Raw genomic sequence first — 144,179 nt, forward strand, 5'->3', positions numbered from 1 at the left:
TGAATTTTTAAATGTATGTCTTTATGTGCAAATATATCGGAAAGAGGCTCAATAGCACTCAGCAGGTTCTTGAAAGAATCCATGGCACAAGAGCCTAATTACTACTTTTAGAATGTTGTTAATTTATGTATGTTGAAATAAGGGAGCCATATAACAAATGTTTAAATCCTCACTATTTTTATGCCCTTTTCTGACTGCTCTTCCCTGTTCCTATCAGCAGTGCCCTTTACCTCTAACTAGACAGAATTACATGTCAATCTTTCACTATGGAGAGTGAGAAAGGCCTCGATTTCTTAAAGTACTTGTTACTGCTGAACTTGAATAGTGAACTGAAAAGGCTCGATCCTGGGCAAACTTTTCTTCCCCACTGGTTGTAACCTTCACTTGTATCACAGTAGTTGTAATCTATAAAGTTTCCCATCACAAATGAAGCTTCTGGTCATAGGTATAGGAAGCCTTTTCCTTTAAGAAATAGATGTTTCAGTTATTAACCCGTATCTCATATAGTGAAATGCGTTTACACAAATTCATCTCACTTCTCTTACAATCTTAATATTAGCAGAGAAAAGCTGGTTTTTGGTAACAGTTCAAAATATGATCACTTTAATATTTGCACAAAATGCCTGTGCTAATCATATATTTTAGATTTGTGTAAACTGAATTTATAGATCACTGCCCAATGAATCAGAAAGGTGTTCTCTAGCATTTAACGGGTTCTTGAAAGGATCCTTTTCACAAAAGAGTTTAATTACCACTGTTCTTTTTGGGGGCCGGGTTAAGGGCTCGGTTGCTAAGCAAAAGATCAGTAGTTTGAACCCACCAGCCACTGCGTAGAAGAAAGATGCTGGCAGTCTGCTTCCGTAAAGATTACATCCATGGAACCCCTATGGGGCAGTTCTACTCTGTCCTACAGGGTTGCTGTGAGTTGGAATGGACTCAACAGCAATGGATTCTTTATTGATATACTTTCAGAATATGGCTAATTTATATTTATAAAATGGCTGATCATTGTAATAAGTTTTAAATCCTTCCTCCTTTTTGTGACTTCCCTACTTTGATCACATCATTCAGAAAGGGAGGAAATAGATCATCCCAAATCATCTAATTATCACGGCAAATATGTTTCTGAGTTTAATCTGTGTTTTTCTGATAAGAGGTGGCCAATATTCAAATAAGCACTCAAGAATCCAAATTATTTTTGTTAAATAAAGTATATATAGTGATCACATATCAAAAAAACATATACAATAACCACTTTTGATAAGAAATAGATACCTCACTCATTTATTACCTAAGTTGGACATAAGTCCTTCAGTGTTTAATTAAAATATTGTAAGTCATTATATTTTTATTTTAGTGTTGGCAATTTGTAGATGACCATGGCTTTTTCTGTATGTTTTCCCTTCCTCTTTTCCAGAAACAGGTGATACTGACTCAGAAAGCCGTGCTCCCTCGTTATGAATCTGAATTTAGAAAAACTTAGATTTCAGTAGCTCTAAAAATCAATCAATCCACAAGGATTTTTAAAGATGTTTATTTCTAGGGGCTGCTTTTATTTAACTTTTAATGTGCTTTCAAAAACATCACTCCGGTAAGACCAGAAATTATTTTTGAGGTTTGTACTTGTTTGTGTATGTTTGGGGTGTGTGTGCATGGGGGGGCCTAAACAAAGGTGCTTTGCGTAAAACAAAACAGTGCTATTTTGAGGGTGAGAGACAATAGCTGTTTAATAGCTCTTGGCTTTCAATTGAGCTGCTCAGAATTTTTAAAAGATAAGAGAAAATAATATGCTTAACTCACTGAAAAGAGGAATTTACATAAGCAGAACATAATTATCCAAGTAAGACCTTGTCACTGAGACTTGGGAGGGTTAATGATTACGATGATAATTAAAATGCAGAGGATTTGTAAAGCACTTATTTGCTTTCTGAAGAGCTCAGTGTAGTGCCTGTATATTCTTATTGATCTCTGTAAGACAGATACATAATGGGCTGTTTAATACCTCAGAATAATGGAAAGAAATGTGTGACCTGTTATAACCATAAGTGATTATAAGTTTTTGGTATTTGCTTCACCTGAAAGGCAGGACCTCCAGTGACACAGCTTTTTGAAACATCTTTTCAGGTCATCATTGCAAAACTGACTCTGAGGAAAGAGTGCCACCTACTGAATCACATTTCCCGGGTTCCCTCCAAGGGCTGGTCTTCCAGGTTTCGAATTGTCTTAACATGCTTAACTCTAAGAAATAATGGTATTGCTGTACCATGCATGAATAATTGTATTTTTTTTTCCATCCAGCCCCAGCCACTTTATTTTAACAATACAGTAATCGTATCTATAAATGAACTATTTTATTCATAAACATTTGGTTTGAAAATTAATATAGAGATTGAAAATAATAATAATCTTATAAAGAGAAGTTTCGAAGTAAATGCCTAAAAAAAGCATCTCTTTATTGTGGAAATGACCAGAAGGGGGAGCTAGCATGTAACTTCTTAGGAGGTAGGAAAGTTGGGGTTGCACAATTAATTGAACCCCTTTATTGCTGGCTAAGTCAGGAGAGGATTTATTCAAATAGGTCATTTGAAATTTATCAAGATCGAGATAATTTGTCTCAGAATTACAATTTTCACTGAAAAACAAAGCAATACAACACCCCATTTAAGTAACCAATATATCACATTATAACAGCTATCTGATTTGATCAGATAATTCCTGTTTTTATATGGTCTCTCTCATATATGGCTGCTCTCTCAAGTCTATCTTTACACTAAAAAAGCCAAACACAATTTCCTTAAACCCCTCTAAATAACCTCCAGTTTTAAAACTTAAAAAAATCCTAAATTAGATTTGAAATTTAAGTCTCAGTACTTCAGAATATGTGTCCTGATGTGTCACTGTTCCAGAGTTAATTGTCATTGACTAACTCATCAGTATTTCCTTGTGACTTACAGACTTCATAATGTATGTAAAATACATAGAAATCAGTTGTGGATTTGGGTCAATTATTGTGTGAATTATAAATTAATTCCTTACAGATATGACTTGTATATTTATATACATGTAATTGTAGGGTTAATTAGTCTTATTTCCTTTTGACTGTTCTTTGGGAACACACTTCCTATACTAGGGAAGGTTGTACATACATAAGTATATATGTATATGTCATAAACATATAGGTATTATATTAAAAAAATAAAGATACGATTTCCTGATCTAATCTGTATATTTTTTCTAATAGTAAGATTTAATGATTTTTAGTATAAATTATGAAAATCTTGATATTAAATCTAAAATACTGTTTCTTTATAGAGATGTTTTATACTTTTTCTTACTTTGTTATGTAAGAATTAAATTGACCCCCCCAAAAATTAAAATTCTAAAGCATTCCTCCTGAAATTTAAAGATTACATTTAATTCCATTTCTTTATTTTAATTATTATTTATCACTCAAGAGAAAGACATTTTAGTGACTGTCTTGTTGCTCGTATTAATTTCTCATCTGTTAAAAGGTAAACCTTTTTAAAAAGTCAGCAAACAGCCAGTGGCTGCGTATGAGAGCTGATCACAAATATCTCTAAAAGAACAGGAAAACTAAGAGAACAAGACTAGAGGAAATGAAATGCTATCATTCATTTGAAAACTTAAATGTGATATAATGGAAACCTGATAATTATGATAGCTAAAATAATTTAGCTATTAAATTTATTTTTGAAAGTAGTCTGTGAATAAATAGAAATACATGAATGCAGATAGTTAAATAATGGTAAAAATGATGGAGAAGGCAAAAGTAGAGAAAAAATATTTTCATAATCACTGACAGTGTTGAAAACATCAGCATCAAAAAAAAAAATTCTGGAAACTGTATTTTACTGAACTCAAGAACACAGCAACCAGGACAAGTTCTTGAAGAATGTTTTAACTGCTGCTCTTATGACTACGTACATAAATATTCAGAACTAAAGCAATCTGTAAATACATATTTTAAAGAGTTTCTCTGAGGCAAAATTAAATGACTTAAATAACATAAAATATTCCATAAGAAAGCACCTTTGACATTATTCCTTAGTAAAAATGCTATTATTAATTCAATTATTGAAAAATGTAGAAGTATTAATCAGTCTTTCTTGATCTATAAAATATAGACCTTAACACTTTTCTGGCTGAAGCCATTCAACATAACAAACAGTTTACCTGTAAAACTCATCTAAACAAATATAATATCTTAAAAATTAAAAATATTACATTCATATAAATCTGTCTAAATATCATTTGCCAATGAATATGTATGCATATATATTTTGATTAATTCACAGAATAATCTTCTAGATATTCGATATATGCATGTAAAAAGGAATATAATTTCAGTTTAAACTTGAGACTATCATTGGTAATTATCAGCAACGATTATCATTCAGCCTATTGCAGATTCGATAGATCCTTAGTTATGTGCAACACTACAGCCTTCTGGATTCCTCAACCTGATGTCCTGTGTCCATTGTCTTCTATGGTATAAAAACCAATAGGATTTTTTAATTGTTTAGTCACATTTATGCTGTGCATTTTTTTTTCATTGAGTTCCATATTTTTAGCCTAGGTAAAAAAGACATCTTTCAATTAACTATATATCATAAATGGAAGAAAAAACATTAATCTTATAATGTAATTAAACATTAAGAGTGATTGTACTTTTAAAATTTTACCTGGTTAAAGGGAAGCCAAACAATTGGAGCTATCAGTTGATTCTGTTACCTTAAAAAAAAAAATAAAATAGGAATGACACATGTAAATAAGAAAGTAATTATTTTAGGTACGTGTCAGTCTTTGACAACAGAGCTCAATATTACAAATAAATAAAAGGTAAATATGATATAAATACAGTTCTCTTTTGCTCTCTGTCTTGACACCCTGGGGTATTTACCACACGCACAGTAATTCCTTTTGCATACACTAGGGGGAGATATAACATAGTTCCTTGTAGGGGTGGAGGGCATGTATATGTCTGAGTATGACTTCACAAAAATGTCACTTCTTAGACACTCTGTGCTTCTCATACTCCCTACTTTGCATAACAGCACATCTAGTTAAAATAATAACCCATACTTCCCTCTCCTTGCAATTCCTTTTATTCCCTTGTTTGTGCCTTTTTAAATATCTTTGCCATTTATATTTTAAAATCTTATTCAAAATATTAAATAACATAATTGCAGGTAAGAAAAAAATGACACACTGAAACAGTTCAGATTCATTTCCATTGTGCTTCCTTTCCTTATTGGGACAGTAAATTGTCCACCTGAGAGAAATGATGGACTGTCCTGCTTTTTCCATCTCTATACAAAGTGCATCACATGGGCCTTGTGATTGGCTGTTTTAAGAGTGTTAGTGTTATGCTTTCTAAAAAGTTGCATAGTAAACTTATTAAGTCAACCATGGTTCAATCACATTTTTACATATTGATCAATTCTTCATGATGCAAAGATAGGCTAAAATGAAATACAATAATAATTTCCAGTTGCTGTAAATAGACAAATAAAATAAAACAAGTACAGGAAACGGTGGGGGAATATATCCTTTATATATACACTTCATGCAGATCAGGATATTTTATGACTTTCCTTGAAATAGTATGTAATGCAGAAAAGCCACGGATTTGTCATTTTTTAAAAGTAATGATTTATAAATGAATGTATACTCACTACTCTTTATTTAGATTAGTTGCTGCTTTTTAAAGATTCAAAACCTTGGCTACCAAGGGGCACTAACCCCATAGAATGGAAAGCTGAGATTTCACAAGGCATCATGGCTAGGCTCCACTCAGTAAAACAACCCTGGTTTCTACAAAGCTCAAGCTCTCTGCTTAGCAATGGGATCAGTATATGCATGACAAACTACCTATTTAGAAAATTCAAAGATGTTTTAGGATTTGAAGGTCTGGCTGTAAAACACTCCTCTTTGAATTTTTGGACTGTTAAAGAGAAACTTTTAAAGGAGTGGCAAATTTTGGATTGGATCCAGGTCAGGCTGCAAATTCAGACTATAGGTTATCTCATTGAATCCTCTGGGAAAGAAACAGCTCCTTTCCTTGAATCTTTAAGCAATTAACCCAACGACAATCTTCAGAACTTTCTTGTAATTGGTCTGGATTTGATTTTCTTTGAATCTTGAATGATTCATGTTACAGACTTATAAGTTAGTCATTCACAATTTATAAATGGCAGCTTAACTTCAGTATTTATGAATTGTGATCAATACTCTAGCAATCAAAACACTCACCTTTTCTATTTCAATACTTCAATTTTCTTTTTTGTTCTTAACTCTTTCCCAGCATGGCTGGATCAGGAGCAAACCAGTCCAGTGTTGTAGATGTTTGTGAGACTTTTTTGAGAAGAAGGAATCCCTGAGATTAGAATCTGAAGTTGAAGAAATAAATGCATCAGGAGTCTGTGTGTGTGGGTGGGTGGGTGTGAGTGATAGAGAGAAAGAGACGGTGTTTCAAAACACGAATGCATTACCACCATGGATAAGCCAGAATTACCACTGATCTCCTTTAGGTTTTATGGTTCCTCTTCTGCGCAAAGGAGCTTTAGCCAAATGTGGTTATCAATGGTTGTTTGGTCTTGAGATAAAATTCAAATGCCGTGTGAAATTTTAGTAACAACTAAAGAGGCAGAACAAACCACCCAAACTGTATTTTTGATGGATGTACGCTGAGATGGGGTTTCTGAAAAGAGCAGACCCCTGAGCATTATTTAGCCAGGTTTGAGTTTTGACAAGCTACAAAGCTTGTACTGACCGTGAGCGTTTCTTCTTAAAAGAGAGGAGCTTTTCCTCTAGGAAGACACGGCCTCTCTTTCACCGAGCTTTAGCTTTTCTTCTGAAACACTTTCATAATCAAGTGACTTTCCTTGTACGGATGCCTGGGGACAGCTGACTTCTCTCCAAGGATGAAGAAAGTTACATATTGATTGCTGTGGTTCACGGCGTGTTTGCACCATCGCGGACAGAAGCAGGGGCGCGCGCGTTTTCACATCCATGCATTCACTCATTCACCAAAATACACATCACACCCTGCGAAACACACATACACACATTTGCACCTCTTTCAGACGGGTCCACGAGAAGCCAGGCGGTCTGCACCTTTCTTGGCATGGGTATGTGTACGGTAACGCCGTCTGGGTGGTTCCTATTAGGCCTGCGTGTGTGTGTGCGTGTGTGTGTGTGCGTGTGTGTGTGTGTGTGTGTGTGTACAGAAACCCATCAGAAAGACCACAGCTATCTTATTCTGTAAGCACCCTGCGATTCCCGTTCCTGTGTATAAAAAATTAAATCGCTGTCAAACTTTTTTTTTTTTTTTTAATTCTCTCCTTTCCGAGGGAAGACGGTGGAGTAGGCACTCCTGTTAGTTAAAGGCTCGGGAGACCCTGCGGCGAGGCCGTGGGCAGAGCCGCCACCGCTGAGCGCTCGGCTAGGTAACCAGCGCTCGTCTCCCAACGAACTGATCTAATCAATGACTCCGAGGCGCTGGGGCTCCTGGCCCCACCCCCGCCAGCCTCTTCTCCGCCTCCCATTGGGCACAGGCCGAGGAGGCAGGGCCTGGCTCTTCGCTGGGATTGGCTGGCAGGGAATCAGTATCAATGTTTAAGCGGCGGCGTGAGGTGAATAGAGTCAGTCAGCTAGAGGCGCTGGGGAGAGAGCAGGGACAGCAAGCCTGGAGGATGCGGTAGCGGCGGAGCGCGGCTGGGGAGACGCTGCTCCAACTGTTGAATTTTCATCTTTCATTTCCTCCGCTGTTTTGCTTGAGGAGACGGATTTATTTGCTTTGAAATCAGCACGTCTTTCGCGGACTGTGGGCTGATCCTGACAGACACCAGACTGAGAGAGACCACCCGTGACAAAAAGGAGGAAAAAAAAAAAAAGCTTGTCCACAGCAGACTGCACAATTAACTATGCACATCGGGGCTGGACTTTGTGAATAGAGAACACTGAGAGAAAAATCTTGAACTGTAATGCGGGACTAAGCTGTGAACAGTCACCGGAAACCTACTCATTTTTCCAATACTCTGAAAGATTTTGGGGTGCCTCACGCCTAACGAAGAGGAAATTAAAAAATATATATATACATAGACCTAGCAAAAGCAGACGCCTTGTTTTCCAGAACCCCCGGCATCCGGCAGAAAGAGGTAGAGTAAAAGTGCTGCTGGATTCAGCTTCACCTCCCTCCTTCCCTCCCTCCCTTTCTCTCGCTTTTTCTTTTTTCTCCAAAACATGAATCTGTTTTTTCTTTCTCGAGAGTGAGTCAGAGAAAGCGTTAGGAAGAAGCTGCAACTAATGTCTGTGAAGGGAGGACCAGGAGTGGAGAGTGAATGCGATTCGTTCCTCAGCTTCTGACTCATCGGGTAGCTCGGAACACCTGCATTTCTGGATGTGTCATTCCCGTATGTCCAGGCGCCTGGAGAACCCAAAATAACGTGTAGACAGACCTGTGCCCTAGAGCCCCTTGGAAGGAGCTCCCCGAGGTGGGCGCCCCTGGCTGGACCGCCGCGGCCGCAGCTCCTAGCCCCGGCCTCCCCGAGCTGCCCAAGCGAGACTGTGCGAGAGCGAGACTGCAGAATGCATCACGCCAAAGCTTGATGTGTATTTCTTTCATCCAGCCCACTCGTCCTACTATTAAAAAAAAAAAAAAACTAAAGAAAAAAAACACTGCACTTTTTTCCGCTTCAAATATTCCCCACTCTTATTCCTGGCCAAGGTTTTCCTTTCTAGATGAAGAGGACTGGGAAGGCAGGGCCATTGGCAGGAGATGCTGAATAGAAGGAAAAGGGAGGCACTTGACAGCCCAGCCCTGTGAATGCAGAGACTGTTTCCCTTCTAGCGAGAGACAGGGAGAGTGTGTGTGCGAGGACTCGGAGGGTGGCTCCCCCTTCTTTTTGATTCCGCCTCCCCCTCCCCCTTCAGATCAGCACGTCCAACCATGAGTTGCCTGTTGATTTCTTTTCGCCTGAGAAGCAAAGCAAACTGGAATTAAACTGCAGAGAGAAGTCCTTGCTCGCGGGGGAGAGGATGGGATGGTAGTAGCGGCTACTGGTTTGGCGTAGGGAAATCACAGATCGTGTGCTCCACGAGCAGGGGCGGAGATCTACGTATATATTTCCCCCCTCCCGATAGACTCACCCCGCAAACGCTGATCAGACTGTGGCTTGCTGGATTTCAGGGGAGAGCCTTTTCCGAGGAAGAGAGGGAGGAGCCTGGTGGAGGGAGGAAACTACAAATCGGGACACTAGTTCTTTGCGCTGCATTTCCTCCCCTCCCTTTGGCTGCTCAGGAGGGAGAGAGACAAATACGCTTGGCTGGGAGATGCAGTCCGCCGCTGCCGCCGCTGCCTCGGCCAGAAATGCTAGATTAGGTCTCTAAATGCAGCAAAACACTGCGTGAAAACAGCCCAGCCCGCGCAGCGAGGAGACACTGCACAGGGCGCCGGGGAAGCTTCCAAATCTATCAGCGACTCTGTCTTCGCGGCTCCCGGTCCCCATCAATTTCATCCAGGGAGGCGAGTAACAACTAAGGATTTCACTTTCCGATTTGCCTGGAGACACACCTCCCCGCTCCCGCCCCCACCCGAAGTGAAGAGTATTCCGGAGGCTGCGGGCGGGACTGGATTTGCAGCGCCCTAGCGGGAGCGAGGAACACCTACGGATTCCTTAGCTCATTCTCATCCCTCCCAGACGCGATTTTCTTCTTATCGCCAGCCTCGTCGCTCAAGTTTGCGCCGCCCGAAGTCCGGCGACAGAGACAAAGCCCCGGGCTAGCCCCCCGCCGCAGGGAGCCGCCGGCTCGCTCCGCGTTCCTGCAGTTCCCCGCGCCCCTGCTTCTCGAACAGTGCGGATGCTGTAGATCAACAGGTTCGGGAACTTGAGCAGAATCAGGAGAGCCAGCCCGGTGCCGCAGCCGTAGCGCGGAGGGAAGCAAGGACCCACAAGCTCGCGGCTCGAGTCGCACGCGCGCGCTGCGCCCCGGCCGCAGGCTGGCGCGCACCCACCGGCTCGCCCCTCCAGTCCGGCTGCTTTTGCCCTCACCCCACCGGTCTGGAATGTACCTTTCCATCTGTTGCTGCTTCCTTCTCTGGGCCCCTGCCCTGACGCTCAAAAACCTCAACTACTCCGTGCCGGAGGAGCAAGGCGCCGGCACGGTGATAGGCAACATCGGCAAAGATGCTCGGCTCCAGCCAGGGCTTCCGCCCGCGGAGCGCGGCGGCGGCGGGCGCGGCAAGTCGGGCAGTTACCGGGTGCTGGAAAACTCGGCGCCGCACCTGCTGGACGTGGACGTAGACAGTGGGCTTCTCTACACCAAGCAGCGTATCGACCGCGAGTCCCTGTGCCGCCACAACGCCAAGTGCCAGCTGTCCCTCGAGGTGTTCGCCAACGACAAGGAGATTTGTATGATCAAGGTGGAAATCCAGGACATCAACGACAATGCGCCTTCTTTCCCCTCGGACCAGATAGAAATGGACATCTCGGAGAACGCGGCCCCAGGCACTCGCTTCCCGCTCACCAGTGCCCACGACCCCGACGCCGGCGAGAACGGACTCCGCACCTACTTGCTCACCCGCGATGACCACGGCCTTTTCGCGGTGGATGTCAAGTCCCGCGGCGATGGCACCAAGTTCCCGGAGTTGGTCATCCAGAAGGCGCTGGACCGCGAGCAGCAGAACCACCACACGCTCGTGCTGACGGCCCTGGATGGAGGTGAGCCCCCGCGCTCCGCCACCATGCAGATCAATGTGAAAGTGATCGACTCCAACGACAACAGTCCAGTCTTTGAGGCGCCTTCCTACATGGTGGAGCTGCCCGAGAACGCCCCTCTGGGCACCGTGGTCATCGATCTGAACGCCACCGACGCCGACGAGGGCCCCAACGGCGAAGTGCTCTACTCTTTCAGCAGCTATGTGCCCGACCGCGTGCGGGAGCTCTTCTCCATCGACCCCAAGACCGGCCTGATCCGTGTCAAGGGCAACCTGGACTATGAAGAAAACGGGATGCTGGAAATCGACGTGCAGGCCCGAGACCTGGGGCCCAACCCCATCCCGGCCCACTGCAAGGTCACTGTCAAGCTCATCGACCGCAACGACAACGCGCCATCCATCGGTTTCGTCTCCGTGCGACAGGGGGCGCTGAGCGAGGCCGCCCCTCCCGGCACAGTCATCGCCCTGGTGCGGGTCACCGACCGCGACTCAGGCAAGAACGGGCAGCTGCAGTGCCGTGTCCTGGGCGGAGGGGGCACGGGCGGCGGTGGTCTGGGCGGGCCCGGGGGATCTGTGCCCTTCAAGCTTGAGGAGAATTATGACAACTTCTACACGGTGGTGACTGACCGCCCGCTGGACCGCGAGACGCAGGACGAATACAATGTGACGATCGTGGCGCGGGATGGGGGTTCGCCCCCGCTCAACTCCACCAAGTCGTTCGCAGTCAAGATACTGGACGAGAATGACAACCCGCCTCGTTTCACTAAGAGTCTCTACGTCCTGCAGGTGCACGAGAACAACATCCCAGGAGAGTACTTGGGCTCCGTGCTCGCCCAGGACCCCGACCTGGGGCAAAACGGCACAGTGTCCTACTCCATACTGCCCTCGCACATCGGCGACGTGTCCATTTACACCTACGTGTCCGTGAACCCCACCAACGGGGCCATCTACGCCCTGCGCTCCTTCAACTATGAGCAGACCAAGGCTTTTGAGTTCAAGGTGCTGGCTAAGGACTCAGGGGCACCCGCGCACTTGGAGAGCAACGCCACTGTAAGAGTGACAGTGCTGGATGTGAACGACAACGCGCCGGTCATCGTGCTGCCCACTCTGCAGAACGACACGGCCGAGCTGCAGGTGCCTCGCAACGCTGGCCTGGGCTACCTGGTGAGCACTGTGCGCGCCCTCGACAGCGACTTTGGCGAGAGCGGGCGCCTCACCTACGAAATCGTGGACGGCAACGACGACCACCTGTTCGAGATCGACCCGTCCAGTGGCGAGATCCGCACGCTGCACCCCTTCTGGGAAGACGTGACCCCCGTGGTGGAGCTGGTGGTGAAGGTAACCGACCACGGCAAGCCCACCCTGTCCGCGGTGGCAAAGCTCATTATCCGCTCAGTGAGCGGCTCCCTGCCCGAAGGGGTGCCCCGGGTGAATGGCGAGCAGCACCACTGGGACATGTCGCTGCCGCTCATCGTGACTCTGAGCACTATCTCCATCATCCTCCTAGCGGCCATGATCACCATCGCGGTCAAATGCAAGCGGGAGAACAAGGAAATCCGCACTTACAACTGCCGCATCGCCGAGTACAGCCACCCGCAGCTGGGCGGGGGCAAGGGCAAGAAGAAGAAGATCAATAAAAATGACATCATGCTGGTGCAGAGCGAGGTGGAAGAGAGGAACGCCATGAACGTCATGAACGTGGTGAGCAGCCCCTCCCTGGCCACCTCCCCTATGTACTTCGACTACCAGACCCGCCTGCCCCTCAGCTCACCCCGGTCCGAGGTGATGTATCTCAAACCGGCTTCCAACAACCTGACTGTCCCACAGGGGCACGCGGGCTGCCACACCAGCTTCACCGGACAAGGGACTAATGCGAGCGAGACCCCCACCACTCGGATGTCCATAATTCAGGTAGGAGACTTTTAGCATAACTGGGACTTCATTTTAGTGTTGGTTTTGGAGCTGTCCTGAAACCTTTGGGACAGGTCAAGCCACACTGCCAGTAGCAGTGATAGGGGAAATTCTATTTAATGAAAATGGTTTTTACTTTTGACACTGCTTGTACCTCATATTCTATACATAACCCTTCCCATGTAAATAGTCGAAAATCTACAATATGTAAATGTCTTGCTTCTGTTGCATTTTTGAAGTTTATTTTTATAGGTTTAAAAAATGCTGGCAGTGTTCAGTGCTCATAGCTTTTTTTTTTAACTTTTATTTTTTCATTAGTCTACATTTCATTCCATAACAAAAGATTTCCAAAACAGAACACATTTTTGTTTTTGTTAACTAGGCTGAAATTTTTTTAAGTCACTTAATTTTTTTTGATACCAAAATGCAACAAAGTTATATAGAAATACTTAAAAAGTTATCTTCTTAAAGCATAGTCACAACCTGTCAGAGTTTCAGAGCCTCAAAGTGAACTAAGTTTTCATGCATAAAAGTCAGTTTTGTATTTAAAAAGTGTTTTAAAGGACATGAATCTCATTTGCTCTTCAGCTGAAATTGCAGTGTAATGCATTAGTATGGCTTAAACTTTTGAAATGTCAGTGATGCTCTGAAGCTATTTTAAAAGTTTGAATGAATGGAGGCTCTGGATAATAACTGGTAACTATCTATGAAGAGTTTGTATTTGTTTTGTCCCTGTGGTTTTCTCTGTCTGCTTCTTCGAGCCATTAAGGAATGAACAGAGTGTACCAGAAGGGTCACAGACTCATCTTATACTATCGAAATTAAGAGACCAACTAGCAGTAAGGGCACTTGATGAGCCAAAAAGAATTCCAGGATACATTTAGTTGGTGTACTGTGTATTTTCAATATATCTGAGTTATATTAACTTTATGTTAGATAGGTTAATTCAAAATTATTGATATATTTCAAAAATTAAGTCACGGACTGAGCATGGACATAGATTCTAATAATATCAGATGACTGTACTGTGTCTAGTCCCTGTCTGGTGTCTTTTATCCACAATTGAGTTGTATGACACACACACACACACACACAAACCTTAATTCTTGCTTATTATGAATGTGTCTTGCTGCAAATTACTCTGCATGAGCAGTACTTGAAATTCAAATTTGAGCTTAACTAAAAGTGATGTTTAGGAAAGAAGATTAGTTTGAGGCAAATGAAAATAATTTATAATTTCTTGCTTTGAAAAGCAAATACCTTTCCGTGACACTTGGCTCAGTAATATCTTTTATTTTTAAAAAGGAGTAATAATATCTCATAGTTAATCTTATATTTTCTAAGATTTGATAAGGGCATCAAGCCCTAAAAAGTGGCAAACCGTATTTTCCTTTAATAATATAATACCCTTGTAAGATAGAATCTCGTACTTGAGGTTACTAAATACTGAAGTATCAGCTGTACTATTAAACCCCGATGGTTAAACACTCACTTTTTTCAGTGTTTACTGTAGACTAAGAATCAGGAGTTTTTAACTTCTATAAAAATAAAAGAAGAAATTCCTCCCTTAAAAAAAAAAAGTGTGGTTTCTATGAAGATCTTTCTGTGACTGTAAAACTGGTGTTTATGATATTCAATATCTCTGTAGAGATGTTAAAATATGAATTTATGGGTACCTTCTGTAGTCATTTTTATAAATACAAATATATTATATGCCTTTCTTATGTTTTTGTCTTCAACAATTGCAAACATGTCAGAGAGGTAAAGTTCAGTCTCCCAACTCACATGCTATAAGTTGAATTTTTATTTAGGTTTTAGTGAAAAATGAGATTGGTGCAGTAGAATTCTCGTCAAGTCTGATTCCTCGGCCAGACTAATTAGGAATAACCTTGGATTGAAGTACCTAGAATGTCTTGGGAGACAGGAATACACATACTGTGTGGTCACCATGCAGCCCTTGGGGATGGCCATTACTTGAAGGATGATGATGGTGATCAAACATCATTGTGATCTCGGTGATTCCTATCATTAGGACTAAAACTTAAGCCAAAGCAAATGACACATATAATTTTTTTTTCATTTTTAATAGAAAACAAGCGACAAAGTTTGTGGAGCCCCCTACCCAATTCTCTTTCTTCTAGAATTTTAATTCATGCTGTGGAGACACAGAATGAGTTTTTGTCTTAAATCTCTAAAATTATTGTTCATAGTGGCTCACTTTCCCATGTTGTTTCTGCCCTGGTAATGTCCTCGGCATAAACTGTTATATTAGGCTTTATCACCTATTGAAATTTGTCAGTTCTGTAGGGATACCTTGTGAATTCCTAATGTGTTAATTTCCTTTTAAATGTATCATGTTTATTGCAATACCTTTTGGAGAACAAAGTAAATTAACCATAGTGACTTTTTTTTTTTTTTTAAACTATTGGGCTAAAAATGCTTTATGCTGAAGAGATGTGCTTAAACATGCTTAAATTAAAGCATTCAGGTATACTATAATCTTGTTCCAAGTGCACTAGTTAGTGTGTATAGTTGGCACAGCCTTCTGAGAACACACACTATTAACCTCCCATGTATTTCTGAGTCAGAATTTTGATCCATAAGTGCACTTGAACTTGCAGGTATGAGGTATGATTCCTCTTTATTTTCCAGCATCTTGTGTGCTGTTTAGAAGATGCATAATATATTTATATTGATTAAATGAAAATAATTTCATAATTGCATTGAGATAGACTGATACAAAGTGGTGACATGAAATTTAGTAACTACATGATTTAAAAGGATCACTTTACAGGTCAAGTTAAGACTTCTTTACATATCACAAGATTTTGCCTGTTCTTAGGGTCTAAAATGTTAAGGTTAAGATGTGTGCAGGCTCTTCTTAGGTCAGGAGTATTTTTACTGAATACAGGAGCAGAATTTTCACATTAGCTGGTGTTGAAAAAGTGGTTTGTGAAAAAAAAACTATTTCAGGTTTTTTTTCTTCCCTTAGTCAAGTTCAAGTTTGTCTACAAGGTGTTTAAAAAATAGAACAGTGATAAAAATATTCATGATAGTGTAAATCACAATATAAAAAATAGTTACGATTAAATATTTTATTCATTTTGAAGCTATAAAACTGACTTCAAAGATTATGAGCACAGATTTTGTGATAGGTAGGGCAAATAGATGATTACACAAATCTTATAAAAGACCTTCACATAGAAGAAATTTACATGGAATTATTTCATGTGTCAATATTAAAGTTGAAATCAAATAGAGGTCATGACTACTTCTGAAGAATAACTGGTCATTGCTGGGATATCGACAATTATTTGTTAAGTCTCAGGGTAACTTACCAACAGGTGTTTTCAGTAAAAGTCCTCTCTGAAAGAAGGGAGAAGGCTGGGGCTTCTCACTACTGAGGGCATTTGCAGTTTGGTTAGGACATCTCTGTTTTCAGGTTTTTTTTAATACCACTACTACAAGTTATTTTAGTATGAACTCATAGAATAAAGTATATTGAACCAACAAAATAAGTACTAAAATGAAATTTTAAAGGGAATACATTCCAACTCAGTGTTTTACAGTTCAATTTCAAAAGATCCACATTAGGGTTGACTTTAGAGCCTTTGTGCTAGGAAAATATAACATCTTTTTGATATTTGTGTATGGCCTTATCAATAAAAGGAAAGTAAGCACAAAGTGAATGCCCAGAACCAATCCAGATACATAAAAATGAGAATGAGGCCTAGAGGACCAAAGTATCATAATGTAAACAGTGAACTTAGTATTGAAGAGTGAAGAGGTGAAAGGAGAAAGTCTATCTTTTAGTATCAACGTTATCCATTGTCAACCTCTCTTCCTACCTCTCTAATATAAGAGAATCTTGACTGTAGGGACGTAGATGAGTTCCCAAAGTCATGATCTTCAAAACTTTATACTCCTGTATACTCATGATTTTAGTAACAGATGCTAAGTGTTTGAACTGTTTATTTCTTCATTTATGATTTTGGAAATATTTTGTTGCACCTTTATTCATAAAATGACACAATTTGCTTAGTCATATACATTAGTTTACATACACTATATATACATCTCTATTTATGGGGGTTTGGTGGGCTGAACGGAAGGGAATTTCTCTTATTGTGGTGCTTCTAGGAGTGTTTTGTCCATTTGTATTTTTTCCTAAAGGTATTTTTTAATTTTTTTAAAGATCTTAAAGAGGAGAGATTAAGGAGGATTGATTTCTACTTTAAATGAACATGAGGGCACAATCATTAAATCATTTATTTCTATTGTGTCATTATTAAAAGTAGCACAAGTAAACTAAATAAGCTTAATTTTAAAAATAATCAGCCATTCAGGTGCTTTGATTTTCTTAAAAAAAAAAAAAAAACTTAGGAGATTTTAAATCCAGATTATTGTTATTATAGTTGTTACTTCATTCTTAATTTTATGTTCATCTAAGAAAATCTCAACTCCACCATAAATCTGTGTGCAATTTACTATTTCACAATAAATGAATACATAAAAAATACAATTATTAACTATATGAGCTAGGAAACAGAGAATTATTAGTTGATATGGTAACTATTCATAACATAATAATGTTTTTATCCATTAGCTTTTAATTTCTGGTAAAATTGCCAAAATGTCAGCTAGGTAGTACTTTAACATCCTGGCACTGAAATGATATTTCATTGGTCTTTAAAACATCTGAGAATGGGATTATATTTAATTTTACTTAGCAAGTTCTATAATTTTAATAAATATATTTAAGTTTACACATAAGATTTTGGAGTTTTATTCTTGGCATCTTCATGTTATTTAAGGCTTTGCATGATCACAAAAGAGCTTAGATCATAGAGAAGTATGCTCTAAAATTGTTATTGAAACTACTTGAACATATAGCTTAAGTCAAGAAAAATAATTACATACTTCAAAATATTATCTTTCACCTTTGATTGTATTGTTGAAACCACGCAAAAAAAGTGCATATTTTCTATAAAGTTTTCTCCATAAAGTTGACTGCATAATGTATATTATTTACATTTTTTACTGTGTATTGTTGCAGGTTTATATATGAGGCCAAAATAAATTAATTTTTTAAAAAATAATCCCAAATACCCTATCTACTTAAAGGACTAAGAATTATCCATATTTTAAGGGAAAAAAATCTTCAAAGCTTTCAGTTAGTTAATACTCTTTAAAAATACAGTATTTATACTTTATCATGCTTTAATACCATTGTCAGGTTATTAACTAACTTTTCACTGTTAGTGCTGCTAGTGTAATATAATCCAATAGAAATACAACTATAAAAATAATAGGTGTAAATTATGATAAATATTTTATGTTTTTTAAGATTAATGTTGTTCTACGTGCATTTATTGCATTGAAGGTTGGCTCTGCATATATTTATGAAAATGTGAAAAATAAAACTTTTTGGCAAAATTAAAGTATGTGTATACCTGTATATATGTCTCCGATCTTAGTATAGGGAACCCTGGTGGTGCAGTGGTTTAGCACTCAGCTGCTAACCGAGAGGTCGGTGGTTCGAACCCACCAGGTGCTCTGCAGGGGAAAGACGTAGCAGTTTGCTTCCAAAAAGATTACAGCCTTGGAAAAACCCTATGGGGCAGTCCTACTCTGCCTATGAGTCAAAATCAACTTGAAGGCATGGGGTTTGCTTTTATGATATTCTCAATATAATGTATGTAAATACTCTCTCAAGGAAAAATAGTAGTCCATTTTTTAGGTTTCATTTTAAAGATAGTTCTCTTTTTAAGGATGAACCCAAGCTTTTACTTGCCTTTGAAAATACGGGTAAACTTGAGGCTTTTACTATTTGAAAGCTTCAGACAATTTTAAAGCTTCTTTAAGCGACTCAATGAACAATAAAGTTGAGTTTATGTAGATAGAGAAAATTGAAACAAACAAACAAAAAAGTATCATCAAAGTTTCTATCCTTTTGGGAGGGAGGATGGAGGATGGTTAGAGGTATTGTAGGAATATACACTCTGAGCCTGATGATGAAACCACAAGAGAAGGAAGGAGAAGCCACCAGAACTGGGCCCGTGCCAGTTAGGAAGTCAAACTTAACTCCCTATTAACTCCCTAATGCTGACAAGCCTTGCAATACACTCAATAGTGGGTAAATTCTTACAAATGCACCTGCTAATTATGATATTAGTCATTGCTTCAGAATATATTCCCCCCAGTAATACTTCTGTTTAATAAATCCCATAGGGAATTATCTTAAAGTCATATTTTAGCGAGGCCATTAGGGAAGAGTTTTTTTTTTGTATTGAATTCCTTCAACCAATGACTACACATTCGTTAGAGGATAGCATAAGGTTCATTTTGTCTGTCATTTTGAAGACAGTGTGACTACAAAACACTTTTAAAGTTCATCAGACCTACACTAATCTATTGTCAATCTATTAGTAAAGGAGATGTTGATAAAAATTTCCTTCAGTGGCTTACAGTATTTTACAGTTAGTCATAGTCACTAGCATTGACAGTGATGTATTGCTATCCTTTGGTCTACTGAAACAAATGATCTATAATAAAGAAGTCCTTAATGACATCAACATTCCCTGCTGTGACTAAGCAGAAACATGGTCATGCTTCCTCTGGTACTGTAAAAGTATAAGTTCAATATTTTTTAAGATAAAGCAAAAAACAAAAACCTGTAGCAAAATACAGATGCAAAATTGTGGCTGTGCAGATTGCATCTCTTACTTGTGGACACCAAGTTCTTCCAGTGAGAGACATGCAGCATTTGAGAGAATTTATTGATATGTATGTGACACACTTCTATTTGTCTGTTCTGGTCTTAGTGACATCCCGATTACTGGTATTTGTAGGCCTTGCTCTGGATCTAATCCAGGCAGTTTTATTGTAGTGAAATGGCTCTTACAGTTCATTGAGCATCTAACGTAACATTGCTGAATATGATTGGCGCGTTTGCATATATTTATTCAAAAAAATAAGGCAGTTAAATGGCATAATTATGGGAAAACGAATCATAACAATAAAAGACCATTTAAGTTAACAAGCTTTGTGATCAAAGGATAAATACAGGTTGGATAAATGAGACTTTAGATGTAACTAATCTACATAAAGAGGCTTTGGTTTGATTACAGGAACAGAATATTTTAAAATAATTTAATGGTATTAGAAATGAAGTTTATTCCTTCATTCTGAAATATTTAGAGACCTGTGTTATCTCATTTTCTTTATGTTTCTATCAAAAAAAAAAAGCATGAAACATTTATGTTGAAAGAAAAATGGGCAAAGTAAAGATAAATATAATCTTGTAAGCTTCTGTTTAGTTTTGGAATATTCTGTGCCTGAACATTTAATATTTTTATACTTGTAATGGTTTTGATTGATTTTTAATTAGTGTACACATTAAAGGGGCAACTTAAAGGACAATTATTTGTTTACTCTCTTTATCAGCTAAATACAGCCTTTGTAGAAATTGAAGGCTAGAGTAATAAAAATCAGTTTGAAGTATTCAAAGCTGTATATTCATGATTGTTCGTAGACACAGAGTGTTTTTAAGGGACACTGGCTATATATTTGTAAATCTTATTAAGACGTAATATATATGTTGATAATATATATTTGTTGATATATATATGTTGATAAATTCTAATGCTATTTTGATAGCCAAAACAAAAACAAAAACCATTGCTGTCAAATTGATTCCAACTCATAGTGACCCTATAGGACAGAGTGGAACTGCCTCATAGAGTTTCCAAGGAGCACCTGGTGGATTTGAACTGCTGACCCTTTGGTTAGCAGCCATAGGAGTTAACCACTAGGTCACCAGGGTTTCCATATGTTTTAAAATAACAAATTTAGCTTAAAATGTGGCTACTTTAAATAACTGGTTTTTTCCAACAACTGTGGAGCTTTAGATACATTTTCTTCAGCTCTTCCAGGTGATAATGAAGAAACAAACAAACAAAACATGATTTAAATACAAATCATGAATTGGTTTACTTCTATCTGAATCCTTACTAATCATTGCTAAGAATCATCTGATTATGCTTATACATAAAATTTTCATGTCCTGCTATTCAATGAAACTCAAATTGAAATATAGACATATAATAATGAGGACATATATTAAATGCCAATAACTTCCTTTCTTAAAACAGAATGCAACAGGTATTTAATGTAGGCAGAAATGGTTATGGGGGTCAAAATATACTTCTCATTGTTATAGATCAATTTTAGACTGTCATATCTTAGATAAGTTCTGAAATTTATTTTCAGTATGAACACTCATAGAAGTTTGGAAAGCCTAAAACTATAGTTCTCACCCTTAAGGTATACCATTTCTTTTTTAGTCATGGCCTCAAATACCTTTTAAAAGCTGTTCATTTTATTTTTCACACGGCAAAATTTATGAGTATGGTGAGATTATTTTATGACTGTATATTGGATAGATTCTGCTGTTCCTTCACAACAACAGAGCAATTTCATACACAGAATGGAAATTTATAAAGGCAATTCACCTTTGATTATCACGAGAAGAATTAGCTAACCACGTCTGTGAAGTGGCCGGTATGTGCTTTTTTTTTTACTGATCTTATCATGTTGGTAGATGAGATGACAGTAAGCAATTAGAATGCTTGAGAAATAAAGTACTTAAAATCTTAGCAAAATTTGCTGAGAATAAATGGTAAACTTCTAATATTTTGAAAAAGGAGGGAATTAGCTTCAAAGGGACATAATTTATATCTCAAATGTGACAGTTGCTTAATGATACATATGTACATAAATATTAGTCATACAAGTTTTCCCAACAATCTTAAAAATAATTTACTTGAATTTCTGTATTTTGATCAGCAGAAACAGAATATTGTCTAAGATCATTCTACTTCACTGTCTTCTTGGGACACAAAATTCTTGCTTTCTATTTTGTTTTTGCAGTTTTGCTTCTATTTCAAAATAATACAGCCCAAATTAATTTATCGCATTAAGAATACATGAAATAAAAGAAAAATCACTTCAAATTTTATTATCATTTTCATTAAGGCACAGTTAAGAATTACTTGATTGTTGTTTTATTTTTGTTATTATTTTTAGTTTTAAATAGCCTTGTGTCACAATAATACATTTTTTTTCTTTTTGTTTTAAGCTAATGCCGAATCTCTGATTTTAATCTCAGTCTATTAAGTCAAAAATTCCTGATTAAAATGAAAGTTTCTAGCTATGTATTGACTCTTAGTATTGTATGCATTGAATGCTTTTGTCGTTATAGAAAACAATGAAAATTTGTTCATGCTACTGCATGAACTTAAGTGTAGATTAAGAATCAGGGTTATTGGGAGCAGATTTATACATAAAAGCTGCAAAAATTTTAATGTGAATGCATAGGTTAAAAAAAAAATCTGTAACCTTGTACGTTTAGTGCATTAAAAAATCATTGTTAGCTAACTTTCCAGATTCTGACTATCTAGGAAAGCTACTATTTTTCCCTAGATGATAATAAGATGGGAAATAAGGGAACAATACTATTAAACAAATTCCACTCACAGGAATTTTTAAGAGGTGTTGGCAAAGCCTGTTCCATGTAGTGTGACCTTCTGTACCAATACCAGCAAATAAAGCAATAGCCTAAGTGGTGACAAACTAAAATAGATGAGAAATACATTTAAGGAGACTTTCTTTTTTAAGCAGTAGGCTTTCAAAGATATTTTATAATCAAGACAACTACATATTCGTGTTAGAATGCATGCCCAGTTCCCCCTCTCAAAACCCAATTTGCTACCACCTGTGGCTATTTCTATTAAAAAAAATGAAAAAGAAACATAATTACTAGGAGTCTCAGCAGTCTTAGAGTAAATATTTGCAATTACAATACCTCCCTTGGGCAGATGTGTGAAAATGGCAGATTAATTCAAGCCAGGATCTTTCCGTTCATTGTGCATTTTTAGGTTTGGTGTCAAATTAGAGTGGCTCAGTTTGTTCTGGTTAAAGGTTATGTCGGTGTTTCTAGGAAATCTCTAGAAATAAAGATCCACAAATCAGCCATTAAATTTTGCCCCAGGCGAAAAGTTGACAGGGACCATCTCACCAAAGGACTGGAGAATGTTTTCCATCGCTCTCCTCCATTACTTAAGTTTGAAGTAAGACCATTTGGCAGTATTGAGAAAGCAAGACTAGGACTAGCAGGTAAAAAGAAATGTGTGGCCTTTTGAACTATAAAATAAAAAAGAAAAAAAAAAGACTAATCCACCAGAAACCATGGAGGTCCGTTTTATTCTGTGCTTGATCCTAAAACTACTTGATACCTAAGGGCTTTAGAGAGCCACATATTAAGACTGGATGGCTAAAAGGTGATTTAGCACCGTACCCATATTCAGCCATTCCTTTTTTTGATTATGATATGTGTACTCTGATCTTAATAAAGCTCTAATTGATCTACACACAAAATAATGAATTATATTAAGTCCAAACAATTTTAAACCTCGGGATAGGTGTTATAACTTTCTGTTGGTAAGGTGAAGTCATTGTATCTCAAAGCAGTCTAGACAACTGAACTCTTGAGGCCTGGGACCCCATCCCTCTTGTCATTGTAGCTGACAGAAGCTAGTACAATGTTTGATATATAGTAGATGCTTAAATATCAAATCCTGTGAATAAACTGTGATTCTAACAGTTAAGTGATTCCCCAAGATTACTACGCAGATACATGCTGGAACTTGAATTTAAAACCAGAAAGGCCAAAGCCTAAGATATTTATATAGACTTGGTGAAATAATGACCTGCTCATAAATAATTTATTTGAATGTGGCATATTTTGAATTCTTTTTTTGTGTTTGTCACCTTTTTAATAAATGCAATGAAAATTTCTGTGTGCTTCTATTGATTATATTACAAATTCACAGGAGAAAACAGGCTATCAAGGTTCACAATTTTAAGCAGCAAGCTTTTGCAGTATTTATATATGTGTGTGTTTTTGGTGTATATATACATATGTATATATATCATATATACAATATATTAAGAAAAGTTTGTTTTAGCATAATATCTTTTATCTTTTGTCCTATTCCTTATTATGGTATTGAAAATATGCAATTCAAATATTATGTCTATTTGTTAAGGTTTTCAATTTCACCCTTAAGAAATTATTAAGAAACTAATGTGTCCATTTTGTATACCTTTTAATTCATTTTAAGATATTTGTATTTATGGATACGTCTCATAAAATGTAAATACTTTCAGTGCAATATTTTCTAATGAAATAATATTTTGGATGAACCATAAACAGTTATTTGGGAATTGCATCTATTTTCATTTGTTGACATATGACTTAATCATTTTGGTACCTACCATTTCCCATTCGATAGTGGGAAAAGTAAATCACCCCTGGTAATTATTAAATGCCAATAATAGTAATGCAGTTTACAATTTTTTTCTCAAAATTATCAGAATAAACCTTGTGTTGATGGTATGAAATTTTCATGCACGTATTGAAGAAACACAAGCTAAGCATTCATATAAACACTGTGTTGTCCATTTCAGCATTGTTATTTGAAATATATCAACAACCTTCAGGTTTTCAATCCTCATTCGTTAATTAAATTAACCAATAACAAGATAACTTTTAAAAGCTTTAATTGAGATTATTTATTACTTTAAGGCATCCTGAGACTTAATTGCTATTTATCTGAATTATGATTTTAATTAGATATTACATATTAAACGAGAGGTTTGATAGAATAAAGCTTTCAAAGCGTTATGAGTTTTCAAACGGTATTAAAAGTTTAATCATCCCCCTTTGCCAGAGTAGCTAGGATACGCAAATAAGGAGACTAAAATTAGAATAGAAATGTAAATTTAAAAGTTTAGGATTCATTAACAGTCACGGACAAGAGAAACACTTTCTGGTACTCTAAACTAATAGTTTTAAATATTATATACTCTCATCCCAAGACTAACAAGTTCTCAGTAGAGGGATATCTTCATATGTCTAAACATTGTCATTCAGCTCCATCTGTAAATCCAGGCTGGAATATTCGGCACTTTGCGAAATAAGGCACGGCAGCAATCAGGGGTGCTTAATGCAGACAGAATGCCAGAGTATGTCTTGGTTTCGTGTTGCTGGAAGAAGCCCCTGTGCTGGGAGCAGAGATTCTCTCAGATGAACGGATCAGAAGCCGGCTCTATACTATTCCATAATCTGTCTGCATTTTACTCCTCATTCCTATGAATGTGCCACTTTTTCTGGACCATCATTTGTGCTTTCTTCTAAAGAATGCAGCTTAGACATCTTCTGGAAAAGTCATTTCTGTATAACATTTTGAAAGTGCACCAGTTTTCAAGGTTTTTGTAGTCTTCACATAATACCAAGTAGTCTAAACACATATCTTGTTTCAAAAGTTCAAAAAGGTAGTTTAAAGATGTCAAAAGTATCAGCTAAAACACATGATGTTCAGCCAAATAAGAAGAAAGGAATTATTATTTATGTCTGGTAACTTCATTGTTCTTTCTTTTCGTGTCATCCTCACCAGGTGGTCTCTTTGCTGTGACATCCAATCAGAAAATATACTGTTTACAGGGGTTCCTTAAGAACCTTGTGTATTTACACTGATGGTAAATCTATACAAAAATATCCAGACATAATTGTAGATGAGGCCATGGCATTTATCACCCAAGAAATGTTTAACTGTATGTACAGTTGGACCTGGGATTCTTGTAGTTAATTTTAGAGTAGAGACATACATGAGTGGGTTGCATTTGAGATGATTTGGATTGAAAGGTATTATGATTGTCATTTAAAATGTAATTAATAGACGGTGAACTTTGTCTTTCAGCTTTTCAAAAAACTTCTTGGATTTCCTTTAATCTAGACTTGAGTATATACTGTGTTTTAAGAGGTAAAATGCTGATTGCTTTGATTCTATAAAAGTATTGAAATAAATTTCTCCACATGATTCCTTCTTTTCTTAAGGCAAAAGAGTGTGCTCTATTGAAATGTAGTGTAGATAAAAGCTTCCGTCTGCCATTCCTGAAAATAGAGTGTTAATTTTTTTTCATTTCTTAGTAAACCTTCATATGTTTATGCCTATATAGGGTTCTATGAGTCAGAATCAACTCGATGGCAAAGGATTTTTTTCTTTTTGGGGGGGGGAGTACAGGTCAGAAAATACACTAAAATATAAAATTCATGATATGAGAAGGAACTTTAAAGTAATTAAATTTAGTCATCAAAGTCCTTTAAATTATTTTCATTTGAGATTTTCCATTGCGCCTCAGTGAACTTAAACTTGTTATTTATGTTATATACTCGTTATTTAACTAGAGAATTCAGATCTGTTATTTAATGATACTGTAGTTTGGATTTTGTTGGGTGGAAGTATGGATGAGGATGGAAAGGTAGTGGGAGTGGGATAAAGAAAGGAGCCGTGGTTCAGTATTCCCAGGTAATATGATACAGGTAATTGGAAAGTGGAGATATCATTACAATTGGTCAATTATAATAAACCTGTTATCTTGTTAGACCTTTAAAGTAGAATCAACATGTTGGGAAACAGATAAAAGGTGCGTGAAAGCATTTAAAATCCAATCACTAGTTTCATTGCACCCATCTGCTCCCAGGAAGTATAATTGGAAATTTGATTCCTTGACCTTTAGCTGCCATTTTGGACCAGTCTTTCAAAATCTATTTTCAAGTTAGACATATGAAGTTAGTTTGATAAGAGTCACAGTCAGTAGATTTTTAATCCAATTACTTTTTCAATAGAATTAAAATAATAAAATGAGATCTAATGAGCTGTTGTATATTTGACCAAAAGAGTCAATGTAGTTATTTAATCCTGGATCTAGTTAAAACCAACTAATGTTCAACTTCATTAATGTTTCTATTAACTAGAGGAACTGCTGAACTTTTTACTGTTTTTTAATGCCCAAACTACTAGCGCTCATTACTTATTCTGTAGATCCATATTACACTAAAATTATACTTATGAAATCCAATTACACTAAAATTACATACTACGAATAAGGAAAAAAATAATGCACTTATTTGGAATTTCTGGTGTTTCCTCTGAGTTTGAAAAAATTTTAGCACCCTCAACCACTTTCCTCAACATAGGAACGAGACCACCAAACCTTCCTGAAGTATGATTTTTTTTATGTCTGCACTTAGACGGGGGAAGTATGATAAAATGATTCGCCTAACATAAGAAGTACATTATGTAAATTGATCATGATTTCTTGGCAGCATTTGTGTACTACTCTCACTGAAGTTCCTGTAACTGGGGAAAGAGTCAGGATTAGACAGGTGTTTTCCGCCTGTGAGATCAAATTCCTGAAATATTTGTATAGTGACGACCCAGATGTACAAAGCTTAACCTTATAATCCCATTTCGCAGCTTTTCCAAATACTTGAGCACTTGTTAAGTATGAAGCTGATTATTTTGGCAGCATATCTCCATTAATAGGATTTAGGTCTTCTTTATTTACAAGCCAGTGCTGTTAATACAATCTAGTATATTAAATCAACAGGGAAACAGGAAAAGGAGAATCCATCCAAGGGCTAATTGACAGGAAAGTTTTTTCTAAAGCTGTTTAATGGGATTTTTATTGACTCCAAAACACTGGAAAACACATGGCACGGGTGAATGATGTCAATGTTTGGAGACTATGCTACTACCAAAAATGTGTAGTTATTGCTCAGATCTCTGGTGCTTCTATCATAATCTTGATCTAAGCCACATGAGACCATGTATCTTCTCTTTACAAGAATACCTTTCAGCATCATCTCAACTGCAAGTCTTACAATCATTTGACGTGAAATTATTTTAAATGCACTCATCTTTTTTTTTTTTTAATGAATAGAGGCGATGCAGAGTAATGTAATAATGTGTCACGATTTTCATTATGCTTATTTATTGGTTCTGCAATAGTAGACTGAGAGCTTATTGTTATGCTTTCAGCTTGAGCTGTTTATGCACTCTGCTACTGGGTGCATCATTTCATATTTGTGATGTCCTGTCCTCTCAAGAAAAAGGGTATCAGGATCTGTAAATCAAAGTAGACTAGGGAAGAGCTTTATACTTTGTCTTTTTTGTATTTCGTGTATAGCATTTATAAGCTACCTGACTATATTTGAATAAACTCATGAGCCTTCAGAAAGGGGGAAATTCCATTTTTCTAACTATATATGGTGACATGATTTCCCAGTTTGGAAAAAAGGAAGGAGAAATCAGGCAGTTAGGGAAGAGAACAACTCTGAACTTTTTCGTTTCTTTTTGAGGCGATATTATTTGCTTTGTATTTTGCATTTATACAAAAATGTGTCTAATGTACCAGTAGTTTTTTTTTTTTTTTTTGTTAGCTGCCATCAGGTAGAATCCAACCATAGCGACCCTATGTGACAGAGTAGAACTGCCCTATAGTGTTTCCTTGGCTCTAATCGTTAAAAAAAGCAGATTGCCAGATCTTTTCTCCCACAGAGTAGCTGGTAGGTTTGAACTGCCAGTCTTTTGGTGAGCAGATACACACTTAATCATTGACCCACCAGAGCTCCTTGTAGTAATAGTGAGAAGATAATATTTCTAAAATCCATAGAATAAGGTAATCTGCAAATAAGAATTCTTCGAGTACATTCAAGACAGAAATAAATGAGATTTTTGGACTCCATTTTTTCTGATCAGTGATGGATACTTCAAAGGTGATGCTACTTTTCTGAGACTTTGTGCCTCTAGACCTGTATAGCTGAGATTGGGGAACAGCTAGCTTGGTGCTTTCTGGGTTTCAACTACTCAATCATTGGACTGGAAATTTTGTAGCCTCCTCCAGGGAAGGAGCAACTATACATTTCACCACAGGGGCAGTCTCCTCTCTCTTGTTTGATTTTTAGCAACTCCAATAGTTTTCCCTACAAGAAGAGGCTTTTACTCTGGGGAAAAATGATAGCAACAACTACAAAACTTTGACATGTAAAAATGAATGTCTTTGTATTAAAAAAATTTCAAGTTGTTTTCCAGTACATTATTTGTCCTTGAGTTTTTTTTTTTTTTAATGAAGTGCTTATTTTTACCCCTTAATTTTAAGAGGAATAATTGCTCAGTACAAAAATTATAATAAAAGCCCACACCTTAAAAGAGTGCCTGATATATGGTAAGAGCTCATTATATACTTTTGGACTGTAAATAGAGAAAGGTGCATTAAAAAAGTTACTACCCGTTACCAGCTGCCCTCAAGTTCATTCCAACTCACGACGGCTCATGTTTGTCAAAGTAGAACTGCACTCTATAAGGTTTACAATGGCTGATTTTTAGAAGTAGATCCCCAGATCTTTCTTATGATGCACATCTGGGTGGACTCGAACCACAAAACTTTCCGTTAGCAGCCGAGTGAATTACTGTACCAGCCAAGGACTCCTAAAAAGTTGTAACTACACAGGTATCTACTGTAAACCTTTTCTTGTGCTACTCCATAATTCCTTCTCTCCAATTCCAAAATGCAAAGGACTGAGACCAGAATTGATTATGGCTATTTATAGGCTTTACTTATTCCACCTAGCATAGATATTAACATTTTCTTTGCAGAAATATTAGTATGTTTATCTTTGAGGTGTTGCACCAGTCCATACTGGGAGGGATAGTAAAGAAGATATACATCAAATTATCCTTCTAAAATATGAAAAAGTTAGGGATGTCTGTGCACATATATGGGCACAATAATTTTGAATAAGGGATTGTGAACCTTCATATCCTTCCAGGCCCTCATGGAACTGCATGCATGTACACACACACACACACACACACACACACACACACAAATACAAGCTCAAAGCTTTTTAACAGAAACTGGTATTTAGCAAACATACTAATTTTAAATTGCTTTTTACCTTAAATTATATAAATATATCATGTAGTTTTTCTATGTCAATAAATGTAGTTAGTACCATATTATCTTGACAGTGAACACTAATTGGGATTCTGGACCAATTAGCAGATATATAATAATTTATTTGGTCAGTCATTCTCTGATAGATATTCAGATTTTCTACACTGAGATTCTATTCCCAAGGTTTCTGGTTAAGAAAAATAATAATAATTAGCTTTTTAGTCCAGGGCAATTTGCTTAACTGTTATTTTTTTTTAATGTTGTCTTATCAGGTATAATATTTGTAACTCATAGGGCTGTTGTAAGGATTAAAGATGAAATATGATTGTATATATAAGGAATATAATAAATACTTAATGCTGGATAAATATTAACATATAAGTATTATTGGTATTAAGAACAAATGACATATTCTGGATCAGTTAAACTTGAGGTGGTGATATGCAGATATATTCTCTTAAAAACAGTTCACTATATGGTAGTGATTATATGAGTAGAATCTCATTCCTGAATAGTTATTACATAAAAAAGTAATTTTACCCAAATGGTAATTCATTTTATTAAAAGTTGAGATTTTGACCCATCTAAAAAAAAAAAAAAAATTTTTTTTTTCTTTTAAACCAGGATCAGTTACCTTCATGTTAAATAGTTAAAAAGTATATCCAACTTTTGGTGGAATAGCTTGTAATAATTGGCTTCCAGATATCTCAAACTCCTCAAACTACCGAGGTAAACTCTGAAGTGGAAAGATGTGATTCTGCCTTTTTTAAGAACTGTGCATTTTATGGAAGAAACCCATGGAGGAAGAAAAGCTTACACCAAGTAGGAGTTGAAGAGAAGAGTCAATGATAGACCTGTTGTAGGACAATGGGTACTGTAAATTTAGAGGTCTGAGAGACATTCCATAGCTCTGATCTCATTTATACTTTTATAATGAGAAAATCCAATTGTAGAAATTATAACAAATATGTACAGAACATCTAGGAATAGAGGACTAGTGTCACTCGACTTAATGAGATTAGGTTCTAATTCCTGCACCATGTGGTCACTCCTGGTTGAAATGCATTTATCATATTAAGGTATCTATAAAGCTCAAGAACATCTTTTAGTGTGAACAACTGTTGTTATGTAGTACTGCAACTTAGTTCCCAGACCACAGTTCTATTTAAAGAATTCTTTAATGCCTCCACATTTTGTTGTTGTTGTGTGCTGTTGAGTTGACTCTGACTCATAGCGACCCTATATGACAAAGTAGAACTGCTCCATATGGTTTTCTGGTTTCCTAGGCTGTCATCTGTATAGGAGCAGATTACCAGCTCTTTTTTCCCATGGAGTGGCTGGTGGGTTTGAACCGTTGACATTTTTGTTAGCAACTGAGCGCTTAACCACTGTGCCACCGGGCTTCAACATATTAAACATCAAAAACACTGCTGGAGTCTGTGTACAACCTGCTGCCACAGGGTCTTCCAAATAAGAGACCAGTAGTCATTTCAAAAGGTTCTCTAGTTTGGTCTAGGATAGTGGAAATATTTCCCCAAATTTTGGAGAGTCTAGAAAAAGCCCAAGATTCTCAGATTAGATCATAGAATGGGCTTTTATTCTTTTATTCTAATTAAGATTGTCCAGTAGACTTCATTGTTTTTATTTGTGTTAAATCTAATTTAGACCTGAACAGTTATAGAAGCAAAGTCATTCCAGGGGCCATGACCTGGTATTAGAAACTGTAAACTTGTTGCCATCGAGTCAACTCTGATTCATAGTGACACTATAGGACAGAGTAGAACTGCCCCATAGGGTTTCCAAGGAGCAGCTGGTGGGTTTGAACTGCAGACCTTTTGGTTGGCAGCCGAGCTCTTAACTACTGTGCCACCAAGGCTCTTTAGAAACTATTAAAAAAACTATAAGGGAGTGTTTGTTTACAAGTGTTATTAGAATACGAATAATAAATCTGTAAAACAAACGTGACAGTGATAGAGTAGAATGCGTAATACACCTGTATTACTTGCAGATTTTTTATTTGAAAGAGGGTAAGATTTTGAGTCAAAAGAAACTTGACCAGATTACTTACTCATGTATTTCTTCCAGAATTCCACAAACCTCAGTTGCCCTATCTGAAAAAAAAAAGATAATTATTATGGCTCTGTGAGATTGAAAGGTAATAATAGGTTTGGAAGTATTAGAACACTGTGGCAAGGTCACCCTATGAAATAACTAAGGAACCACAGCAATAAAAAGAAGATGTTGTGAGTTTAAGAGTGAATTCTTTGAAGTAACCGAGAACTGAAGAGCGATGTCTTTGTGGGAAAGAACGGGTTACTTACTTTTATCGTAAGTACACTCTAGAGAAATTTGTAATACACTTCAGGAACCTTCATGTGCATAAGTGCGTTTTGTTCTCAGGTGTTCCCATGATGGCACTGAGTGTCTCAACAGTTTTAAGTAGTTTGAAATTGAATATAAACATGCAACAGATACAGCTAACACTGAAATGCACTTAAAAAAGTAGAAACAGCTTTCTAATCTGGCACTTTCCAAATGAAGTGTACCCACCCTGTGAGGGGAGTCTTTGTCCTACAGAAGATGAAAATATCTTTGTGTGTGTGTGTGTATCTTTTTTTTCTAAATTAGCACCTAATTAAGCATAGTGCATAAGTAAGCAATCCTCATTAATATTTTATCTATAGGAATGAGCAGAATAAAAAATGTAAATTGTTTTAGAAGTCACATACCCTCTTTCTAAGCCAAAAGTCAGCAACTTTTTCTGCTAAAAGCATACCGTCTCTGTCACGCTACGCAACCCTGCCATTGAAGGACAAAAGCAGCCAAAGAACACATAAATGAATGAGCATGGCTGAGTTATTATAAAACTTTATTTTCAAAACCAGGCAGCAGACTGCGGGCTAGAATTGACTAAACACTGTTCTAAGGCTCGGCTAAATATTAACAATACTTGTTAATTGTTTTCCATTTATGCATGTGTAAAAAATTGTACCATGTAGATTATAAACAGTTGTTAACAAAATCAAAATGATCCTCTGTTCTTTCTAAGCTAGATAGTGTATGGAGAAATACACACCTATTGTCTCATGAAGTGATTGTTATTACCTAAGATTGCTTCTTTAGGGGAGAAAAATTCTTGGAATTGAAGTCTTTCAGCAAAGAAAGAACTGGAGATGCTTGAATTAGATATTAAGTGACAGTCTGATAAAGAGTAAAGATATTTCATTTCATTTTTTGCTAATGTTTAATTAAAAATATGTTAACATTGGTGAAGATACTTGCTTTATTTTAATTCCAGGTATGAACGCCCACCTAAAGTAGACTACTTCTACTGAATCATACATTTTAAATGTGATTCGTATTCTTGTATTTCAGAGAGAAAATGATGAATATTCTAGTAATCTAATACTCATAAATTTGATTAATAATTTCTTTCCACAGTTTTTAGAATGCCTTTTCTTTTGCAATAGTTATTTCTGGGCAAGTCTTTAAATTATGTGTATATATTTTATAAATTTCCATAATGTTTTTTCAAATTATATATATATATATATATATATATATATATATATATATATATATGTATATATATAGCAACCAGAAATGCAAATCCAATGTGTTAATTTCTTTGGAAATTTAAATTTTTATAGTGCTTTTCTGTATTTGGAGAGGATTAGAAAATGATATTTGAAATCCAGGCAAAAGTTTGAGGACTTCAAAATCCCTGAAAAGTATTTGCTAATTATTGTAAGTAAGATATATTGGTTGATTTTCTGGTTTACTATTTGTTTGCTTATAATTATAAATAATTAAAAGTTCTCTATCTAGAGTTAAAGGAAGGAAAAACATTGGAAAGGTGTTGCATTGTTCTATTTCAGTTTGAATTCTCTCTATTTTTTTCCCCCTTCCGTTAGGAATTGGGATGCACCTATCATAACTTGAAAGGTTGAGGCAAAAACCAGACAGGAAACCGCTCTTACTGATAATTTATTTATAAAATGTATCTCATTATCTAAATGATAATTGACTTTATTTCTGATTGATAATTTGATATTTTGAAGAACAAGACTGGGAATTGTGTTTACTGAAATTTCCCCGTTCACAGTATTTTTAATTTTAGTGTATTGGGACAAAATAAACTGATACAGTGTTTAGTGGGTATATTTTTGGTTCAACTTTTAAGTTAGTTATTCATCTGCCTGTGAATTGTGCATAATTAATGATTAAATGTAATATCTTAAACTTCTTTCACATGTTAAAAGGTAAGTTCGCTTAAGTGCCTATTTTATAAGACTATAATGGCGATAAGGGGCCCTGGTTGTGCAGGGCTTAAGTGCACCACTGCTAACCAAAAGGACAGTGGTTCGAACTGACCAGCCACTCCACATGAGAAAGATGTGGCTTTCTGCTTCTGTAAATATTACAGCCTCGGAAACCCTGTGGGGCTGTTCTACTCTGTCCTATAGGGTTGCTCTGAGTTGGAATAGACCCAATGGCAGTGGTTTGTACTGATGATAAATAATTATTTGGTTAAGCATACTGCAAGCGTTTGAATATTTTATAGTAAATGGCCATTACTACCTTTTTATATAATTGGTCAAATGAAAACGGTTCATTCCATAAAACATGATGCCTAGAATATTAAAATAATTTAATATGATAGTTTAGAAAGGTAAAGTGCAGACTCTTCTAAAAAGCCATCTTCATATTAGGGTGATAATAACGTTTTTTCACTTACCTGTTGCTGTTCAGTCAATTCCAACTCATTTTTTTTTCCCCCAAGGCAGTTTTCATTAGTTTCTCGTTCACTCACTTCTGTAATTATTGGGGTGATTCATTATCATTCTCCATTATCACAGCAACTGACTGGTGCTGGCAGTCTCTGGCAAGTGTTATTTTTCTGCTATTAATTTGGTATATGATGGGCAACTCTGTGAAAGTCAGTTGCAATTTTTCTGTTAAAAAAAATATGAACAGTAATTCTACTGTTACCCGGAGGCAGTGTAGGTGAATGAATTAAGCAAACAAACTTGTTGCCGTCGAGTTGATTCCGACTTATATTGACCGTACAGAACAGCGTAGAACTGCCCCACAGGGTTTCCAAGGAGTGCCTGGTGGATTCAAACTGCCAACATTTTGGTTAGCAGCCTTAGCTCTTAACATTACGCCACCAGGGTTTCCAAACGAATAAAAAAATCAATAATGCTGTTTTTTTTACAGACCAAAATATGAGACAGCATACTCAAAATTTCCCAGCACAGAATATGCATAACCACTCTCTCTCTCTGTATATATATATACATTTATATTCAGTACAGTAGAGTTTTAAAGCATGTCCACAATAGCTGAATAAATTGGACTAAAAACTGATTTTGAGTCCTAAATGTTGTAATTTGTAATTTTCCTAAAACAAATTAAGATTTTTAAGGAAATGTATCTGTCAAAAGACTCAGCATTCATAGTGACAATAAGTAAAATAATGTGTTGCCAATTTTTCTTCCTTGCATTTCTCTCACTCCATTTGTTCAAAGTACTAGAAGAAACTGTCTCAGAATTATAATGAATTTTCATTGGCTATATGTAAATGTTGAAGCTCTTATTTATGGAGACCCACTGCAGGGAATCCAGTTTTAGATAATCCCTCCAACGAGCAAAATTCTTCAAATTCTTAATAGAGAGGAAAAAAGAACGTGGTAGGAGGAAAGCCGAGGAGAATCTCCTAAGACTAAAATTCTGACTGAGAGATAGCAAAAGGCAGAAAAGAAGACACCTCCAAACTCATCCCTTCTGCTCCCACTGGATGAAAAGGGAAGAATGGGTATTGGGCAGGGCCGAGAAGGAGAGGTTGGCTGCACTGAAGACAACGGCTGAGTTGGAGAAGCTGGAGTTAGCAGCCTTTAAGTTCTGTTATATTTCCTTAAGGGATCAACTTATGGCATTAACAGTATGGTATTGCCATGAAGAAAGCACAGTTAGCATTCAGGGACATCTCAGTGGCCCCTGGGATCTCAGACTCAACAAATACATAAAGGGCATGTGTAGTGTTCCTTATTTTTTGTGCAACTGTAGATACCAAATAGCAGTCAAGGAGACCTTGTAACACGGTGGTTAAGCACTCAGCTGCTAACTGAAAGGTTGGCGATATGAATATAGCAGGTGGTCTACAGCAAAAAGATGTGGCAGTCTGCTCCCTTAAGGATTACAGTCTTGGAAACCCTACGGTGCAGTTCTAGTCTGTCCTATAGGGTCACTATCAGTTGGAATCGAATCAACGGCAAATGAGTTTTGTTTTGTTTGTTTTTAAATAGCACTCATCTTACCTTTTAAATATCTCAACTTTGTTCTTATCAAACATGAATTTCTTCAAGATTCATAAATTGCATAATTAAGTACTGACACAGAAGTTATTGTCAAAATTATCAATGTCATTTAGGAAGAAGGAAACATTTATAAGGGGTTTTAATACAATAACCCATGCCATCATATTTGGGAAGTAGACTTAAAATTCTTGCTTACAGTGCCCTCCCATTTTTAATTTAAAGGAATGCTGTTTATTTCTAAATGTGGTACGGCCTTCTCATGTTTTTATTATACCTTTAGTAGCAAAACACAAATGTCAACCACACTCTACTTGTATAAAATGTATTATTTTGAAAATCACTGATAAATACAGTTATTGCCATACTTCATGCACTTTAAAAATTCCAAAGCCATAGGTGCTGTCAGATAACTTTGTAAGCGGTGGCTTAAAATGCTGTTGCCTATTTCAGCAACGTATAAAGAACCACACCATATATTCTGTGGAAGGCAAAGCTACCAGAAGCAATGGTGGTATGAAAAGGCTTAAAGTGAATTATTCGCCTCTTAATACTCCCTTGTGTTCAGTCTGCTGCAAAGAGAAAGCTTGTTATCACTGTGAAAAGAGTGCCTTTGAATTAAGGAAAAAGTTCAGTCCATTTTGTTTGGTTTTCCTCCCAATGGCATCAATGTATGCAATCAACCTCCTGTCCCTAACTCACAGGGATTTTTCAAAATTCCACTCCCCTTTATACCTGGATTAGGAAAGTACTGAATGTCTAAATATAATCGTACCTATAATGTTATGATTTAACCCCATACTTAAAATTGTGTATTTTTAGAAGAGACACTGCTTTTCTTCGCTATACATCCAACCCTAAATTAGTTTGAGACCTAATTTGCTCTCTTTATGATGGCTTCAAAGACATACTTTTTTATTTTTTTAAATAATTCCTATTCTACATCAATTCTTCTAGAGCTCAAATTTCCTCCATATTTTTATTGCAGTCAAAGGGAGATCCTTTTCGCATTTGACATACCTGACTTTACCGTCTAACCCGTTGCCATCTAGTCAATTCTAATTCATAGTGACCCTAGAGGACAGAGTAAAACTGCCCCGTAGGATTTCCAAGTTTGTAATCTTTATGGAAGCAGACTGCCATGTCTTTCTCCCTCAGAATGTCTGGTGGGTTCAAACTGCAGACTTTTTGGTTAGCAGCCGAGCACTTAACCACTGTGCCACTGGGCTTGTTCTTTAGCCTCTAATGTCTTACAAATGTGTAAAGACGGCGTTGACACAAAATATAATGCTCATACAGATGAACACAAAAAATAAATTTAATATTTCTGCAAAGTACTGCATCTTTTGATCTTGAATGTCTAAGTGCTATCAGTCCTATCAAGTATATTTTTATTGCAGATATTGTGCTTTTCATTTTTAGAAGCTCCATTTGGGTTTTTTTTTCTTTTCTTTTCTTTTTTGTTAATATCCTCCATTTCTCTTCTCCAGGCCCAAGATTAGAGCAAGGCAAAGGAGGCAACTAGGGTACAAAATTTAAGAAGTCATTCACTCCCAGAGTCGTGCTTTAACACTCTCGAAACCTTGGTGCTGTAGTGGTTAAGTGCTACAGCTACTAACCAAAGGGCTGGCAGTTCAAATCTGCCAGGCACTCCTTGGAAACTCTATGGGATGGTTCTCCTCTGTCCTATAGGGTCTCTATGAGTTGGAATCGACTTGATGGCAATGGGTTTGGTTTGTTTGGTTTGAGCTTACTTACAGCCAATTTCATCATCCCTCTCATTCCTGGGTCTGTTTCTATTGATTGACTTTTCTCCTAGGTATTGGTTACATTTTCTTGATTCATTGCCTGACTCGTAATTCCTGATTAGATTTCAGATATTATGAATTTTGCATTGTTGAGTACAGAATTTTATTGCACATCCTATGATCTGAACAAAAAGCATGTTTGTGGAATAAAAGGATTTACCCATTAGGCTGAATGGTGGCATCTGTCCCAAAGGTCTCCTTCTTGGAAAAGAAACAGAGAAAGGCCAGATGATCTTAAGAACATCAGCAGTTTATAATCCTCTATCTTCCGTGTCCCTCTACCAGTCATCCCAGAAGTTCCAGAGCCTTCCATAGAAAAAATTCTGACTCTGTAATGAGTAATAAAAGATAATGTTGACAAATTAACATCAAGGTAATTGTTCATATATTTAATTATTGGAGTGTGATTGTGCAGATTGGCAGATTAAATTCCAGCAACATTTACTTAAATAAAATGTATGGTGGTGAAAAACTGACAATAGAATTCAGTTCCCTAATGCTCACTTGGTTCTTCTCTCTGCCTTTTCCAGGACTACATTTGCATAGTAGTGTTCTAATATTTTCTCTTAGAAATTCATCGGAATGGGACTCAAGATGATGAAGTCTTTATTTTTCTCATCCCACAGCTGACTCAGATGATAGAAATCGAAGTATTGTTTTAAAATTTGCCAGACTTCCAACCAGTTACCATTATTTCCTGATCATTCCAGAAAACAAACCGGTTGCTGTTGAATCAATTCTGACTCATGGCGACCCCATGTGTGTCAGAGCAGAGCTGTGCTCCATAGGGTTTTCAATGGCTGATTTTTTTGAAGTAGATCACCGCGCTGTTCTTCCAAGGTGCCTCTAGGTAGATTCAAACCCCCAACCTTTTGGTTAATAGCCAAGTACTTAACTGTTTGTGTCACCCAGAGAATCTTTTATAGTCATTACAGTGCTGCATATAGGATTTTAAAAATTGAAAAAGTTATAATGAAAATAATATCATATAACTAAGAAGTTTCTATACTTTATCTCATATAAAAGATACGACTCTAAATTGTGGAAAGTATTTCAAATTTATGAAGTTGAAAACTTATTTTGACAATATTTTGCATACGTTTTGGTACTAGATGCTAATCATTTTATATAACATATCTTTTGAGTCTCTACCAACATATATTAACTTACTTCCAAGCCTAGAACCAATTTTAAGAGGCACTTTTCTAAATTTAAACTCAGCTTTTCTGATGATGGATCACAGTTCTTCATGATATAGCCATGTTTATTCCTTTCCTTGAAAAAAGAAGCTACACCTTTCCTATAAATACAGGCTGGAATCTTCATTTAAGGTATTTATTTTACGGCTAGATAAATGGAAGCTGCATACAAGAAAAGTCGTTGAAAGAAGTGAAAGTCTAGGTAAATAATTCATACTTAAGGTGACTATTTTACAGAGCTGTTGCTTGGGCCTACCTGTGTAGTTGAATAGATCTTTGTATACCAAATGAATTTGAAGCCTGTCCAAGTGAATGTGGGCTTTTTGCATAGACTTTAGGAATTTGGCTTGATGTAGTTTTTAAGGACAAAGTTTAAGCACTCTTTATTGAGAATATTTAATCAAAGAACTTGTAGTTTTATAATTCTCTGAGACAGAAGAATTCTCGACATCTTTGAGATGCTAATGAACTCAGGTGTATTTTTTGAAAATTACCATACAGTAAAATTGACCTTTTTGAGAATGTAATTTTCTGAATTTCCACGTGAATAGCTTCATAAACCACTACCACAATGAAGATATGCAATAGACCCATCGCCCCAAAAGTTTCCTTATGCTAACACTTGTAGTTGTTGTTTTCCCCCAGCTTTAATCCCTGGCACCCGTTGGTCTGTTCTCTGTCATAACAATTTTGCCATTTTGAGATTGTCTTATAAATGGAATTCTTTTATACATTATGCACCTTTTGAGACTGATTTATTCCACTCTGCATAATGCTTTTGAGATTTGTTCAAGTGAAGTCAATAGTTGGTTTGTTTTTATGGCTGAGTAGTGTTTCATTGTATCTGTATACCACAGTTCGTTTATTCATTTATCTGTTGAAGGGCATCTGAGCTGATTCCCATTTTTGACAAAGAGAGGTCTATAAACATTTGCATACAAGTTTTTGTGTGAGCATACGTTTTCCTATCTTTGTAGCAAATATCTAGGATTGGGATGTTATTTTGTATGGTACGTGGAAGTTTAACTTTATAAGACATTTGCCCAACTTTTCCGGAGTGACTGCACCATTCTGCATTTTCACCTAAATGCATGAGAATTCTAGTTGCTCCACAACCTCATCGGCACTTGGTATTTTCAGTATTTTTTATTTTAACCATCCCAATAGGTGTGTAGTCATATTTCATCACAGTTTTAATTTTTATTTCCTAATTGCTAATTATACTGAATATGTTTTCATGTGCATATTTGCTATCAGTTGAGCCTGTCTGGTGAAGTGACTGTTGAAGTCTTTGCCCATTTTAAAATTGTTTATTGTTGTTGTTGTTTGTTTTCTTACTAGTTAGTTTTGAAAATTCTCTACATATGCTGCATAAAGTGTTACAGATATTTTCCCTCAGTCCATAACTTGATTATTTATTTATTTTAGTTCTCTTAATAATGTCTTCCACAGAGAAAAGGTTTTTAGCTTAACAAAGTCCATTTTCTTTACTTTTTTAGATCACGGTTTTGGTATCATGTCTAAGAACTCTTTGCCTAATTCCAGGTCACGAAGATTTTCTGCTGTTTTCTTCTGAAGTTTTATAGTTTTACATTTAGATCTATGATTCATTCGGAGCTAGGTTTTGTATAAGGTGTGAAGTGTCGGTCCAGGTTGTTTTCTGTTGAATTATCCATTGAATTGCCTTTGCAACTTTGTCCAAAATAAATTGGCTGTATTTGTATAGGTCCACTTCTGACCAGCCCCTCCTGTTCCATTGATCTGTGTCTATTCCTTCAGAAATACTACACTGTTGATGACTGTAGCTTTACAGGAAGTCTTAAAATAGTGTAGTGTAATTCCTCCACATTTGTTTTTCTTTTTCAGATTCGTTCTGACTATTCTAGTTACTTTGACTCCCCATATAAATTTTAGAATCTTCTTGCCTGTGCCTACAAAATATTCTGCTGGGAATTTTAATGAAATCTTGATAAATTATAGATCATTTGGTGAGCATTGACATCTTTATTATGTTGCATATTCTAATTCACAAACACAGTATATGTCTCTATTTATTTAGGTCTTCTTTGATTTCTTCCATAAGCTTTTATAATCTTCAGCATACAGATTCTGTACATTATTATTATTTTTAGATTTATAGCTAAATACCTGATTTGGGGTGATCTATAGATTTTGGAAACCCTGGTGGCTCAGTGGTTAAGTGCTATGGCTGCTAACCAAGAGATCGGCAGTTCAAATCCACCGGGCGCTCCTTGGAAACTCGTTGGGGCTGTCCTATAGGGTCACTATGAGTTGGAATCGACCCGACAGCAGTGGTGGGTTATAAGTTTTGTTGCTTTTGAAATTTCAGTTTCTAGTAGTTCAGTGCTAGAATACAGAAATTACTTTTTGTATGATGACCTTGAATGTAGCAATCTTATAAACTTATTTATTAGTTCTAGAGGGGTTTTTGTTTTATTTTTGATTGTCTTGATTCTTTGGTGTTTTCTGCATAAATAATTGTTGTCTATGAATAATAATAATTATTTTTCTTCTTCCTTTTCAATCTGTATGCCTTTTATTTATTTTTCTTGCCTGAGGAACTTAAGGCTCTCCGTTCAGTGTTGAATAGGAGTGGTGAGTGTGGGCATCTTTCATATTTGCCTGGTTCATGACCTTAGGAGAAAAGCTTTCAGTCTTTTCCCATTAAGTACAATGTTAGCTATACTTTTTTTTTTTAGATGCTCTTTATATGGTTGAAAAGATTTCCCTTATATTCCTAGTATGCTGAGAATTTAATCATGAATAGATGTTGAATTTTGTCAAATGTTTATGTTTTCTATTTTTACTATTTTAATAGTAAAACATTCTGTTTTCACTATTCGTTTGAATTCAGTTATCATTTATAAATATACTACAGTTTGCTGATTACTAGTATAGAAGTACATAAAGGCAAATAATCAAAGAAACCATTCAAATCCTGCAGACTTTATCCACTTAAAATTGTTTGCTTGATTGTTTATTGGTTTGTTTGTGTTTTCTGGACAAAAGAAAGGAAAGAAATTCTAAATTTTTGTTGTCTTCAACTCACAAAGTAGCAACAACAGAACCACAAGGGGACATTGGGTATTTCAAGTTAGTTAATTATTTTTTTTTAATGAGTAAATATTCACATTAAAAACCAAAAAACTTTTATTTCTTTTTTATTCCTGAGTTTTAAGTAGATGAAAAAGATCACATCCTAAAGTTTCTGCAGTGTATACTTGAGAGCTAGTATGTAACAACTAACAAATTTGGAGCATACATTTTATGATAAAAAATTATGTATTTGCAAATCAACTGTTAATCGTCACCCTGTTTAAGATGAATTTGAGATGAAAATATTCAAGTGATCAGCTTTCATGGAAGAGGATGAATTTTTAACAGTTGCAAATACCGTATTTAATCACTTTGCAGAGATCTAAAAGGTTGCAAGTGTCTGACCTCAACTTTTGCTTTCTTCCAAGATCTAAAATTTAAGATTCATACATGTTCAAGCTAAGAATACATTTTGAGAGCACAATGGTTGAAAATATCTAAATGCCCTTCTACTTCTAATGTAAGTTAACATGTGGCTCTTTCCCTCCTATTTTTCATTTTTCTATGCAGATACAAATGCTGGTATTTTACATTCAGATTATTTTAAATGCGTTTTCAGATACCCTTGGAGCCTAGATAATGAAAATGTTACTTTCTATATTAAAACTAGTGTGCTTTTTAATAGTAAATTTGTTATATATTTGTCAAAGGCCAAATGGCTATTTCATTATGATAATTATGTACACATACAATCTCTCACATTCCTATCTATTTTAATAGATTAAGTACAGATATTATTAATAAATATCTAATGCTCTTCTACTGATTCAGTTGCAAACTTTTAAAATTGTACTTTTTGAAAGTCCGGAATGATAAAACTTTTTTTTAACCTTTTTTAGTTCCCTTCTACTGTGCTTCCTTCTCCCTTAGATTTTTCCTTTCTTTCCCTCCTTCTCTTTATTTTCTTTTTCCCCTCTGCCTTTCTTTCTTTCACTTTCAAAATTCCTCCTTTTCTCCCTTTCTCTTGTTTTTCTATCTTCATCAAATCAATATTTAGTAGCAACACTACTGCGTGTTGTTCATCAAACACTCTAACACAAACACACACACAATTTAAAAATAGCTTTTAATTCCTCATGAAAATTAATTTAGTTCCTTTTTCAGTTTTCATTGTATTAGAACTGCTTATAAATTTAGTAATATGTAACATTTTTAGATACTGTTACTATAAGAACAGGAAAGCAGAATTTTCCCAGTACTTCCCCATATCTAACTGAAGAGGAATCTACATCCTATGAAGCTCCACCTAATTAAAACCATTATAATCCTAACACATCTTATAATGGCTCTTATGTTGTATAACTTTTTTCTATTTTCCTTTTATGTTGTACTGCCTCCTTAGTGTACAGTCTTCTGTTGTCCTGACTTGTTCTAAGATGCCAATGCTTACCTTTAACTGACAGCAAGAAAGAGTTGGATAAATGTTTTTGTCCAATTCAAAAGGATGCACTCTATTTTGTTAAGATGTTAAATTTCTAAGTAACTCTGTTTTTAAAAATTGGCAAAATTGTTTTGCAGGTATTTTGCCCACTGATACTGGTAACCACTGGTTTTGTTACTAGAAGATTAGTATATCTTTAAAAGCTGATAATTTGTTATTAGGGACACAAAGATTGAGGTGCTCCAGCTTCCAGTGAAACTGGGAATTAAAAAATAACGTTTTCTATGAACTCTCAGTGAAGGGACGTTAGGAGTGAGAAATGAATCCAGAAACCTTTTCTGTTCACCTTCATCTTTGCATGTAGATTGATAAAGGACACTTGAACAAAGAGAAGATTACAGATTAAGAAATTTGCAAGGGTTTTTTCTTCCCCAAAAGTTCTAGTGGACATTGAAACTCAAATAATATTTAAAGTTACTACTCTTAACTTTTCATTTTTTTAAAAAAATAGTTCACAAAGTCAAATAGTCATAGAATATTCTATAAAAAGTCCTTTTTTTTAATTAGTCTGATATATGTATTTAAAAAAAGCACATATTGTGCTGTATTAAGCCTTACCTTGGGCCCTCTGCTTCCTGAATTGCATGGTCCCTGTGTCAGTGATACTTGCATGCTGTGAGATCTTGTCTAAACCCATAGCTGCTTCAGAGCATAATGGTGTGATATGAAGTGATGCAGAAAACAGGAGAAGCTTTGTCATTGAGTCAGCTGCGAGAAGAAGTAATGTGTATGAATGTACAGTATAGGGAGATCTATGAAAGATCCAGTCTCTTTTTTCTAAAAGACTCTGTTCCATGGTACAAGGAGAATTCAGTTCTTCTTGGCAAACCTCCACATCAGTTTGGAAGCAGTAAAAACAACCACAAAAACAAGCCTGGTTTTTCAATATCTTTACTCTTGATGTTTTAAGTAACTTTTTTTTTTGCTTATTTTTATTTTACTTTATTTTTAACAACCAAGGATAAACACCCATTTCCATTGTAGCGTTTGGATACAGTTTCCATAGTTGGAATGTGGATGATATGAATTATACAAATGAGTTCAACCATATGTGTCATGCTTGTATTTGTTACCGACAGGATTGGAGGAGAGGCCTCATACCTCTTCATTGAGGAGTATATGACTTTAAATTATATTACTTCAAGAAGGACATTGAATCCCAGCAGATGATGTAATTAAGTTTAAAAATGAGTATTATTAAATAATTCACACTTTTAATATGGAGAACTTAGGTCATTTTTCCACTCCTCCCATAAACATTCGATCTTAATATCTAAGTAATGAAACAACACCATGTTATCCATCCCGATACTAACAGAGAATGCCACCTATGACAGGCTTATTGTTTACTTTAACAGGTAATTTGAGGACTGGACTTATTTAATAGTTCTGAGTACATAATTACACATCAGCAATTTCCAATTTAATTAAAATGTACAAATCTGAAGATTAAGGGAATTTTTGAATTATTAATCATTTTTCCACTAGGAAATCTTGTTGCTCTGCAGGAGATTTGTCCAGTGTACAACTATACGTATTTTTTTCCTTCTCTTTCACAGACAGACAATTTTCCCGCAGAGCCCAATTACATGGGCAGCAGGCAGCAGTTTGTTCAAAGGTAAGGCCTATTAAATAACTTTCTCAGCTTCCCCATTTGCATTCCTGTCAAAATTGCTTTGCAAGAGACTACACTTCGGATTCAGACTTGTAGAGACAACACTTTCTCTTCTTTTTCTTTATATGTATTTCAGTAGCTCCACGTTTAAGGACCCAGAAAGAGCCAGCCTGAGAGACAGTGGGCACGGGGACAGTGATCAGGCTGACAGTGACCAAGACACTAACAAAGGCTCCTGCTGTGACATGTCTGTTAGGGAGGCACTCAAGATGAAAACGACTTCAACTAAAAGCCAACCTCTTGAACAAGGTGAGTGAAGTCTTCCAATGCTTACCAAGTGTAAAAGCTTAAGCAATCATTATAAACCTATTAGTACTAGAGTTGCGGTTTATCACGGCAGAATGGACCATTGATAATATATCAAAAGAAACAGGAAATTCCGAGACAGTCCCAGAGGAAAAACACCTATTCAATATCTCGGTAACAACAGAACAAGGGAGGCCATGGTTATTAGTCTTTAATCTTCCTTAAATGAGAACTTGACCAAGGTCACTTGATTATTCTTATCTTTGTAGACGTTTCTTAACTTTTCCCATTTTGAGTTTATCAGTTAGAGATGCGCATTTTTTAAATATTAATTTCTACTATAAAAATTAGTAAATTTATCATTTGGGTGAAATGGTAACTTGATTGGAATTTTATGGCTCTTGGCGTGCACAGTGGTTAAGTGCTACAGCTGCTAACCAAATGGTCGGCAGTTCGAATCCGCCAGGCACTCCTTGGAAACTCTGTGGGGCAGTTCTACTCTGTCCTACAGGGTCGGAATTGACTTGATGGCACTGGGTTGGCGTTTGTCTGTTTTTGGTTTGGATTTAAGAGTCAGAAAATAACCAAGCTAAAGTTTTGTCTGCTTCTTTTAATTTACATCTTAGTTTTCATTGGTATCAAATAAATATGAACTTGTTTACCCTGTTAGGGATGATATAGAAATACTTTCCAGTAAATACCTAATTTTTTTCTAAAAGTTTATCTTCATTTGTTTGATTTGCCTTATGATGTTTCTTTTATTTCAAAAAAAGCGAATAGTTGGTAACAAGTCACCCAAAAGAATCAAGCTACTCTTATGTATAAGACTTTAGGAGTGTGAATTGGTTTTTTTATGTTCTATTCTAAAAATTGAAAAGCAGTGTTGTATAAACCTAATTTTGGAATTACAAATGTTAATGTAATAGCAGTCTTCAGAAATATTAATAGCATTTAAATTATATTTCATTTTTATTATTTCAGTTTCTTTTGAATGAGAAATTAGCTTCTAAGTCATTTATTGATCAGTAATTCGTAGAAAGTAGATTTCTGCCTACAATGCAATTGTCTTGTTTTACATACATCAGCAGATATAAGGCTTACAAACTTTTCAAATAATGTTGAAATTTCGGTGCACACACACATATTTCTGTAGAGAACAAATATATATTGAAATATACATAATGATTAGATACAGATACATATGCATATATTATTATATTTCTGTATTGAGTATAATTATTCTGGATTTATTTTAATGTTGACCTCACAAAAAGCCTCATTTTCTTAGTAATCAATGCCAGAAAGATATTTTTCTGACCTTTTACAATAGCTACTTTCTTTGTAACAGTGCAATGCCTTTTTTTAAAAATTATTTTTAATAGAAACAATTTGAATACTTACCTAATATTCAGAATTCCTAATAATTTGTATGTTTCCTCAAAGTGACTTAAAGGTTCTTGGTGGGTTGTAGCTTTGTGATATATGAGTATTTTAGACACGTTTTAAATAATGTGTTATTGAATTTTAATATGTGAACATCCATGATGAGATGGACCAATTTTTATACATGATACATACAGGGATCAATAGATCATTTATTGGATTCTCTTTGTAAGGCTTCATAAAGTAAAGGGTTTGCATTTATTGTCTTATTAAGTTTATGAAGAACTTTATTAATAAAAAAAACTCAAAAGAAAAATGTTGATGTACACATTAACTCTTCCATTTCAATCCATTTAACTGAGCCATGTTTTTGACGATAATGAACAATGACCACTAGAAAAAAACAAGTGGTTTCATTTATTTCTGAAAATATGATTTATGCTGAAAAGCTGTTTTTCAATTTTGATACCAAAAGGTAATGTCTTAGAAAGATAACTATTGTTTTTAAAAGAAGACTAAATTTAGCAATCATGTTAATTAATATTACAGATGGAATAATTGGCTATCTAGTCCAAGAGCGAGAATGCCAATGGAAAAGTCTCTTGTGAAGCAAATGGTTTTCAATTTTCTCCACTAATGAATATGGGAAAATTATTATGAATCTGGAGGTCACACCTAGGTAATCTATGAATAATGTAGGATGGAGACTGAGTTCCACTTTAAAATATGATCTTTAAAGATTAGCTGAAATACTATTTCATTGGTTGACCATTCATTCATTCATTTAATCAACATCTATTATGTGTTTTCATTATGTGGGGAAACATTAGGTTCTAAATGAATGTAAAAAACAAGTTTGACTTGGAGCCTGCCTTCATGAAGCCATATGATATCTCTCTGTCTCTCATCCATCTTAGATCTATCATTCTCTCTCTCTCACCATTCTCTATCTCTTTCCCACATACATACCTACCTACCTATCTAGATTCAGAGGCAGGCAGCTAAGGTTTATTGAGTGCTTACTGCTTACTCTAAATTGTGCTAGGTTTTTTAAAATGTTAACTTATTAAAAATGCAAAACAGCTCCAAAAACTTAGATAATTTTTATTGTTCATATAAGAAAGCTGAGCTCATGGGAAATTTATTAACCATACAGCAGGTTGGAGTCCAATCTAAGGTCTAAACCTGTTGCCGTCCAGTCGATTCTGGCTCATAGCGGCCCTATTGGACAGAGTAGAACTGCCCCATAGAGTTTCCAAGGAGTACCTAGTGGAGTTAAACCGCCAACTTTTTTGGTTAGCAGCCGTAGCACTTAACCACTATGCCACCAGGGTTTCCAGTCTAAGGTCTAGCTATGGGCAAAACCTGTGTCGTTTCTATGCAACTTTGTCTCCCAATGTGAAAAATTTGGTCAAATCATGTTGATCCATTCCTATGCCCAGATACCAAATAAACATTCAAGACTAAATGAAAGCAGGACCCAATCTATGTGAACTGAAGGAGAGAACATTAAAATAGGTCATATGCATTGAGTAAATGTCTACTCATACTTTGTTCAGTTCTTAAAATTTATTTTCCTATTTAGTTCTCACAGCATTCATAAAGAGGTAAGTATTGTTACCCTCACATTTAATAGACAAGTAACTTTTTTAATGTGATGCAACCAGTAAATAGTGAACCCAGCATTAGGATGAAAATAACATGTGAGTCTGCTTGCCTGACCAATCCTTTATAGTATGCAGATAATGATCAACTTATTCAGACATAAGTTTAAAATGTCGAAGAAGCAATCAGCCATTGTCCTTGTCAATATAGTCTGTTAATCTCTTTGAAAAGGAATATGAGAGGCAATGCCTCAATTAATTTGTTTCACACATATATAAAGAATAATTATTTTTCTCTTTATAGGTAAAATATGATGACAGTAATATTCAAACAATTATGTCATGTTAATTTCAAATATTAAATCCTAAATTTTGATATCCTTAAAAATCTCCTAAAGACAAAAGTCAGTTTATTTTAGGAAAAACTAAGAGTGAAACAAAAAAGAAACTTTTTTAGCAGTTTTTTTTTTTTTGGTAGCAGCATCTTACACAGATTGTCTTCAAATATAATTAGTATTTTTATTTTATATTTTGTTTTTAGTTATTTTTATCTTATTCTAGAAAAATAATTTTCTATTTCTATATTGAAATATTTTCTACATTTAGAAATAAAAAATAAATTCCAAAAATAATCATCCCATTTTCAATAGAACTTCCTGTCCTAATAATGGCTTTCTTTTGGAATGACCTAGCATTTTTTTGAGGTATCATTTTATTAGCTCATAGGTTCCTATTTTTTCCTCTCTTATTTTTTGTGCAGCTAATTTTTTTCCATTTGTTCTATTTGTGTATTTTTGCTGGTTTAATTGTCCTAGATTTACAGCATTAGTATGTATTGCCCATTATTTTAGCAAAAATATTTGAAAGAATTCAGTAGTAAAGGTGTGATGCACTGGACTACAGCTGGAGATAAGTATTTGACAAAACTATAAGAATTTTGGAGCCCTGGTGGCACAGTGGTTAAGAGCTCAGCTGCTAGCCAAAAGGTGGATAGTTGGGATCCACGAGCTGCTCTTTGGAAACCCTATGGGGCAGTTCTACTCTGTCCTATATGCTTGCTATGAGTTGGAATCAACTTGACAGCAGTGGGTTTATAAGGATTTTAATAAGCTCTCTAGCAGAAAGTGGCTACATCAGTTTCTCTTAATATGAAAATAAATTCAAATAATGTACTTATTTTCTTTCTGTTTAATTCCATTTTTGTGCCCTGCTTCTCTATTAATTAGATTTTTTCCATAATCCCTTCATTACTCATCAAACATCTAGATAGACAGATACATAGATGGACAGATAAACAATCTAAATATTTTGAATTTTTTTTGGTATCATAATTACATTTTAAAAGTAAATACATAGTTCTATCTAAAAAGTTATTATTTATCAGAAAATCAACCAAAATACATTTGATCTTATTTTAATGATTTTATATTTTGGAAAAAGAATAACTGAACACAGCATGCTAATATAAATATATATCGCACATTTCCGTGAAGAGTAAAACTCTTCCATAATTTTTGAGGGTAGTTTATTTCTTAACCAGTTGCTGTCCAGTTGATTCCAGCTTATGGTGACCCCATGTGTTTAAGAATAAAACTGTGCTCCATGGGGTTTTCAGTGGCTGATTTTTCAAAAGTAGGTAGCCAGGCCTTTCTTCTGAAGCATCTCTGGGTGGCTTGAACCACCAACTTTTTGGTTATCAGCCAAGCACATTAACCTTTTATATCACCCAGGATTCCATTACTGCCTATACCTCAGAAAATTATTTACATTTTAATTTTTAAGGAAGTACTGTGCCTTTGAATTTCTATCCACTAGAAGCCTTTATTTATTTATTTATTTTTTAGAAGCCTTGTAAATTATTTTGATTATCAGTGATACCTTTTTCTTCTTAAAAAGATCTAACAGGCGCTCCCTAAAATTCAGCAGTCTCTGTGGATTCTGGAATAATAAATATGCAGTCTTCAAAAATGCTGACAGACATCTTTTCTGAGCTCCTCACAGATAACCAAGAGCTAGTTCTCAATTTCCCGTAGAAAATAAGTCTCCTGATATTTTTGTACTTGACTGGAACCAAGTTCTAGAAGCCTAAAGCTAGTGGAATAGAGTTCTACACTGTAACTCTGTTGTCATCTTGCCATCTTGTGCCAGGGTGGATAGGGAACTTCCAGGAATGTAAGCCCCCTTGCTGGATGGCCTGCTCTCAGTTCCTTGCCCTATGACTAGAATCCAGACTCTTTTGCACTTCATTCACGTCCTTTCTCATTTTATTTAATTGCCTTATAATTTCTTTTTTTTTTCCTTTTCGATTTTGGGTCTCCCGTGTCCTCTCTCTACTGGAAAAAAATCTAACTTTTAAATTATATTCTGGGTTCAAAATATATCACAATGGAATCCGTGATTGAAGTCTAATAAAAATTAACTTTCAGTGGAAAGTAGATTATAATAGAAATACCAGATAACCCAGGTTTGCACTAGTGAATTCCAGTTTGAAAACTAAATTCTTAAGAGTTTCCTTCCCTCTTCTCAGAGGACATTCTATAAAACTACAGAAGCTAAAACTGATGGATTTCATTTTTTTTTTTTCCCCCTTTAAATCAGAATTTTGCTTGTAGGCTTCCATACTGAAAACAGGGCTAGGCTAGTTTAAAGAACTGCAGCATCTGTTAGATGCTATCAGAATTTGGTAAAGGTTCTGAGTCCCAGTTCTTCAAGCTTCCCTCCCTAATTCACTGCAAAACAAAATAAAACAACCCCCCTTCAAACAACAAACCAACTGAAACCAAACTGGTTTCTGAGTCCATCTGATTCATGGAGACCCTATGTATGTCAGTGTAGAACTCTGCTCCACAGGGTTTTCTATGGCTGTGACTTTTTAAAAGTATACCTCCAAGCCTTTTCTTCAAAGATGCCTCTGGGTGGATTCGAACCTCAAACCTTTTAGTTATTGGTCAACCACTTAACTGCTTGCACCACTCAGAGACTCCAACAATGACTGCAATTTCATCATATTTCTAAGTATGTCTGGAAAGGCAACAGTTTAAGAAGGTTTCTACAATCTGCGCTTAACTGTGAAGGAGCCATTTAAGAAAGAATGGAAGTTGAGGCTATTGCCCACCTGGGGAGAGTGTGGAGCCACATATTCAGGATTTGGGGAGAAGACTATTGAACAAGAGGATTAGGACGCTGAATACAAACTTGACCTACTTTGCCATTTTCCCTAAGACTGACCCTGAATAGGAGACGACTAGGAGAGCACTTTTATATTCTCAAGCTTCCGTTCTGTTGTCTGCCCTGCATTATGGTTACTGTCTTTTTCACTCTGCCAGTCAGTCTCTTTCCCAGACCCTCCCATAACAGGCAGCAGCAAAACCGTTTGTGCTTAAGCAAGAGCGTGAAGGAGATCACTGTCCACCCGCTCAGCTGCCATCTGGAAATCTCTAAAAATAATTTTTAAAAGAAAGACTTCTATAAGCTTACTAATGATAAATTTGTCTTTGGAAGAAAAGGAAAAATGACTGCCATATATTTTTTTTTATATGTGGGGTAGGGGAAGCAATGTTGAATATTTAATACTAGGAAAAAAATCATTAAAAGTTTTGAAAACGTTACTGCTGCCACATAGGTGGCACTTAGGAGATTGTATTATTCACCATGACTTTGTATTATTTTCAAGCCCTGTAAGTATTAATTAGACTGATTTTTTCTAAACCAAAGAACTCATTGCCATCTAGTTGATTCTGACCTGCAGCGATCCTACAGGACAGGGTAGAGCTGCCCGGTAAGATTTTCAAGGCTGTAATCTTTACAGAAGCAGACTGCCATATCTTTCTTCCACGGAGCAGCTGGTCGGTTCAAACCACCGAGCTTTCGGTTAGCAGCCCAGCACTTAACCACTGTGCTACCAGGGCTCACCTTAATATCATTATCCCTGCCCTCCTGTGCTGTCTTGTAGGGCTTTGGGAATTCATCTTGTATTTTACTGCATAAAATATTACCTAAGCTGCAAGCAGCATAAGTTTATTTTTGGTTACCAAACTTTGCAACTGTCCCATAGTTCACCTAACTTTAAAAGTTTCAATGACATCTCCTTTTTCTCAGTTGCCAACATCTACTGTAAAATCCAACAGCTGGCACCATGAAAATAGAGAGAGGTTTTATCACCCTCACATTTGTTGTTCATTGTAAAGACTCCTGACAAGTGTTGCTTGATTTACAATAGACTCAACATGATTTTGAGACTCTCATGTCTTTAGCAAGCATGGCAGTGATTTTTGCTAAAACATTCCAATTAGAAAATGTTGGCACAGCATTTTCTAAACGTTTGTGTCTCCTTTTACTTCATATCTGGGGACAAGGGCACCCTCCCCAGCCTTTTTGTATCTCTCAAACGTTCCCACACAGTTAGAAGATTTTGCTTTTTATATATTTTTTGTTATAACATTATTATTCTTTTATTTTTATAAATAAAGTCCATGCTACTATTAAGTACACTTTCATGAAATTAGGAGTGTGCCCTCAAACTGAAAATCGTAGTAGTTATCAGCTTATCTGTTAATTAGGAACTATAAAAAAAAATTATGTTAATTTAGTTGGTCTAAAAATTCCTCAGAAATTTTATTTCATTTTGATAATGTGTTCTAATATGGGAGTTCTCTATTGTTTTGAAAGCCATAGAATTTAAAAAAAAAAAAAAAGTTAAGAAGAAACCTTGGATTGCTGTTGTCTGCCTTTGAGTAGGCTCTGACTCATAGTGACCCTGTGAACAATGAAACATATTGATGATTCATAGGAACTTTATTGGCTGGTTTTCTGGAGAGGAGTGCTAGGCCCTTCTTTCTAGTCTTTCCTACCCTGGAAGCTCTACTGAAACCCATTCAGCATCATAGCAACATGCAAGCCTCCAGTGACAGATGGGTGTGGTGCACATGAGGTGCATTGGCCGGGAATTAAACCAGGTCTCCTGCATTTTATCACTGAGCCCCAATGCCCCTTCCCCTCCCCTTTTATAGGTAAGTAAACAGATTAACTAACTTCCACAGAGTTTTCAAGTTAGTGTCAGAGGTAGGTAGTATCTCCCAGATTTATAGTACTCCATCCTACTGTGTAGTTTCCTGTAACACAAATAACCCTTTGCAGTCCAGTTGATTCTGACTCATACCAAGCCTACAGGACAGTTTTTATCCTACTGTGTAGTTTCCTGTAACACAAATAACCCTTTGCAGTCCAGTTGATTCTGACTCATACCAAGCCTACAGGACAGAATAGAACTGCTCCATAGGGTTTCCAAGGAGGGGATGGTGGATTTGAACTGCCGACCTTTTGGTTAGCTGTCAAGATCTCAACCACTGTGCCACCAGAGCTTCTATAGGGAGTGTTTATTTGCAAGCATCCTTAGAATGAGATTAACAAATCTATAAAACAAATATGACAGTGATAAATAGGCTTCAAAATAGTACTGACAAGAGTAGGATTCAAACCTAGGCCTCCAGGGAGGCTGTAACCTGAATGCAGTGCCTTAGACTGCTTGGCCATCCTGACTTATTAACACACAATAGAGACTTCAAAATCTCCATATAGCACTTCCGATTTGTCGCAATATCATTCATTCCCTGAAGAATGTGAAGATGTCAGCAGCCGTGCTTGAGAGCTTAATTCTTGATTCTTTGATGTATATTGATTAAAAGCTCCAAAAGATCAATACAATGTCTCATTTCAGATATAGCCATTGACACAACTGTGGTACTTACAGGGAATCCCTTTCTTTAGCACACTAAGAAATGGTAGCTCCAGAAGAGATTTTTACTCAGTCATTTATTCAGTCACTCATTCTTTTTTTTTTTTTTTTTAATGGCTGTGCTAGGGATACAAAGATAAGATGAGACACAGATTGAGCCCTCAAGGAGCTCACATTGTAGTGACAGAATTTGACATGTGAAGTATGAGGTCAGTGCAGTGAGAGATACTGCCAGAGTATTAATGAAACCCAGACTTGAGGGTCTTGAAGAATATACCTGGAGGAGGAGACATCTGAGCTGATACCTCAGAAATTATTTGACTGACTTAGCAGAGTGAGAGAACGAAAAGGAAGGTGATAGGGCACTCTCAGAAACACAGACAAGATGGCACACTGCATCCTGAGTGCTGTTAGCTGTGGATGAGTAGTGATGTGTGAGACTAGGACTAACGGCCATGAGTGGTGAGATAGGGAGACGCACAGTAATGGAATGGCTTAAATACCATGTTTTGGTTTTAAGACTTTATCTTGCAGATGAAAGAGAGCCATTGGAGGTTTTCGAGGAGTAACAGTTCAGGCTTTCATTTTGATAGGTGATTTTGATGGCAGTGCTGCGGAGACAGGGATACATTTAGGAGATGGGTCAATGAGTCCCAGAATAGTGAAAAGGTAGCAAGAATGGAGGCAAAGTGAAAAATCAAAGATTTTTTTTTTTAAAACATTTATAATGAACACCTTACTGCTTCACTTGAAATTGATTTTTGGATAAGGAGTTCTAAAGGAAAAAAAAATTTCGATGACTAACTGAAATTTTTAATGCCTTTCAGTAGGTTTTTTTTTTTTTTACTTTTTATTGTACTTTCAATGAAGGTTTACAGAATAAACTAGCTTCTCATTAAACAGTTAGTACACATATTGTTTTATGACATTGGTTAAAACACCACGACATGTCAACTCTCTCCCTTCTCGACCATGGGTTCCCTATTACTAGCTTTCCTGTCCCCTCCTGCCTTCTAGTCCTTGTTCCTGGGCTGGCGTGCCCCTATAGTCTCATTTTGTTTTATGGGCCTAATCTTTGGATGAAGGGTGAACCTCAGGAGCGACTTCATTACTGAGCTCAGTGGGTCCAGGGGCCATACTCTCGGGGTTTCTGCAGTCTCTGTCAGGCCAGTAAGTCTGGCCTTTTTTTGTGAGTTAGAATTTTGTTCTGAAATTTTCTCCAGCTCTGTCCAGGACCCTGTTGTGATCCCTGTCAGAGCAGTCAATGGTGGTAGCCGGGCACTGCCTAGGTTTACTGAACTCAGTCTGGTGGAGGCTGTGGTAGCTGTAGCCATTAACTCTTTGGACTAATCTTTTCCTTGTATCTTTAGTTGTTTTAATTTCTCCTTTGCCCCTGAAGGGGTGAGACCAGTGGAGTATCTTAGATGGCCACTCACAGAATTTTAAGGCCCCAGATGCTACTCACCAAAGTAGAATATATAACATTTTCTTTATAAACTCTGTTATGCCAGTTGAGCTAGATGTTTGCCAAGACCATGGTCCCCACAGCCCTCAGTCCAGTAATTCAGTCCCTGAGGGAGTTTGGATGTGTCTATGGAGCTTCCATGACCTTGCCTTGTATAAGTTGTGCTGGCTTCCCCAGTATTGTGTACTGTCTTACCCTTCACTAAAGTTGCCTTTTACCAGGTATTTGATGTAATACATATCACATGTATTTACACAAAAAAATTCGAAATTTTAGCATTTTTTCTAAATGCCCGTTTCTCATATGAATACTAGAATCAGCTCAGTAAAGGGGATCATTTGAAACCTCATCATTCAAAGAGAATAGAAAAAACTTCAGTTTAGCAGATCTTGGAGAGAACTTTCAGAAAGCAGTGAAGTATTATAAAACTCTGTGTGCTAAAAAATCCTAAGATTATGACTTGAGTAACTAAGTATAGGCAATGGTTACATTTAGTAAAGTAATTAAGGTAGGAAGAGGTCACTGCAGGGAAAACATTTGGGCAGTGAGAAGAGTTGGGATTTTGAAATGTTAATTTTAAATGTCTGAGACCCCTGTGTGGAGGTATCAGAAGAAGAAGAGCAGGTAGAAATTACAGCTCACAAATCAGGGAAAAGGTCAGGAGGTATAAATTTGGAAGTCATTTTTATAAGATCATACTTAAATCCAAGTAAGTTGATGAGAAAGAATATTGAGAGAAAAGAGAATAAGGGTCCAGGACAGAATCCTGTAGAACATAACATTTAGAAGTTGGGAAGAGGAGGAGTTCAGTAATAGTTCAACCTGCCAAGAAAAGTTTTCAGGATGGTCATCCAATATCTGGTGGTCCTCTAGATGAGTTAGTTGGCTGCAGTTTTTAAGTCTAGAATTTTCAGAATTCATTTCCAGCAAAGTTAAATCAATGCATTAAGTAAAGCTGTTTTTATTTAAAACAAAATGATACTGAACTGGTTTTATTTTACAACTTACAAACTAGTTTTCTGAGGACAGTCTCAAATATGTCATCTGACATCATTCTGTAGTAAATGTATAACTTCTCAAGTCATTATTTTGAAAGAAGAAACATGTGTTCTGGAATTTTAATATAATTCACTAACTCTTCATATAATGCCTATTATGTATAAGGTACTGTCTTAGGTGCTGTATCGAGTATTTATTCAACAAATATTTATTGCATTTCTGGTATGGACCAGGCTACACATCACGGATTGGGAATTTAGTAGTAAGTAAAACAAATATTCTTGTTCATATGGAGTTTGCATTCCTATGAGGATATAATTCTTAAGTTAACCCTCTCAAGACTCATTAAAACTGTTTTCAAGAAATAGAAATAAAACATATATTAAAAATAATAAAATGTAGAAAATAATGTAAGAAAGAAAAATATAATGAAGCATTCTGAGAGTTTACCAGAAGAGGGATAGAGTATTGATAATTGTTCGATGAAGACCTTATGCAAATTTGAGCTAAGACTTAAGGGATGAACAGGGTTTTTACTTCAAGAATATAGGAGAAAGATAACAAATAGCATGAACACAATCATGGAATTTGGAAGTGCACAGAATGTTTAGGGGACAATGAATAGTTCGATTTGTTCAAAGGGGAAGGGACGGAAGGAGGAAGAAGATAGCACTCAAAACAGGAAAGGAGTGACCAGTAAGGAAGGGGAGGAAGTACAAAGCTATAGTGTCATAGTAGTCAAAGATAGACAAGAACAAACATGTTAATCCCCTGAGGAACTCCAGTGAGCCCTGGAGGAATACTTACAGGTCACTCTTGTTTTCCACCAGAGAGTTATGATGGAGTGATATAAATAAATAAATAAATAAAAGAGAAATGGGAGACTGGAAAAGGATAAACATGGAAGCATAATCAGGAAGTGGAGGCAACAATTTCCCTGCTATTTCAAGAAGACTTGCGTATAATAGAAGGAGAGAAAGAAAGAGGCTAGGGGTAGCAGTAGCTTAAGAAATATAGTATTATGGGTAGAAAATGCTTTACCTATTCTAATTAAACTAAGTATAAACCAAATATATCGACAAACTGACAAATGATCCAATTAAAAGAGAGCATTTAGGACTGGACCAAAAAAAAAACAAACCCAGTGCCGTCAAGTCGATTCCGACTCATAACTAGAGAGATGATATTCATATGAGCATAGTGAGGAGGCTAGCATTGAAGTAAAGAGATTCTCTTTCTCTGCAAAGGAATATAATGAAAAATACATTTGAAAAGGTAAATAGCAATGTGGAGGTACAGGGAAAATAATAATAGGGAGCTCCAATCTTCTCTGTAAAGTAGAAAACAACATTCGTCAATCTCATTATTTCACATAAGCACTTGTATTATATAAATGACACTCAGATTCATGAAAAGCCAGAAAAGTTTAGGAAATTACCAAGATATTCTACCCTGAGGTATGCATTTGTTAAAAACCGATGTGGCCATTATTTCATATTTATAATTGTTAAAAAGCAAGAAATAGGAGCCAGTAATATATCAACCCAAATATATTAACATATTCAAATTAACTTCACTGGTACTTTTAAATCTAATAGCAAAGCTGATGTTATGATATAACCAAAACTCATTGCCATCAAGTAGATTCTGACTGAGATGCTGTGATATACAGGTTCACAATTCTCAGAACCAGTTGTTTTCCAGGATTAAGACTTTTCAGATTTTAGAAAAGTAATACTGTGCATCCCCCGTTCACTGTGTTATGCAGCATTCCCAGTGAAAACTGTAGCAGCGGCCACAGTCAAACACGTGCAGTTGTGTACTGAAATGTCTGAATACCCACATTAAATGAGACAAAGAAAATAATTAGCCAATGTCAGTTCCAGTAGAATTTTACCACCAAATGAGTAACAACAACAACAAAAAAAAAAAATCAGATTTGAGCTTTTTCAATTTCAAAATTAAGAATAAAGAATTATAGCTTTGTACTTAAGTTACATGCTGTGGCTGTTACTTTTTGATGACCAGGTTTAATGTGTGGTTATTCAAGTAGTACTATAATAAAAAAATATTATCTATCACCAAGAGAAATTTTTTAATCAAGTTTTCTATTAAACCATCATAAAAATGTTCAGTTGAGGTCTTGCTTTAGAATGAATTCAGAAAAAAAAATGTAGTATATTACCCCATAATAGTTCTAATGTGTTACATATTTACTTTGGGAAGGTAAAATGTAATCTTGACACATATAAATGTTTAATGATTGCATAAGCTCATTTTGAGTAGTACTTTTATGATTTCAGAGCAACAACAAGTGCTACCCCACTCCTGATACAGGGTTTATTTTTGAAACAAATATATATTTTGTGGAGATAGATTTGTCTCCCCTGGATTTTATTTTCTTTGAGGTATTGCAAATTCATATTGGAGGAAGAAATCATCTTTGTTTTGTTTTTTTGTCCTGAGTCTTTTCCTACTTAGTGTTAATTACTGTACATAATACATAATATCCTTTATAAAGCCATCTGATCTTTACCTTTATAAGCTAATGGCATTTAAGGTATTTATGGGGAGGATAAGGAGCACCTGGTGGCTCAGGGGTTAAGTGTTCAGCTGCTAGCTGAAAGGTTGGCAGTTCAAATCCACCAGCTGCTCTGTGAGAGAAAGATATGGCAGTCTGCTTTCATAAAGATTACAGCCTTGAAACCCCTAAGAGGCAGTTCTACCCTGTCAACAGCAACAGGAAGGGAAGGATGAAGCCCCTGGGTGGTACAAACAGTTAACACACTGGGCTCCTAAACAAACTGTTGGAGGTTTGAGTCCACCCAGAGGAGTCTTAGAAGAAAGGCTTGCTGATATACTTAGAAAAAAATCAGACCTTGAAAACATTATGGAGCACAGTTCTACTCTGAGTTGGGCAGACTGGTTAACCAGGGTGACTGGTTAACTGGTTAAAGGAAGGATGGCAGGAAAATCTTAGAAAAATTGAATGCATACAAAATGACTTCCTGATATACCTAAGCATTACTTCACACTGTTAGAAAACAATAAATAATAGATTAAATCTTAAGTCAGTATAAAAGTGCAAATTTTTCAGTTTACTTCTGGTGTTGTATTATGCTTCTTTGCTCAAATGCAGATCTCATTACCATTAGTTAATGCTTGAGTGAATTAATTCAGTAAACATTGCTTCAGTACCCATGGAGATGACACGCTTTGCCTTCAGGGTGTTCAGTCTCTTGAAGATGACAACCCTCTATCCTTCTAGCTGTAACTATAATAGGTAAATACTGTGATACATGTGTAAATAAAACTAATTCTGCTTATTTGTTTAAAATAGATGAAAATTGAAGTTTTCTTAGATATCTAGTGCTGCTGTAATAGAAATACAAGTAGATGGCTTTAACAAACAGAAATTTATTCTTTTACAGTTCAGAAGGCTAGAAGTCCAAAATCAGGGTACTGGCTCTAGGGGAAGGCTTTCTCTCTCTGTGCATTGTCAGGGAAGGTCCTCATCAGTATTTCCCTGGGTGTAGAAGGTTCTCAGCTCAGGGACCCCGCTGTGCTCCCATCTCTCTTCTTGGTGGTAGTGGGTCCCTCCTCTCTGCTCTTTTCTCTCTCCTTTTATCTATGAGTCAGAATCGACTCGATATAATGGTAATGGGTTTTGTTTTTTTTTTAAGGTAAAAGGTGTGACTCAAGCAAGGGTGGTGCATTCATTCCACTGTAATCCTCGTTAACATAACCTAATCATACCTCATTAATATAACCGACAACTCACTCCCAAATGTGACCGGAACCACAGGTATAAATCAAAAAACCAAACCCATTGCTGTCAAGTCAATTCTGACCCATAGCGACCCTATAGGACAGGGTAGAACGGCCCCATAGAGCTTCCAAGGAGTGCCTTGTGGATTTGAACTGATGACCTTTCGGTTAGCAACCATAGCACTTAACCACTATGCCACCAGGGCTTCCAGAACCACAGGCATAGGGGCTAAGATTTATAATACATAGTTACATCAGATCACAAAATGGAGGACAACCACACATTACTGGGAATCACCCCCTAGGTAAATTGACGTGAATTTTGGGGGGCCATAATTCAATCCATGACAGAAGTGGTAGATACACTTCCAAAATTAGATAAGCTTTTTTTTAAAATAAGGTCTTGAAAGTAGAATAAGACTGCATATACAGGGTGAAGAGGGTGTTCAAAGCTGGGAGGAAGAATAGAATGATCAAAGACAGAGAAGTGAAAAATCATAGCATAATCCAAGAATGGCAAATCGCTAGAAATACTTTTATTGGAATATGGAGTGTAGGGTTATAATGGAAAGAAATTGGGCCCCAAAATGTGTTATCAAAAAAAACCAAACCTGTTGTCATCGAGTCGATTCTGACTTATAGCAACCTTATGGGACAGAGTAGGACTGCCCCATAGGGTTCCCAAGGAGCAGCTGGTGGACTTGAACTGCCCACCTTTTGGTTAGCAGCCATAGCTCTTAACTACTGTGCCACTAAGGTTCGGCCAGAATGTGTTAAGGTTAGATTATTAAAGAATGTGAATGGCATACTAAGGATTTTGAATCTGATGCTATAGGCAATTACAGACTTTGAGTGGGGTCATCTGATTTGATTTTTGTTTTAAATGATAATGATAGACCAGAGAAGAGTTGGAAAGAAATAACCTCATTGGCCATCTTGATCATTTATCAAGTTTCAGAAGTAGAGGGGAGTGTTTAATATTTTCTAAATTTTGTATATCATAATATCATATAAATTAATTGCTGAGTCCAAATTGTTTTTAATAATTCTGAGCAATAAATATAACAGAAGAAAAAGATACTCAACTCAAAATGCCACCTATTTGTGTTTATCAATAATAATTTAATTTTTAATTTTAATGTTTTATAGCCCAGCTAACACTTTTACTTTAAGTATAATAATTACTGATGAAACTTTTAAGGGTTTGTAAATATATGACCAACTGAATGAACTTAATTAGGCAGCAAAAGATCAGCTGGTAGTAACAGGAGGTTGAAAAAATATGAAAACATTTATTGAGCATCTACTATATGTTAAGCACCACACCAAGTGCCTTTACCCAGTTCGCCCTCATGATAAGCTGATGATATGGCTGCTATCTCCTTTAACAAATGGAGAATAGAACATCAGACAACTGAAGTAACTTGCTCACCTTCATGCCCTTGGCAGTACAGTAGTTTTCCTTCTGATGCCATCCCTGTGCTCTTTGCACTCTTGTCCCTTTCACTCATTTGCAGCCTTCAGTAATAATGTGCAAAAGAGAGTTTTCAGGGCAGTTTTACTAGAATTTCTAAGTTGAAATAGGATATATTATCTTTGAAAGTAGGGTTAAATCTGATTCTTTTTACCTAAATGTATAGAATTTTTATGTTTTTAAAAATTCCTTCTAATTTGATTCCTGTCAATCTTGGATTGTCAGAAAAATTAGTGACTGTGAAAAACCAGCACAGGCAGAAAAATATGCCTGGCCAAAAACAAAAGACAAAACAAAGATATGAACAAAACCCTTTTTATATATTTCTTTTTTAAAGTTTCTGAAGGAATATAATTATATAGAAATATTTATGATATTTGGAATATATAAATATAAATACATTCATTTTTAATATTAAACCAAAAACCAAACCCAGTGCCATCAAGTCGATTCCAACTCATAGCGACCCTATAGGACAGAGTAGAACTGCCACTTAGAGCTTCCAAAGAGCGCCTGGCGGATTTGAACTGCCGACCCTTTGGTTAACAGCCATAGGAGTTAACCACTAGGTCACCAGGGTTTCCTTTTAATTTTTAAATATTAAATACTATTAAATAGTATGATAGAGAGAGAGTGTGTGTGTCCTGGTGGCACAATGATTAAGTGCCTGGCTGTTAATTAGAAGTCAGAGGTTCCAACCCACCTAGCAGCTCTGCAAAAGAAAAGACCTGGTGATCTGCTCCCATAAAGATTCCCAAAACCAAACCCATTGCCGTCGACAACCTAGGAAACCTTATGGAACAATTCTACTCTGTTGTATAGGGCTGCTGTGAGTTGGAATCGACTCGATGGCACACAACAACTGTTTGTCTCTCTCTCTCTGTCTGCATGTATATGTATCTGGTACTTCAGTACCACCGACAGTCATCTGATTAATTGCTTATTTTTTTTAATTGTTATTTTTAATTAGCTTAGCACTTAGTACTGAGACTCATATTTTATTTTAGTTCTTATATAGACTAGTTGCCTTAACCCTCAAAACACCCTCTCCTCCATTGCTACGGATTCTGCAGTTAACCCCAGTAAGTTTTCCTTAAAATGGACAGAAAGCACAAAAATCTCCATAATAAAACATTAATATTGTTTGAAAAATAACAATTTCTATGTACTCCTAAAATTACCTTTACGTATGAGGGCTATCTTATTAGTGTGTAATCACTGATTAAGAACAGGATTTAATGAGAAAATTTTAAATGTATTTTCCGTCTCTCCATTGCCTCTTAAGATTTCCCAAAAAATTACTTTTGCTAATTTTGAGCAATATGTTAAATTGACTTTTTTTTTCTAAAGCTGTATTTGTTAAGCCTATGGTTGCAGTTAAAGCTATTACTTCCTGACTATGCAGGAAAACCAACATTATATACAGAAAATTAATTCCACTTTATTGAGCATCTAAAATGTCAAAAGTACTGTATTTCATCTGTATCTGCAGTTCTCTTGGTACTTGATCAAAGTTTTTGGGCAATTAAAATGGATCAAAAAAAATCTTGATTAAATTCCATGTAACTCATATTTTTCATCTGAAATTCGTCAGCACTTTCTTGCCACTTCTATCATAAGCTCTCCCCAACCAGATCCTTTCCTCCAATCTCAGTAAACAGCACCATCATCGACCTAATCACTCCAGCCAGAAACACATGATTCTCCCTTACTTCCTTTCTCTTTTTCATCCCAACATGTCATTAAGTTCTGCTGTCATCACCACCTAATTCTGCTTGAAACGTCTCCTGTTCACCTACCTCCAGGTTATCACTTCTACCCAGGCTTCCTCTCCTTCTCACCACAGCACCCTCTCAGGTGGCCTTCTTGCTTCCAGTCTTGCTGCCTTATAATCTAATCACCATACATTAGCAAAAAAGTGATCGAAATGTAAAACCACTTGTTTCACTCCTTCAATTAAGTCTTCAAGGGCTTCCACAGACTACTTGAAAAAATATCTAAATATTTAAAGTTGGCCTGCACACTCCATCCATGTCACTGACCTGCTACCTCACTATATATTATACACCAGTCTGAAGATTTTTAAAAAGTTTTTTTTCTTTTGAAGAATGAGGCTTCTAGTGCTGAGACGTTTCTTCCACTAATCTAACCTGACTCCCTTAGTAATCTGTAACTTCCATTTGGGAAAAAGATACTTCTGTTATTGTCCAATGTATTTCCAGTGTTTACTAAAAAAAAAAAATAAATAAAATCACAGGTTAAGGAGATTTTAGAAAATTTGAAGTCATTAGGCAAGTGTTAAAGGATCCAAGAACACTTAATGATTTCAAAGAACTGGATCGTGCACTTTTACCTGAATTATCTTATTGAATTCACAGATGATTTTCAATAGTTTTATGAGATAAGCATTGTCATTTCCATTTTGCATAGAAGATATGATTAGTCTAAGGTCACCCACCTTTTATGTGACCGAGCCAAAATTTTAGCCAAAGGTCTGTGACTCCAATTTCAGAGATCTTTTCATTTTTTCACAGTGGAAATAGTCCAGGTGAGAAACAATGAAATTCTAGCCAGTCTAGATGATAGTGAAAATAAGAAGGAAATCATAGGGATGAAGAATATGGAAAATAAAGTCCTTAACTTTTCAGTAAGAAAGAGTTATTCAATTTTTCCATATTAAGAACTTCCACCAGGAAGTTTGGGCCAAGATTCTTGGGCCATTAAAAATTATTGGCTGGTTTAAGCAATGTGAGGAAAAAGCAAACAGTGCAGTGGGAATGGGTGAAAAGAGAGACGGAACTATACAAACTTGAGATTTGTCTACTTGTATGTGACTGCCAATAAAAAAAAAAAAAGAATATAATGTGGTATCAGGAGCCCATTAAGCTCTTGGCTGCTAACCAAAACGTTGGTGGTTCAGACTCATCCAGAAGCTCTTGGGGAGAAAGATATGCATACCAATCTGCTCCCATAAAGATTAAAAAAATTACACCCTAGAAAATCCTATGTGGCAATTCTACCCTGTCACATGGAATCACCGAGTTAAAATCAACTCGATGGCACTTAACAACAGCAACGTGGTATGAGGGAAAAAGATGGATAATTGTGGGTTGGCTTTTAAGTGTCTAGAACTAATATGGGACTGACTATAAAAGTATATACAAAAATTAAGGGCAAGTGGACAAACTGCAACGTTCAAAACAAAAAGCGATTCAAACTGACACTACGAAACATAGGAAACAAATCAGCAAGATAAAAGCTTATCCTGTGAGTAAATGTAATATAGAACCTAAGTGAGGCAAGTAAAAATTCTATAGTGCTTATAAGTGGCACTCCATATTATTGGGCCCAAGAAGCCACACACACACACACACAAAAATGCTTAAAAATAAATAGATTTGAATACACAGATAGTAATGTTCATTTAATTACTGTTACAGTTGGCCATATACGTGCTCTGATTTTAAAAACCATCAGTTTAGGGAAATCCGCTTAGAGTGATAGAGCTGTGATGAAAATAATGATAGAAGTGAAAGATTTGTCAAAAGGGGTAATAAGACTAAACTAAAAAAGAGGAATAGCAGCGAAGTATTCACTGGTTGAATAGTTTCTAAAGACAGAGGTTAAGAGTACCTCTTTGATAGGAGAGATTATGTGAGATCTGCTCCCCTTGAGTTTATGCTTTAAAGAGAGCATACATTTAAAATAATAAAGCTTAAAGGAACAATGCTCCAGAAGCCAGAGTTTTCCAGATTTCGTTCTTAAGTTTTACTGAAGACATCAGTACCATGTTTCTGCTTACTTTTTCTTTCTTTAAAAATATTGAGATTTTTCTCAAACTTGGCTACATAGAAACCCAGAGATTAGAAAATAAATCTTCTACTAGAAGATATTTGTGTTTCTGCTAGAATTGTTTTACAATTGACATATAACTTTGAACTTTTATACCCTTGATTACTGAAGCTATTGTCTGCTTTATACCTATATATACAATTATATTTTTATATATTTTATATATAATATACATCTTTCATATATATTATGAAATATATATATGGGTTTATGTATATGCATATATTTATAGTCACAACTTGAATGGTAAAAACTTTTTAAATTACACTTAGTCTATATCCACCGGAATATCATTAACTTCTCAAACGTATTTTAGTTGTGTTTGGAAATTATACCAGATTATTAGGGAAATTATACCAGATTATTAGGGATATGTCCTTGAAATTACAAAATGTATAAACAATATATGATAATGTGTTATCATATAGACATTTCCACAAGAGTATTCAAATACATTATTTATCAAGCTAATTATTTCCAGGTTCACATGACAATATTTATTGATGACTATTTTAAAAAATTAGAATGTTAAGAGTGAAGTAAACAACATTTTAAAGACATAGGACAAATTATTTGCTTTAGATTATGAGTGTTACATTTTTATGACCAGGTTATAATTGCTTAATTAGTTGTAGAACTTTGATTTTATGAATACCAATATGTACCTTCATTTAGGTATATTTATTATATTGGTTTATCTTCGGTTACTTTAAGCCCTCTCTTGATCCATCTGTCAATGCCATCAATGTGTGAGTGATATGCTATCATTTTTATCGTATCTAAACAATTATTTTCTGGTAGCAGTTCAATAATGTTAAAATACTCAAACTCACTTTAATAATACGGCATCATCATTAATTCTGACTTTGATTAGGTCTGTCTACATCTTGAATTACTTAAAAAAGAATTCAGATTTTTCTTTTCTTTGATTCAATGACAGCAAAATTCAAATTGAGTCAATAATGTATTGTCATATAAATGCTTATTAAAATCTTCTAAGATAAATAGATAAGATAGTAATGAGTATGTTATCTATAATTTGCTTCTAATGTATTTGAGGCAGACGAAAAGTAGTTTGTTCCCTTAATTACTATGAGAATCACCTTATATTGTGCTCATGGCCTTAGTATGTACATCTGTTAAGAAAATATTTGCCAAAGTAAAAGTCTATCTAGTACTAATTATACTAAAGTATCAAGCATTATTGATATTTCAAAGTAATATACACTGTATTCCATCTTCCTAAATATCAGTTTATGCTAAGAGACTAAGTTATTTATGCCGCATCTGATAAGGCAGCCAGGAATAAGTGATGCACAGAACAGACATAGCTCCTGATCTTCAGAAGACTTTTATGTTCTGCAAACCTCTTGGCACAGTATCTAGGTTGGCATTGTGATTATGGGGCATACCTTCTGAAAAGCACACATTTATTCCACCTTGTGAAAATTGATGAATGAATGAGACTTCACTATAAAAATTGGGTAGGATGAAATTTTATCTCCTCTACATGCAGGCAGCATAGTATAGAATTTTTATCCTTTTTATATAGATGAAGACATTGGGGACACATGTATCCTGGATAAGATCCTGCAACAGAAAAAAGGACATTAAGTAAAAGCTAAGGAAGTCTGAATAAAGTATGGACTTTAGTTAATGATCATTTATCAACATTGAATCATTAATTGGGACAAATGTACCTACCAGACTAATGTAAGATGTTAATAATAGGGGAAACTGGGTGTGGGTTATATGGAAACACTCTGCACTATCTTCACAGTTTTTCTGTAAATCTAAAGCTATTCTAAAATTAAAAAGTTTATTCAAAAAAATTTGTAACTCACTTTAGAAACCAAACTTGTTGCCATCCAGCTGATTCTGACTCATAGAGACCCTATAGGACAGAGTAGAACTGCCCCATAGGGTTTCCTAGGCTGTAATCTTTACAGAAGCAGACTGGCACATCTTTCTTCCACTGAGCTGCTATGTAGGTCAAACTGCGGAAGTTTCAGTTAACAGCCAAGTGCTTAACACTTTAGGAAAGCAAAAAGAAAAAAAAGTTGAAGAGACCATATATTGTGCAGAATCTTGGATGTCAATCTAAGGATTGTGCATTTTGAATGATTAGTAGCAAGACATTGAAAATACCCAAGCAGGAGCATAACATAATTAATGCAGCCATAAACTTTTTCTATGACTGCATAGGCGCATCCTGATTTAAGAACTGCCATGGAATATGTAAAGACCAGAATTCATGTAGTGGTGAATGTAAACGGAAAGAAAGACAAAGATTTGCAACAGTTTGCAAATAAATAATTTAACAACACTTGATAAGTAAACTGGACATGGAAGAGGAAAAAGTATTTAATATTATACTTAGAGACTACAGTTGCCGATGATGTTAAAATAAATGCAGTAAATTAACATATATTTGTGTTCCCAAGACTAAATGTAGTTTTAATCATTTACTCCAGGGATGTTCCATGGCTAAAAAATTTGAAACCCTTTGAGTAGTGAACTAGGAAAATTTGAAATTGTTGAGCCTATAATATCACCACGGTCTGCCTTACAAGTCCTTTTGTCGTGATGATGGTGTTTTTATTTGAATAATTAACATTTTCTCCTAAACGCATAGTAAGCCACATCTTCTCAATAATAAGCCAAGAGTTAGGAATAAAGTAGGAATGTTTCCAGTTGCCAGAGTATTACTTAATCAGTAATCTCTAATACGTATTCAGAATATTTAATTAGCGGTTATACTAGAAGTCTAAATATGGCACATTGCTACAGTTCCAAACAATGCTGATAAAATTAAATTTTAGGTAGTTATCTTTCATTTTATCTGCACATTCCTACTTTTGATTATTAGAAACAGTTTTATGCTCCATATTTCACAAGTGGAAAATAAATTACTTTTGAAATTTTAAAAAGGAGAAATGGCTGAAATAATCAAATAGCAAAGTTACCCACAAACACCAGCAGTAACTCCAGAGAGAATTGAAACCTATCCCCAGATCCGTGGAACAATTCCCTTGACGTCAATGGAGTCTCCTAGAATATTTTTTGTAGGTTTGAAGTCTTAAATAAAATTTCAATTGGATTAAAATATGCACTTCATAGGCCTGGCCGCTCTTTAAGACAATCCTTATTAATGAAGCCAACTCTTCATTAAAAAAAAATCTTAAATGGCATCATCAAAAGAGTGACTATGAAGTAGTTGTCTGGAAACATAAAAAAGATACATGCATTGTTTGACCTGTTCGTGGCCTTTCATTTGGATTCAGTAATGTGTAACATGCTATGATTAAAATGATTAAGATAGACCTTTGACCACCAACTTAACCATCAGTACCTTTTAGTAATAATGGCTTTTTAGGCCAAACAAGAGAATGGATAGGACAAACTCTCCTGTGATGAAGTGCCCTCTTATTTCCACTGTCACTGTTATCCAAGGCTGAAGCTGTGGAGGGAGCTCACTAAGGGAAGCGAAGTCCTGAAACATGATAAATTATCTTCCCACTATCATATGCAAAAAGATGGCACTGTGGTTAAGAACTAGCTGCTAGCCAGAAGGTCACTGGCTCAAACCCACCAGAGGTTGGCAATCTGCTCCTGTAAAGATTAGAGCCTTGGAAACCCTGTGGGGGAAGTTCTCCTCTCTCCTGCAGGGTCGCTATGAGTCAGAATTAATTTGATGGCAATGAGTTTGGCTAGAGTATCAGGTGCAAATATTGTTGGGATGGTTGAAATCCTGTGAAAGTATTTAGTCAAGATAAACTGTGTAGAAACAGGCTGCTCATTTAGATAATTCAGTGCAATGGCATATAAACATCTTTGGAATTTTTTTCTGTGGTGAGAAAGCTTAGCCCCTCCTCGTGCCTTTTTCTGTGAAATCTCTAGAGGCAATGGGCTTCTCCTTTTCAAATAGTTAGGTGTTTAGTGCATTTCAAAAATTCTTCAGGGAAAGTTACATTTGTATATATAGCAAGAATAATGAAATTTTCATTTTATGCTAATTAGCACATGCTAATACATTTAAAAACTTGTTTTGGTCATAAAAAAGCAAGGTTAGCAACTAGTTTACTTGAGGCTTATCTTCTAAATTCAGTAGTTCAAGGTTTTTTTTGTTGTCTTGTTTTTAATGCATACTGACATTTAAGAGTTAGCCAGATTTCTGAAGATATTTGCAGAAATGCTGTTTATTATATCAGAGTTCTTTAAGATACTGGAAACCATAGTGGTATAGTGGTTAAGAGCTATGGCTGCTAATCAAAAGGTTGGCAGTTCGAATCTACCAGGTGCTCCTTGGAAGCCCTAATGGGCAGTTCTACTCTGTCCTATACGGTCGCTATAAGTCGGAATCGACTCAATGGCAACGGGTTTGATTTTGATTTAAGATATTGTCAAATGCAAAGCAGAAGACTTGAAACTTCCTATACCACTGTAATCAAGAGCTAGTAGATTTTGTTCTAATACTGGCTCAGTTGCAATACTGAGTGCCATATTTATGTCTTTGGCCAAGATCTTAACTTGTCAAGGCCTCAAATGCCTTATCTGGAAATGAAAGTATCTGTAGATGATATCTAATGTGCTTTATCACCTTGTAATGGTTTATACATGTAGATATTTGGAAACTGAAAAGTTTTTCTGGAGTAAGATTGATTTAGCTGCTTCTACTTGAAACCCACCAGTTTAGTAAAGGTCATGATAGATAGTATTAACGACTAAGAATTCATTAGAGAGGAAATTCATTTGGGCCATCCCAAATTTTCAGCAATTCTTCAATTGATCAAATTGATGATGATAATATTAATAATTTAAAATATTCACTGAGCAATAAAATTCATTCATTTAACTTTTTTTTTGTTTTTATTATAGAATGTTTGCAGTGTGTTGGACACATTATAGAAAGTGAGGACTGGAAAGTCCTTATGGAGAATATGTTATTCTACTCAACAGCTAAAGCAATGAGGGAGGACAGCCAGGTAGCTCTCTGGGGCAAAGAGAGTTCCAAGCAAAGAGAATGAGCAGTGCAAATTCCCACTTGTTTGTCAGGTTGAAATACAGCAGGAAGGTTGAGGTTGAAGCTGAGATAGGAGAAGGTGTCAGACAGAGAGGGGAGAAGGTGGTAGACAGACTGTTGTTGTTAGTTGCTGTCTTAGTTCTCTAGGGCTGCTGTAACAGAAATACCACAGGAAAATGGCTTTAACAAAGAGAAATTCATTCACTCACAGTCCAGGAGACTAGAAGTCCAAATTCAGAGTGCCAGCTCCAGGGGAATGCTTCCTCTTTCTATTGGCTGTGGGGGGTTGGGGGGAGTCCTTATCATCAATCTTCCCCTGCTCTAGGAGCTTCTCAGTGCAGGGACCCTGGGTCCAAAGAGCGCCCATGCTCCTGGCTTTTCTTGCTTGGTGTTAATAGGTCCCCCTGTCTCTCTACTCACTTCTGTCTTTTATATCTTAATACAGATTGATTTAAGATACAGTCTAATCTTGTAGATTGAGTCCTACCTCATTAAGATGACTGCCTCTAATTCTGCCTCATTAACATGGTAGGAACAGGATTTATAACGTATAGAAAAATCACGTCAAATGACAAAATGGTGGACAATCACACAATACTGGAAATCAGGCCTAGCTAAGTTGACACACGGTTTTGGTGGACATAATTCAATCCATAATAGTTGCCATGGAGTCCATTCTGACTCATGGCTACCCCATGTGTGCAGAACAGAATAGCTCCATAGGTTTTTCAAAGCTCACCTTTTGAAAACAGATCACCAGTTCTATCTGTGGAGACGCCAACATTGTGGCTTAACCATTCACACCACCTAGGGTCTCTAGTCTTAGAAAATAGAAAAGATTTCTGGTTAACTATCATAATGATGATTGTGATCTGCTTAATGAAAGAATCTTGATAGTGTTCTCTAATAGTAAAATACCAAACTTCTGTGCAACGTCTTTTATTATTACTCTTATAAATAATGTGCTATTATAATTACTCCTATAAATAATGTGCTGGTGAAGATATCTCTTACAATATTATTTCTGATTATTTTGTTACCATTGGCATAAATGACATGCCAGCCACTTTTTTTGCCTCTGGATCTCAGAGGAAGGTGTTATTCTGATTCTAACACATTTAGCATTGAGGTGGGTCCTTAGGAAATGCATGAAGTTCAGCAGGCCAGAGTTGGAGCCTCATTGTTGTGTAGGTTAACCATTCTATTAGGTGATGCTTTGTGGATGTGTTAGTTTTGTAAACTTTTGCTTTCTCCCCCTTTATTTCTGTGAGATTATGCTCCCAAGCATAACTAGGGCTTTCCTTTGTGATAGTTAGGGAGCCCTGATGGATTTGTTTTGGTTTTTCTGTGTCATATTTGGAAAACCAGAGATTCACCATGTAACCTAACAGAAAGAAGCCAGCAGTAAATTACCTAGTTCTCAGTGGCATACTGTCATGCCACTGATCGGTGGCACCAAAGTACCACTCGCCTCATTGGCAGATTATATTGCCAGATCATGTTTCTCAAAATCCATATTACCAACCAAAAATTTAAACACACTTAACTTGTAAGCATGCACTTCTATGCCACCAAAAAAAAAAAAAAAAGAGGCCCCGGATAAGCAAAGCATTATTAAAGAAAAAGAACAAAGTAGGAGGCCTCATACTACATGATCTTAGAACCTACTATACAGTCATAAAAGCCTGGTAGTTGTACAACAACAGACACATAGACCAATGGAACAGAATTGAGAACACAGTTTTAAATCCATCTGTGATCAGCTAATCTTTGACAGAGGACCAAAGTCCATTAAATGGGGAAAAGACAGTCTCTTCAACACATGGTGCTGGCAAAATTGGATGTCCATCTATAAAAAAATGAAACGGGACCTATACCTCTTACCATACATAAAAACTAACTCAAAATAGATCAAAGACCTAAATGTACAACCTAAAAAAAATAAAGATCCTAGAAGAAAAAGTAGGGACAAAGCCAGGGGCTCTAATACATGGCACAAATACAATACGAACCATAACTAACAATGCACAAACACCAGAAATATAAACTTGGTAACTGGGAGCTCCTAAAAATTAAACACTTAAACATTCATCAGAAGAGTAAAAAGAGAACCTACAGATTGGGGGGGAAAAATTGCCGATGATGTATCTGACAAGAATCTAATCTTTAAAATCTATAGCATACGTCAATACCTCAAGGACAAAAAGGTGATTCAGTTTTAACGAAAAAGGGCAACAGACACTTCACCAAAGAAGACAATCAGGTGCTAACAGACACATGAGGAAATGTGATCACTGGCCATCAGAGAAGTGCAAATCAAAACTACAATGAGATACTATCTCACCCCGACATTACTAGTATCAATCAAAAAAACAGAAAATAAAAATGTTAGAGAGGTTGCAGGGAGATTGGAACTCTTATGCACTGCTGGTAGGAATGTAAAATGGTACAAGCACTATAGAAAAAGATATGGTGCTTCTTTAAAAAGCTAGAAATAGAAATACCATGTGATCCAGCAATCCCATTCCTAGGAATATATCCTAGAGAAATAAGAGCCATTACACAAATAGACATATGCACACCCATGTTCATTGCAGCGTTATTCACAATAGCAAAAAGATGGAAACAACCTAAGTGCCCACCAACAGATGAATGGTTAAACACACTGTGGTACATACACACAATGAATGCTACACAACACTAAAGAACAATGATGAATCTGGGAAACATCTCACAGCATGGGTGGATTTGGAGAGCACTATGCTGAATGAAATAAATCAAGCACCAAAGGACAAATGTTGTATGAGAATGCAATTATAAAAACCCAAGAAAAGATTTACACACAGGAAACAACAACAACAAAAAGAGATCTTTGATGTCATGAGGGAGCGGAGGGTTGGGGAGGGGAAATCACTAACTAGATAGGCAATTGATAAGTTTGGTGCAGGCAAAGACAGCACCCAATATAGGGGAAGTCAGCACAACTTGACCAAGGCAAAGTCATAGAAGCTTCCTAGACACATCCAAACACCTTGAAGGACGGAGTTGCAGAGGCTAAGGGCTGGGGACCATCATCTCAGGGGACCTCAAGATCAATTGGCATAATATAGTTCATAAAGAAAGTGTTCTACATCCTACTTTGGTGAATAGTATCTGGGGTCTTAAAATCTTGCAAGTAGCCACCTAAAATACATGCGTTCATCACATTCCATTTGGAGCAAATGAGAATGAAGAAAACCAAAGAAAAAAGGAAAATGTTCGTCAAAGGACTAATGGACACATGAACCACAGCCTCCACCAGCCTAAGCCCAGAGGAACAAGATGGTGCCTGGCTACCACCACCAACTCAACCACTCTTACGGGGATGAAAATAGAGGGTCCTGGTTTTTGGACAGAATGGGAGAAAAATGAGAACAAAACTCAAATTAACAAAAAAGAACAGACTTACTGGTCTGACAGAGACTAGAGGAACACTTGAGACTCTGGTCCCCAGAAACCCTACTAACAGAAATAAAGCCACTCCCTAAGTCCACCTTTCAGCCAAAGATTAGACAGACCTATAAAACAAACATGGCAACCCTGTTGGCGTAGTGGTTAAGAGCTATAGCTGCTAACCAAAAGGTCAGCAGTTTGAATCTACCAGGCACTCCTTAGAAGCCCTACGGGGCAGTTCTACTCTGTAGGGTCACTGTGAGTCAGAATCGACTCGACGGCAACGAGTTTTTATAAAACAAACAACAGCACATGTGAGGAACGTGCTTGTTAGTTCAATCAAGTAGAGGAGACCAAATGGGCAACACCTGCCCCAAAGCAAAGATGAGAAGGCAGGAAGGGATGGGAAAACTGGATGAATGGACACAGGGAGCCCAGGGTGGAAAAGGAAAGGGGGAGAGTCCTGACACATTGCAGGAATTGCAACCAATGTCACAAAACAATTTGTGTATAAATTTTTGAAGGAAAAATTAATTTGTGCTGTAAACATTCATCTAAAACACAATAAAATTTTTAAAAATCTTAAGGAGAAAAAATGTTGTAACAAAAGAGTTAAGATGCGATCCTAAGAGCAGTACTACTGTTCCAAAAACCTGCTACTGTCAAGTGGATTCTGACTCATGGAGACTGTTCCAAAGAATCTCAGTATTTTTAAAGCTCTTGATAAAACCTAAACCTCCATAGGAATTTCAAGTAAAATTAACAGGCTATAAATTCTTCGAATTGTTCACATGAACAATCAGCCCGATGTCTAAAAATAAACTATTCTCAAGAAGAAAGTATAATTGGGATGTCATATGTTATATTTAATTAGGTTTCACAAATCACATGTAAAAATGATTATTTTCATTTTTAGACCAACACCCCAAGCACATTCATGTTAAAGTTCTGATGACATTGTTGGCATTATGTGGTCAAAATTGTTTCACAAATCGATTTTAAGAATTACCATAATTTCATTATAATGTAATAAAGAGTTTAGGGGATTGTACTTATAGGTTTTCTATCCAATTAGAATGTAAAGCAATCATTTAATGATGTGTAATTTTTTTTAAGGGAGTTCAGTTTTTAGAAGCAACAGTTTAAAAACCTGAAATTATTACCAAAATGTTCATGAAGGAATGTACCTTGCTTTTATCAAATTATACAGCTGAAGCTAAAGGGGAGTGGTGAAATGAACAAAATCATTAATTTTTAGTAAATGAAATAATATGTGTAGTTGGTAGCCATGATCAGAGAATATAATTTCAGGTATAATTGAAAATTTTCATGGGTAGAAAAAATGCTACAAAGTATGAGCCCTCAATACAAGTCTTTTATATTTCATTTCTTTGTGATACAAATCGTGTAGTCTTACCTTGTGCCAGGTACAATTTTGAAAATAATCTAACCACTGCAAGTTCACTAATTACGTTATTCTAACTAGCTGTACTGTATGCCCTTCATTTGACAGTATAACCATATAACCTTTGAAAATAGTGTCCCTCGTGATTTTTAAATGCAGTATCAACATTTTGGCAGAATCATTTTGCAGGCATTCGAGTTAAAAAATTACACCCTTTAAAAAATGTCTGCAATGTACATCTTTTCCTCTTTTGTTCTCATTGGAAGTATGAGAAATTAACAATCTGTGGGGGACTATTTGCTAGTTCATTAGACGATAGTGTTTTCCAAAATTAAATATGATGAAATTATAAATATATATTTAATTGATCTAGCAAAAAAGGAAACAAACTCCATTTACTCATTAATTGATAGCTTTATTTTAAAAATACTTATGGTATTTAACAGGATGACCATATAATTTATTATCAATAATGGGTCATTTTTGAGGGTAAAAAGGAGACTTATAATTTTGCTGGGATAGAAACATATTCCAGGGAAATTCTGAATGTATGTTCACACTAATAAAGAGGGAATTCTAAAAATAGAATAAGCAGTGATTGTGCAGTAAACTGAAATATCAGGGCAATAGAGAGACTAGAAACTGAGAAGTAAAAATAAATATCATTCTATTTGGTAGTGCCGTGATTATTTATTAAGGTTAAAGCTTTAACATCTGCATTTTAATTTTTAAAAAGAATGTAAGGTATTTTGTTATTCAGAGATGTAGTATGTGTACACATCAGTTAAGTTTAATAACTTTACAAATAGCTTTATACATCTCCCTTGGCTATTTAGAAGTGGAAGTGGGTAGGTTGAAAGAGAATCCATGAGAAAGAGAATTATTGAAAATTTAATTCATAGATAAATCAGCATATCTAGGATGTTTTCAGTTCCTATCACTGTGAAAGTGTATTGTCCTTACATGTTCCACCTTTGCCTAATTAATAAACATATGAATCATATGCCAACTGCTAATAGTGCTTTATTTCTGAATTAAAGTCAAGTGTACTTTTGAATGCGTATCAGACTCTGTCTTTCCTATTTTGAAAGTATACTAGGGCTTATTAAATTTTAATACAAGTAAACCAATTTAAGGTGACTTATGGTTTAATAAATGCCGGTGAGAACAGGAGTTAAAAGGCTTATAAAATTCAGGAAGATAATTTTAACTTGATAATGTTTCACGGTACAGGCTGATAGAAAATGTCCTTTACCAGTTCTTTTTATCCTCTGTTTTCTGATAGCCAGATATTGATATTTAGCATTTTCACACCTTAAATAATAGTTCTATGCTTATCACCAAATTGTTTGTAATTTTATGGAGAAATAAATAACTCTCCATCTCTCAGCCATACAAATGCAGCAGACCAGCAGTTTTTACTTAAATCTGTCTATTGAATGTTACTGTAACTAGCTGCAAAGTTGGCTTATCAACAGTTAATTATATTTGTATTCATTTGCTTTGAATTTTACATATTGTAATATCTCTTTCGAGGTTAACTGCTCTGACATTTGGCCATATTACTTTGAAAATAAGACTTTAAAGGCTCTTTATTAAAAGGAGATAACAATATGTTCTGTAGAGTCTACTTCAGCTACTTCTATAGTGATTCGAATGTTTTATTTAATATAAAAGAACTACATCTGGAAATGTTAAAATGCTATCTCATTTCATATTCTCTCATATGAGTACATCTCTAAAAGTGGCGTATGAAAGGAAGCAATATTAGGCTAACAAATAGAATCTAGAATGGAGGGTAAACACGCAAATTAATTTGTTTTTAACATTCTGTGGAAACCCTGGTGGCGTAGTGGTTAAGAGCTACTGCTGCTAAACAAGAGGTCAGCTGTTCAAATCCACCAGGGGCTCCTTAGAAACTCTGTGGGGGCAGTCCTACTCTGTCCTATAGGGTCGCTATGAGTCAGAATTGGCAGCACTGGGCTTGATAACATTCTGAGATACTAGAGCAAGTGTTCATCTCCTTTCTTTCTCCTCCTGTCTTTATTTCTTGTCTCTTTTTCACACTTTATCTTTCAAAAGGGAGAAGAAAATCTGCTTATTTAGTTTTCCTAACTCAGCTTATGAAAGTAAATCTCATTTATAAAATTATCCTTTCAGCTAAAAAAAAAAAAAAAAAAACTAGCCTGTAAATAGCAGCCAGTTGATCTAAATGCTCACATCTTTGCATTTTTTATTTATTTGAACTTGTTTTATAATCAAAATATTTTATGTCCGTATCTGTCATCAGTGCACAGATATACTTACTAGAGGTTTAAGGATTTCTTCCTTTAAAGAAATGGATACATTGAAGTTTCTCAGCTTTCCCAAAGTCAGAAAGAAATCCATGACACAGCTGTGATTGGAGGTCCCTGTCCCTGACTCCTCATCTCAAGGGATGTACTCAGCTGGCTCACTTTAATATATTTCCACAGTTTTAAAGTACCGAGGAAGTCAGGGCATAATGAAGCAGTAAAGAATAATGCTGTAATGAAGATTAACATTTTTTCCCATAAATACAATGTCATAGTGAATTGAAATCATTTTTGATGAAAAAAGAAAGAGACAGAGAGAGAGAGAAAAAAAAAAGCCTAAGAAGTTCATTTACTTTCATAGGTATATCATGGAGTTAGGACAAAAAATATCTTCTCTCAGATAATACTCTGATTTTGAGATTTAGATTTCTTCAAAAGTTTCACATCCTTCTTTCATATTTTATTAGTGAAAGTTTCAGTATATTTTTAGGGGAATTTCAGGTAGGTTGGTGGATCTTATAGATTTTTTTTTTTTTTTTGGCAATGATGAATGAAGTCACATCGTTTGGATCTTATCATTTCAAAGGACTACAGCTGGAAAAAATAATTGAACAATAGTGTTTTTTTTTTTTAATTTTCAGCTATGCAGAAATAACTTATAAGAGATGTTCTTATACTGGTTCTTATGCTTCTCCCCAATCATGGTATTTTTTTTAATTATTTTTATTTTTAGGGCTTTTTATATTATTTTTCCCACACCTTATGATCTCTCATTAATGTCTACTGGGAGTATATATGTTGTCAGAAAACACCCAGCACAATATTATAAAGTCACTTCTTAAATTTTCCAAACTGTTAATTTTTTAGCTATTTTATATTCTATATTCTTCCTATATAACAATTCGAGCTATGTATTCAGAGCTCATTCAAAGTCAAAGTAGTTAGTAAGAATGCTACCTATTTACAAATTCAAGATACATAAATCTTAGAGACCATATTGAAGCATTGGGGAAATGTTCTTTAGGCTAAGTACGTAATAAATGGCACATCAGGGAAGTCCAGATAATCGATGACAACATATGTCTCGGATATTTCATAGTCAAGTTTTACATTTTCTTCCTAGATCAAACTAGATGGAAAATGAAATCACTCCTTCTTTAAGGTGGAAAATGTTGCCTTGATTGAGTTGTCAAGATATGACAGCTAGAAGAAGGTAACGGGTCCAAGTGCACAAGTCTCATTCTACCTTTGCTATGCCAAAGGAGATTTTCATTGGAAATGCTTGAGGGAAAGGGTTATCTCTGCAGTAGTTTTTGGAGCACATTGTAACTGCGACACTATAACAGTTAACTTCTTATCTGTAAATTGATGCCAGCAATACCTTGCATACTTACTGTAAAGAACAATTGTGAAAATCAAAGTCGCAATAACTATGAAAAGGTTTCTGAGAAAGAAGGGCTACCCTCTTGTGCAGTTTTCTTCTATACAGGGGTTCAACCTATAAGTGTCCAGAAAGTATTAGGAGACATTATCTAACTTAGAATTCAGAAGCAAATTTTTAGCCTTAAAAATAAAGGTTGGATGAGTTCCAGTACTGTTGAATAAACACAGTTATCACTAGATTCAGTCTCTAATATAAAATACATGAAGTTAAATTGTATCTTTTATTTTACACTGTCTTTCAGTGAAGTTCCATTTCATGAGACCAGCATATGTTCATTTTTTAATTTTTAACCTGTTTTATTTTTCTACAAACTGAAAAGTCAGTTGCGGTATATGGTAGTATAATTGTTCCATTTTAATAGTCTATTTTTTCCCTTGTCCTCAGAGAGATCCTATGTAGGCCATTGCCAGATGTATCATTCTAGAGTATATTAATCAAGGACCTGAATGGGGTTGGCAACTCCTATGTGTCCAAAGAGCTGGGTCAGGATGTTTCTATAATCCCCTGATGAAGAGTAGAAGATACTGGCCTTTTGTGCTTTATCCACTTTAGTATTTTGTATTTTTTAACCACTTGATTGCTGCTCAATATAAACCTACTAAGTAGGACACACTTTTGTTCTAGTAGCTGAAAGTCTCAATTTTCCAGTTGAAGAGAATTTTTAGAAAAGCTTCCCATTGTCTGCAAGAAATGAAATCAAGTATGTTTGTCCTTTCCAAGGCAGTTAAAATCACATATATGGCGAAGAAAGGAAGTTTGAGTTATGTTTTCTCTATTGTAGGGTACCTGGTATAAAATAATGGCTCCATGCATGTTGATAATTTATGTTAAAAATTAAGTAGTCCTTACAAAGAAGGGACACGATCACTTTTAGTCTGCATGTAAATTATTACCTCTCTTTTGGCAATACTAGTTCAACTCCTTGCTTTTGAAATGCTGCTGGATAGGGATTTTCATATAAAATCATACAAATTAAAATTGATTTTACAGATAAATTGAGAGAAAGAGAGAGAGAAAATTTGTTTTATGAAAGTCTGTCTTCAGGGGAAATACATTTATTTACTCCCATTGTTTCAATGCAGATCAACCCATTTTTAAATTATAGCCTGCCAATTATTTTAATCATTTCTGAAGTAAAGTTAATTCTGAAATGGAAAATCAGACCAGTATGATGGAATACATGACTGCCATTTACTAAGTCTTTTACTTTGAGCAAACACCTTACATATATATCATCGCTGTGCTTACAGATAAAAACCTCTGTAGGGTCACTGTGAATCAGAATCGACTCAACGGCAATGGTTTTTTTTTTTTTTTTAGGTGTTACCTCATGTCACAGAAAAAGAGATTAAGACTGAGCAAACATTCTTCTAACTTAAGCCTCTGCTCTACCCGTGATATCTTCCTATTTCATACGAACTCAGACAATGGAGCAGAAATCCTGGGTTCTGGTTTAGTTTGCCAGTTTGTGATGTAGAGCAAGTCCCTTAAATTCTTTGGATTTCAAGATCTTTTTTTGAAATCCAAGACTAATGGCATCTCCCCCATCTTCTTTAGAGATTAAGTTCAAGTGAAGTATGAATACAATGTGTAAATTCTATAACTCCATACATACATGAAATTATTGAGAGTTGTTTTTCTTCACAAAAAAAAAGAAAAAGTAGGCAGTTGATTTTTATATTTTATTTGTAACTCTTTCCTTGGTTTTCCAAACCAGTTACTTTAACTTCCTACAGAAGTTAACAATTGATAAAAATACTTGCTATCTTGATTCTAAAATACTAAGAGAAAATTGCAGATGGTATAAATTATTTAAATCTTTAGTTTTAGAGAGCTAAATTTTGCTTTATTTTGCAATCCTTCAAAAAAGCAGAATTACAATTTCACATAAATTAATTGCATTTAGCCCTACCATTTTAAGAAAGGAAGCTATAGTAAATGAGTGGAGAAATGTACAAAAAGAGAATATTGACAGCAAATGTCAATTTAACTTCAAAATAGGTTATTTTAACAATATAAAATAAGAATATATCCTGTTGGCAAACAAATAAACTGAGTAAAAATAAATTGAACTATTTTTAAATATGTTAGAATTAATTAACCCTTTGCTATCTATTGTAAATTGTACCCAATAAAATATACTATAGTTTTCAAAGCATTAATAGTGGAATTAAAATTTACTTTTATCATTTGCTCTGGATAAAGGAAGGGGCTCTCTTTTTTAAGTTGTAAGATTTTATGCATTTTGAGTATTAACAACAGAGTTTACAAAGGAATTATGAACTGAAACACAACGGAGAAAACCCTTTTTTCTTTCTAAATGGCAATCAAACTGTTGAAGTTTTTATCTGTGTTATTAGAAGAGAGGAGTCAAATATTCCTCCAACATCCACATTTGATTGACATTCTCAACAATCAGATAATTGCCCACTTGGTTTGTCTTAAATAATTTTTTTTTTTTTTTTTGATTTTGCAGCAGATTTGAAGAAACCATTAGGAAATCCTTGAAGTGGGGTCATGTGCTTTTTTAAGGGGAGCGTACCATCATTTATGGAGACAATCTTCTATCCAGTTGGGTGCTTGGTTTCGGTTTTCAATTACCTCTCTCTTCACTGAGCTGCATTACTTGTTTTCATTAAGTGAAAACCTCATGAATTGAGGTTGGCATTTCACTCTTTCTGATCCTTCATGGCTATACAGAGTCGTTCTTATTTATTCATAAAATAAAATGGTTTTATGCAGATTGGCCATGTCGCAGAATGGTAATTTATCACATTTTTGCATGAACGCTTTGTGCTAGAAATCTAAGATGACTTACATTTTTTCCTGAAGAGATTATATAATTTTTAAAAGCTATTCTTTCAAATTGGCTTTAATGTATTTAACCTCTACTGTAGACAACTCATATAGAAAAAAAAGCAATCATATGGGCAAATAAAGAAAATGATGTTAAGAAGCCTAACGTCTCATATCCAACATGAGTAGCTTCTGTTCCCATGTTATCTGCTGTTTAGAGTTACTATAACAGAAGAACTATGAAACACCTCTTGATTAATGGTACTGCCTGGATAAGAATGACTGGTTTTATATATTCTGTAGAACTTTTATACAGCAGAGACAAAGGTTGAGTATTCTAGAATATTGTTTAAATAATCAGATAATATAAATAATGAATGCGAACTCATTATATTCTATGATTTTTAGAATATAAATACAGAATCTGAAGGTTTAACATCCTATTCCTACAGCTCAAAACAAAAGTGACTTTTTTTTGTTTACAAAGACTCTTGGAAAATGAGTAAGAAACAAAACCCCTACTCTGGAGTATTTTACATTAAATGAAATTTAGATTATTTTTGTTTATGAAATCAAATAGATAATAATTCTACTCTGGGTTTCTATCATTCTTCCAAATATATTAAAACATATTTTAATATCCCATAGTTTCCCAAGTTTTTTCCATGAATGACCAAGTCATAGCAGTGAAACACCTGAATTCAATCACAATGAACATCTATGGTCGTGATAGAATAGAAAAAAATGTGTTTTTTGGTGAAATATGGTAGACAGTGTTTCAGGAAATAAGGTTTTTTACCTTGCTCTGATGTATTTTGTGGTGTCATGCTTATCGAGTGTTCTGAACTGACTGGATTGATTGCATTCATAAAGAAAAAAATATATTTTAATTAACTGATTAATTTTTAAGGAAATAAAAATTATATATCCAAATGCTCATTTTAAGCACTATACTGGAAGATAACCTTGGGAACAAGCTGACTTTCCTTATTGCACGTTAAAGTTTAGGGAGAATGTACATGCCTAGAACCACACAGTTTTGGAGTAAAATCAGAGTTCAGATATTGATCTTTGAGGTTAACAAAGATCATATTGCTTCCTCTTAATCTTACTGGGAAACAGAGGCAGATTACAAAGTTTGAGCAATTATCCCTCCTCACGTAATTGAAAACAGCAAGTAGCAGCATATTGTGTTTTTCACAATTTAAATTACCAATTATGGCCACTTTATGATGAAATCCATTTAAACTATTGCACAGAAATCATTGAATAACGACCCCTCCGCCGGAAAAAAAAAAAAAAAATCCAACATATTGTCTTTCTGATGCTGAAGCTGATTCATTCAGGTCATAGAGCTGTGAGAATAATCTGGGATGATGCCTTGTAGAATGCCCTTGAACACTGCTAAAGCCGGCTTTCAGAGCTCCAGACCTTAAGTGAGCAGTCACCTTCATGTTCTGTAGCATATCCGCATGGAAAAAAAAAGTGATTTTCTGGAACCTTGTGCTTAATCAAAATGAAATACCAGCTAACCATTTCATGTCAACAATTCAAAGGAAAAAGTTGTGATTAGACTAGCCTTGACATCTTTTCCCCCCGCTCTGATTCAATTTTATGTAAACAGCTCCCTTTTGACAACTGTTTTGCTCAAGGCACAGATTTGAAGTATTAGAGATAATGGCAGATTTATTAGATTAACTTTCGCCAGGATCTTTTAGTGTCCCAGATAATTACTAGCCGTGATACATCTGAATGGTTTCGCTTTGTATTATTGTAATATGTTCATTCCCTAGTAGGCATTGATGTTGTGTCAACAGAGATATTACAAGGTCTATAGTTATGCTTCATTGAATTGCGTGTTCAAAGTTTTTCTTTTCCCTGTGAAATAATTTATATCTCTATTTTTTCTGTCCCAAAATTAAAAAAAAAGTAAGAGGTTATATTAATTTCCTGACTTTTTTAGAAACTATACTTTCAGACATCTTTGTAATTTTAATTATTGATCTGTCATTCTTTGACGACTGAAGTGAGCTCCACCAGACTCCCTTCATCAAATGAGCACATTACGTTGCTCGCTCCTATTTTGTATGATTAATTCAAATAGTCTCTTTGCATACTTACATTTTCATTCTGGCTCAAATGACTTTTTATCCTTCTTTTAGTTTTCAGTGTAATTCTTTTTTAACTGCTTTATCTGCTCTTAGATGTCTTACAAGGCATAGTTCTTATATCCCTTAATTTGATATAAAGATTTTTGATTAGCTTAACAGTTTATTTAGAGATTCCCATCTTCCTCCTAGTTTTGTTCATGGCAGTACCTATTGTTTCTCATGAAAGCACTAAAGAGTCTCTACCCCATTTTTTCTATTATACAAATGGAAAAAAAAAAAAAAAACTTCTTTTAAAACAGTCAATAAATATGTAAACAATCCAAATTTAAAATGAATAAAAATTCATATTATATTCCAGAAAAAAAAAAAAGGTTAAGGTTATTGAAACCAAATGAAATTTTTATTTGTTTTATTTTAAAAATGAGTTTTTAGAACAAATCAAATGATGCTAGAGTTGATCTTTCTCTGCCTCAAGGCAGGGTTTTCATATGCCAAGGTTTACTCAGAAAATCTGTTTTTCTGATGTCCAGCCATAATTACTAGTAGTGGCCGCTGTCACTTTCAAAATTGCCTGATTTGAACAGTGAATTAGGTGGTCACCATCTTACGTGTGATGAGAACAAAACAATATAAAAAGGAAAACAGACAGTTACATGTAGTTTGGAAAAAGAACTGGACTTTGGGATCAGAAGACTAATTTTTTTCTTGTCACTAACCCTTCTGGGTCTCAATTTTCTGATCTGAAAAATAAAGATGTTTTATTGCATAATCTCTAAAATTCCTCTCATCCCTAAAATATAAATTGTCTCACATAAGTAGATCTGCTGTGAGAGTCAAATGATACAAAGATCGCTTATTCCTATGAACAATGTCACAAGGAAAGGTGCTTAGATGGATATGTTTGATTTAAGGGAGGGCAGAATTGTGGGAGTATCTTGTTTGCTATGTTTGGAGTTAGGTTGATATATTCAAATGCTTTTGGAAAAATACAAAATAAAAACTTTAATATAACTGTCACTAAGTATGTGAGCAGTCAGTCATACACGTGAATACATGAACTAGATGCTAAGAAAAGTTCAGAACAAACAATTCTGAAAAGAGAGTTCTTTGGACAGTGTTCGATTAAGAGGAAAATATGAAGTACTTTTTTTCTGTGTCACCATTTCTATGAGCATCAATAAGCCGCATGTAAACAATGAATACAAATTCAGGCTATAAATAAATTTGTCTCATTAGTCCCTTAAAGTATTAAGATATGGTGGAAAAGTAATTGTCAAAAACAGAATTAGTTTATTAAAAAATCAGAGAAACAAAAACTAGCATCACTTTCCATAGTTTATTAAATTATCATGTTGGCACAGTGTTCCCTTTATTGCTTTCCTCTCTCTGTTTTATTTGTTGCATAAATTGAAGATATGGGCAGTGGTAGACATTAGAGTCCCTGCGTGGTACAAAGGGTTTATGCACTGGGCTGCTAACAGAAAGGTTGGAGAGCTAGAGTTCACTCAGGTGCTGCAGAAGAAGGACCTGGAGATCCTCTTCAGAAAAATCAGCCATCAAAAATGCTATGGCGTACATTTCTACTCTGGCACTCGTGGGGTCGCCACGAGTCAGAGTTGACTAGACAACAACTGGTATGGTAGACATGAGAAAGACATTTTAATCCCCCATCTGCTGCTAAATTGCAGGGTGACCCCAGGTCAAATCCCTTTACCTCTCCGGTATTGCTCAGATTTTCCCACTAAAAGATCTCTAAAGGCAGAGAGAGAAAATGTGTACCTATGGGCCCTGCAATGGCAGCTAGAGGTATTTGATTCTCATGTTTTAATTTTTAAATACCCATGATTTTGCTTTCTGTTTTACAATTTTATTATTTGTTTAGTGATTTTATCCTCCAGGGAAATGTGCCATGTTTATATTTGGTTTTGTGTACCCTTGCACAGATTCCTCTGTTAGAGAAGCATTGAAATTGATGAAATTCTGATTCCATTCATCACAGAAATGATCTAGAGGTAATGAGTAGTGTATTTATGACCTTTCCACTTCAGTGTAAATTAAAAAGATAATTTTATGTAAGTGACTCATTATATGCTTAAATTTGGGGTGACAAAATAATAAATACACTACTCTTTACCTCTAGATCATTTCTGTGATGAATGGACTTATTATATGCTTAAATTTGGGGTGACAAATATTATATATAGCCTACTAAAAACAACAGGCGTATGTTTTGCTTTGTGATGCTAAACGACCAGCCCAGATGCACTGGAAGCAACTCCTAAACATGGTGGCCCCACATGTGTCAGGGTAGAACGTTGCTCCATGAGGTTTTCAATAGCTGATTTTTCAGAAATAGATCTCCAGGCCTTTCTTCTGAGGCTCCTCTGGGTGGACCTGAAACTCCAGCCTTTTGGTTAGCAGCCAGGTTGGTCAACTGCGTGCACTACCTGGGGACCCCAATGCTAAAGCAAAGAGCTCCGATATGGATGACTTTCACATGCAAGAGTCTCCACATTCAAATTAAGTTTGTGTTCAAATTTTATTTAACTTTGTCTTGATTTGCCAATCCTGCCCTCACATTATAATGTTAGTGCTGTACATGAACTCTTTTAAATGCTTTACACACGTGTACTCATTTAACCCCTGTGAGAAGTCTATGACATTTTATCCATATTAATTATCCCCACTCTGCAGATAAGAAAGTGAAAGAACAGAGAAATTAAGAGAGTTGACTCAGAACACAGGTAATAACAGAGCAGGGATTAAGTGAGACTTTATTTAAATTTATGACAAATTTAATCCTTGCCTGCCCCAAGTATTCTAACTGCCAAACAATTTGTAGATTTGTTAAGAGTGGAGCGCTAGAGGTTAACATTTTCAATTCCCCAAACAAAGCAGGTAGTTAAGAGTCAAAGGCTGATATGGCCGCTCTCTGTTTGCCTTTGCTGCACTCTCTCTGAGTCTTAGAAGCATTCAGCAATGCTGCGCATAGCTGCACGTGGCAAAACAGGCACCTTCTGATTTATAAATGACCCACATACACAGAAGAACATCCTCCAGCCCTCATGGCTTTTGCCACATTCTGAATCCCTGCTGCTGACTCTGAGTTCAGAAGCATGAGAAGAAGGGAGTAACTCTTAGAAATCCTGGCGACCCCATGCGTGCAAATAGGACTGAGCACCATAGGGTTTTCAGTGGCTGATTTTTCAGGAGTGTTCTGCCAGACCTTTCTTCTGAGGTGACTCGGGGTAGGCTTGAACTAGCAACCTGTTTATTAGCAGCTGAGGGTATTAGCTCTTCACACCACCATGGACAACAATTCCATAATTCTCTCAGAATTTACAGAAAAAAAAAAAGACTCTTCCTTTGAACTTTGTTATGCTCTTTTTGACCAAAGACAGCCTGTCCTAAAAAAGGGGGAAACATTTATTAAAACCAGTTCACTCTCTGATTTGTGAAATTTTAATAAAAATGAACTGGTGGTGTAAAAACAAAATCAAACCAGACACATCCGTGCACATGTGCACACGGCCAACAAGTGCATGCACACAAGAACACACACACAAATATTAAAATTATAAAACAGTAAAATCATGGATACTTAAAAATCAAAACGTGAGAAGCAAATGCTTTTGCGGGGAAAGAAGCAGTGTGGCCATTGTCACCTGGGAGCCTGTCAGTGAACTCTTAGAAACAGGCATAATTGGGAATGCTGACAGGCTCCCAGGTGACAATGGCCACACTGCTTCTTTCCCCGCAAAAGCATTTGCTTCTCACGTTTTGATTTTTAAGTATCCATGATTTTACTGTTTTATAATTTTAATATTTGTGTGTGTGTTCTTGTGTGCATGCACTTGTTGGCCGTGTGCACATGTGCACGGATGTGTCTGGTTTGATTTTGTTTTTACACCACCAGTTCATTTTTATTAAAATTTCACAAATCAGAGAGTGAACTGGTTTTAATAAATGTTTCCCCCTTTTTTAGGACAGGCTGTCTTTGGTCAAAAAGAGCATAACAAAGTTCAAAGGAAGAGTCTTTTTTTTTTTCTGTAAATTCTGAGAGAATTATGGAATTGTTGTCCATGGTGGTGTGAAGAGCTAATACCCTCAGCTGCTAATAAACAGGTTGCTAGTTCAAGCCTACCCCGAGTCACCTCAGAAGAAAGGTCTGGCAGAACACTCCTGAAAAATCAGCCACTGAAAACCCTATGGTGCTCAGTCCTATTTGCACGCATGGGGTCGCCAGGATTTGGAACTGATTCAACAGAAACTTGTTTACTGGTTATGGGTTTATCAAGTCACATGAATTTGGATATGATTTAATCGGCTTGCCTTTAGGCACAACATATGCCATATATGAAAAGCTTAACATTACAGAAAGTTTTCTTTAGACAGGAAAAGCCTATAGGCAATTTGTGGACATAGAGAACTTTTGGGAGTAGCAAATAAGCCAAGGCGATATTCAAAGAAAGTTTAATAAATTGAGGGGTGTGAGATGGAGGGTTAATTGGAGGGAAGATGAAAAAAAGGAAGGGAGATTGGAGGTGGGAGCAAAAACAAACTCCTATTTCATGTATCTTTATAGAATCACTTCTATGTCCTAGAAGGAGGCAGCTAGCTCAGTTCCTCCTCACTTCTTATTATGTTTTATTGGTGCTTATTGCTAGGACTTCAAATTAAAGCCAGTACTAATATTCCAAGTACTCTAGTTCAGCCACCTTATGAGTTTAGCAGGTTTTTGTAAACTCAACTAAGAATCTATTTCTCCTTGACCTTTTTATGTTCAAAAACACGTTTTGAATTCCCAAAGTCAGAGTAATGAATAAACTGTCCAAACACAACTCTGTAATTGCGGAATATGTATTAGCTCAGTATTTTTGCATGCATAGCCCACTAGTGATATTTGCTTTCTGTCATAATAAGACAGTTGATTTATCTTTTCCTTTTTACCATCATTGTTACTGTTGTTAAGTTAGAGAAATTCACAGAGACATTTTCAGTAGGATTTATTTCTGACTTGGTTGGATATTTTTATACTCTTAGATACCTGTCCTCTGATTTCAAGTCTAAAATGAATGAGAATTCAGCTATGTAAGTTTGTAGTCTCTGAAATTTAATCACAACCCAGCCTGTACCTGTCAGCCTGCCGTTTTGTTTTGACATCAAAATAAAAGGGTTTAAATGATTTTCCTCTCTCGTTAGCCATCGTCAAGGATAATGATGATTACATGACTTATTATGCCTTCATGACTTTTCGATACGCATTACATATTACAAAATCCATTCACTAAAACAGTTTAGAATCCAACAGAAATTATTATAGACAACCAAAAATGTACCAAGCCTTTTTTTTCCCTTTCATAGTTCTGATAATATAATTTTTTTTTGATAGCTAACTTGCATCATTTTTCAAAGTTGACATGATTGTTAATAGCCAAATATCAGAAAAAAGTTTAACTTCATAGCTGTTCCCTATTGAAATGACTGGCGAGGTGACTCAAATTCTCACCAAGAACCTCTGAAACCTAAGATGTAGGCACAGTACTTGGAAGACAGTATTTGAAAGAAAAAGAGCAGGGGGTAATTTACTATACTGCAATACAGCCTGCATTGATTTGTCATTCAAATAAACTGAAATAACAGAAAGGAAAGATTCTGCTGTGAACAATATCACAAAACTCTAAGAGATTATTTTCTTTCATTTGTGTTTAAGATATTGTTGTGCATTTTTACACACCATTAGGCTCAATCACTTTGCTGAATGTTATTTAAGTTGGCTGGATCAGTCTTAAGCTGTTGATTTGCTAAGGGTGCATGGATGAGCAACAACCTATACTGATTATAGTATTGTATAATGTAGGCTTTTTTTTTTTTCCGATCTTCTTAGGCAGTTTCATAATGGACCAGTTAAGAGATTTGACAAATTATTTAACATCTAATCTCCCCACCCCCGCCAACTTCTGTTTTCTTTCATCTAGGAAGAATATCAGAGAAAAATTGTGATTTAATATTTATATATTTAGACATAGCACCCAAAAGGAACAGCATGTGCATGTGTATATGTATGGGTGCTAAATTGGCTTTAAAATGTCTTTGTTAATCATGCATACAGCTATTGCTAACGTACAGTATATTTTGGCAAAATGTGTTTCTGCTTTGTTTTTTCAATTAGATGAAAAATGTAGTGAAACATCTATCAATAAATGCATGAAAATGGAATATTTTTAATGTTGAAGCATTCCTTCTCTCAAAAAGCAGAAAAATGTAGTAATGTATGCTTTTCGATAATGCTGTCTGTGGATTGGAATCATCCATCCACCTTAAGTTTCTAAGAATATAGACATGCTTGACGCCATATTGACAAATACACAGATATGCTTCCCCTTTATAAGAGATTATTCTTGACCGTTAATCCAAATACCCATGCCCATACCTAAAGTTAAACATTTTGTGTAATAACCTGTATATGTGGAAAGTACAAGCAAAGTCGCCCATGCAGATAGTACAAAAAATGTGATTACTACGCGTAAAAATCAAGCATAATACAAACTGAAAAGAGAAGCCTCAACAGTCTTTAGAATGAAAGACTGAAGAGCTATTAATCTGCAGGCATTTTGAGAAAATGTTCTATTTCAAAATAATATGATTTGAAACACTCTTACGTATTCGTGTGTGTATAATATGCAAATACACACACGCAAATGCACACACACGCACATTTACTGGGTGCTTTCAGTCGAGTCTTATAGTCAGTGACACCAGTTTTACTTGCATATGTACTTATCCCTTTTGCCAAGTTTAGCTTATTTATGAGCCATCATATCAGATAAAAAATTAGTTTAGTCATTTTAATCTTGTCTTAAGTTTCCCTAACCTACTTTCCAATTTGCCCCATTGTTGTTTTCAACAACATTTTAATGCTACCTGGGTATTTTATATTTTGAAGTTTATTTTTTGTCAGCCGTTTTCTTTCCAATTTGGATCGGATATATTTTATTTGAACAAAAGCATTCTGCACTTTGTGACTCTGATTGTACTATTTAAAAACTACGAGATATTTTGTATAGATCTAAAATATGTTAGATATTGATTATGGGGTTCAGATTAATATGTGCATGCAAAGTACCTTTTACATACTAAAATGGTCAGTGGATTGAAAAAAAAATCCAATTGCTGGTAGGATAGAAAATTTAAGAGTATTGTGTCTAATGCAGAGAAGACAAATGAGTCTTGTAAGAATAAAAATGAATGAAAATTGCAGACTAAAAGCTTTTCCTCATATGTCTGGTGAGAACGACAGTGTCCCTTCAGAAGAACAGCATTGTAACAAGGTGACATACAGATTAATTATTTTTTCTTTCCCTCAACAAATACTCTGTATGTTTTGTCTTCTCTTTGCTTTGTTAAATATCACAATAGCGTCGTTTAAACATGAGCCTGAGGCAGACTTCTTTTCAGGTGTTTCCATCTGTTGTGGGAGTATACTTTAAGAATAGGAGAGAAACATGCACAAATTAAACATAAAGCTAGGGGGAAACAAAAAAATGAAAGAAACATCTGCAAAGCAACAGTGCAAAAAAGTATTTAAGCTGCCTGTTATTAACGATTCAACCTGTTTTACATTGGAATCCTGCATATTTACTTTCCGGGGAAGGGGAAACAACAGATGTTGATTAAAGGCTGAAAATAAGAAAATTAAACTATTTTAAAAATAAAGCTGCTCTTGCTCACCAGCAGGCATTTTTTTGGCAAGGCTTTTAGACATGAATCGATATCTCATAATTATTGCACACTTTGATAACATTAATGCAAAACAAAATGTTCTTTCTTTTTTTAATTTTAAAGGTTAATCAAGTTTTGCAAATCCATGATGTACCTAAGCTGGAGGGTTCATAAGAAAATACTTAACTATGTTTCTTAATTTTGTATTAGATAAATGTCTTATCAGGTAAAGGGGTAGTTGTTGATGGGCCAAGATGGCAGACTAGTCAGATGCACCATGCACCCCGTCTATAGCAAAGACCCCAGAAACTAAGGGAAATAGATTCAGATGACAGTCCTGGAACCCTGAGCATCAAATGGAAGGATAAAGAATCAGATCAAACACTGATTGGAAAAAAGAAATGAATGTGAACAGCGAACGAGGAAAGCTATGGAACAGAGGTGCCCAGCCAGCTGGCCTGGTACAATGTACACATCTTGAGGCAAACCCAGCAGTGATCCTGGGAGAGGAGCACAGGAGGGCAACTTCACTGCTTTCCCACTAGGAGACAGAGAAAGTTTGTAGACATGTCTGGAGTGAACCAAGTGAGCAGAACATAAAAGGATCTAAGGGGAAAAAGTACAAGGAGGACAAGAGCTCCAGAGATCTTGAAGCCCACAGAAGGGGAGGGTGAAGAGATCTGGAAGCAGGACTGCTCACCAGCGGTGGTTCCTGACTATTAAGGTGGGTGGTGCATGTGAAGTGGTACACCTGGAGCGTCAGCAAGAGATCCCTCACCTGAGTAGACTCTGGGTAGCACCCCCGCACCCGTACACTGTATCAGGACCATGTCTGATTGCTGGCTGCAGCCACCAGAAGGTGCCCTGGTACCATCAACCAGTGACCAGAGGAGCAGGCTCCCCAACCATCCTCCTCCCTGGTGACTAGCAGCACAAGGACCTCCTACCCCTGTCTCCCCACCTATTGAGGCATGAGTCCCCCCTCCCCACAATTCCAGCCTTGCCTGCAACCCTTCCCCACCTCATCCACCTGACTCGAGCAGAGGGGAGCACCTCGCACATGACTGATTGCCAGCCCCTACCCTCCTGGCCCAGGCTGTGGAGAAGCCCCATGCTTACACCTGGTTGCCAGCTGGCCCCCACCCACCCAGACCAACTGGCAGGGAGACCCCTGTGCATGCATCAGGTTACCCACTACCCTCGACTCATCTGGGCCAAGCCGAGGGGACTGGCCTATCCACACCCTGTCACTCACTGGCCCCCACCTGCTGGGCCCAAGCCATGGGGAGTGCATCGCATGCACACGTGGTCACCCACGGGCCCTTGTCCACGCTGGCCTAGTAGTAGGGAGCACCCCACACAGGCACATGGTTACTTGCCTGCCTGGACCCACCCTCCCACTAGAATCCAGGGTCAGATATACTCAAGAGTAGTTGTCCTGCCCATCTCACCCTCAGCTGCCGCCTACAACCACAACCAACAAACAGAGACCCACACTCACACTGCCAGCCACTGTTTTGCTCAGCTAGAGCGTTATTGAAGAAGAACAAAGTAGGAAGCCTCACACTTTCTCATCTCAGAACCTACTGTTAGGCAAAACAGCTTGGTACTGGTACAACAACCGAAACATAAAACCAATAGAACAGAATTAAGAACTCAGAAGTAAATCCATCCAGCTATGGACAGTTGATCTTTGACAAAGGGTTGAAATCTATTAAATAGGGGAGAGATAGTCTCTTTAACAAATGGTGGGCAAAACTGGATATCCATTTGCAGAAAAATGAAACAGGATCCTTACCTCACGCCACACCCAAAAACTACATGAAGATGGACCAAAGATCTAAATGTAAAACTTAAAACTATAAAGATCATGGAAGAAAAAATAGGGGCAAGCCTAAGAGCCTAAAATGTGGGCTATCAAGACTATCAAGAATAATTAAAAATGAACAAACAGAAGAAGATAAACTAGACAACTGGGACTTTCTAAAAATTAAATACTTATGCACATCAAAAGACTTGATTAAAAGAGTAAGAGAACCCATAGACTTTGGAAAAAAAAATTATTAATAGTATATCCAACAAAGGACTAATCTCTAAAATTTATAGAAAACTTCAACACCTCAACAATGAGAAAACAAACAATCTAATTAAAAAAAAAAATGGGCAAAGGGCATGAACAGACACTTCACCAAAGAAAATATTCAGGAGGCCAACAAATGCATGAAGAGATGCTTTTGATCATTAGCCGTTGAACCAAAAAAACCAAACCCTGTGCCGTCGAGTTGATTCAGACTCATAGCAACACTATAGGACAGAGGAGAACTGCCCCATAGTTTCCAAGGAGCACCTGGCGGATTCAAACTGCCGACACTTTGGTTAGCAGCCATAGCACTTAACCACTATGCCACCAGAGTTTCCATTAGAGAGATGCAAATCAAAACTACAATGAGCTACCATCTCACCCCATAATAATAGCAATGATTTAAAAAAGGAAAAAACAACAAATGCTAGCAAGGTTGTGGGGAGATTAGAATATAAAATGGTACAACCACTGTGGAAAATGTTATGGCCCTTTCCTAAAAAGCTAGAAATAGAAATACCATACGATCCAGCAATCCCACTTCTAGGTAAATATCCTAGAGAAATAAGAGCTGTGACACAAATGGACATATGCATACCCATGTTCATTGCAGCATTATTCATAATAGCAAAAATATGGAAACAACCTAAGTGTCCATCAGTGGAAGTATGGATAAACAAACTGTGGAACATACACACAATGGAATACTTCACAATGTTAAAAAATAATGATAAATCTGCAAAACATCTGGAAACATGGATAAACATGGAGGACTTTATGCTGAGTGAAATGAATCAATTATAAAAGGACAAATGTTGCATGAGACCATTATTATAAAAAGTCAAGGTTGGGAGGGGGAAAGGAAGGAAAATCACTAACTAGATAGTAGACATGTATTAACTTTAGTAAAGGGAACGGCAAAATGCAATAGGGAGAAAGCACAACATGACCAGGGCAAAAGGAAGACGCTAGAAGCTATGTAAGAGTAATAGGCAACAATGATAAACACTATTATATATACAATCCTGTAGCAACAGTAATAACAGACAATAATTTATAAGTAGATACATAGGCAGACATGTAAGGTGAACATATGTGGGATGGCACCTGGGAGTACATCCACGAGTGTGTTTAAGTTTGAGGGTGAACATTTCTACATGCGTATTTTTATATACTACAAATATATTCATGTATATGATAGAGCACACAGGGGCATGGTCATGAAAGCTTCTTAGCTGTAACCAAACATCTCAAGGGATGGAAGCACTGGACTTGAGGGCTTAGGATGATGGCTTTGGGGGACATCTAGGTGAATTGGAATAACATAGTTCATAAAGACAATGTTCTACATCCTACCTTGGTGAGTAGCGACTAGGGTCTTAAAAGCCTGCAAGCTTTTAAGATCCAACTATTGGTCTCTTCCTGTATGGACCAAAGAAGAATGAAGAAAACCAAAGACTCAAGAAACAGTTCAAAGGTCTAATGGACCACGTGAACCACAGCCTCCACTAGTATGAGACCAGAAGAATTAAATGGCTCCCAGCTACCACTACCAACCTCTCTGACCAGGAGCAGCATAGAAGATCCTGGACAGAGCGGAAGAAAAATGTAGAACAAAATTCAAATTCATAAAAAAGTGCAAATTTACTGGTCTGACAGAGACTATTAGACTATGGGGGTTAGATACTCTTCAGACTTGGAACTGAACCCACTCCCAGAGAACACCTCTCAGCCAAACAATAGACAGGCCTATAAGAGTACAATAATGTCTGTGAGGAAGGTGCACCTCAGAACAATCAACAGTAGGAGAAAAAAAGGGCAGCATTTGCCTAAAAGTATAGTCCAGAAGGCAGGAAGGGGCAGGAGAGCTGGGAGAATGGAAACAGGGAACCCAAGGAGGAAGAGGAGAGAGTGCTGACACCATTGAGGGGACTGCAGCCAATGTCATGAATCGAGCTGTGTATGAATTGTTGAATGGGAAGCCTATTTGCTCTGTAAACTTTCATTGCTTATTTACATCTTCTACGAACTATTGCAGAAAGCTATTTCTTTTATTCAGGATAAATGAATGCATCATCATCAGCAGAGTACTTTCCCCACTAACTTAGGGATTCATACTTTATGTTGTTTCTAACTCAAACTGAAATACCCAAAAAACTGATTTTCTTCCAATAACACTATACCTTATACGTTCGGGGAAATATAAACAACCATGTTTTTTAGGGATTGATCATTCTTAGGAGATTTTAATATAAAAATTGATATCAGTAGAGAGAAGAATTCATGATTCAATTGGCCCTCCCCCTCTTTTTTTTTTCTTCCCACTTTGGCTTTTTCTATTTGTTAACTAAAAATGTTTTATTTTTCAAGCATTCCCGACTTTGCTTTCCTTTGCTATCCTCACCCTACACACCATCACAAGTAGACTTCAGTCTGTTGAGCTGCTTCCTCCAGGTGAGCAATTTCTTCGTCTGCTAGCTTTCTTCTCTGTGATCCGCATTTTACTTGTTAGATGATGACACTCGAAAGACTATACAAACAGATGCCATGAAGAACTTAGAGACTTTATTTTTTCAAAGGGAAATAGCATAGTAAGTAAGAACATTGAAGATTTTAAATGCATTTTGTTTTCAAGGGCAGGTGATCTTAAATGTCGAGGGAATTATTAAAAAATATAATTTACCCTGTTACATCTGCATTGATGCTACCAGTATTTCAGGAATAGTTGTGAATTGTTAAGGATTGAAAAAGAGACTCTAAATATTCATTTATACCAGGGGCTTCCAGATTTATTATTCTTAAGTGAGTTTAAGTAGCTCAACTCTGAAATATTTAATATAAAAAAAAATCTACCACTTTATTTCTCTTTGAGGATAATTTAGAAAAATCTAAGGAAGAAATTGATGTAATGGAAAGGGGGCTGGTACAGGGAAGGTAGACTTGATTATTTCCTTTTGGTGTAAATTGTGGGTGTTTTAATCTGAAGGACTATGTTTCATCTGAGAAACTGGATTCACCAAATTCCTCTTTCCTTTTGGATGGCCACCCTCCATTTAGATAAATGTAATTTTGTGGTAATACATTAAATACATCTTTAAAAATTACTTTTAAAATCTCCACACATTACCCTAATATGTATTCCTAAAGGCAAAGCAGAATCAAATACATATTAATCACAATAGTCGGTGAGCTCAACACCAGAGTTCTCTAAATTTGATAAATTTGGCCAGTATACTCTAATGTCTATTTTGGGATATAGTTTAAATAATCTGTGAGAACACATTGACCTTTGAGATAACTCGAGTAAGTGAAAGGCAGAAGGATTATCAACCTTAGGTGAAATTTAACTCACCGCATTATATCATATACAGGCCAAGTCTCTGGATCATCTGAATGTATTTGAGAGATTTCATTTGTTTCTGGACAGTTTAATGTCTACTTCAGGGAAACACAAGTCAATGGAGAAAATGATTATATCAAGTTGTTGCTGTGCTTCAAAAATACACATGTATGTTATAGCAATCTAAGAATTACTGTTAATTTAATCGGTGTTCGTTTATTTATGCCGGAAAAAGAGAATAAGCTGAATTATTTTTTGTTGTGGAAATGAATGGAAATTGGAGAAAAAAGTACCTATGAACGCCTTAAACAGATAATGTCAGAGTTAGGAAAATTATAATTGTCCTTCATTTTGGGGGGGGTTAGGTGGACAGTTTGATTACACACACGTACACATTTGTATACATTTTTTCACTGTTGTCCTTAAGTAGTTGTGACTTTACACTCAAAATTTTGATCAGTTTTAAAAAAGTTTTATTGTTGAACTCTGTAAAAATTAAATTCAAAGATGACATGTAATCATAAGTTGTTTTGCTTTCAGAATGTGAATTTTATACGATATTCCCTGTGTTCTGAAAGATATATCTCTCTGGCTGACATTTGTTTTTGTTTCTGCACATGTACATGAGGACGTTCACTGACACATGTGCACGTAAATACACACGCACCTGTGCTTATCTGGGGCCATTTACCAATTTGAAACACTGAGCTGCCAGGGAGTTGTGATCGAGCACCAGGAAAACCAGGAGCTGTTGTTAGGTGTATTAGGCCTTTATTTTCATAACCACTAAATGGTCCTAGAAGATTTTTGTCATTAATTAAGTGAGACGGGAACCTTCCATTCATTTTCATCGTGCGTGTGTGTGTGTGTGTATCATGTTTACAAAAGGTATATGCATAAGTATATGCATGCTTGCTTTTTAGTTGTATTTTTTGTTGATAGTTATCTGACAAAACTGGAAATATCTTGATTTTTCAAAAATTTTATATTTTCTTTATTTAACGTATCAAGATAGTGAAGTTTGTCAACACTTTCTATTGACATATATGCTGTAATAAAACTCTTCAATTGAGAACTGAGTTGTTAGAGCTAACTTAATATAATCCTTTTCTATTTGTGTATTTCTGTTTTTCATTATTTTATTGTAAGATAATTATTTTCTTTACAAACATATCATATACTCATTTTTTTATGGGTGTTATAAAATAATCAGAATAACCATATATTTTTCTTTTGGCTGAAATCCCTGTTGCTTCCCAAATATATGGTTTATGTAGATACAACCCTTTTCATGTTTTATGGGTAATAAGTAGATCAATACAATAAATTATATATGTGAGAATATGTGTTTTGTATATAAATGCTAAATCTCACATGCATCATTTATATTTGCGGTGTTATAGAAAATTATGTGCAGACGTATTTGTTTTTAACAACAAAACAACCATGACCAAAAAGAAAAGAAACCTAGATAGAAAATTTCTATTTGCCAGAGACTACTAATCTAATAATTTTTCCATTTTGCAATAAGACTTAGAATAGTGCTCACATTTATAACAATTTGCTAGATAATTTTCCTTTGTAATCATATATTTTTTATCTCAATAAATTAACATCAAAATAAATGTCTTATTAAACTTTAATCAAATCAAATAGTTAAATTTTATTCCATTTCTGATTGCACCTGGGATTTTAATACTGGCTAATTTTAGGCCAGAGAACAAACTCATCAGGACGTGAAAAAATTAAGGCTGGTGTGATGCTTTCTCAAAAATCAACTTTGTTCTCTATTTTGAGCAGAGACTTTTTGATCCCAATTATGTGGCCTGTAGAAGGTTCTATAGTCTCCGATTGATTTATATAATCGTAATTCACTTAAAGGAATTTTAGGGTTTAGTTAGAAAATTGCTGCTATTTTCCTAGAGATTACAAAGAGATTTGCTGTGAAAGCAGATGTATAAACATTGACTTGATAGAATTTAAGTTTATTTTTTCTTTTATGCTAGAACGGCCTAGAAATGTATTTTCTGGTTATATAGACCTGAACAGCTACCTTTTTGTGTGTGTCTTTTTAAAGAAGATACAATAGGTTTGCACTTATGTTTTTTGTTATATTTTTTCTTTGGAAAACAATATAGATATTGATTAGGCAGTCTCATCCAATCTCCTGTCTTATTTGATGTAAGGACAATTTCAGTGCCAGGTACAAAACTATAATCACTCAAGCAATACTGTCATTATTGGAGTTGAAGTTTTAAAATAATTAAAGCTGATAAAAATCACTACAAAACTGAGAACAAGTAATAGGTGAGAACTGTGTCTTACCAACTATGGGTTCAAACATAGCAATGATTGTGGGGATGGCACAGGACCGGGCACTGTTTATTTCTGTTGTACATAGGGTCGCTATGAGTCTGAACCACTCGATGGCATCTAACAATAACTAACAATTGTCAATGCTTAGCACGTTTTCTGAAACGTGCTAAGCGCGTTTAACAAGCACCATTGAAAGGTAGCTGTTAAATAGTTACTGACTGATTGATTACTAAACAAATGAATGAATGCTATCGATAGTCATGGTGAACTTTGCAGAGCAGAACGTTTAGGATTAAAAGATCATCCAAAGAAAAGTAAAAGAGAGGCAGGTTTGAAAGAGAAAAATTGGATTAATAAGGAGTCATACGAGGAAGTACACTGGATACACTGTGGGCATTAAGGACCCCGCACTAGTTTTTCATCTAGAAGGATGGATTTTTATAAGAGTAATGGAGAAAGAAATTAAAATGAATATTAATGTCAGATTATGGAGGGCTTTGAATAGCAAATTGAGTAGTTCAGATCGTATCCTTTTTTGGTAATGACCATGGAAATTTTTAAACAGTGACTTCAAAATAGCTTTAACAGCACAAAGGATCACTTCTTTCTATAATTAATCATACATATTTTTAAAAGCAAAAACTAAAATGCAGCATGCCTCGGTTCAAAGAGACTGTCCTAATGACTTCTCCCAGTCATGCCAATATCAATTTCTTATTTAGATTAGAGTCAGATTGTGAGTCTGAAAATAAAATAACAAGTGCTCATATATTTATAGTTATTTCTCTGTTAAAATTACTCCTGGGAAATGCACTTCATTTTTATCCTCTGTTCTTTATTCTGGGTGGTGGTGTTTATCAACTGAATCACAGAAAGCACTCCCTAAGACAAGAGAGTATTTAAGACTCTACTGTAGACACATTTGATGTATATACTGCATTATGTATGGAACCACGTCCATATCCTTTAAAAACACATTTTTATCCTTGCCCTGATTTGGGAACAGCCTTCTCTAGTAGCTTTTTGACTCTCAGTTTGATTATATAGCAGGGGATTCAGAGGGTCACATCTGCTATCTTTCTGTATGTGAATTTCCTGACTGCTTTCCCAATTTCTTCATTGCTTCACTGTGTTCTAATGATTACAAAATATTAAAGCAGTTACTAGACAAATGGCTTGTCATTGCCAGTAAAACCTATTACAAGAAACACTTCCGTATATTTACTCTAGAACATGGATATTGAGCGTATTGATTTTGCTTAAATTTTCATTCTTGGGATGACCCAATCACGGAAGATAAAAAACATCAGCCTCCAATAAATTTACAACACACTAAAGGCAATAAGAACAGAATGGTTTTAGGGAAGTAATTCCAAGAACAAGTTTTATTTAAAAATGTCAATCATCTTTCCTTTCCATGTCCTTTATTTGTTTTAACCGTCTATAATAATAGCAGCAATAACAGCCATAGTATCAGCAGGTGGGTAATAAAAATTGTTTATCTTCAAATTATTTAGATTCAAACCACCTGTATTTTATTCTAAAGTTCTCTGTGGAACACTATCAATTATAATAGTTCTCTCCGAAAGACTTCATTTTCACAGGAGGGTAAGCCACAGAATTAAAATTTTTGGTGAAAATATATGTATTTGCATATTTATCATCATTCGTGCATGCCCAGGCATGCATGCATTGAGGACATTTAGTTTTATTTTGTTTATTTTTAAGTTTTTATAATGTAAGTTATTTTTGTAAGAATCATTTCAGTAGAATTATGATTTAATATATAGTCCCCATTCCTTTAAATCTTAAAAGAATACATATTTTGTATTATTCTTTCTTTAAAAATATTATATTTTTCAAAATGCTGATCTGATCAAGACATACATCTGTTTTTTTGGAACCATGTCCATCTAATTTAAGATAACTTAATTGAAACTTTAGATCTATCTATAGAGCAAGGTTCTATGAATTTAATGAATAGCTCTTGGCATCCAGAATGCAATTCAGAATATAAAAATATTAATCTTTTTTCTTAAAAATCATCTTCTGGGATTCCCAAATACTGTTGGCAGGCATTGATGACTAAATAATAAGCACTAGAGGATTAGCTGCATCTGAATTAACTCTTTTTTCTGAGAATGCTAAAGATGACACCGATTCTGTTTACTGATCTGTAGCAATTGAAAAGGAACAAGTGCTAGAAACAGAAGAACAACAGGATTTAAACTGTTAAACAGATACACAGCCCAATAGAAATCAGATAGCAGGCGTGAGAGAAGAAGCAGTAAGAAGACTATTTTGCTTGCTTCATGCAAAGAGTTTGACTTAATAGGCATGTTTTCATCGACCTTCCTTACAGGATTAGCACTTGGCTAGGAGAATGACTTGAATTCTAGATGTATTTATCCATGCCATCAAAAAACGGTGTCATTATCAGAGCTGGGGTTAGCTTACAGAGGCAATACAAGCATAAGGAAAGCATCCTCCTGAAAAATGAAGAGTAGTAGCATATTTAAATAGTCTTGGGTCTGAGATTCACAGTATTATTTAAGTTGCTAGAATTTTAAATTTGTCCTCGTAAACCAAACAGCTTTTGCTAACTATTGCGTGCCAGAGCATAGGTTTCTCACTGCATATAAATCAGGCTCTTTTGGAAGCTGCATTAACCCTTTCAAAACACTAAAAAGGACTCATTAGTTAATTCGTATGTTGATTATAGACGTCAGGTAAGGTGCAAGATAGAGAGGCAGCTAACTTAAAGTAAAAAAAGAGAAACTGCCACATTTGGCATAATAATGCAGTAGAAGAAAAAAGGACAAAAGGAGAAACCCAGGAAAGAAGAAATGTATAGAAGCCAAAATGCAGATTTTCAGGATAGTTAACTGTTTTCCGTAATTTAAAATTATAAGGAGGTGATTATTTAAATATAAGCTTTGATTTCAATGATAGTGTCACCAGTTTAAAAAATTCTCAAAGGACAAAATATTCTGACCTCCATGTTTGAATGGAATATATGTCAGGCAGAATTTATTTATTATCTAAAAATGGTATCCCCAGTATTAAATGGTGAACTTTGGGTTTTTATAGAAACATGGTATTTAGCAGATGGATCTGATGTTACTCTAGACAGTGTCTATCTCTCAGGAATAGGGAGCCATTATGCATAACTTTGTTTAAGTCCTGAGATGAATCTGAAAACTGACATTATAAACTCACAAATGAGTGGTTCTGAAGGCAATGATGTGTAAGGAATTGTCATTTCTATTGTACATTACCAATAGTATTCAGTACTTTTTAAATTTAATTATCTTTTACTTTAATGACAACATTGTCTTCAAAAGCAGAAATGTACAGCATTTTTACACCAATAACTCACGTGTTGTATGTTTTTGCCAACCACACCCCCTGTGCTGTTTTGGTAAGTGCGCTATGCCCCATGTTTTTTGTGTGGGAGCGTTATTTGTGAAAAAATATGGTATACTATGGGTGTTCTGTATACTCACAGATGTGGCACTAAAGAAAAACCATATTGTCTTTTTCCTCAAGGGGCCTCAGAATTTCAACGGGGCAAACAGATTAATAATAATAAGGACTAGGGAGTAATATCAGAACATGTAATTCAAGGGAGAAATAACGGCATTGCCATTTTCCAAAGTAGAAATACTTTTTTTGGAGAACAAATTTTTTTAAATTGTATTTTTGGTGAAAGTTTACACAGCAAATTAGGTTCCCATTTAACAATCTCTATACATATTGTTTTTATACATATTGTTCAGTGACATTGATTATATTTTCCACAATGTGTCAGCATTCTCATTATTTCCATCGAGGTTGTTCTGTTTCCATTATCTAGCTTCTCTGCCCATGCCCCCTTACCTTCTCATCTTCACTTTATGGTAAATATTGAACGCTTATTCTCACATAGAAAATTATAAGAGCATAGTACTCATGGGCGATACTGTTTATTTTATGAGCCAATCAATTATTTACATGAAAGATGACCTCCAGGAGTGTGTTCAGTTCCAAGTTTAAAGAGTATTTCAGGGGAATAGTCTCAGGGTGCCCTCTAATCTCTATCGGTCCAGTTAACCTAGTCATTTTTAGGAATTTGAGGTTTGTTGTACATTTTTTCTCTCATTCTGTCTGGAACCATCTATTATGTCCCTAGTCAGAATGGTCATTGGTGGTAGCCAGGCACCATCTAGTCCTTCTGGTCTCAGGATAGATGAGTCCATGGCTTGTGTGAGCTATTAGTTCTGTAGAATAATTTCTTCTTTGAGGCTTTGATTTCCTTCTTTCTCTTTTGCACCAGTCAAGTACAGACCAATAGTTGTATCTTAGATGATTGCTCACAGGCTTGTAAGACCCCAGATGCTACTCACCAAACTAGAATGTAGAACAATATCTTTATGAACTATGTTATGTAATTGACGGAATTGTCCCCCAAGACTATGGTCCTAAGCCTTCAAACCTAGTAAACCAAACCCATGAAGTGTTTAGTTATGTCTAGGAAGTATACTTATTTGTGCAGTCTATGTGCTTTATTTGGAAACCCTGATGGTGTAGTGGTTAAGTGCTACTGCTGCTAACCAAAAGTTTGGCAGTTCAAATCTACCAGGCACTCCTTGGAAACCCTATGGGGGAGTTCTACTCTGTCCTTTTGGGTTTCTATGAGTCGGAATTGGCTCAGTGGATTATATATACAAATATATATACGGCACACACAAACAAGTATCTACATATGCCTACAAATACGCTTATACATACACACCCATATACTCACATATGCCTTCATATACACATATATGCATACATATCTACTTATAGAAACACAAACTTATTTTTTGGTAGTTATTACTATTGTTGCAAAATTATATATGTTACAGCATTTACCAAAACTGTCCCTTATGTACTTATTATTGTCATCATTTATCTTGGTCAAGTTGTGCAGACTTCACTTATATTGGGTATTGTCTCTTCCATCACCAAAATAATAAGTGTCTACTATCGAGACATTTATTATTTGCCCTCCCTTCCTGTCGCATCCCTGGTAACCATCAAAGAACATTGCTTTCTGTGTGTAATAGAGAAATTTTTTCAGTAAATTTCCCTAATTATTTATTCTTATTATCCAGTATTATATTTGAAAAGTTTCTAGATTCAGCATCTACCTTATTTGTGGTCCTTCTCATTGCCTTGTAGTATTTATTACCTCTCTCCTAGATCCCTGTAAAAATCTCCTTTCTTCCAGACCCTGCTTCTTCTGCTCCCTAAAAGCATCATCCTGTAATCTTGTAGGCATGTGATCCTACGCAATATTATGGTTGGCTAATAATAATAAAACATTAAAGAGATAGAGAAGAGAGATGAAGTGGAAGTAGAAATAAGAAATATTTTTCTAATGTGAAAGTATAAAATGCAGGATTTATACTGGTAATGTAAAATGCTTTTTGAATCAAAATATGCTAAGACACTGTGTAGTTCAGGACAAGTGTGGTGAGATGCAAGCTGAAAGGCAAGTTTTCTGGCTAGCATGTGCCAGTGAATCGTGCCAGGCCCTATTTGGCTCTGGTGGACAGTTATCCTGGTTGTTACCAAAACTCTAGAAATAATGCTGTTTTGGAAATATTTCCCTTTAGCTCATTTCAGTTTTGTATGTTGTCCAATGCCTTTCTGATTAAGCACCTGAATAATTCAAAAGCCTTCTGAGACATAAAAACTACTCAAATCTCTGTATTAGTGTCCCATTATTATTTTATTTTATGGCATTGCAATGTATGTGTTTTGGTCTGTAAAGCTAGTCTCTTACAGCTCTGTGGAGTGCACATTCCTGCATCGTATTTTTTCTCTTTCTAAATCCCTTCACCTGCAGTATCTTCCCCTGCCCTCCACTATCTGTTGAAATCCTGATCATCTTTTGAATTCCAGATCAAGTGCCATCTCTTAAATGAAGCCTTTTTACAATATTACAGTCTACACTTTTCTCTATATTTCTGCTACTTGATATTCATGTGGCATACCAGTACTAACACCAGGTACTGTTGAGTCAGTTCCAACTTATGATGACTCCACGTGTCAGAACACAACTGTGCTCCACAGGGTTTTCAATGGCTGATTTTTTGGAATTAGTGCTTAGCCATTTATACCACCCAGGACCCCATGAAGGATTGAATACAACTTCTTTAAAGTAATTCCGAACCATACGAGTCTAACACTCCCACAGAATTTGATCTGTCTTTACTCTGGTGCAGCATTTTGGTTGTATTTCTTTTTTTTGTTTTGTTTTTTTTCCTTGGGAGGTTCTATCAGAATCCCTTTGTCAAAGAAAATACAAAGCTTGTTCCATTAGTGCAGTATTGAACTCCATTAGCCAGTTCTCCCCAGGCTACCTACTAGGAAGGAGATGTCCCATTTAGGTGTACCTTCACTTCCAAGCATCTGTTGCTGCTCCAGGTGATGGTGGTGGCTCCAGGATGGGATTGCAGAGGGGACAGCTAAATTTTGAATGTTAATCTCAGAGCAGTGTGCCATGCAGCACAATAATATTTGCACCATGGATTCCCAATGCATACTTTGGATTCTCATTTTTCTATGGTTCTAATGCTTCCACATCAAATTCTCTGCGCCCTTTGGCTTTTGTTTTTTAGTAGGTTTCAATTTAATTTGACTTTACGTTCTCTTCATCTCAAATCATTAGCTATGTGTTGTTAATATCTATGCTAGAAAATTCCACTCAGGTAGATGTTTTACCCTGTCCAAAGGGTCACAAACACTAAGAACCATCCCTGAAGGTGTGCAGGTGCACTGAGCAGCAAGTGCAAATGCTTCAAGCAGCTCCAAATACCCAGCTGTGATTGGATTCACTGGAACATGATATAGGCCAATGGTTTCTGGTGTCTGAATACAACCGTGGCAATGCCTTCAGGAGCATTGTGCAATGCAGGTGCACACTATAGGACTGGTGCTTCTAAGCTGTCACGGTTTAACTATTTGATAGTATTATATAATAACTTCCTCTCGCAAATGTGCTCTCTTCCTATCAAAAGCAGACAGAATGACATTTCACAACTAAAGTAAAAATCTAGAAGCCAGGTGAGCAGTCCATCCACCTGCAAAGGCTCATGTTTCTTGCATAGTATTTTTATTATGTGAACTGTGTCTCTAAGTTATCATCCCCTTGGGCTGATTATTAGGAAACAATCCTGGAGTTCCTAGAGCCCTAAGTCTAGCGTCTCGTCATTATATCATTGCCAACATATAAATGAGCACCCTCAAGGAGTGAGGGTATTGTAACCAAATACATTTTCTCCATGCATAAAAGAAATAAAAGAAGCAAACAACATCCTACATTTACATCTATGTCTGTAAATCAGTTGCGTAGTTAGTAAACCAACATAGATCCCCATACACAAGTAAGAATCACAGAAAATACAGTACAATAGGTGAAGGATCATGAAATAGAATAAAATGACTAATCTGGTCATATTTTCCCTTACTTCTTCCCTGATTTAAGGCTACAACCAGCATATTGAAAATATTGCTAAAATCAAGCCAGGCAGTCATGTGAACACAAGCAAGAAAAAAAAAAAATGCACGTAATAGAAATTTTAACTTTAGAATACCTTTTTTTTTTTTTTTTTCTGGTACAAGAAAAAATATTTTTGAGACAGCTTTCCAGCACTGTCTTTAAAAAGAATATTGAAAGTGAAAGTTTTATTCCTGTCATAATTGACAGAAATCAGAGGGTTTATTTTTAAAATACTAGTAAATGGGACAAAGAAGTCATAAATAGAAACAATCTGTATAAGTATAGACTGTAAAACTGTCATTTATATGGAATGACTCACTCAAGTGTTAGGGCTTTATAGGATGGTAAAGTTAAGTAAGTGAATAACAATCAACATCACCAAGAAAAGACAGAGCTGTTTATGTTAGAGAAGCGTCAGTTCACGAGGTATTGCAAACTATGTCAACTTCCCGAAGGAAAAATCCATCTTATTAGAAGTTTGTTGGACTTTGTTGGAATTCTACTTTATTATTGATTTTTTAAATCTAATATCATAGAATATATTGGAATAAATTATAACTTTGATTGCTCATAGAGGTGTGTGTGTGTTTGTAAGCATGTGTATTGAAAGAAGAAAAAGTCAGTGAAAGCAAGCTATTTTGACACCATTAAAACCTCTCAGTAGAGAACTAAACCCAACCTACGCATAAATTGCTGGTCAAAGGTCTTGACTTGCCATGGTTTGCCGGCAGGTGGAGGATCTGTGATGGGCGCTTAGCTTAGATCTTCTAGAATTAGTCTACAGAACACTTGTGCTGGCCATAAATAGAGATGGGTGCCTGCTCTCTGCTTTTCCAGACAGCTAATTAGGTGTTATGAAAGCTCACATTGGTGAAAGAAGGCAAATTAGAAATAAAAAAGAAAAATGAGAACAAATAAAAAATGGACTTCCATTTATAGAGTTGTCTACTCAGAAACAACTCTAATTTTAAGATGCTGTTAGAAACAGTATTCACCACAACACTAAATAGAAGAGCACTATTCCTGTTTGAAGCAGAAATCAAACCATTTTGTTGACAGTCAGGAAGCGGAAAAACTCCCTCTCAAATATCCTTTTTTCATGGGCACAGCACGTTAGAACTTCCTCCCTGATACCCTGTTATGGACTTGGTATTCAAATATCTATGACAGACATTTATTTCTTCATTACAGAAAAATCAAATCAGAAGCAGATACCAGATGCATATATGAAACTCTTATGCTAGAAATTATATGCATGTTTTCAGATTACAAATATGTGGGCTCCCTAGGCAGCAGGCAAATCCTCCCCTTAGGGGGAAATCCTTTTATGTTTTCTAACATTTCCCTTAGTGGTATCAAATTAGTTGCCAAGTAGCTCTCTTTGAGTGGTGCCATATAGTTCTTTGGAGACAGAGAAGACAAGTTTAAACTTCCGCTTTGTGTAACATTCCTGCCTGAGAGCATGCCACAGTAGAATAAAGAGGTAGGTTTTCTATGAAGGGACTTTATGGGCTGGTTCCTTGCCGTGTTCCCTTTTCTGTGAATGCTGCGGAAGCATAGCCCACAGGGACTTCCCTGGACTTTTCCAAGATAACTATGCCCAACAGAGGCCCACTTCATCTTAGCTAACATTTGATGATTTAAAAAAACATTTTGCTTTCAGATTTTAGTCTTATACCTGGTAGTTCTTCGCACTTCTCACCCATCACTGAAATGGCTATGCACTCCTAACAATACAGCTACACTACAGAATTAAAATCACATTGTAAAAATTAAATTATGGTAACCTTAGCAGAAGATTGCTAAAATCCAGTAATTTAAGGGCAGATAATTTGATGTTTTACTTATTTATTTTCCACACAAATATATTACTTAGAATAATTCCACAATGACATAACCCACCCATTGCTGTCAAGTTGATTCCGACTCATAGGAATCCTATAGAACAGAGTAGAACTGCCCCTTAGGGTTTCCAAGGAGCACCTGGTGGATTCAAACTGCCAACCTTTTGCTTAGCAGCCAGAGTCCTTAACCACTACACTACCAGGGTTTCTTCCACAATGACATATTTCCTATATTTTGGCACAGAATAATTGCTTGGCTAACATCTGTAAGACTAAATTATTAAACTGCTTACTCTAGGTTTAAAAAAAAAAAGAGCTTTCAGATATATCGGCCAATGTGCATATGAAGATTTCAGGCAGCTTTGCCTCCCAATCAATTTAAATTGTATAAAATTATGAAATCAGAAATAGTAAAGACGTTGGTCTAATCATAGATTTTACACCAAAGGTGGTATGGTAAAAGAGAAGATAACAATTTTATTATGGCTTATAATTAAAAAGATGTATACGTATACATACATAATTTATATATATTTATACTACCTCATATTAAGAGTATAAAACTTTCCTCTGCATATTATTGGTTCACATTTATTTCTCTTATGTTAATTTGATGTATAATTTTCAGGAATGCATTGTGTCCTGGAGAAAGCTCAATTCTCTGTGCGATTTACATATCTGAAAATTCATATATGCACACACATATATATTTATATGTAAATTTTACGTATAAACATATATATATATATATATGTTGTTGCTGTTAGCTGCCATTGATTCAGCTCCAAGTCATGGTGACTTTCTGTACAACAGAAAGAAACATTGCCTTGTCCTGCCTGGTCCTGCCCCATCCTTGCTGTCTCCGGTGTGTTCGAGTCCATTGTTGCAGTTATTATGTCAATCCGTCTCACTGAGGATCTCCCACATCCTCTTTGGTCCTCTACTTCGCCAAACGTGATGTCTTCCACTGGCAATTATATATATATATGTAAAATATATACACCAAACTAAAAAAACCCAAATCCACTGCAGTCAAGTTGATTCTGACTCATAGGGACCCTATGGAAAAGAGCAGAACTGCCCCATAGGGTTTCCAAGGAGGAGCTGGTGGATTTGAACTCCCACCCTTTTTGTTAACAGCCAAGCTCTTAACCACTCTGCTGCCAGGGCACCAAAATATATATAGTGTAGCTATATCATTAGGAGTGCATAGCCATTTCAGTGATGGGTGAGAAGTGCTGAGAATTACCTGTATAAGATTAAAATTAACTCTATGGGGCAGATCTACTCTGTCCTGTAAGGTTGCTATGAGTTGGAATCAACTCGGCGGCGATTTTTTTTTTTTTTTTAAGATTAAAATTTGAAAACAAAATGCTTATTTAAATCAGCAAGTATTAGCTAAGATTAACTGGGCATCTGTTAAACAAACAACACTTACACACATCTGTGTGTGCATGTGGCTGAGTGGTTGGTTAATGGTACAGCTAAACTGAAAATACTGTACTCATTTATACCTGTTTCAAAAATATCATATACATCAAACTAAATAGGGTTATTGTGTTTAGATACTTTCCTCTGGGGCCTGTGTAATAGTCAGATGTGACTTTGTAAACCAAAAATCCAACCCACTGCCATCAAGTCAATTTCGACTCATAGCAACCCTATAGGACAGAGTAGAACTGCCCCATAGAGTTTCCAAGTGCAGCTGGAGGATTTTAACTGCCGATGTTTTGGTTAACAGACTGTCTCTTGACCACTACACCACAAGGGCTCCAAATAGGGTTATCGTGTTTAGATACTTTCCTTTGGGGCTTGTGTCATAGTCAGATGTGGTATCTAATTGTCCCATGGACCTTCAGGGAATCAAACATTTTTTTTAAAAACTTAGATGCTTAACAAATACTTCTTTTATAAGCAGAAAGGGAAAAAAAAATCAAGCTATTTTCCTTCAAGAGAAAAAAAAAAAAATAGGGGAAGAAGTAGAAAGAAGAGCAACCTATTAAAATATATAATGTTTTACCTCAAGTGCAGCATGAAGATAATTCCCTTAAAGGTCAGAATTCTGAAAATTCTCTGAAGTGTAATATTTAGGTTAACTTATTTTCTCCCTAATAAGTTCAGTCATTCAAGGTTTTTTGTTTTGCCATACTTTGGGTATTATTATTTAATATATCTACCATGAGCATCTTAGGACAGCATCTGTGATGAAAGTATAGAACAAAATTCTAGTCGTTTACTAAGGACGGCAAAGCACAACACTCTATTTTGTTTGTTTATGTGAGAGAAATTGTACCCATATATGACCGGGAGGAGATGATTTTATGTCTTTTTGCCATGACAACTGCTATTGATCTACCTTTAGTGATTGTGACTTCCCGTGTATTGAAGGAGGAGGAAATGGGGCAAAAATATTTTATAAAGTCTTCCCGAGTGATAATTTAAAGGGAGGCAAATGGTTTATCTTTTATTACCAATATTCATAGATTATGATTTTCTCATTCTGCAAAGGGGGTATGCTCAAATTTATAGAATGACGTTTGACAAATAGGAAAAAAAGTTGAAAAGTTATATCATGAAATACACATTTTTTTTTGCAATTGATCGGTCAGAGAATCAGTATAGGATAGCGGAACTATTGTGGTCTGAGTTCAAAACCTGCTTTGCCAAATACTGAGTATATGGCCTTGCGCAAATCACTTAATTGCTTCATGCCTCAGTTGCCTTTTCTACAGAGCGGAGATGGTATTTATAACATTGCTATAAGCTTTAAATGACTTTAAGTAAGGAACTTAGAATGGTATATTATAGAAGTGTCATTTAAACTTTACTGTTACACACTCAGATTAATTGAAAAATGAGAAAATCAACTTGAAGCGGAATTCACAAATCCATTTCTTATTTGGAGGTGTTAACGGACTTACAGAATTCTCGCTTGGCGTGTACATGACATGTGTGGAGCTGGACTCAGAGTAAAGCACTCCGTGGTCATATCTATGCATCCTACACCCATCTGAATGCCGAGGAGAAAAAATATATATAAACTTTGCATTCCTGTGTCCACGCAAGGCTAGTAAATGCTGAAATTTTACACGGCATGTTTCAGGGGTGAATTAATATTAACTTTTCCTATAAGCAGAACTGTCCAGAGTTTCAGCTGTTGAATTTTAAATTTTTTTTTTTTCTCTGCAATATAAACAGTGCTTACTTTTCAGTTTCTCCCATCCATGTGCCATTTGGATTTCGCCATATTTCGTGCTAAGAGGTGCATCCTGTGAGAGGCTGATCATGTTTTATTGAAGGAAAGATGAAAATCAGAGTAAATAATTTCTTGGTTCTCCTAGGTTGATCTAAAAGAAAGAAGTCAATCTATGGTCACTGGTTTTTGCTTTGATTTCTTCTGCTCAGGGTCTTCAAAGTTGTTTTCTGGTACAAATATCTAGTTTATGTAAATAGTGGCCTTCTAGATAATTTGCTTCCTTTTCATTTCTATATCTTGTAATTCAATGCACCTATTCTGGAATTTGTTCTCTCTAAGTCAGGATCGACTTGACGGCAGTGGGTTTGTAGTGAGTGGGTAAGGTGCAGAAAGTTTACTACCTGCCTCAGAGCCCTGGTTGCACAGTGGTTAAAGCGATTGACTGCTCACCCAAAGGCTGGCAGTTCGAAATCACCAGAGGCTTCCCAGGAGAAAGATGTGGCAGTCTGCTTCCCTAGAAATTTACAGCCTCAGAAATCATACGGGGTCACTATGAGTTGGCATCGACTTGATGGTGGTGGGTTCTTACAGCTCCAGGAATTGAAAAAATACTCCACACTGTTATTCTTAGGGTATATACTTATTTGGGGGCTTTTTTTTTTTTTTTTAATAGAAGCTGCCAATGGCAGAACTTCTACTAATACAACTCTCCTTCTCTTAAACCCTTGTTTGTGGGCCAGCCCTTTCTTCCTCCTTCCCTCCCTCCCTTCTTTCTTTTCTTTCTTTCTTCCATCCTTCATTCCTTTTGCTTTCCTTATTCCCAATTTTTCTTTTTTTTATTTTCTTCAATTTGCCTAATTTTTTCTCTAGCTAGTCACCCATTGTATATCACCTATGTCACTTTTATATACTTACCAATTCATCTATTTATTTAACAAAAATGATTCCACTCTCTCATCAATTCCAATTTGACCCTTGGCAGTTATAGTTCACTTTGTGCACATAGTTTCTGCAGCTCAGACAAAAGTGTCTATTCGATTTTCTCCACTGTCTGTGAACGGCTGCCTTGAAAATTATAGTCTAATCACAAGGTGAACAACTTACAATGTATCATAGTCAGCACTCAAAATTTGCTCCCTAGGTTGTTACAAAAAGGAGAGAAGTAAAAAGCGTCAGAATTTTCAGCAGCGAAGTGTATTTTACATTGGTGATTTTAAGTTCTAGGTTGATTTACACGTACATACATCTGCATTATTCCCTTTCTCCCCTTCAATTCATATTGAATCCATTCAGCGGTAGGCTCTCCAAATAGTTGAAATGGAAGGTCAGTCAATATTGGAATATAAAACTCTGTCAGCTTATTTCAAAGTGAGTCTGTGGGGTATAAATGAATTTTTTAAAAAATCACAGCTCTAAACTATGCCAATGCATTACCAAGTGAAATAGAAAGCACAATTTTTTATAGTCTTTTTAAGAAGAAAAGTCATTGATTGAAAAGATAAATATTACATTTTTTCTAACATTTACTGACATAAAGAAAGACATAACATTTCTGATTCCCATTCAAGGTAAGTAAGAAAAACAGATACCTTGTATTAAACTTCCCTGGCACTCTTTTTTTGTTTCTTTAACCTCAGCTTTCTTTCTTTAAATCCATATGGGCTCACTAGAAAATTTTGTAAGCCTAGCTTTTCTGCGGCTCCTGCTCTTTGTGTCTGTCTATCTGTCTAGCATCAACAACCTTTGAAGTCATGGATGGTATTTGAGTCTGTGAGTGCATAGTTCAATCTGAGACTACAATTCAGCGTTCTTGCCTGTATTTATAATACACTTAATGTATTTCATTCGCTTATAGGAACACATATTTTTAAAAACATAACAAAATTAAAATTGAGGCAGGCTACCTCAACACTCACATTTCACAAGTGTGAGTGATAGATGCTATGAAATATCACAATATTCTTCTTTTGTCAAGACACCATGTTGATTCCTTTAAAAAAAAAAAAACAACTATAGTCTCATAGGAAATTATTTTATGATAAAACCCTTTGACCTACGACAGATTTTGTGTGTGTGTGTGTGTGTGTGTTTGGATGAGGAATGACTTATGTGTTTTAAACATAAACTCAGATTTATGTATGACTTTGTAAAGTCACTGTATAAATTTATCAATGCTGTTGTATTTGTTTTTGTTGTATTTGTTATTTTCTATTTTCCGTATAATTTATGTGGACTTTTTTTTGGCTGCACAGGACATTATACATTTTGTAGGGATCACCTAGCATCAATTAAAAGGCAACCCCCAGGGTTCCTCAGTGCCTGGGGAATTCTATTCCCATCACATGGAGGTAAATTGTAAATATCCTCTCTTGAAAAACGGGTCTGGATTTAAAAAGAATCATTACACACAAGGGAAGCAGCCATTCATGCACAAAAGGGACAACTTCGAAAAGGTAGCTAAAAAAGTTACGCTTTAAAATATTGGGGTCGATGGGAGTATGCAGCTGCTGTCATAATGAAGGAATTTTCTTTCATATGTCCTTGTTCAGCATCTTTGAAATAGGGATCATTAAAGAACATTTTATTTAGATTCTCTATATGCCTAGTGGCAAAGGAGAGAAGTAAAAATTCTCACAGAAAGCATTATCCTTTAAAATAGAAAATCAGGATTTGTCATTCATTCTGAACTATATCTGTTGAAATAAACCCATTTTCACCTACTTATACCAAAAACAAAAAAGCAGAAGTGAAGAAAGCTGATTGCCTCATCCAGACGCATATCTAATAAAATAGCAATGTGCACATTCTGTCAAGCTTATTCATAATACATTCTGATAGGAAATTTCATTTGCCATTCTCAGCAGGAAAAGCAGGCTTTTTAAGGAAACCTTGTATTTCATGACTGTCACACCAAAATAATAATTACAAGCCAAAGAGGGATAAAACATGGGGAGTTAAAAAAAAAAAAAAGCAATTTAGGAATTGTTAAGAAAGTTTGCAATCCAGTTTGTGCCCTGTTATTTGATTTGAAAAATTAATCCCGGTAATCCTGTCTGAAGTTCGCTGTTTCCAGGATGGTTTATAAAGAACAAAGGCTAACCGATGTCCCCAGGAGATTAGTTTACAGTGGTGCTCTATTCCGCTGAGAATGAGTCTCCAGTGGCCACTTTTTACTTCTTCCTGGGCTGAGGGAATTCGCTAGTATCTGGAGAATAGACTTAAATAAAACCATTGTCTCAACCAGCAGGTTTATGCAACCATCCTGAAATGTTTTAATTATTGTTTTCTTTTCCTTTTTAATTAAGAGCCCAGAGGTCAAGCAAGCCCACTGAGAGCTGATCACAGCCTCCGTAGAAATTTCAAGGAAACCCTAATGATTGGATTTGCTGTTTCCTCTTTTGTTTTGCAGAACAAGAAGAGTGTGTTAATTGCACAGATGAATGCCGAGTGCTTGGTCATTCTGACAGGTGTTGGATGCCACAGTTCCCTGCAGCCAATCAGGCTGAAAATGCAGATTACCGCACAAATCTCTTTGTACCCACAGTGGAAGCGAATGTGGAGACTGAGACTTACGAAACTGTGAATCCCACTGGGAAAAAGACTTTTTGTACATTTGGAAAAGACAAGCGAGAGCACACTATTCTCATTGCCAATGTTAAACCTTATTTAAAAGCCAAACGTGCCCTGAGCCCTCTCCTCCAAGAGGTTCCCTCAGCATCCAGCAGCCCGACCAAGGCATGCATTGAGCCTTGCACCTCAACAAAAGGCTCTCTGGAGGGTTGTGAAGCGAAACCCGGAGCCCTGGCCGAAGCAAGCAGCCAGTACTTGCCCACTGACAGTCAGTATCTGTCACCCAGTAAGCAACCAAGAGACCCTCCCTTGATGGCGTCTGATCAGATGGCAAGGGTCTTCGCGGATGTGCATTCCAGAGCTAGCCGGGATTCCAGTGAGATGGGTGCTGTTCTTGAGCAGCTCGACCACCCCAACAGGGATCCGGGCAGAGAGTCGGTGGACGCCGAGGAAGTCGTGAGAGAAATTGATAAACTTTTGCAGGACTGCCGGGGAAATGACCCCGTGGCTGTAAGAAAGTGAGGGGAAAAAAAAAAAGGCATTGGCATTTTCTTGTCTCTTCTGTTGATTTAAAAATGATCCCTCCTGGTGACAACCCGTTTCACAGGGATGAAGAAAGACCAATGCTGCTTTAAGGCTTTTAGTGAACATCTGAAGTGCCCACAAGTATGTTGTTTTCACTGCTGTTTCTTTTTCAGAGATAACAATGGGTTTGTTTTGACCAAACTTATCTTAGGACAGAGTTAACGATGCCTAAAGAGGAAAGAAAAAAAAAAAAAAAAATGAGAAGAAAAAAGAGAGAAGAAGAAAGGAGGATGAGGAGGCAAGTTACCTTTTGACAATCTGTTAGGAAGGTATGCGGTGTGAGAATTGAAGTATTTCTGATCACTCTAAGACTGTCCTCCGTGATTTATGCTGACTTAACTGTTTACCTATAAACCCCATACAAAGCAGGGTCAAAACTTGTGATCTGTGGTGGGTTTCTAGCAGTCATCACAGGCTTCTACTGAAAGTCCCAAAAGACCTTGCAGTAGTCCAAGCTACACCAAACATTAACACATATTCCTGGTAAACATTTCTGTATAAAGTTACCTGCCACACATAGAAACACAAAGAACATTCCGTATCATTAGTCAAAAAAAGAAAAAAAAAAAAATTCTCGGTCATTTGTAAGGCACCTCATGTCGTATAAAAGTTAAATGTAAAAAGATAGAGTCCATTTTGTCCTGCACACACATAGATTAATTCACTTCATTAAAGGAGAAGAAGAAATTGTAAAGGTTTAAAATGCCTACTTAGCATTTTAGTGTCCAACAAAGGTATAAATGATGGCTATGTTTTAAACTTGACATAGAATAATTTTTGAAACACAGTTACCATTGAATGGTAATAGTCAGAGAAAATTACCATGATTAATGTTTTTTAATTCATTTGTGGACACTAAAATAGCTCAGGAAAGTGAAACTATCTTAGACATATACAAATCACATGACCATTTAAATGTGCTAATGTAAGAAGACTCAATGTGTTTACATCAAATGACATATTTTTATTGATTTATTGCAGATTCTGTGCATATGAGCCAAATTGTTGAGTGTATAAGAGCTATATTGTGTATTTTATTAAATTAATATATAGTTGTGTTGCAAAAATCTTTGGGCTTATATTGTAAATGGCAAGTGTTGCCTCGGTAGCTGTCGAACTCTATGAGTTTTGTTTTTTCCTGCTTCCTTTTCCCCATGGAGTGTGGGAAGCAGTGCCTCAGAGCAAAGTCTCTTGTTTAATGTATAGTCTACCAAGTACTACAGTACATAATCTGTTCAAAATGTGTTTGAGTGAGCTGATGGAGCTAACTGAAAGGTCAAAAAAGACATCCGTCAGTCATGGTTATGTGCAAGTCCTTATAGAAGCTTTTATTAAAGTCATGCTAAATCACCAGAATTACATTTGTACCAGTACCTGAAACTTCCTCCTCTTTTTTCCACAGCACACACAGCTTCTGCCTATGTAGATATCATACCCTGGATTAATTTGCAAGAGTGTCTTAAGTGGTTCAAGATGTGTGTTCTCATTATATTTCAAAAACATGAAAAATGCTTTAATGCATGTGTGGTTCCAGCACTGTTTACTTGCATTGTGTAGTGTTTTTCAAGAGGTCTGGGTCTTAACAAAATGTTTTTTCCTGTTTCTCAATGCTCTTCTGCCTCTTTTTATTGGCGTCCTTTGAGAACAATACACCTTCTTTTCTTTCCTTTGGTGGCACCTTTTCTGTGACATTTAGCAAGTTTCAAACTTACTTCCATATGAGGCTAGGAAACCTCAAATTTCAGGAATTGGAAAAAATAAAATTAGCACTTGCAGAAGTAGCAGCAGATGGGGAAATGCCTTGATTGACATTTTCCTTCAGCGTTTAAAATTTTTTGGCATTTTACAGCTTCATGACAAACGGTTTCGAGCCCATACCTAGAGAATGTGGTGCTGAGTTAAATAAAGGCTGTTTGTGCACCGGAGCAGGGAAATGCATTATTTGCAAACTGGTGGAAAATTCTGTGCCTTCTTTTCTGGCCACCAAGTCAGTGTAGAAACAGTGTAAATGTCATAAAATCCTTCTATGAAAAACAAAAGCAAAAACAGAAACAAACATTGAAGTGAATTAAGTTTTGTAATTTCAAAGCTCCAAAATATCTACTGCAAATAATTTCTGTCAAATGCAGTCAAGATTTTAGACTGTACCTCGCTTGCAACACTGCTTTGAGAGGGAAGAGTGGACAACTCGCATCAGCCTTACTCTCTTGAGAACTGTATTTGGTTCCTAGTAACAGCCTTTCCAAAGCTCCACTCTTGGTTTTATTATTTGTAAATGTTTGAAGTAGAAAAGAAGGGATCTTGTACATGTGAAACCTAATTGACTCTCTATATTTTGGACAATTTATGTATCTGACATGTGTTGTCTCTGTTATTATATGATGTTACTTTTGCCAGGAGACTACAGGTTGATTTAGTTTGATAGCTGAAATTTGGTGGAAAACTGATTTCCATTTACTCTTACCAAGTGTTGCCTCTCTCTTACTAGATGGATAGCCACTTAGTAAAATCTAAGGCAGCGTGTAAATGAAATGAACTAAGAGAGTAGGGTTTATTTTTTACAACATCCTTAATGATGAGTAACCAGTTGTTCAGTTTATTCTATCTGTCTGAAGACATTAAAACACCATCTGATTTTAAGAATTGGTTGTGCCAATGTGTGAGGGATTTACCTTTAGGCTCTCTGTTACCGGTGATTTACTAGAGTTAGCTGTTTAACACATTACCTGTATTTAGTAGTGATTATTATTTATTTACAAAACGGTGGCAATTCAGCAGTCAGGATTCTTAAGCTTTTATTGTTGAGTTGAGGGAATCTTGCCTTGATTCATTTGGCTGGCAACTGCCTTTATCACAGACCTCTGGTGCTTGGCTTCCAAGGAGGTCTTATGAGATGCCAAAATCACACTTGTAGGGAGCAACTTGCCCCAGTGGGTGATGCATGATCAAACAGTGAGATTTGTAGTGGTTTCAGCCTGATTTGTCTTAAATGAAAATATTGGTCTTAAATCACACCCCCTAAAAAGAACCCATACACCCAAAATGAGTAATTTAATAGTACTTTGTCTTTTAAGTCTTTAAATAACTGAGTTCAATCACACACACACAAAAAGAATCAATTTGTGGAAATTTTAATCAGATACCCAAAATTCCAGCAATTGTTTACTGACGAACCCTTAAAAAATTTTTTTAGTAACAAAAAAATCTTTTCATCAAATGTTAATGATGAAAAATCTTTTCATCGTTTAAAAGTAGTGCTAGTCGTTGATAGTTATACCTATACCAAAGTAAACATTAAAGAGACATATCGTGTGATTTCAAAGAATACTTTCATGTTATTTCTTACCCTGACATACTTATCCACATTGCAGATGATATGCAAAGATTGACTCAGTACTCCATAAGTTGATGGAATTCCTGGTTGGGAAATTGACTGGTTTCATTTTCCAAAATTAACTGAGATCTTGTAAAACATGACTTTCCTTTAAAGGTTCTAGGCACTGGTCAATTTAATTAAAGAATGGCACCATAAACAAAATTCATGTAGTCATAGAGCAGTATGCTTTATTAGAGCCAGGTTAAAAGCTGTTTGTTGCTTAACGGAGTAGAAGTTGCTATGGTCAACAGGTAGACTGAGGTCTGGCATATGGAACACCCACTCATTATTGCCTAATTATATTCTTTTGACAACAGACAGCATTTATCAGAGCGTTAATTCAAATGAGAGTTTTGGCTATCAAGATGTGTTGATTTGAAACATAACTGAATGAGACCTGATTAAAGTCTGACTTCCCTGGCCCCAGTGTTTTGCAGGTTGGCTATTTCCATTCATCAGTCCCATCACTCCATAAAGTTCTTAGCTGCACCAAGCAATTGCTGAACAAGGACAACAACAAAAGCAGCATACATTGTATGGATTTATCTCAATGCTGTTGTTTAATGGCTGTGTTTAATGTGACCTATCTGGAATATGAGGACTCCGAATAAAAAGCTATTACTAATAGTGGCGTTGCCTTCCCTTGCATTCATTAACGCAGAAGTGATGTGTTACACGGTGCTGCATACCATAGGGACCCTGATCATAATTACAGCCAGTCCCCGGGTTACGAACGTCATACTTACCCACAACTCATAATTACAAACCAGCTCCCATAAAACCAATTATATTAAAAATTCAAGGTACATACAATGGTTCATAGTAACAAATAGGATTTACTTTGCAATGTGTATTGAAACATTATTATAATTACTGTATTATTATGTTAAAGATGTTTTAGTGTATCTAGAAGTGTTTCTTTAATGTTTTTTGTGCATAGATGGGTACACTCTACACTATATGCTAAGACAAACATTTGACTAACTCGTGTTAGATATGAACCACACCTACTGTTCTGACTTACGTACAAATTGGACTTAAAGACAGATTTAGGAATAGAACTCCTTCGTAACCTGGGGACTGCCTGTATTTTGGAAAAGAGACTGAAAATTCACAACTGCTTTTTTCGAGTTATCTGCTTATCAGTAAAAACGAGATAAAAAAAGAAATTAAAAATAATGTCACTGTCTTTCAACAGGAATGGGTTAACAGTCTGTTCTGATAATTTGGATAAGTTGGCTAGTCAAATAATTACCATGGGTTCATAGTCAAATAATACTGGTAAAAAAAAAAAGTAGCTTTTAATATTTACAGCCGGTTTGAAGATATTGTGGTACACCATCCCAAAGGACTTCCTAAAAGTCAGTGTAAAAGAGCGCTCATAATCCTGCATGACTGGTGAAAGCAAACATTCATACAGGTATTTTAAAGTAAACATATGTTTACCATTGACATTTTAAAATCGTAAACCTCTTTACTCATTCAACAAGCATCTACTGAATTCCTCCTTTGTGTTCGTCCTGAACTATAATGCCCAAGGAGTAAACAATAAACAAGCGATGATGCCTGGGTCACAATCTGGTGGGAGAGACAAATAGGTAAGCTTTAGTACACTTTAAACCTGTAAAAACCCACCGCCTTCGAGTCGATTCTGACTCATAGTGACCCTATAGGGCAGAATAGAACTGCCCCATAGGGTTTCCAAGAAGCGCCTGGTGGATTCAAACTGCCAACCTTTTGGTTTGCAGACAAGCTCTTAACCAGCACGTTTCCAGGGTTTCCACATTACTCTTTATAAATTGGATTTGGTTGTTTGCATTTTTTCTCAGTTACCCACATATTCCATATTTCTGCAACCTCACTGTTGAGTGGCTTCTCTCAAATTCCAAACAACATAATCTGCCTGTTAAGTTTTTGTTTCTTTTTCTTCTGACAGCACAGCATAAATCATGAAGGGTACATTGCATTCCCACTTTTAAGATCTTTATGGAATGGGCTTATCGGAGTAGACTAAATGGCCTACTTGTTCAATTGTTTGCTTACTTATTTGCTGATGTGTTTGTTTTATTCCTTGAGCACCACTTAGGTGTTAGGGGTTATACAAGGATGACAAAGAACTATGCCAATTGTATTTTGCCTTCAGAGAACTCATAGTTTGTGCCTAGGTGATATACACTAATATAGGAATTTGCTTTATGTTGCATTGACACTATAATTTCGCTTTTAAATATAGCGACAACCATTTGTCTAACATGCTATTCAGTGGTTTCAAATGACGGTAGACCCTGCTATTTTTTTCCTTTGATTCGAGAAGCATCTGACCAATGTTGAGGTAATACTGAGTTTTTAAATAAAGGACCTAACCTGGCCGTTTTTCAGTTAGGAGGGAGTCATGAATGGAACACATATTCCAGACTTACTTCCTGTCAATGAAATATTAAAGTCCCTCAAGTTACATTTTTTTTTAAGTACGCGTGCCTGTGAGATAAAATTATTTGACAGCCGTAGAGAATAGTTCTTTGTAGAATGCGAAGCGAATGGATTCTTAAAGGTCACAATTGCATCAATATGGCACACAGATATAGATCAGCAAATTAATGGACCATCTTCAAATTCTTTATTACATGGTTTTGAAGATGGTTGCACATCGTTCACCAAGGAAATATATCATTTTCTGTTCATTTTAGACACTAACAATTCTGGATAACTCATTCTACAGTAGTGATTGAATTCCCAGTGTTCTTAAAGGTGGGGGAAGGGAGGTTGCAGCTTCATGCAATTTCCCCCTTTCATACAAAAAAAAATTAGTTTTGTTAGATTATTTTATATAGCAATGGGTATTTTACGTGCAAAGGTTAATCAAGTGGGGGAATATTTCAGTGAGCTTTTATAAATTGTGTATCACTCAGGTTGACTTATCACCTGTTGGTGGAAACTGGATATTCTATTTATTGTCTTAACGAAGTGAACATTTTACTTGTAGAGGAACAACTTGTAATGGCTCCCTACTCCCTTTTTCCTATCCACATTAAATTATTTATAAAATTCTAATTAAATACATTTTATTATGATTTATATTTTAAAATTCTAGTTTCCTGAAGTTACATAACTCAGATTATTTCATTGTTTTTTTAAAGATTGAAAACAAAAAAGAACCAAATTTGGAACCCTCCTTTTGTTTGCCATATATAGATTACCATGATATTTGTTTAAAAACTTGGCATTCAGTGTTGCTTACTTGAAAATTTTACTTGCTTCCCTAAGAGTTTACAGCATCAGTCTGGCCAACTGATAGAATAATTCATAAACCTAAATTAATACATATAATTTATGTTTGTAAAGAGCTTTCAAAATGACCGAGAACTTTAACAAACTTGCAAGACACTACAGAGCTAAGGAATCTGAAGCTCGGAGAAAGAACAGTTTATCCAAAGTGAAGAGTTGGGAAGCCTTAAACCCAGATTTGAACTGAAAGTCCAAACCCTGTGAGTGAATTCACATTTTGTGAAGTCAGCAATCTTACCATATTTAATATCTTACCTCTCTAGTGTCTGAAATTTATCACTTGAAAAAGTATGCTACTAAGATGTTTTCCCCTTTAAATGGATAGTCACATCATATATTTTGCATTGTATGTTAATGGTTTATGACTTGGTAGTAAATTCTTTGAAATGCAGAGAACAGGACTCATTGTAGTCCCCAAGAAAATGGAAAACAAACAAACAAAAATCATAAATATTGTGTCTCTCTCAAAATTATCCTTAATTACCCACTGCCATCTATTAAAAAATTTCACCACATTGGTGATACAGTCTCCAAAAAAAAAAATACTATGGGTCATTAAAATTTTTTAGTGAACCCTTCGTTCTCACCCAAAAGCAAACATATAGACTTTATTCAAATCCTTTAGATCATGCATTTTGCACATAGCGCACTGATAGGATTATCAATTGGCTTTTTGGAAAATATTACACAAGTTCTAGTAATACCGAAGAGGCATTTAAAATATTGTATGTATACATATGGATTAATATACATGCATGAGGCATAAAACCCATTGCTGTCTAGTCAATTCTGACTCATAGCAACCCCACAGGGTTTCCAAGACTGTAAATCTCTGCAGAAACAGACTGCCACGTTTTTCTTCTGCAGGGCTGTTGGTGTTTTCGAACCACCGACCCTTTGGTTAGTGGTCAATCACTTTAACCACTGTACCACCAGGCCTCCTTATAGAGACCATTAGAGCCAATAATTTCAAAAGTCAGTAGCTCAAAAAAAAAAAAAAAAGGAAAAGAGGGAGGAAATTGAAGCAGCAGCAGTATGGCAAAAAGATACATAACACCTTTTTTATTTACACCCTGCTTCTTGCACATTGGGTAAAACATGTCACTGGTGTCTTCAGTGATCAGATGAAAAATAAGAAATTACAATTGTTATCAAAGTCATTTTCAGGGTGGTTAATCAGAAGTGAAGTTGTTTTGACTTCGCCTGAATTTAACTTACTAAAACATTGTTTAATATTTCTTTCTACTACTTACAGAGATGCCACCCTTAATCTAACCCTTAATCTAAGGGGTCCAGAAATAAATTTTAATGTTTCCTTAACATTAACAAGTTATTTTATGTTTTAGAAATCTAAATTCAAATAGATGGGGTGTGCTATTCATTCATTATCTGCTAAATATCCCAGTACCACCTCTTTAGTAGTATTATATCATAAACCCAGTGCCGTCAGAGTTTTGATATTTTCTACCTGCAGTTTGAAAAAGTATTTTTAATCTTTGTGATGGGATTTTTTAACTTTTATCCTTCCCCTTTTAAAACCTGGTTTCTCTCTATATCTCTTTGTTATAGCATTAATTAAGCATTCTATAATGTTTCATCTACTGTCTCCAATGCGACTACTCTCTTATTTTCATTTTTTTCATACCGTAATTTCTCTCAATACTAACTAAATATTACGGAACCCTTCTCCTTTATTTATTTCTCTATTAAAATAACCCTCACATTTCCACAAGCTTAGAGACTTTATGGAGGTATGGATAGCTTACCCTATAATTACATCAGGTGGAAAATTTCCCAATTGCTTTTATTAACATATAGGAAAATCAGTGATATTTTTTAGATATAACCTACATGGAGTGTTAAAATTGGCAAAATGCATAATAAAATATAACAGGAAGTATACAAAGTAATAGACTGGGATGAGGAATCATAGAATCTTATTGCACAAGTGCCTAGCTACTTAAGGGAATGAAATAGTGATAAGAAGTTAATTATCTTATTATGTATTAATATATATTATCTTAATTTATATTACCCTTATAAACTAAGAAGTACTCATTTTAAGACATCATCATGTGAAGTGGTGGCTTTGATTGAAGATAAGAAAAAACCTTACCTCCGAGATTATTTGTTTATTATTTCTCATTCTCCGTTTCTTCCAAACATCTCTAAAATCCAACTACTAATCATACTTCCTTTCTTTCATTTTGAACAACGATGGAAATTTCTTTTCTGTTTATAATCCCGAGGAGGGAAGGAAATAAATGAATGAATCAAATGTGGCTGCTGTAGTGCCTTTTCGTCTTGAAAGGGTGACATTCCAATTCAATTCAACACTAATGTATAGAGCATCTGTTGTGGTTTTGGAAACAATGGGACTTGCTGATATTAACAAAATACGGTATTTGTCCCTACAGAATTTAAAATACAGTGGGAAATGGAGATATTTTCACAAACACAGTCTGTGGTTGGTACTATGAGAAAGCAGAAATTGCAATGGTTTTTTGTGTCGGGTAGGGAGTCAGTAAGTGTTCCTTGGAGAAGGCAGAGTTTGTACTGAGTAAGGTAGGACAGGATTTTGACCACAGAGATGAACAGGAAATGGAGTTTGGAAGAAAAGGCAGCATGTGCAAAGACATTTAAACAGGGAATTTTAGGATTAGAAAGTTAGAAAGGGTTGGAAAGTAGGGTTAGGTCAAGTTGGGGACTGTACCTAATGTTGGGTTTCAAAGATGTCATACAATTCACTATTCTAAGGAAGAAGGAGAGACGTAAATTAGGCTCACTAGCTTGGAGAGCTCTGATGAAGGCTTGCCAAGCTGAATGTGAATTCAGGAAAATAACACTAGGACAGCTTGCTGCTGCCTGGTGATCCATTCTTTATAAGATGCTGCCTAATAGCACCTTGTTCTTGGGTCTGGGCCAACTATCCAGAAGAGATGCCAACTTTGCTGAATCTTGCAATTCTCAGCTTCAAGCTTCAGCAGAGTATTTATGTGTATGTTTCCAACTCCTCAGAAATAATTCTTTCTTTGAAATCCGTGATCATGTTTGAAGTTTATGAAGGAAAAGAGAGACTGAAGTGAAAGATGAAGATCAAGGTCACGGATGACTTTCATCCCTGGTAAACTGACTTTTTTAAAATTTCTAGATTCTGTAAGCATCTCCTGGAATCTGTAGTGTCAATTCTGTTAAGTGGAATAATTATATTCCTAAGAATTTTGATTGTCTGTATCCACTGTCTTAGGACCCGTTGGACTGATATAGATGGCCTATCTTTGTGCTTACATGATTCTCTATGCATATGAGTACAGGAGATATTAATTTTTAATTACTTAGGCACTAAAATAGGGAATAGGCATCCCTATGTGGGTGCAGATGGATAAGCATTTGGCTGCTAGTTGAAAGGTTGTTGGTTCAAAGCCACCCAGCAATGCCTCAGAAGAAAGGTCTGGCTTTCTAAAGGTCACAGCCCTGAAAACCCTATGGAGCACAGTCCTATGCTGCAGCACATGGGGTCACCATGAGTTGGAATCTACTCCACCACAACTGTTTTTTTTTGTTTGTTTGCTTAAAACAGAGAAAAATAACTTTAGATCAGTAGTTCTCAACTGGTGGCAGTTTTGGCCCCCAGGAGATTTTGGCAGTGTTGGAGACAATTTTACTTGTCATGACACACAAGGAGGGTTGCTGCTGGTATCTAGTAGATAGAGACCAGAGATGCTACTAATTCTATAGGGCACAGGACAGCCCTCCCTCCCCTCAACAAAGAATGACCTGGTCAAAAATATCAGTATTGCTGAGGTGGAGAAACCCTGCCTTAGAAATTTTCAAAAGGATGTAAATTAAAGGATGTAGTTAAGAAAAGAGGAGTGAACAACGTTAGTCTTTGGATACCAGACAATGGATATTAAATTGTTTGACATGTTTTCTTCTAGAGTTTAGAGAGGAATCCTGGAAATTCTTCTAAGTTACTTAGAATGAAGGACTTCTCCCCAACTTATTGTGGGTGTATTCTGATCTGGACCTTTTGTTGTTGCTAGTTGACATCAGATTGGCTCCAACTCATGGCAACCTTATGCATAGTAGAAGGGAACTTTGCCTAGTTTTACACCATCTTCACGATTGTTGGTATGCTCAAGTCCATTGTTGCGGCTATTGTGTCAATCCATCTAATTCAGGGTTTTCCTCATTTTCTCTGAGCCCCTATGTAACCAAACAAGATGTCCTATTGTAGAAGTTTGTCTTTCCTGATGACATGTTCAAAGTAAGCAAGACAAAGTTTAAACATCCTTGCTTCTAAGCAATATTCTGTTTTTATTCCTTTTAAGAGTAATATCTAGAGATAGGCAGGGCCAGAATCATCCTGCAGCTGAGAGTATCATGCCAGGCTCTATACGGTCCCAGTAACACATACATTGGGAGAATCTCCATGGAATAAAAAGGAAAGGAGTGGCTTGAAATGGCTGCTTTATTTACTCTTCCTGATGCAGTCTAAAGCTGCTTATCTAAGAATGACAAGTAAAAGAGAATTCCCCAGATATAAGAGAGGGAAAGAGTATGCTCTGGGGCTCTCTCAAGCATCTAATCCTCTGTTGCCTTAGAGGCCACTGGCATGGCCAATTTATTCCCAGGCTGATGTCACCTTGCTTTTGATAGGGGTGTGTATGTGTGTTTGTGTGTGTGTAATCTGTACCAAGACATTGGTGTTTGTGGGGAGCAGATAACAGGAAGGTGAAAATAGTGGGGAGGTGGCTGATCAAGGAATGACAACATTCAAGCAGAAGCCAGCTGACCATACATCTGCCTGGATGTTATAGAATGAATATCTCTACCCCTTAAGCATCTTCCAACAACAAATACTTTTCAAAAATTATTTCAAAGTAATTCATGGGATGCCAAAAAATGTCAGATTGACTTTCTAAATGAGGTGAGGGGAAGGTGAGTGCAAACGCTTTCTTAAAAGTTTTATTTCTCTTGACACATATTCTGTTTTATCCATTTGTCATGCAGGGTGGGTGGTTCCAATGCACATTTTATGAATTTGAACTTGAAATGACTCTGGTTTAAAAATAATAATGGTAATGTGTAAAAGAGGTGACAGGAACTCCAGTGGCAAAGTTGAAAGTCTACCCATTGACAGGCTAATTAATGTAAGTCGGAATTTACATACCCAATCCACATTGTATGATAATGATAATGTTATTACACACTGTAGTGAATGCCATTGTTACTAACTGACCACGAACACTTGGAAAATCACTCAAGAGTCAGAAGAGTGGGCTGGACTAGTTAAATCACAGCCTCAGCCTTGGAGACCCTCCTTCTAGTGGAGATTCAGTAACTTACTTACTTCGCATGTACACAAACTGTTGGCTTTTATTTATGCTGGAATCTTCCTATATTAAAAAATAATAATAACAAAAAAACAATATAATTGCTGTATACCACTACTGTTCAAGTTAATTTACTTCCTAATGGCCCATTTGCATAGTGGAATCTGCATTTTGTTTCACAGCAAATATTATGACTCCACCTGCTCTATTTTAGATAGAACATGAAAACTAAGAGAGCAAATAGAAACAGCTGAAGAAGAAAAAGGATTACAAGAAACATCTGACCCACCAACCCCCACCTGGCGGCACTGAACATGGTACTTCACGAGAGGGCATGGAAAACTCCCAGGCTTCCCAACCTCCTGTACAAGTGCACTGGCTTGCTTTTCTAATCTCCTCTCTCTTTCTCTGTCTTTTTACTGCTGTAGTTCAGTAAAAGCAGTTTCCACAGGTGACGCTAAGCTAAGTTCATTGTGAGGGTGTATTCATGTTGAGAAATGTTAAAAGCAAGTTAGAAGTTACAGGCAGACATAGAATGTCTTTCCAAACTTTAATTTCACCCCTGCCTACCTGACTTTCATTGGCCTCAAACAAACTGGGGTTGAAGCTGTAGGTCACAGCCTATGTAACAAGGCATTGATTTTTGACCTGTGATCAAGAGCATGAAATTTGGGGATTTTTCCCCTTTTCATTGATGCAATTGCATCATTATATATATATTTTTTCCTTCTTCAAGGTTCAAATCCTCGGGTGACGGCTGCCACTTTAAAGGTGACTCATTTTAATCACTTAGAGAGTCTTCTAATAAGGATAGGGCTTTGTTTCTCAGGAAACACTGACAGGTTACCATTCTCAACAGCTTTTCATCATTTCAACAAACTTCTACACATCTGTCAATTACTCTGCTCAGTAAAGTTCGTAATAATACAGCAACCTGAAAATAACAAAGTGCTGGATTTTTTAAAAACTGTACTCCCTAAATTTTTTTATGTAATGAAAAGAAAATGTAGGTCAAAATATATTTTAAACATTTTTCCTTTAATCCATAGGCAAAGACTCCCTGATGTTTCAACAAGAAATTTCATATTTATGTTTTTTTATTATTCAGGATTTTTCTTAGATGTTTCACAAATAAAAGCATTGGGGACAAAACAAGGAAAACATAAAGAAAAATAGATTAAAATATTTAAAAAAAAAAAAACCAAATAACTAAGCAAACTCAATTTTCAGTCTTGAAACGTTGATCATGGCACAATAAAGCCTCCCAAATAAATGAGTCGGAGGTATTTCCACTTAAAAAGTTACAGAGAGGAAGTAGAGAACACAAATTTGACTCAACTACCATGGGTTTGGTTTGGTTTTGGTAGCTGAACTGCCTCAATTAGAATCATAGCTCCCACAACACCACTCTCTAGCTATGTGACACCATCTTCATGATTGTTGGTATGCTCAAGTCCAAGAGTGGGAAAGTAACAGCCTGTGGGACAAACCTAGCTTGTGACTTGTGTTGTAAATAAAGATTTATTGGAACCCAGCCACACCCATTAATTTGCATATCATCCATGACTGTTTTCAAGCTACAACAGCAGAGTAGTTGTGACAAAGCCTGTATGTCGTACAAAGCTGAAAATATTTACTACTTGGACCTTTTTTTGGAGAAGAAATTTCCGGACCCTTGCATCATATAATGGCCGTGTACTTCCGTTTCTTCATCAGTGAAATAGGAATAATAATAGTAACTAATTCCTGGGATAATTGTAAGGAATAAATGAGATAATACATGAAAAGCTTAAAACCATTTTGGGTACATAGTAAGCTCTTAATGAATTTTATCCATTATTACAAACAGTCTCTTCTCTGTAACATATATTCCTCCACACACGACCACAAAATACAGCTTCAAAATTCAGACAAATTTTTCTAAAACAAAACAGAAAAGGCAACCATGAAAGCAAAGGAGTTGAAAGATTTACTCAGTTTATTGTAGTTTCCCAGCCATGAAATGTAACAATATTCCTCTTAGGTTAATAGTGAGGAAGTCACTTGAGCACTTACCATGATTTCACCAAAACCCGTGAGTCTTTATCTTATTTGTCAGTAGCTTGTAGGAGTATGTAGTCCATGGTCAAATGCTTCTCAGTAAAGTTAAACAAGTGGCAGCTGGCACCATACAGCTCTGTTATAATGAAAACATGAGGTGGCTGCCATTACACAGTCCTGCACTAATGAGAACAGTAGGGGACTAGCATTACAATGGTCTAATGAAAACAGGAAATGGCTGGCATTAAATTGGTATAATAAAAACAGGAGGTGGCTAGGATTACACTGCTAGAATTAAAAATTAAGAGATGTCAGGCCTTCTCAATCTCTTCTCCATTACATATGACCATGGTGTCCACAATTTAGACCAATACACTCAAAGTCAAGCCGGTGTTGGATTTAAACCAGATTTTTCCATACTGTGGTTCCAGAGTTTCTTGTGCTTCTATTTGCATTTGTTTCCCTAGGGCTGATGTGAGCGTGTTATAAAATAACGATATAATTTACACTAAAATCTTTTCCCCCCTTAACTCTCCAAAAAGGCAATATTATTTCTAACTCAGGAGAAGATTGGCTGAAATGAAATTCAACAATTTAACAAGATTTTCTAATTTTGTCCTTGCCTTTCCCTTTCCTCTCTCTTTTAAATATTCAATGGTAAAAATTCAATGGTGGGGGGAGCTAAATACTCAGAGTTGCATAAAACACACGAAAAAGGATCACACACAAAATATAAATGCCGTGGGGGGAAAAATTTAAGCACAAAATCAATCATTCGACTAATGGACTTTTTTCTCTGAACAGAAGGTCAAAATTTCTTATAGCTCGGTTGAATTATTTTTAAATTATTAGGATAGACAGAAGACTCTTGTGTTTAGCTCTTGGACAATAGGTTTACCAGAATTCTGTGTTTTATTGTGCCTCTCAGAGCCAGCTGTACTGGATTGACCCTGGTCTTTTTGATCTGGGCTGAAAACTGAGCAAGTTGGGAGAGATCAGGGTCAGAATGTTAGGATAACACATCAGTCCACTACATCACTCGGTGGCTCCAACTCCCATTTTAAAAATCTACATTAGTAACTTTAAAAAGTCTTTGTAAATATATATGTATTTACAAGTGATTTCTAGATAAGAACAAGTACTTTTATAGAAAGAGCCATGTTTCTGGAGGCTCACATGCTGCTGAAGGCTTTAGTTTCCCAATGCAGAAAACAGAGCAAAAACATTTCAGTAAGGTACTTAGGTGATAAAACAGCAGTAGGATTCAAATAAAGCACAAATATTGATAATCGAATAGAACTTTTAAATCTAGTTTTATACACTGACATTTACTTTTTTTGCCCCATTTTTTTAATTAATCTTTTCTAAGACTTCTGAATTAGCTTAGCAAACAAAAGCAATATCATGAATACATTTCTATCTAATAGATATTAAAGAGGCAAGAAACCAGAGAGGGAAAAATAACCTTCCGACAACTATTCCTATCTTATTTTTACATTAAGGTAAGTTTAGTTCTCTCTGCCTGGATACACTTTTGCAAGAAATCACCAAAATTAATTTTATTAAAATTTAGAATAAGGAAACGTGGACCAAAAAAAAAGTAAACTAATATTTCGTATTCATCTTGTTTCAAAAAAGTGTAATTTATAACGAGGAAGCAATTTCTTTCACATGCTTAAAGCCAGAATTGAATCTATGATGCCCTAACTGCGAATACATGTGTTACATAAAATCTGTTGCTGTGCTTGCGCGGAACTCACAGACATGGCTTAATCGAGACACAAAGTGATGTGTGCCATGCATTCAAAATTAGCATCTGGCCCAGGGCCACTAAACCTGGCATCGCAAGAACTGATTCTGTCCTCTGCCAAGTTCTGCAGGGACTAGACTCACTGAATTCTGAATCACAGCCTCTCATTTCCGCTTCAACAGAATCTCTTTGAATTGTGGGTGTAGAGAAACTTGCAAGTGAGCGTAAAAATTGAGCGTGAAATATAGAACTCTCCAAAGGAGAACGTTCTAGATAAAAAAGGATACAGAGCATGGAATATTTCCAATTAATCAATTGTAACGTGGCTTGCTTACTAGTCGGCTTACCCTCCGTTCAATTCGTTTATTCCTTATACAAAGAGAGTGCAGACTATAGGCTGGCTGTGTTGCCAAACTCCAAAGAAATACTTGAGAGTTTATGAATTCTGCATATCATAAATTTGCTTGAGAGGTCTCCTCACATTGTAAGCAATATGTTTCATTAGCCAGCTTTGTAGAAGAAATGGCATTTGCCTTATTTTCAAACCAGGCAATTCTGTCCTGGTTGGCACCTTTATTACACTATCGAATACATCAGTCAATACTGCCTGGAGTAATTGAGTATTGTTATGTAACTCAGATAGTTGTTAAAACTATAGATTTTTTTTTCAAAGTCAAATCAACAGAAAATAATATTGTTTTAATGGCATTTTAGAAAGAGAGGTATCTTCACTGCAAGTATTTCTGATTTAAGATAAGGAATTGGCCTTTCCTCAGATTTTGCTCGAAATCATTTATAATTGCATATAACTGGAAATACTGCATTACGCATTTGATTACACGTAATTTCAGCTTTGTGTAGCATATGCAACCCATAGAACTGAGCACCTGGAAATGACAAAGGGGTCACAAATAAATGAGGCAGCAAAATGCAAAAGAACTTGAAAAGACTTGCTTAAAAGGGGGAAGGAAAAAACGGTTAGGGAAGAGACCATTAATGGGAGAAAAAGAATTAGCTCTGTATTTTGAATTATTTTCAAAAGTTAAAAAAAAATGCTCTAAAGAAAAAGCTTAGTAACTTTTCTGAGAGCTCAAAACAATTATTTTAAAATAAGAAGAAAAGATGCTAAGGGAAGGGAAAATTCATGAGAAAAATTGCAAGTGTTTAGTTTCCTTTTCTCTCAAAGCTCATTTAAACAGCTTTAAACACCTATATAAAATAATGATATAGGATTAAGTTAAATTTTCACAGGCAAAGGCAGCATTATTTTTTTTTTCAAAAAATCAGTGTCTAGTCTATGAAAACCAACTTCGTTTCAGAGTTTCCCTCAGATCCTAAGACCTAACACCCTATTCATTTGTGCTTCTCAAAGGAAAGTGTTCTTATAATCTTATCCAGATTAGATTAGAAAAAACATTTTTTTTCCTAAAGTTTTTAGAAAGGAAAATTGTATTTTTAGCACACTTGAACTTTGAGGATTTCCACACAAAGAAACCTTGTAATATAGTTTACACTGCAACAATTTATATGTGCCTCATTAAATAAAAAATAAATAAATAAAAAACCTCCTCAGTTAACCCCAAAGCAAAATGCAATTTAAACATGCTTGTTATATTGTATTTCACAAATGCATATTCAGTATAAAAATTAATCTCCTGCAAGTATAAAACATAATTTAGATTTAGGAGATATACAAATTTTAGGGATATTTTTACTCAATAAGATTAGCCCTTGTAATTTATTTGAAGATCCAATTACCATGAAACAAAGCAAATATCTCAAGGTGTATGTGCCTGCAAGGCCAGTCCAAGGATTAAAAAAAAAAAAAAAAAAACTGGAAAAAAATTATTATTCCCCCAAACCTTCTCCTTTACTCCTTCAGTTCTTATAATGTTCTTATTTCTGCTCTGTGAATAACAGCATTCGGCATTACAGTGATTTGGAAGAGGAAAGTTTCACAAAGTAAAATCAGAACTAGACACCCTACCTGACAAACAGACCCTGGATGTTACTGCATATTTAAATAGCCACCAATAGACTCTGTGGAATGCTTTGACAACATAAAGAGTCTTCACTACAAAGCTCATGAAAGATTGGATTCTTCTAGTGTTTTTCTTTATCCCACTTCTTTTTTCCTCATTTAGGTTTTTCTCAAGAAATGATGCCTATTCAATTTTAATTGCTATTTTCAGAGATCTCATGCAATAATGGCTGAATTACACGGGGAGTTCACAACTTAATATCAAGCACTTAACAACTTCATAAATCCACATTTGGAAAACTGATTGAGGGTATAAATGCCACATTCCCCAGAAAGCAGGCTGAGCCCATATTTAAAACACCAGGAAAGCAATGATATCAAAATGAAGAGAATGTTTTTTAAACAATTTTTATTTTTTCTTAAATGATCAAATTGATTATTAGGAGAAGAAAATAATTATTGGACCTCCTCATAAATATCTTCTCTTCCAGCAACATTTTTCTTTTGGATTATCTATGAAGGAGAATAGCATAAGATTTTCAGAGCTAGGGCCACTAATCAATTTGTTTAAAAGTAGTTGAGGTCTTAAGACTATGGAGGACCATGTTGGAAAATGTAACCTGAATTAGTTTCGTGCCTAGGTCAGTATAAGTTGATTCTCCCAAACATCTCCAACTAAAGCGCTACAACGAACGGTAACTACCAAGCTGCTGTAAAGGATAAGTGGAAGTCTGTGTAATGAAAGGGGGGAATGGAGAAATGGTTGGAAAAAAAACTGGAGTTCTAGAAAATAAAAGCATCATATGTAAAGCCTGAATGCTTCAAAGATCATGCCTTGCTTAGAAAGTTATGTTTCTCAGATGCTTTCTACTAGAATAACTGACTGCTATCAAAAGCACCAGCCCATTGAAGAAATACTGGACAAGTGCCTTACAGAAGACTTTTTCCCAAACTTTCATGCTTCCCTACTTCCTTAAAAGAAAATAATTCTAAAAGCCTTCAAGTATTAACAAATTATATTAGTTAATTTCTACAAGAATAAATACAAAACTAAATATGAATCCATCCCATATATGGATTGTTCTTAACTGAAAGAAAAAAAAAAAAAAAAAGAACTCACAAATTACATGCAGGCAGGAATACAAATCCAATAAAACTCAAATTAACTACAATTAATTTAAGATGATGAATGATTGTGTTTTGCAGAAACTAAATTGCCACTTGAAAGATGAATATGAATATAGCACACTGCTCTTTTTAGGGACTGACTGCAGGTGGTTTCAAGTTTGGCATCCCTAATCTCCTACCGCTTATCTCTTCTTGACCTATTGTAAAATATTCATTAGTACATGCACCCTAATGCCTTTTAAAAGAATGCATCATTTGCATATTAATTGTTTTTATTCTTTTCTACTATAATATCCTGTTATTTAGATCAGAATTACAATAGCTATACTTTTTCATTATTTAGAAAATGGAAACCCACACCTTCAAAGTTCTGGTAGAAAATTTTGTGATCCCACAGGATATGTCTGCAGATCCCAGAGAATACAGCACCTATACAAGAATAATTGTTACCGGGGAAATACCACTGTAGTCATCTTGTCATCCTGCGATATTTGTGTCTAAATTCTTTCGGTTCGCTTTATGTGGTTCCTCATAATTCTTTTTTATCCAAAAATAAACATTACTTTTTGAGATGCAATAGAATGTGTCATAGAAACATTGAAATACATGACTCACCTGGAGTGATTATATTTGATTTCATAAATGTAAGTGCAATGTATGAGCTTAACCACAATTCTGTTAAAAACATGAGTTAGGGTCATCCAGGGAAACACCCCTCAACGTGAAAGAAGTTTATGTTGAGGGAAAATCTTACCAAAAAAAGAAAGGTCAATGAGATAAGGCACTGTTTCAACGAATCTTTAAATTTCTTCATCTTGGCAAAGCTCCTAACAAGGAAGGAAGAAGTGGCATTGAAGTGTCTCATTCTCACCTTGATGAGCCCTTAACATGTAATTTACTGTTGCTCTCAATTACTACATAGTCCACAAGTGTTGACTATTTTTGGCTTGCAACAGCCTCACAGTCAAATGATGATGAATGAATATAATGATCTGTTCTGTTTTAACAAAAATCTAGCGTTAAAGCAAAATAAGGTATTTAGACTAATCTGTATGACTCCTACTTGAAGTTTTAATAAACTGCCAAAATGATGTGCTAACACTCGAGTGAAAGAGTTATTCCAAGACAGTATTTTTTCCCAAGGAAATAAGTGATTTCCTTCAAAAGCAAGTGATAATTTGGCATGTTTTCCAAATGTGTTATTTGTATTAATTACTTAGATTCTAGAAGATCCTACTTTATATTGTGAAGAAACTTAGTAACTAGCAATAGATTCAAATACCCTGAAGGATGGCAAGTGTTCTCCAATACATACTTTGATCCAAAGTACTTTTTCTAAAGTTATGTCATCTATATACATTTATTTATATTTATATATACACATATGTTGTTGTGTACAACAGAAGTTTGGTTGTTTGAACCCACCCAGCTGCTCCATGGTAGAAAGACCTGGCCATCTGTTCCTGAAAAGATTACAGCTTAAAAAACCCCTAAGGGGCAGTTCTACTCTGTCACATGGGATCGCCATGAGTCCTAATGGACTTGACAGTACTGTCAAGGCTGTAATCTTTTCAGGAGCAGATGGCCAGGTCTTTCTACCATGGAGCAGCTGGGTGGGTTCAAATAACCAAACTTCTGTTTAGCAACCAAACACTTAACCATTTTGCCAGTAGGACTTCTGTATGTATTGTCTTCCCTGTCAATGTTTTTCAGTTAGTTATTGCTCTATTTTGCTGTTGGCTACCATGTAGACATTAAACATTATGAATATACATATGCATACGTACATAGTGTGTATATATATATATATATATATATATATATATATATATATATATATATATATATTCCTTAAGGTCTTCATGATGGCCAAAACCAAAACAACAAAACAGAGCAATAACCAACTGAAAAACATTGGCAGAGAAGATGATACATATGGATGTGGGTGGCAGTGTTTGAACAACAGATCTGGTCGTCCCTAAGGGAACATTTCTGGAAAAAAAATATTTATACCAAACTAGTGCATTGTGTTGCACCAAGTGAGGGTTTCTACCAAATATTTGTATGCTATCAAAATTATAACCTTTGCACGGTACCCTTGGATCTTATTTGTGATATAGAATTTTGAACATTTTGAATTTTGTTCCTCTTTATAGAATTAGTTTAAAAATACTGAGCTTGTTTTATTCATGTATAGTTCATAACATGGATGTGTATGTATGTTTATTTCAATAGCCCATCACATGGGCTAGGAGCAAACAAGCAGAACAAATGTATTTTAGATTCATTATCTGATAAGTCCTAAAAATCTCATTTGTTTTCCTTTTTTCTCATCTAAAAGTTTCTTTGAATTCTATTTCAGATGTAAGAGATATCATTACTAGTCATTTATTAAGAACATAGTTTTTAAAATCAGAGGGATATATGTACAAATTTATCTTAAACTCTTGCAAACTGAATGAACTTGGGCACTTTATTTAAATTATCAGTGTTAACTTCTTTCCATCTTATAATAGGGATATTTATGCCCACTTTGTTGTGTTATTGTGACAATTTAAATATGCAATGTTTATGAGATAATGTATATACAGTCACACAATACATGGCTCATATTAATTGGTTTTTAAATGCCAGTAATTGTTACTAAGAAATCCCCTTATTATTCCAGGTATTTTAGAGTACCAAATATTTATTGAGCTTCAAGGAAATATGTTAGATCCTGTGTAAAGTAAGAGGATGGCTAATATAAGAGGATGGTAGAGATACAACAAGTGAATATAGATATACTAAGAAAGGTAATAGAAAGGCCTGGTTATCTGCTTCTGAAAAATCAGCCACTGAAAATCCAATGGAGTACACCTTGAGTCAGGATCGACCTGATGGCAAACAAAAGGAAAAAAAAAAAAAAAATGGTAGAAAGGAAGGTGAGAAAAGAACATACTTTGTTCTAAGGACTTTAACATATTTTAATTTACTTAATTAAAAAAAAATAAACCCTTTAAGTTAGATATTATTATCCTTAATATTTTCCCTTTTTTAATGGATGAGAACACTGAGAAACTTGCTTAAGGTCACGTGGGTTTCTAACAGAGGCTAGTTTTGAAATATGTACTTTTTCACTAATATGTTACCTTTTTGGGGGTGAATTCCACCCGGGGGATTGGGAAAGCATTTATGACAAGGATATACCATTCAAATTAGACCTTCATGAGATTTAAATATATAGGAAGATGGAAGAGAATTGCAGGAACAGATGGCTGATATTTCACTGATTATTTGGATATTGGCAAGTATACCCATGTGATTGAAATATGGAATGCATGGAAGAATGAACTAGAATATGATATTCAAAATGTGCTAGACTTGGATGATCTTGTTATGAGTTTGTACTTCATACCAAGGGTAATCATGAAATGTTTTTGAAACGGCACTTCAGGAAGACAGCATGTGACAGTGTAACAAGTAGGTTGAATTGGTGAGGCAGTTGTCTTGATAAGAAATCATAATGACTTTAACAGTTCTTTTCAGTTACTAAAGTACTGTAGTAAATCTCGTGACTGTGCTTTCTAATTCACTGAGAAAAAAGTGAAGCAATTGAAAGAGAAATTCCACAAAGGCCCACATCTACCACCTATAGCATCTGCATCCACATACTCTGCCTGTCCCTCTGTCACCATGAATGAGCCCTCTGTGTGCACATCTAAACCAGTCCCTCTAATTTGTGCACCATATTCCATCTTCTCAGAGATTTCACTTTAACAATTCTCGTCTCTCTCTTCTGAATCACCCATGACTGGCTCTCTACTGAGCACCTCAACGAACAAATAATTATGTTATTTCTCCCATCAAAACACAAAATAACACACACACAGAGATCCCCTTGATCTCATTTCCATCACCAGTTACTGCCATATTTTTCTTTTGTTATTGTTATTTCCCTACATAGTAAAAGCCCTTGAACAAATTGTCTATACTCTGCTGCCAACTATTCTTCCATTCTCTTTTAAACTCAATCCAGTTAAGGTTTTGTGTCCCCTTCTTTTATCACCCTGCTTTGGTCAAGATTGCTAATGATCTCCAGATTGAATCCAAAGGTCAATTTTTAGACTTCATCTTACATTACATAACAGTAGCATTTCATGTTGTTGATTACACCTTTCTCATCGATACGTTTCTTTACTTGGTTTCCAGCAATACACTCAGGGGCACCTTGGAAGGAAGGTCAGATGATCTATTTCCAAAACTTGATCCATTGAAAACCCAGTTCTACTCTGACACACGTAGGGTTGCCATGAGTCAAAGTTAAATTGATGGCAAATGTTTTTTGGTTATAGATATAAACACAGATATAGATTTCCTTTCTCTCACATACATACACATATATATATGTGTGTATATATGTTGTGTTGTTATTGTTGCTATGTGCCATCAAGTTGATTTCAACTCTAAGCAACCCTATCGGACAGAGTAGAACTGCTCCTAGGGTTTCCACAAAGTTTGGCAGTTCAAATCCACCAGGTGTTCCTTGGAAACCCTATGGGACAGTTCTACTCTGTCCTATTGGGTCACTAGGAGTTGGAATCTACTCGACTGCAATAGGTTTTTTTTTTGGGGGGGGGGAACCCAGGGAGGAGGGATTGTTGTTTTTGTTGTTATTAGATGCTGTCAAGTTGGTTCCAACTCATAGCGACCCTATGCACAATAGAACGAAACACTGCCCAGCCCCGCACCATCCTAACAATTGTTGCTGTGCTTGAGCCCATTGTTGCAGCCACTGTGTCAATCCATGTCATTGATGTTCTTCCTCTTTTTCACTTACATAATATCCTTCTCCAGGGACTGATCCTTCCTGACAACATGTCCGAAGTGTGTGAGACACAGTCTTGCCATACTTGCTTCCAAGGAGAATTCTGGTTGTACTTCTTGGGTATTTAATACACTATTATATAAACTTTTTTGTATGCTTCAAAATGTTTTTAACTAAAAGTGGGAGAGAAAAGTGTGGGCAGTAAGAAAGCTGGAGAAGACAAAAAGGGTGGTCAAACAATATTAGCAAGGCATGACTTGGAGTTACTCACTTAGCACTTCATTTCCCATCCACTAGGAAAGCTCCAAAGCAGCCATGGTGCTGCAGTGGTTAAGTGCTCGGCTGCTAACCAAGTGATTGGCAGTTAGAACTCACCAGCTGCTCCTTGGAAGAAGGATATGGCAGTCTGCTTCTGTAAAGATTACAATCTTGGAAAGCCTATGGGACCGTTCTACTTTTTCCTATGGGATCGCTATGAGTTGGAATTCAACTCCATGGCAATGTGTTGGGTAAGCTCCTCGTGTATTTCCCCCAAGAATGTGAAAATATTCTCCTACTTCCACATATAAGCGGGCAACCTTGCAAACTTTTAAACAAAGAGAGCGGTAATTTCAGCTTCATAAGTGGATTCTGGAGAAACAGTGAGTTGGGTGAAAAATAACTCGGTAAATAAAAACAGTTTATTATCTAACAAAATGCCTTCTTAATTCACTTCTCCTAAAAAATAAATCTTTTGAAGGGATCTGGAGGAATACGAATACTAAAGTGGTGATTTAAAAATGAGCATTAAATGTTAACAATTTACAGCATATTTAGAATAACCGGTACTCAAATATTTTTTGAATAAGCTTTTACAGCATTTAAAATTTATAAATTGGTTTCAGATATATTTGTTGGAATAGAAAGAACAAACATAAGGAAATATGTGCTTACAGCCTAGTAATCTTCTAGTCTCAAACGTCTATCCTCACAAACCCTTTAGCTGTCTACGTATTTTTGCCTACAAGCTTCTATTTCTCTAATATTATCGTATAATATAAAACAGCAAATGCTAAGCAAAGGCTTACTATGTTTAGACATTGTTATAAGTGATTTACCTCTATTCAGCTATTTATTCTGTGTGATGATCCTATGTAGTTATGTTGTGGTTGTTAGGTGCCGTCGAGTCGGTTCCGACTCATACCGACCATATGCAAAACAGAACGAAACACTGCCTGGTCCTGCACCATCATTAAAATTATAATCGTTGTTATGCTTGAGCTCATTGTTTCAGCCACTGCGTCAATCCACCTCATTGAGGGTCTTCCTGTTTTTCGCTGACCCTCTACTTTACCAAGCGTGATGTCCTTCTCCAGGGACTGATCCCTCCTGACAACATGTCCAAAGTGTGTAAGACGCAGTCTCGCCATCCGTGCCTCTAAGGAGCATTCCGGCCACACTTCTTCCAAGACAGATTTGTTTATTCTTTTGGCAGTCCATGGTATATTCAATATTCTTCGCCAACACCACAATTCAAAGGCGTCAACTCTTCTTCGGTCTTCCTTATTCATTGTCCGGCTCTCACATGCATATGATGTGATTGAAAATACCATGGCTTGGGTCAGGCGCACCTTAGACTTCAAGGTGACATCTTTGCTTTTCAACACTTTAAAAAGGTCCTTTGCAGCAGATTTGCCCAATGCAATGCGACTTTTGATTTCTTGACTGCTGCTTCCATGGCTGTTGATTGTGGATCCAAGTAAAATGAAATCCTTGGCAACTTCAATCTTTTTTCCCTTTATCATGATGTTGCTCATCGGTCCTGTTGTGAGGATTTTTGTTCTGTTTATGATGAGGTGTAATCCATACTGAAGGCTGTGGTCTTTGATCTTCATTAGTAAGTGCTTCAAGTCCTCTTCACTCTGAGCAAACAAGGTTATGTCATTTGCATAATGCAGGTTGTTAAGGAGTCTTTCTCCAATCCTGATGCCCCGTTCTTCTTCATATAGTCCAGCTTCTCGGATTATTTGTTCAGCATACAGATTAAATAGGTATGGTGAAAGAATAGAACCCTGACGCACACCTTTCCTGACATTAAACCACTCAGTATCTCCTTGTTCTGTCTGAACAACTGCCTCTTGATCTATGTAAAGGTTCCTCATGAGCACAATTAGGTGTTCTGGAATTCCCATTCTTCACACTGTTATCCATAGTTTGTTATGATCCACACAGTCGAATGCCTTTGCATAGTCAATAAAACACAGGCAAACATCCTTCTGCTATTCTCCGCTTTCAGCCAGGATCCATCTGACATCAGCAATGATATATCCCTGGTTCCATGTCCTCCTCTGAAACTGGCCTGAATTTCTGGCAGTTCCCTGTCAATATACTGCTACAGCCGTTTTTGAATGATCTTCAGCAAAATTTTGCTTGTGTGTGATATTAATGATATTGTTCTATAATTTCCATATTCGGTTGGATAACCTTTCTTGGGAATAGCCATAAATATGGATTTCTTACAGTCAGTTGTCCAAGAAGCTGTCTTCCATATTTCTTGGCATAGATCAGCGAGCACCTCCAGGGCTGCATCTGTTTGTAGGAACATCTCAATTGATATTCCATCAATTCCTGGAGCCTTGTTTTTCTCCAATGCCTTGAGAGCAGCTTGGACTTCTTCCTTCATTACCATTGGTTCCTGATCATATGCCACCTCTTGAAATGGTTGAATATCGACTAATTCTTTTTGGTATAATGACTCTGTGTATTCCTTCCATCTTCTTTTGATGCTTCCTGTGTCGTTTAATATTTTCCCCATGGAATTCTTCACTATTGCAACTCGAGGCTTGAATTTTTTCTTCAGTTCCTTCAGCTTGAGAAACGCTGAGCGTATTCTTCCGTTTTGGTTCTCCATCTCCAGGTCTTTGCACATATCATTATAATACTTTACTTTGTCTTCTCCCGAGGCCCTTTGAAATCCTCTGTTCAGTTCTTTTACTTCATCAGTTCTTCCTTTTGCTTTATCTGCTCAACACTCAAGAGCAAGTTTCAGAGTCTCCTCTGACATTCATCTTGGTCTTTTCTTTCTTTCCTGTCTTTTCAGTGACCTCGTGCTTTCTTCATGTATGATGTCCTTGATGCCATTCCACAACTCTGTCAGTTTGTCGTACTGTGGGGACTTGTGTGTTGCTGTGATGCTGGAAGCTATGCCACCAATATTCAGATACCAGCAAGGTCACCCATGGAGGACAGGTTTCAGCTGAGCTTCCAGACTAAGACAGACTAGGAAGAAGGACCTGGCAGTCTACTTCTGAAAAGCATTAGACAGTGAAAACCTTATGAAAAGCAGCAGAACATTGTCTGATATAGTGCTGGAAGATGACCCCCCAGGTTGGAAGGCACTCAAAAGATGACTGGGGAAGAGCTGCCTCCTCAAAGGAGAGTCGACCTTAATGACGTGGATGGAGTAAAGCTTTCGGGACCTTCATTTGCTGATGTGGCATGACTCAAAATGAGAAGAAACAGCTGCAAACATCCATTAATAATCAGAACCTAGAATGTACGAAGTATGAATCTAGGAAAATTGGAAATCATCAAAAATGAAATGGAATTCATAAACATCAATATCCTAGGCATTAGTGAGTTGAAATGGTATTGGCCATTTTGAATCAGACAATCATATGGTCTACTCTGCTGGGAATAACAACTCGAAGAGGAATGGTGTTGCATTCATCGTCAAAAAGAACGTTTCAAGGTCTGTCCTGAGGTACAACACTGTCAGTGATAGGATAATATCCATACACCTACAAGGAAGACCAGTTAATACAAATATTATTCAAATTTACACACCAACCACTAGGGCTGAAGATGAATAAATAGAGGATTTTTATCAGCTGCTGCAGTCTGAAATTGATTGGACATGCAATCAAGATGCATTGATAATTACTGGCAATTGGAATGAGAAAGTTGGAAACAAAGAAGAAGGATCAGTAGTTGGAAAATATGGCCTTCGTGATAGAAACAATGTCGTGGATCGAATAATAGAATTTTGCAAGACCAACGACTTCTTCATTACAAATACCTTCTTTCACCAGCATAAATGGAGACTATACACATGGACCTCGCCAGATGCAACACACAGAAATCAAATTGACTATATCTGTGGAAAGAGACAATGGAGAAGCTCAATATCATCAGTCAGAACAAGGCCGGGGCTG

General features: G+C 36.0%; 1 protein-coding gene across 4 annotated transcripts; it reads left to right on the plus strand.

Annotated features, from left to right (window-relative positions):
* The first annotated feature begins 7,678 nt into the window (after positions 1 to 7,678).
* Positions 7,679 to 120,488, plus strand: PCDH17 (protocadherin 17). Of its 4 annotated transcripts, XM_049852969.1 has the most exons (5): positions 7,679 to 12,439; positions 12,566 to 12,649; positions 44,954 to 45,012; positions 45,146 to 45,318; positions 115,538 to 120,488. In XM_049852969.1, exons 1-5 carry the CDS (start codon positions 10,088 to 10,090, stop codon positions 116,218 to 116,220), a joined length of 3,351 nt encoding a protein of 1,116 aa, XP_049708926.1. In that variant the 5' UTR covers positions 7,679 to 10,087; the 3' UTR covers positions 116,221 to 120,488. The 4 variants fall into 4 exon arrangements, with proteins under 4 accessions (XP_049708926.1, XP_049708925.1, XP_049708924.1 ...); XM_049852968.1 differs by having other exon boundaries at positions 7,679 to 12,649; positions 45,149 to 45,318; positions 115,538 to 120,487; XM_049852967.1 differs by having other exon boundaries at positions 7,679 to 12,649; positions 115,538 to 120,486.
* Positions 120,489 to 144,179: the final 23,691 nt, after the last annotated feature.

Source organism: Elephas maximus, chromosome 14, assembly GCF_024166365.1.
Source record: "Elephas maximus indicus isolate mEleMax1 chromosome 14, mEleMax1 primary haplotype, whole genome shotgun sequence".
Classification (NCBI taxonomy): domain Eukaryota; kingdom Metazoa; phylum Chordata; class Mammalia; order Proboscidea; family Elephantidae; genus Elephas; species Elephas maximus.

Bases quoted from the DNA above. Each gene is read 5' to 3' on its own strand.
- PCDH17 (XM_049852967.1), top strand. From the start codon at position 10,088: ATGTACCTTTCCATCTGTTGCTGCTTCCTTCTCTGGGCCCCTGCCCTG. The intron at 12,650-44,953 runs GTAGGAGACTTT...TCTCTTTCACAG, and splicing joins CTCGGATGTCCATAATTCAG to ACAGACAATTTTCCCGCAGA. The intron at 45,013-45,145 runs GTAAGGCCTATT...TATGTATTTCAG, and splicing joins AGGCAGCAGTTTGTTCAAAG to TAGCTCCACGTTTAAGGACC.